This window comes from Muscardinus avellanarius (assembly GCF_963383645.1).
Source record: "Muscardinus avellanarius genome assembly, chromosome: 2".
Classification (NCBI taxonomy): Eukaryota; Metazoa; Chordata; class Mammalia; order Rodentia; family Gliridae; genus Muscardinus; species Muscardinus avellanarius.
Window position 1 is genome coordinate 7,607,624 of NC_137787.1, and position 135,630 is coordinate 7,743,253.

The 135,630-nt window shown below is 51.5% G+C and overlaps 3 protein-coding genes and 1 pseudogene across 9 annotated transcripts; 1 reads left to right on the forward strand and 3 right to left on the reverse strand.

The window, feature by feature from the left end:
* Positions 1-7,656: 7,656 nt before the first annotated feature.
* Positions 7,657-8,480, forward strand: LOC308258613 (L-lactate dehydrogenase A chain-like; annotated as a pseudogene). The gene is made up of 2 exons: positions 7,657-7,807; positions 7,979-8,480. The product of its transcript is annotated as an L-lactate dehydrogenase A chain-like (transcript).
* Positions 8,481-19,520: 11,040 nt separating this feature from the next.
* EFHD1 (EF-hand domain family member D1) lies at positions 19,521-66,691 on the reverse strand (the record flags this gene model as incomplete). The annotated part of the gene is made up of 4 exons (XM_080689540.1): positions 19,521-19,749; positions 31,512-31,646; positions 43,813-43,960; positions 66,405-66,691. The coding sequence occupies 4 exons, from the start codon at positions 66,689-66,691 to the stop codon at positions 19,615-19,617; spliced, it is 705 nt and encodes a 234-aa protein (XP_080545666.1). The 3' UTR covers positions 19,521-19,614.
* Positions 66,692-96,830: 30,139 nt separating this feature from the next.
* EIF4E2 (eukaryotic translation initiation factor 4E family member 2) lies at positions 96,831-126,376 on the reverse strand (the record flags this gene model as incomplete). 6 transcript variants are annotated; one of them, XM_080719926.1, is made up of 7 exons in its annotated part: positions 96,831-96,870; positions 111,072-111,208; positions 111,302-111,454; positions 113,365-113,469; positions 119,049-119,183; positions 120,315-120,429; positions 126,357-126,376. In XM_080719926.1, the coding sequence occupies 7 exons, from the start codon at positions 126,374-126,376 to the stop codon at positions 96,831-96,833; spliced, it is 705 nt and encodes a 234-aa protein (XP_080576052.1). The 6 variants fall into 6 exon arrangements, with proteins under 6 accessions (XP_080576052.1, XP_080576055.1, XP_080576051.1 ...); XM_080719925.1 differs by lacking the exon at positions 96,831-96,870 and adding an exon at positions 103,062-103,107; XM_080719924.1 differs by lacking the exon at positions 96,831-96,870 and adding an exon at positions 109,408-109,480.
* A 3,285-nt stretch (positions 126,377-129,661) lies between these two features.
* Positions 129,662-135,360, reverse strand: CHRNG (cholinergic receptor nicotinic gamma subunit; the record flags this gene model as incomplete). The annotated part of the gene is made up of 12 exons (XM_080689835.1): positions 129,662-129,835; positions 130,046-130,179; positions 130,355-130,571; positions 131,601-131,715; positions 131,860-131,974; positions 132,128-132,328; positions 132,891-132,988; positions 133,693-133,848; positions 134,582-134,691; positions 134,810-134,854; positions 135,064-135,203; positions 135,306-135,360. 12 exons carry the CDS (start codon positions 135,358-135,360, stop codon positions 129,662-129,664), a joined length of 1,560 nt encoding a protein of 519 aa, XP_080545961.1.
* Positions 135,361-135,630: the final 270 nt, after the last annotated feature.

Genomic DNA, 135,630 nt, shown 5'->3' on the forward strand with positions numbered 1-135,630 from the left:
CCCCCAATCTACAGTGGCCTGTGTTACTAAGCCGTGATATACAGCAGGCGAGGTATATTAAATGCATTTCAACTTACAATGAGTTTATGATGGGACATAGTCCCATCATTAACTCAAAGAGCATCAGTACGTCTTACCTAAATATTTATCTCTAGAAATTAGCTAGGAGACAGAAATGTTTGTTTCTGTTCCCAGCACCCAACAGTGTAGTAAGCTCTCTCTACCTGTCAAATGAATGAAAGAATACATGGAATAGTCCCTTTCCCTTCCCAGCTTCAAAACTCTAGGTGCTTAGTTAAGTGCTTCAGAAGGGTGTGAAGTCTTTCTTGCCAGGGAATCACTAACATCACCTGTGTATTCCTTGGTGTTAAATGCCAAAGGATCATATGACATTTCCAGATACATGTCATTTTTCATTTTTTTCCTCTTCTGATGTCAACATTTGATGTAACAGGAAAGTACATATTCTAGCTTAAACAATCCAAAAGCTTCTACACTAACTAGTGAAACATAAATATCCATGAATAGGAAGCATTTGCCTTCTAACCATGATGCTCAAACTCAGTAAAGCCAGAGCTGCAAATATTGGAAAGGGGAAAGGTAACGGGAGGAAAAGATGACAGTTGTTTTTTTCTAATCCAGGAAGTCATTAGATTCTAAAAAGGAAATACTACATAAGGAAAAAACATCTTCCTGAATACAGCACTGCAAACCCAAACTGCCTATAACCCGAGGAAACTTGTTCGTGAGTTCTAGTCCCTCCTTTTCTTGCAAGTGATGTTGGAATACTTACCTTTCTTATAGGGAAACTAGGTGTGTTAAGTGCTTTGACTTTCCAGAGAATGGGGAGCAAGGGAGAGTCCTGGATAAACGCAAGGCAAAGGCACTGCTTCCCAAACACGGTCATACAAACCTGCTTCTTTCATACATTCCTTCTCTGCTCTCATGGTTTATATTTCAGCCACAAAACTCAAGTGTTCCGAGTGCTTCGTGCTGAACTGCTTCCACTTAAGACTATTCCCATTCCAACCTGCCGGGAACGCTCGGGTCCTCGAAGCCGCCAGGGGCTCCACGGCCCCTGCCTCGCTCCCAGGGTCCGAGCACGGCTCCACCTGGCCTCGGGCCTGCTCCGGACCCAGTCCTGTCGCCGTGGAAGCCGTCTCCCGTCCAGATGCTCCGTGGGGAAGGCCAGGGCGCACTTCCAGGAGCAGGTGTGGGCCGGAGGGCCGGCAGGAGCAGCTGTCCGCCGCGGCAGCTGTTACCAGGGCCCCGGGCCGCCGGGAGCGAAGGCGAGGCTCCGGCCCCGGCGAGGCAGGCCGGCCTGACACTGCCCACCGCGCCGCCCTCCTCCCCTCCTCGGCGCCCCCGGCGATGCCGCCGCGCCCGGGCGGAGGGGCCCCGCGGCCGCGCCTCGCCCCGGCCCGCCGCGCCCTGGCCGGGCGGGCGCTCCCTCCGGCCCGCACCTGACCCGTCCCTGCCCGACGCCCGGGCCGGCCGCGGCCGCTGCCAGGCGGCCCGCGAGTGTCCCTGCGGCGGGCCGGGCCGGCGGGGACGCGAGCGCGGGGGGCCGGGCGCCGAGCGGGGCCGGGCGCCGGAGCGACACGGAGGCGCTGGTTACCTGCGGTCCGGGACAGGGAGTCTCTCAGAACCCAAGTCAGTCCTCAGCCTCAACAACACAAGATGGCCGACACGTCGCCACGTACGTCACGTGACGGCGCACGCTCGCCCCGCCCCCGCCCCGCCCCGCGCTCCATCCTCCCACGGCAGCGTCCTCTCGGGCTCCGCCCGCCCGCGCCCGGACACGCCCCCCGCGGGGCCCCGGATGGAGGCTGGGCTGGGCGGAGGCGCAGCGCGCAGGCGCCCGCCGGGCCTGGCCGCGCTCCCCGCCCGCCCCGAGCGGCGTCGGTGGCCCTGCTGGGACCAGGGGCCCGGTGACTCACCGTCCCGCGCACCCAATCCACGGCCCGCTTGCCGTTCAAAAACCTCCGAGTCACCTCCGAGCTGGCTTTCCGAAGCTGAAACTCGCACAGCTTTTCGTCCAGCACTTTCCTGCTGTTCTGCCATCGTCGCGCGCCTGGGAAAGTGACCAAAAGAGATCCAGGGCAGTTTCTCTTCCTGGGAGAACTGGGACTTCCTTCTCCAGTTTGGGAATGTGACAGCCGGGAAAGACTTTGGAGCTCGGGCTCCCTGCGAGTATATCCGGGCCCACGACCCCTTTATGTAAAGCACTTCCATTTGGGCTTTGCAGATAAAATGACAGGACGCCCAGCAATGTTTGAGACAGACTTACACTAAGAAATTCCTTGCAGCTGCGCGTGGTGGTGCACGCCATAAACCCGGAACTTGGGAAGCTGAGACCGAGGGTCCCAGGTTAGAGGACAGCCTCCGCAACTCAGTGAGACCCCGTTTCAAAACCAAAAATGAAAAGGGCTGGGAATGTAACTCAGACGTAGACTGCCCCTGGATTTGATTCCCAATGCCACACGAAAGAAGGAAAGAGAGAGAGGGTCCCCTTTGTTTCTGTGAAATTCCTGTTTACCTGGACATCTGTATTTTCATTTGCTAAATCTGGTAACTTTAGCCTTCTCAAGTCATCCCAATCTCTTTCAATTTCTGTCATTCTGTGGATCCTTCCCATAACTTTAAAAAAAAAAAAAAAAAAAAAGGAAATACTCAGCCGGACGTGGAGGCGTACCCTTGTAATCCCGGTACTTGGGAGGCTGAGACAGGAGGATCACCAGTTCTTGGCCAGCCTCAGCTACTTAGTGAGGCCCAACGTAACTTAGTGAGACCCTGTTTCAAAAATAAAAATAAAAATAAAAACTTGGGCCGGAGAGGGGGGCGTGGCTCAGAGGTAGAATGCCTCTGGGTTCTATCCCTATTTCTGAGAGGGGGGAGGGGAGAGACCCTCAAACTAGAATATCAGGGGCCTCAAGTTCCGGGAGAACAAGGAAGGGAGGCGACATGAATGACAGAGTTCAGCACAACCGGCGGTGAGGGGCCCATTAGAGATTCTGCGGTCCCAGGCCTGGCCTCCTCGGTTCTCGAGTACACCATTCCGTTTTAGCCTTTGCACATGCCGTTGCCTCTTGTTACTCAGTGCTCCTCCACGCCTCCCCAGCCAGCAGACCTCCCGTTCATCTTTAAAAGCCTAAACCAACTGCGGGTGGTGACACACACCTGTAATCCAAGGACTTGGGAGGCTGCAACAGGAGGACTGAAAGTTTGAGGCCAGCTTCAACAACTTAGTGAGACCCTCGGACTTAGCAAGACCGTTTCAAAGGGCTGGGTGTATAGTTCAGAGGTAGCACGCCCAGTCACACACACACACACACACACACACACACACACACACACAGCCTCTGTGAAGATTTTGGCTTTTTTTTTAATGTAGTACTAGAGATGGAACCCAGGGTCTACATGCTAGGCAAATGTTCTATTCCTGAGCCACATCTCCAGCACTCTTTATTTTTATTTTATTTTATTTTGTGGTACTGAAGATGGAACCCAGGGGCATTCTATCTCTGAGCTACACCCCCAGCCCCTTTTTTATTCTTTATTTTGAAACCGGGTCTCACTGAGTTGCAGAGGGCCTCACTAGGTAGCTGAGGCTGTCCGCGAACCGTGATCCTCCTGTCTCGCCCTCCCGAATGCTGGGATCACAAGAGCGCGCCACCGCGCCCGGCCCTTTCTTTAATTTTTAAGACAAATCTCGCCAAGTAGCCCAGGTTGGCCTCAAACTTTTGATCTCTCTGCCTCGGCCTCCTGAGTAGCTGGGAATATAGGTATGAACCACCAATCTGGGCTTGAAGTTTTTTTGTTTTTTGTTTCAGGGGTTTTTTTTTGGGGGGGGGGCAAGAGGGTACCGGGGGTTGAACACAGGGACATTCTACATCTGGGTTACGCCCTGAGTTCTTTTTATTTTTTATTTTCAGGTAGGGTCTCACTGTTTTCAGATAGGGTCTTACTAATTTGTCAAGAGTCTCGCTGAGTTGCTGAGTCTGGCCTCAAACTTGTGTTTCTTCTATCTCAGCCTCCGCTTGTAATCCCTGCACTTGGGAGGCTGAGACAGGAGGATCGCATGGGTTCGAAGCCAGCCTCGGCTACTTAGTGAGGCTCTCAGCAACCTAGTGAGACCCTGTTTCCAAATAAAATATAAAAAAGGTCTGGGAGTATAGCCCGGAGGTAGAAAGCCTCTAGGTTCCACCCCCAGTACCACCAAAAAAAAATATATACTGGGATTACAGGCAAGCACGCCCAGCTGCATTCTTTCTGTTAATCCTGGTGACCTTGCTATGGAGCATTAAGAAAGCCGGGCGTGGTAGCACACACTTGTAATTCCAGCATTCAGGAGGCTGAGATAGAAGGATAGTGGTTCACAGACAGCCTCAGCTACTTAATGAGGCCCTGTGCAATTCAGTGAGACCCTGTTTCCAAATAAAGAATAAAATATAGGGCTGGGGCGTAGCTCTGGGGTCGAATGCCCCTGGGTTCCATCCCCAGTATGGCAAAAAAAGAAAGAAAGAAAGAAAGAAAGAAAGAAAGAAAGAAAGAAAGAAAGAAAGAAAGAAAAGAAAAGAGACAACAAAAGGAAGGAAGGAGGGAAGGAAGGAAGAAAAGAAGGAAGCCAGCCAAGCAGGCACCTGGGAGAAGTGCTAACCTTTCTGGACCTCAGCGGGGACCTCCCCACCAACCCTGGCCGAGGCAGAGCCCATGTCCCTAGCCAGCCCTGCACAACGCCTCTCCAATGCCATGCCAGGTCTATATTGCCGACGATTTTTTACACAGAATAAAATTTAGCATTTTTAGTGGACAGCTCTGCAACTTTGCCCAAGTCCACAGGTATGTGTAACTATCACTGAAACCAAGGTACACAACGCTCTCGGCAACCGCAGACTTTTCCCCTACGGCCTTCGGAAGTCAGCCGTACCCCACTGCCAGCCCTGCAGCCACTGCTCAGGTTCCTGTCCCGAGAGTTTCACCTTATAAAGTCATATAGATAGAACAGCACCGTGTGTGGCCGCACTGCTCAGCCACACGCGTGACGCATGCCTGTTGTCACACTTTTCAGTAATTTTCTCGTTTTATTGCTGCATAGTAACTCATTCTAGGTACGAACCATTATTTGTGTGTGTGTGTGTGTGTGTGTGTGTGTGTGTGTGTGTGGTATTGGAGATGGAACCTAGGGGCTTTTCTACCTCCAGGATATACTCCCAACCTATTTTATATTTTTTTGTGGGGGGAAACAGGGTGTCACTAAGTTGCTGAGAGCCTCACTCAGTAGCTGAGGCTGGCTTCGAACCTGTGCGATCCTCCTGTCCCAGCCTCCCAAGCGCTGGGGTTACAAGCCTGCGGTACCACGCCTCAATGTCACACTGTCTTTTTAATGTTTCACCAAATAGTGGTCTTTAAACTGCAGTAGTAGTCTGCAGCTTGCTGTGGTCAGGGTAATAGCAAAAAAAAAAAAAAAAAAAAATATATATATATATATATATATATATATATATACATACAGAGAGGTTAGCACAAGGAATAGTGACCACTTAGAATGGAACCTGCCAGCGGGGCATGGTGGGCACGCTTGTAATCCCTGCGCTTGGGAGGCAGAGACAGGAGGATTGCACAGGTTCAAAGCCAGTCTCAGCTACTTAGTGAGGCTCTCAGCAACTTAGTGAGACCCTGTTTCAAAAAAAAAAAAGTTTTAAATAGAAAGATAGGAGAGGAGGAAGGCTGATTTTGATTAATGAGGGTCTACACCTGAACATGTGTAAAATTATGAATAAGACATGGTTAAGCTGGACAACCATTGGTGGGAGGGGGGAAGGGAAATCGGGGGTGGGGGGGAGAGGGCACCAAATATAGTTTAAATGTATACTATTTATGTTCAATAAAAAAATTATAGCAAAAAAAAATACATAAAATAGGTCTGGGAGTACAGCCCGGAGGTAGAAAAGCCCCTGAGTTCCACCTCCAGTACCAAAAAGGAAAAAAAAAAAAAGGAACCTGCCGTAGTTTGAATATGGATGTATTTTGTCCCCAAAGGTACATGTGTCAGGAGGCTGGAGCGAGCTCACTGGTCCACTCCAGTAACCCCAGTACTCGGGAGGCTGAGACAGGGGGATCACAGGTTTGAGGACAGCCTTAGAAACACAGCGAGACTCTGAGCAACCTAGCAAGACTCTGTTTCAAAATATAAAAAATAAAGCTGGGGAGCTGGGCGTGGTGGCGCACACTTGTAATCCCCGCGCTTGGGAGGCTGAGACAGGAGGATCTCGCAAGTTCGAAGCCAGCCTCAGCTACTTAGTGAGGCTGTCAGCAACTTAGTGAGACCCTGTTTTCAAGTAAAATATAAAATAGGTCTGAGAGTGTAGCCTGGAGGTAGAAGGTAGAAGGCCCCTGGGCTCCATCCCCAGTACCACAAAATAATAAATAAATAAATAAATAAATAAATAAATAAATAAATAAGCAAGCTGGGTATGGTGGCACACACCTTTAATTCCAGTATTTGGGAGGCTAAGAGAGGAGGATAGCAGTTTTTAATTTTTGTTTTCTGGTTTTTTTTTCAGCACTGGGAATTGAACCTAGGAGTATTCTACCTCCAGGCTAACCCTCCCCCCCGCCTGCTCTATATTTTATCCTTTATTTTGAAATCTCACTAAGTTGCAGAGGACCTCACTAAGTATCTGAGGCTGTCCGAAAATCGCAATCCTTCAGTCTCAGCCTCCCAAGTACTGGCATTACAAGCATGTGCCACCATGCCCAGCCCTATTTGATTATTTTGAAACAGGGTCTCACTAAGTTGCAGAGGGCCTCACTAAATAGCTGAGGCTGGCTGCGAACCTGGGATCCTCTTGTCTCAGCCTCCCAGGTACTAGGATGACAAGTGTGTGCCACCACGCCCAGCAAGAATTGCAGTTTGAGGACAGCATCAGCAAAGTAGAAAAGTCAGCAACCTAGCATGATTCTGTTTCAAAAAACAAAAATAAGCTGGGTACAATGGTGCACACCTGTAATTCCAGTACCAGGAAGAAAGATAAAGAAAAGAAAGAAGACACAGAAATGAAAACTTTGAAAATATATTTTTGTGCTTAAAAAACAGGTTTTATTACAAAAGTGTTGTGTGTGTGTTTTTCTTTTCTCATTTCCAGTCTCTGAAGGTACAAGACAAATTAAATCATAAAAACATATTGGAAAAAATAAATGTATCATTTCATCTAATGCCCCATGATATGCCCCAAAATATCATTCATTTTCTCCTCAGTCTTATGCCTACTTAGGGTTTCATAATTCTATTGTCCCAGACAGTTACCACGTACTATTCGATGGTTCTTCTAATTTTCTTTGTGGTTGTAGAGTCCCCTCTTTTTTATTTAAATATATATACATATATATTTATATTTATATAATTTGGGGGGATTGGTACTGGGGATTAAACCCAGGGCCATTCTACCTCTGAGCTATGCCCCCAGCCTTTTTTTTATTTTTTTATTTTTTTGATACTGGAGATGGAATCCAGAGGCATTCTACCTCCGAGCTACACCCCCACCCCTATTTTTTATTCTTTATTTTGAAACAGGGTCTCACGGAGTTGCAAAGGGCCTCACTAAGTAGCGAGGGCTGTCTGTGAACCTCGATCCTCCTGTCTCAGCCTCCCGAATGCTGGGCTTACAAGCCTGTGCCACCATCAGTATCTTGGCGAATGAATTTGCCCTTGTTGATGTCAAGGAAGAGAATTTGAAGGGAGAGGTGACGAGCCTCCAGCACCGCAGCCTTTTTCTTAGAACACCAAAGATTGTCTCTGGCAAAGACTAGGCTGTGACTGCAAACGCCAAGCCCGTGGGCTTACAGAGGGCGCGGGAGCCAGCGGGAGAACGCCATCTCCATTTGGTCCAGCGTAACATGAACACCTTGAAGTTTATCATTCCTAATACGGTGACATACAGCCCCCTCTGCAAGTTGCCTATTGTTTCCAATCCAGTGGATATCCTGACCTATGTGGCTTGGAAGATAAGTGGCTTCCCCTAAACCATGTCTTTGGGAGTGGTTGCAACCTGGATCCTGCCAGGTTCCGTCACTGACAGAGGAAGGCTGGGAGCTCGCCCATTGAGCTGTCGTGGGTGGGTGCTTGGAGAGCATGGCGACGCTGGTGCGCCTGTGTGGGGTGGAGTGGATGCTGCTGGGGCCTCTCTGAAGAATCTGCCTCCGGATCTAGGCACCGCTGCAGATAAGGGACATTGGAAAGAGGCTCTTAAGCAGGTGATTGTCGGTGCCTGTGAGGTGATCACACTGAAAGGCTGTGCCTCCTGGGCCATGGCACTCTTGGGGCAGATTTGGCAGAAAGTATAATGGAGGATCTCAGGCAGGTGCATCCAGTTTCTACTATGACTTAGGGGCTCTGTGGAATAAAAGGTGATGTCTTCCGTGGTGTCCCTGGTATGTTGGGACAAAATGGAACCTCAGGAGTTGTCCTGATTCCCTAGGAAGAGGCCCACCTGCAGTTTTGGGGGTCCTAAAGAAGCTGTGAAGGGCGGGGCGTGGTGGCACATGCTTGTAATCCTCCCGACCCCCGCTTGGGAGGCGGAGACAGGAGGATCGCGCTGGTTCAGAGCCAGCCTCGCTGGCTTAAGAGACCCTGTTTCCAAAGAAAAAAATATAAAATAGGTCTGGGAGTGTAACCCGGAGGTAGAAGGGCTTCCAGGAACCCCAGTACCACCAAAAAATAAAAATAAATTAAAAAAAAAAGCTGTGGTTTTTTAGCTAGGCGTGGTGGCACACACTTGTAATCCCAGCATTCGGGAACCTGAGACAGGAGGATCGCAGTTCACAGTCAGCCTCAGCTACTTAGAGAGGCCCTTTGTAACTCAGTGAGACCCTGTTTCAAAATACAGGATAAAAAAATAGGGCTGGGGGTGTAGCTCGGAGGTTGAATGCCCCTGGGTTTCATCCCCCCCACACACACACACACAAAACCAGTCTTCTTGGGCAAAGACGTGATTTTATGTCTCCCATCTAAAATAAACCAATCAAAGCCGGGTGTGGTGGAGCACACTAGTAATCCCAGCATTCCGGAGGCTGAGACCTGAGGATCGCGGTTCGTGGACAGCCTCAGCTAGTGAGGCTGTCTGCAACTTAATGAGACCCTGTTTCAAAATACAGAATAAAAAATAGGGCAGGGGGGTGTAGTTCGGAGGTCAAGTGCCCTCGAGTTCTATCTCCAGACCCACAAATAAAATAAACCAATAAAAGCCGGGTGTGGTAGCACACAGTTGTAATCCCAGCACTTGGGAGGCTGAGACAGGAGGATCTCACAGGTTGGAAGCCAGCCTCAGCTGCTTAGTGAGGCTCTCAGCAATTTAGTGAGACACTGTTTCCAAATAAAGTATAAAAAATAGGTCTGGGAGTGTAGCCTGGAGGTAGAAAAACCCCTAAGTTCCATCCCCAGTACTGCAAAAAAAAAAAAAAAGTATTTCTGAAAACAAATAGTATCATTATATTGCCTATAGGATAACTTCCAAGGTCAAAGCCATGGGCACCTGCGGCTTTTCCTGGGGGTTCTGCACTGGGAGTCCTTCCTCATGTTTAAGGAAAGCGAGAGTCCTGGGGATAGAGGCAGAGCCTGCCTCCCTTTGCAGGAGACAGGCTACCCCTGCCGGCCCCCCATGTGGGCCTGTGACTGGGCTCAGCCTCAGAGGCTGGGTCTGAATAATTGCCCCAAGAAGCAGGACACAGCTGAGTCCTGGCAACCCTGGTTGGCCCCATCCACGGGTCTCCCGCCTACATCCTTAGCTTGGCCCCCAGCCCTGCAGACCATCCTGGGAGCTACTCCCTGTCTTTTTTTTTTTTTTTTTTTTTTTTTGAGGGTCTGGGGATGGAACCCAGGGGCATTCGACCTCTGAACTACACCCCCTGCCCTATTTTTTCTTTTCTTTTCTTTTTCTTTTCTTTTCTTTTTTTTTTTTTTTTTTTGGTGGTGGTCCTGGGGATGGAACCCAGAGGCCTTCTACCTCAGGGCTACACTCCCAGACCTATTTTATATTTTATTTGGAAACAAGGTCTCTTAAGCCAGCTGAGGTTGGCTTCGAACCTGCGGGGTCCTCCTGTCTCTGCCTCCTGATAAACTGGGTCCTGCACTCATGTGACTTTGTGTCACATGACCTCTGCAGGGCAAGGGAGGGGCCGAAACCCCCGCGAGAATTGGGCGTTCCGCGAGTAAACCCCCATCTCGGAGATGCATGCCTTGAAAAGGAGAGCCCGGGTCCTCTAGCTTCGAACAGGTGCGCGGACCCCACGGTACCTCGCCCTGATCCCCGGGAGAGCCGTGCCATTAAAACTTTACATGCCACGTGTACCGGACCTCTCTCTTGTTTTTCACACTCCACTGTACTCACATTAGTTTTTATTTTACTCACATAATTTTTTTTTATTTAACTTATCACCTCCCAAGCTCGGGGATTACCAGCATGCGCCACCACGCCCAGCTCTATTCTTTATTTTGAAACAGGGTCTCACTGAGTTGCAGAGGGCCTCACTAAGTAGCTGAGGCTGTCCCCGAACCGCGATCCTCAGGTCTCAGCTGACCAAGTGCTGGGATCACAAGCGTGCGCCGCCACGCCGGGCTCTCTCCCTGTTTTTTCAGTCCATCCCTTTTCTGTTTAACTTAGCAGGGCTTCGACCATGATTCAGAAGCTCCAAGGTGACCCCCAAGGATTCTTCCCAATGGGGCTGACCCATGTGACCAGAATATGGAGAAATGGCAGTGTGGTTTCTGAAACTAGGTCTCTTTTAATTTTTTTTTGGTACTGGGAATTGAACTCAGGGGCATTCTATCTCCAAGCTACACTCCCAGCTCTTTTAATTTATGTTTTAACTAATTAATTAATTAATTTTTTTGCAGTACTGGGGGTGGAACCCAGGGGCATTCCACCTCCGAGTAACACCCCCAGCACTATTTTTTAATTCTTTATTTTGAAACAGGATCTCACTGAGTTGCAAAGGACGTCACTAAGTAGCTGAGGCTGTCTGTGAATCGCAATCCTCCTATCTCAGCCTCCCAAATGCTAGGATTACAAGCGTGCGCCACCACGCCCGGCTTTGTTTTATTTTTGAAACGGGGTCTGACTAGGTTGCTGAGGGTCTCACTATGACATTGAGGCTGTCTTCGAACCTGTGATCCTCCTGTCTCAAACTCCCAAGTACTGGAATTATAGGTATGAGCCACCACAACTGGCTCCTTTTATTTTTGAAACAGGGTCTCACTAAGTTTCTGAAGGTTTCACTAAGTTGCTGAGGTTAACCTTGAATCCACAGTCCTCCTGTCTCAGCCTCCCAAGTATTGAGATTACAAGTATGTGTCCATCAGCCCCTACTCTGAAGCTAGGTCATAAAGAATATTTTGGCTTACTTTTTTTTTTTTTTTCTGGTACTTGGGATCGAACTCAGGGATATTCTACCTCTGAGCTACATCCCCAACCTCCTTTTTTTTTTTTTTTTAAATGGTCCTTACTAGATTACTGCGGTCCTCCTGTCTCAGCCTCCTAAGTACTGGGATTACAGGCTTGTACTTGAGAGGCTGAGACAGGAGGACCATGGTTCGCAGACAGCCTCAGCTACTTAGTGAAGCCCTCTGCAACTCAGTGAGACCCTGTTTCAAAAATAAAGAATAAAAGCCAGGTGTGGTGGCACATGCTTTTAATCCCCGTGCTTGGTAGGCAGAGACAGAAGGATCGTGCTGGTTTGAAGCCAGCTGCGCTGGCTTAAGAGACCCTGTTTCCAAATAAAAATATAAAAATAAGTCTGGGAGTGTAGCCCGGAGGTAGAAGGGCTTCCAGAAAACCCAGTACCATAAAAAAAAGAATAAAAAAAAGAATAAAAGCCGGGTGTGGTGGTACACACTTGTAATCCCCGCGCTTGGGAGGCTGAGACTGGAGGATTGCACAGCTTCAAAGCCAGCCTCAACTACTTAGTGAGACTCTGTTTTCAAATAAAATATTTAAAAAATAGGTCTGGGAGTATAGCCTGGTGTTAAAAAGCCCCTGGGTTTCACGCCCAGTACCACAAAAATAAATAACAAAATTAAAAAGGGACGGAATGGAGCCTGGCGTGGTGGTGCACGCTTCTAATCCCAGCATTCAGGAGGTGGAGACAGGAGGATGGTTCATGGACAGCTTCAGCTACTTAGTGAGCCCCTTGCAACTCAGTGAGACCCTGTTTCAAAAAATAAAAAGACTAGCCAGGCGTGGTGGCGCACGCTTGTAATCCCCGCACTTGGGAGGCGGAGACAGGAGGATTGCACAGGTTGGAAGCCAGCTGCGCTGGTTTAAGAGACCCTGTTTCCAAATAAAAGTATAAAATAGGTCTGGGAGTGTAGACTGAGAAGGGTTCCATCCCCAGTACCACCAAAAAAAAAAAAAAGACTAAAAAATAGGGCTGGGGGTGTAGCTCAGCGGTAGAATGCCCCTGGGTTCCAGCCCCAGTATGCAAAAAAATAAAAATAAAAAAAGAATAAACCTGAGGAGCCCCTCACTCTGATCACATGATCTCTCCCTCCCATACTCCCTCCTGCCATTGTGACACCATCTACCTTGAGATTCTCGGCAGAGTGAGCTAATGCCAGCACCATGCCCTTGGATCTCCAGAGCTCTGAGCTACGTGAACCTCTTTTCTTTATAAAGGAATAAAGCTTCCGGTATTTTATTATAGTAGCACAGGTGCTTAGAAGGGCCCTGACACCAGAGTTCAGGATCCTGGCTTGTCTGTCTCTGTCTACTCAGCACACCTGACACATTCTTGTGAAACCAATATGTAAGGACTGTAACACACCAGGCAGCATGCAAGGGCTATCGCAGTGGGCAAGGGAGAGTTCCTGCCCTTTGAAGAGTTCAGAGTCCAATCAGGAAGGTAGAGAAGCAAAAAGAAAGGATACCGCGTAATGCTGTAGGGTTACAGTAGAGGAAACCTCAGGGTGCAGTGGGAACCTGAAAGGGCTCCTCAACCTGGGAGCACTGACATTGCTTCCTGAAGACACTCTCCGAGCAGAGACAGCGGCAATGAGAAGCCTTTGCCAGTGAAAGGGAGGGAAGGAGGGAGGGAGTGCCAGGCAGGGGACACCGCCTGTGCAAGAGATTAGAGGTGTGGCACTTCCCAGGAACCGTTGTGTGTCTCTTAGACCTGGGCTGTACACTTCCAAAGGACAGAGAAAGGAGGAGGAGGGGCAAGACATGGGGCGAGGTGAGCAGGGGCCAGATCCTGAAAGTACAAACCAAAAACGGAAGGGGAGGTGTTAGGGACAGACTTGGATTTTACAATGATCATTCCAGTAGGCAATCAGAACGGCCAAGCCAGTTAGGTCACTGAGGAGAAGGGAAGGGACCCGATCCGAGAGGGGCTGCATCTGGCCTTGGCTGGAGAGGGAGGCTGGGGGCCGGAGGTGCGAGGTGGGGAGGGAGTCGTTTCTGTAGGACTCTGTGGCCAAGAGGGAGCGGCCACATCCTACCTTGTCTCTGCGGTCACCTGGCCTGTGTGTGTCCCTCTGTGTCCTAATCCTTTTGATCACATTTTCTGTTCCTTGCATCAAGAGTTTCAGCTCTGACAAGTAACTGTACTGGTTACAGTTTCCATTCACTCTTTTTCTCTCCTTTCCTTCCTTTCCCTTTTCTTTCTCCTCATTGTTAAGTTGGGTCCTGCACTCATGTGACTTTGTGTCACATGACCTCTGCAGGGCAAGGGAGGGGCTGAAACCCCCGCGAGAATTGGGCGTTCCCGCGAGTAAACCCTCATCTCGCGAGATGCATACCTTGAAAAGGAGAGCCCGCGTCCTCAAGCTTCGGACAGGCGCGCGGGCCCCACGGTGCCTTGCCCTGATCCCTGGGAGAGCCGTGCCATTAAAACTTTACATGCCACGTGTACCGGACCTCTCTCGTGTTTTTCACACTCCGCCGTACTCACTTATTTTTATTTTACTCGCATTAATTTTTTATTTTACTTATCATTTGGTGCCGAACCGGGAGAACTCTTGGGTCCCTCCCCATTTTTTTTTTTCTGTTTTCTCTTTTTCTTTTTACTCTCTTTTTGAGCCCCAGACTCTCCGACCCGCCAGCAGCTCGACTGTGAGGTCCCACACCAGCGCTCTGCTTGCAGGCATTGCTCCCACCACTGCCGCCGCTGCCGCCTCGTGCCTGCCCGGACCGTAAGCCTTCTTCCCCAGCCCCGCGCTCTCCGGGAGAGCCGGCGGCCTTCTTCCCGCCCCGGGCTCTGCTGAGAGTCCGCGGCCATCTTTCCGGCCCCGCGCTCTGCTGAGAGCCGGTGGCCATCTTTCTGATCCCGCACTCTGCTGAGAGTCTGCGGCCATCATTCCGGCCCTACGCTCTGCTGAGAGCCAGTGGCCATCTTTTCCCGCCCACGTGCTCTCTTCTGGAGCGCCGACGGCCATCTTCCACTGCCACCGCGGCCGCAGCCACCACTGCCGGGGCGTGCAGGCTCTGCCGGCCGCCGGGCTGCCAGTTCCACCCGCCCAGAGCCAGGCTCCTTGGGTGATGCTGGCACCTGCTCTGCTTGCCGACCTCCTGCACGGGCCAGGACCTCTGCCTGCCGCTTGGACCTCCTACAACCTCGGCACTCCAGTCACCGCCGGGACCTCTGGCCGGTTTGCCCCGCCCGCCCCGAGCCAGGCTCACTGGGCGGCGCACAGCCGGCTTCGGTGTCCGCCACAGTCACCCGCGCCAGGCGTAGCTCTACTCGCTGCTGCTGCTCTGTTTCGCCCGCCCAAGCCAGGCTCACTGGCGGTGCTCCTCAGGGCCCAGCCTCAGCGACTGCTGCATGCCTGGAAGCCATTTTGTCTCCACGCCGCAAACTGGGCAAGCCATGCCGCCTGCGTGCCACCGTTTGATCCCGCCTGCGCCAGCCATCAGTGCCGTCCACACCAGCCACCGGCATCTGCATGCCCCAGCTCCACCACGCTCCCAGCAGCTTCTCAGCATTTCTGTCGCAGCCAGCACTGGCTGGCAACACTTCACTCCGGTAAACTGCCTCCTTCCCTTGGTTAGTGGGTTCCGGACTTTGGTCTCCCGGTCCACTGGGACCCCAAAATCCAAGCACTTGGTGACCCATTGTCCCCTGGTCCACTGGGACCACCCTCCGGATGACCAGGTCATCCTCAGGTTTTGAGAAGGAATGAAGACGTTCTTCCCTATCTCTTAACCTCCGTTTCCGAATGATTGAGCAGGGAAATCGGGGACGCCCATTTCCTGTTCTTCGTTTTCGCCCGTGAACCAATTATGGGAAGTCGAACCTTTATACTAGCAGATGCCCTGAGAGCCTGTCTGCCTTGATACGAGTTGGGAAATGGGTTGTGGTGGCCCAGGAATAGTTAGGAACTTTTATAAGCAGTCTGGTATCCCTCCAAATGCTCTCCCCTATCAGCTGCCATTTATTTTCCCGCCAGCTGCCATTTTGTGATGGCGCATAGTCGCTGCCTGGTGACGTCACAGTCGTCATCTTGGCCCGCGCCAGACTGCAATTTTGCTGGGCGGCCCGCGTGGGTGCGCCCTAGGTGCTGTGGAAAACGCCGGGCCGGGGCTGGGGCGACACCCTCTGCCCATGGGGAGTCTGCGTTGCCATTCTTGCTGGACCTCAGCCCCGGGACGCGCTCTTTGTGAGTATAGGTCCATCGCAGCTGACAGAACCTTAACATGGCATCTAAGTTTTAATTCCAGAGAGAAACAGGCGGAAATGGAGCGTACACTCCGACTTTGCCAAAAAGCAGATCCCTAGTAGCTGCCCTTCAGCTGGCGGTGGCGGCTCAGCCCTCTGGAGCGCCACCTAGGTGTGGAGGACTGCAACAACAACTACCTCCAGGAGCCTGCCTCAAGTGGGGCGAAGCCACGCCTACCAATCAGACTGCTCGGCGTGTGGCCAGGAGGGCCACTGGAACAGTGCCCTTGGAAAAGGGTGAGCCCCAGGTGCCTCAACACAGGGGGAGCACCTTTCCAGACCAGGCCCCACCGCTGGCCTTACTCAGCCTGGCTGAAGACTGATGGCTCCTGGATCCCTCAACCTCCATCCTCTTTGCCAGCTCAGGGTAGCTCTCCAGGTACTGAGTAAGCCAGTCTCCTTTTTGGTCGCCTGCTCAATCTCATGATTTGTTTTTTTCTTTAATAGCCCTTGCCTGTTCAAGCCTCCTCAAGCGCACATCACTAAGCTGTCCAGGGTAACCTCCAATTCGCACTGCAGCTATGCACCCACCTGCACCCCCTTCTGGGGGACTGGACTCCCAACTCCTCCCGGCCTGGGGCCCCTGACGACGCCCCTTGACAGCAGGAAGAAGCTAGAGGGTCCAATCGTCATCCGTTATCCCTACCATCAAAAGGCCGGGATGATAAGTTGGGTCCTGCACTCATGTGACTTTGTGTCACATGACCTCTGCAGGGCAAGGGAGGGGCTGAAACCCCCGCGAGAATTGGGCGTTCCCGCGAGTAAACCCTCCTCTCGCGAGATGCATACCTTGAAAAGGAGAGCCCGCGTCCTCAAGCTTCGGACAGGCGCGCGGGCCCCACGGTGCCTTGCCCTGATCCCCGGGAGAGCCGTGCCATTAAAACTTTACATGCCACGTGTACCGGACCTCTCTCGTGTTTTTCACACTCCGCCGTACTCACTTATTTTTATTTTACTCGCATTAATTTTTTATTTTACTTATCACTCATCTCTTTCTTCTTAAATTAATAACTATTTTTAGAGAAGTGTAAGGGTTACAGGAAAGCTGCAAAAATAGAGGGTTCCATATTCCCCTTGTTACAAATTTTTCTTTTCTTTTTTTTTGGTGGTACTGGGGGTGGAGCCCAGGGGCTTTTCTACCTCCGGGCTATACTCCCAGATCTATTTTCTATTTTATGTGGAAACAGAGCCTCACTAAGTAGCTGAGGCTGGCTTCGAACCTGTGCGATCCTCCTGTCTCTGCCTCCCAAGCGCTGGGATTACAAGCGTGCACCACCACGCCTGGCCTTGTTACGAATTTGGATGTAGACTGAAGGGCTCGATCACCTATTAATGTTCCAAGTTGATGTGATTGAATTGTGGGGGTTCTAACCTTATCAGTGAATAATTCCATTGTAATGGATTTATTGGGTGGTAACCCAGGCAGGTAGAGTGTGGCTGGAAGGATGGGTCACTGGGCTGTGGCTCTGGGGACTATACATATGTCCACGGACCCCCCTTCTCTAGCTCTCTCTGCTTCTGGCCTCCTAGATGCGAGAGAAGAGCCCCCGCGCATGCAGTGTCTCTGTCGTCTCTCTCTTTCTCTCACTCCCCCTCCCTCCCTCTCTGATTCCCACCGCCATGCCCTGAGCTCTGCCGACTGAACTGGCCTTAGACTGAAACCTCTGAAATCTCCAGGACTGTGAGCAAATAAATCTTGCTTCCTCTAAGTTGTGGTCATCAGATATTTTGGGTCACAGCTGCGAGAATGCTGACTGAAACAGCCCTCTCCCCACCAACCTCCCCTATTATTAGCTTTCACTAGTGCGTGGTATATTTATTACAATTGGGGTGACCACCTTATCATTGACTAATGTCCCCAGTTTATATTAGGGGCCACACTTATTATTTTGCGGGTCTGGGGATGGAACCCAGGGGCATTCGACCTCCGAGCTACACCCCCAGCCCTACTTTTTATTCTTTATTTTGAAACAGGGTCTCACTGAGTTGCAAAGGGCCTCACTAAGTAGCTGAGGCTGTCCAAAAACTGTGATCCTCCTGTCACAGCCTCCCAAATGCTGGAATTACAAGCTGGGGCCACATTTTTTTTGGTGTGTGTGTGTGTGTGTGTGTGTGTGTGTGTGTGTGTGTGTGGTACTGGGGTTCCTGGAAACCCTCTACCTCTGGGTTATGCTTCCAGACCTATTTTATATTTTTTTTATTTTTGGAAACAGGGTCTCTTAAGCCAGCGTGGCTGGCTTCGAACCTGCGCAATCCTCCTGTCTCTGCCTCCCAAGCGCGGGGATTACAAGCGTGCGCCACCACGCCTGGCAGGGCCACATTTTTTATTGCACATTTTATGGGGTTTGAGAAATATATTACCAGTACAGCATCATAAAAAATAACTTTCATACTGGGCATGATACCACTTACCTATAACTCCAGCTACCCTAGAGATTAAGAAAGGAGGATTGCAAGTTCCAGGCCAGTCTGGGAAACTTAGTGAGACCCTTCAATATAAAAATTTGAAAGGGTTGGGGTATAGCTCAGTGGCAGAGCACTTATGGGGTCCTGGGGGTTCAATCCCCAGACATACACACACACACACACACACACACACACACACACACACACGGCTAAACCCAGAGGCATTCTACCTCTGAACTATACCCTCAGCCCTATTTAATTTTAATTTTGGAACAGGGTCTCACGAGGTTGATGAGTGTCTCACTACTTGCTCAGGCTGTCCTCGAACCTGTAATCCTCCTGTCTCAGCCTCCCGAGTACTAGGATTATAAGCATGCGCCACCATGCCAGGCTAAGCTCCAGATATTACCTGCACTGGAAACATGCTCACCAGCGGGAAGGAGAAAGGCTGACAGCCTCAGGGCCCCATGCCCAGAGGGAAACCCCACTCTGCTTCCCCTTCTGAACTGCACTTTGGGAACTCAGGGTCAACGGAAGCCCAGGGCTGGACTGGGAGCCCAGAGACATCACTCTCCTCCCGCCCCTAATTCAAAGAAGGCTAGAGACACAGCGATGTGATGGCCAAATTCATTTGCACAGTTTATTTAAAAAGAGCTGTAAGATAGAAAGGAAGATGGTTTCTTTATTGTAAAGACAGCAGTTATAAAAGAGAAGTAATAAATATGACATTAGGAAATACTTAAAAAAAAAAAAAAACCCTGGTATTTGTGAGCAATCCCAAGAAATCACAAGACCCCAGAAAAGCCTGTCGTGGGGATGAGAAGCGCCGCACCTCCGCCGTGCAGCGGCAGGTGCTGGCAGCTGGCCGGGCGCTCTTGACTTGTGGGTCTTGAGAGGCCCTGGGGTGTGGCTTGGGGCTGCCAGGGGTCCACTGTAAGATGACCTGCACAGCGGCAGAGTTAGTGGGAATTCTGCTCGTTAATATTACTTCTAATGATTCCTTCTTATAGTCAGACAGCGTCGTGTTGAGGAGTGGAAAATGCCCAAGGAAAAGACACCTGGGGAGGGGGCGGGAGGGTGGGGCCTCCTGTCCTCATCCTGCCCATCTCTCTGGGTGCCACCCCTGTGGGAGGGAACAGGCGGGGCCCACCTGGCCTCACCTGAGTCCCACCATGACCTGGGGACAGAAGATGCAGGGCCACCGCAGAACCTAAGGATGGGACAGGGAGGCTGGATGGGACACAGGAAAGAGAAGGATTACCCAAGAAAATGGGGACCAAAGGAGAACATCCGTACAAATGAAGCCATGGTGGGGCGGTGAGGTGGGCGTGAAGGGGCAGGAAGGGCGCAGGTGGCCAAGACCCGGCAGGTCCCGGCTGCAGGTAAGAGCAGAAAAGCCAGGGCAGAGGACAGCGGGCTCGGAGGACGGGAGGGGCTGGGGGCTGCTCATCTCTTCCCAGGCACTCTCGAGGCTCGAGGCGGCTCGGCTCGGGCCAGAGGCTAGGTGCTGAAGGCGGCCTTGAGCTCCCGGAAGGCAGCCTGGCGGGCGCTCCGCTCCTCCTCCTCGCGCTGCCGGGCGTCCTGCTCAGCTTTTAACTCGGCCTCGAACTTACTGGAACAGGACAAGGCCTGCACCTGCAGAGGAACGCAAACACAGCGAGGCTGAGAGAGACATGCACAGAGGCAGGGGAGGCCAGGACCCGGGCCTGAGAAGCCTTGTCCACGGTTGGTTGGTTGGTTGGTTGGTTTCTTTCTTTCTTTCTTTCTTTCTTTCTTTCTTTCTTTCTTTCTTTCTTTCTTCTTTTTTTGGCACTGGTGATGGAACCCAGGGGCATTCCACCTCCGGGCTGCACCCCCAGCCCTGTTTTTTGTTTTTGCGTGTCTGGGATGGAACCCAGGGGCATTTGACCTCTGAGCCACACCCCCACCCTATTTTTTATTCTTTATTTTGAAACAGGGTCTCACTGAGTTGCAGAGGGCCTCACTAAGTAGCTGAGGCTGTCCGCGAGCTGCGATCCTCCGGTCTCAGCCTCCCAAATGCTGGGATTACAAGCGTGCACCACCACGCCCAGCTCCCAGCCCTGTTTTTTAGTGTGTGTGTGTGTGTGTGTGTGTGTGTGTGTGTGTGTTACTGAGAGGTGGAACCCAGGGGCTTTTCTACCTCTGGGCTATACTCCTAGACCTATTTTATACTTTATTTGGAAACAGGGTCTCATTATGTTGCTGAGAACCTCACTCATAGCTGAGGCTGGCTCCGAACCTGTGTGATCCCTCTGGTCTCAGCCTCCCAAGTGCTGAGATTACAAGTGTGCGCTGCCACGCCCGGCTCGCTCTCACTTTCTGTTGGGGCAGAAACCTCACTTTCTGGGTTGCTGGCTGTTAGGGTTCCCATCAGGATGACCCCCCAGGCTCACGGTCGAAGGCCTGGAGATGGGCTTTGGGAAGTGGCTGGATGAGCAGGGCTGGGCTGGGTCATTGGGAGGGATGGAAGCTGAGGGAGCTGGGACCTTCTGGAAGGAAGGTCCTTGGGGCCTGCCTGTCTCTGTCTCTCTCTCTCTCTCTCTCTCTCTCTCTCTCTCTCGTCTTTCTCTGCCCTAGCAAGGGGCCAGCTGCGCGGAGGGCCTGCCCATGGTGACCTGGCTCCACTCTGTCTGCCGGGGATGCTAGAGCTAACCTCCTTTGCAGAATATTGATCAATATCTATTGCCCCCGCCCTTTTTTTTTTCTATTTTCTTTTCCTTTCCTTTCTTTTTTCTTTGCAGTGCTGGGGCTCTTGAACACATCCAGCAGCATTCTACCGCTGAGCCCCCCACAAACCCTGACTTTTTTTTTTTTTTTTTTTTTGGCGGTACTGGGGATGGAACCCAGGAGCATTCTACCTCCAAGCTATGCCCCAGCCCTATTTTTTACTTTATTTATTTATTTATTTATTTATTTATTTATTTATTTATTTATTTATTTATTGTGGTACTGGGGGTGGAACCCAGGAGCTTTTCTACCTCTGGGCTATACTCCCAGACCTATTTTATACTTTATTTGGAAACAGTGTCTCACTAAGTTGCTGAGAGCCTAAGTATCTGCGGCTGGCTTCGAACCTGTGCAATCCTCCTGTCGCAGCCTCCCAAGCACTGGGATTACACCTGTGTGCCACCATACCCGATGTTACTCTTTTTATTTATTTTATTTTATTTTATTGCGGGTTTGGGGATGGAACCCCAGGGCATTCAACCTCCAAGCTACACCCCCTGCCCTGTTAATTCTTTCTTTTGAGACAGGGTCTCACTGAGTTGCAAAGCGCCTCACTAAGTAGCTGAGGCTGTCCACAAACAGTGATCCTCCAGTCTCAGCCTCTCAAATGCTGGGATTAGTGGGGCGTGGTGGCGCACGCTTGTCATCCCTGCGCTTGGGAGGCAGAGACAAGAGGATCGCGCAGGTTTGAAGCCAGCCGGGCTGGCTTAAGAGACCCTGCTTCCAAATAAAAATAAAAAAAATAGGTCTGAGAGTGTAACTCGGAGGTAGAAGGATTTCCAGGAACCCCAGTACAAAAAAAAAGAAAGAAAAAGCTGGATTACAAGTGTGTTCCAACACAATCAACACTATTTGTGTTTTTTAGACCTAACAATTTGTCTTTGATAACATTGTATCAGATAAATCTGTCCCAAACCCCTCTATTCTAGAACTGATTGCCCCACATCTCATCCATTTGGTAAAATATCTGAACACCACACTGGGTATGTGCGTTATTTTGATAAAGGCTATTCAGTTGCTCTAAAGTAGCTGTTTTCACCTATACCCCAACACCACGGATTAGAAATACTCATTTCCCTACACTTTGCTAAAGATTCTCATTAATGTCCTTCTGTCTTGCCAATGACAGGGGGAAAAAATAAAAAACATTGGCACCTTTGGTTTTTCCTACCTGGATCATTTGCCTGTTTTTCTGGTAAGCCAGTGTTTTGGTTTGGTTTAGGTGGTGGAGACTGCACCCAGGGCATTCTACCCCTGACCTACACCCTTTTCATTATTTACTTTGAAACAGGGTCTCGATAAGTTCCTGAGGCTGGCTGCGAACCTGTGATCCTTCAGTCTTAACTTCATAAGTACTGAAATTACAGACACCACATCAAGGGAAAGTACTTTTTTTAAAATTAAGTTTAAGAAGGATTGTTTCCTGGACTGAGGCTGTGCTCCGTGGTAGGGCAGGTTCTTAGCATGTACTAGCCCTATATTCAGTCCTCAGCAACCCCCTAAAAGCCTTATCTTCCTCCCTCCCTCCCTCCCTTCCTTCCTCCCTTCCTTCCTTCCTTCCTTCCTTCCTTCCTTCCTTCCTTCCTTCCTTCCTCTCTTTCTTTCTTTTTGTGTTAGTGGGGATCAAACCCAGGGGCAACCTACCCCTGAGTTATACCCCTAGCCCTTTTTTATTTTTCAATTTTGGAATAGGATCTTGCTAAGTTCCTGAGACTATCCTCAAACTTTCAATCCTCCTATCTCAGCCTCCCAACTACTGGAATTACAAGCGTGCATTACCATACCCAGCACCATATTCCTATTTTAGAAGGTGTTATTAGGAATGGGTACTAAACCTTATCAGATGCCTTTAAGGCATCTAATCGAATGACCACCTTTTTCTTATTTGATATAACTACAATAGAATCACATTTCAAAAATTATTCTTGCAGTCTTAGCATAAGTCTCCTTAAATATTAAAATTGCCTTCCTTTTTTTTTTTTTTTGCAGTATTGGGGATGGAACCCAGGGGCATTCTGTGAGCTACACTCCCAGCCCTTTTTATTTCGAAATGGGGTCTCACTGAGTTGCAGAGGGCCTCACCAAGTAGCTGAGGCTGGCCGCGAACCGGGATCCTCCCGTCTAAGCCTCCCAAATGCTGGGATTACAAGTGTGCGCCACCACGCCTGGCTTACATTCCATTTCTTGATATTTTAAGAGTCTTCCAGCTACATTCCTTGATATAAAAATGTTTCCTGGTGTGTCATTTTTATCTGATTTTGTTGTCAAAATCAGTGACTTAAGAGAATGAATCTGACATGATCATTTTCAATATGTTTGCATTATTTTTATGAAATTTGGGCTAGGCGGAAGAGTATTGCTTAGCATGCTTGGGGACCTGGGTTTGATCCCTAGCACTATAAAAAAAATGAAGAAGAAATAATCAAGCGAAGAATAAATCTCTAACTTCCTTAACACTTAACTGTATTATAAGTAACTGAGAGATGGTTTGTTAAAGTATATGAGCTAGGCGTGGTGGTGCACAGCCCTGATCCCAGTACTTGGGAGGTTGATGCAGGAGGATCTCAGGTTCCAGGCCAGCCTCAGCAACAGAGAAAAACCCTATTTCAAAACAAAATTATAAAAAAGACCTGAGAATGATGGTGCGTACCTATAATCCCAGTAGTTAGGAGGCTGAGATAGGATTGCAGGTTCAAGGACAGCCTCAGCAAGTACTGAGACTTTCATCAACCTACTGAGACCCGGATTAAAAAAATAAGAATAAAATAGGGCTGGGGGTTTAGCTTGGATATAGAATGCCCCTGGGTTCAATCCCCAGAACCACATAAAAACAAGTAAATAAAAATAAAAATTAAAAAGGTGAACATGTAGCTTGGAGGTAGAATGCCTCTGGGTTCAATCGCCAACACCCCTCCTCAACACACACACACACACACACACACACACACACACACACACACACACACACAAATGAAGAAAAAAAAGGAAGGAAGGAAAGGATGGACATGGAGGACGTGCATAGGCTGTATGCAAATTTACGCACCCTTTTATATAAGGGACCTGAGCATGGAGAGGTCAAATCCCTGTGGCTACTGAAGGGCAATTACACCTTTAACTCCCAGGACCTGTGCTTTTGCCTGATGCGGTCCACCCTCCCCTCCCACCTGCTAAGGGCCATCCTCCCATCTGAGCCAGGCTAACAGCATGCTTCTAGAGGGCATCGCAGGACCTCCAGCTTGGCCTGGGCTTCAGTGGGGCTCGGCCCTCCTCCCCATCCCCAGCCCACCACCTCCTGCGCCACTTGGAGGAGAAAGGGGGCTTAATGAACGCACTCTGGCCCCTCTTCCCCTCTCCCTGCGGGCAGATGGGCGGGGACTTCACCTAACAATTCTAAGTGCACAGCTGAACCAGAGCTGGCTTGTACTTGCTCAAAAGCCGATTGCTTCATTCTCAGAAATGGTGGGAGCTGGTTATTAAATATAGCCATTATAGCCGGGCGTGGTGGTGCACACTTGCAATCCCAGCACTCGGGAGGCTGAGACAGGAGGATCGCGGTTCGAGGACAGCCTCAGCTACTGAGTGAGGCCCTCCGCGACTTAGTGAGATCCTGTTTCAAAATAAAGAATAAAAAATAGGTTTAGAGTCGGGTGTGGTGGGGCATGCTTGTAATCCCAGTATTTGCTGGGATTGCTTTATAATCCCAGCATTCGGGAGGCTGAGACAGGAGGATCCCCATTCATAGACAGCCGCAGCTACTTAGTGAGGCCCTTTGCAACTCAGTGGGACCTTGTTCCAAAATAAAGAATTAAAAATATGACTGTTGCTCAGAGGTAGAATGCCCCTGGGTTCCATCCCCAGTACCGCAAAAGAACAAAAAGGCGGGGAGGGCTGGGGGTATAGCTCGAAGGTAGAATGCCCCGGGGTTCAATCCCTAGCACCACACACACACACACACACACACATACACACACACACGTGTGCACATGCACACACACAGAGATGAAACTTAAAAGTCTGTGGTGTTCTTAGCTTTAAAACATTATGAATGGCTGTGAAAACTTGAGAGACTATCCTTCCTTTCCTCCTTCCTTCCTTTCTTTCTTTTTTCTTTTCTTTTTTTTTTGTGGTGGTGCACGCTTCTAATCCTAACATTTATTTTATTTAATTTTTTTAATTTTTTTTAATTGGTGCATTATATTCATATAACTTATTGGGGTAAAAAACTTGTGTGTACCTTTTCTTTCTTTTCTTTTCTTTTCTTTTTTTTTGGTACTGGGGATGGAACCCAGGGGCAAATACCTCCGAGCTCCACCCCTTTATTTTGAGGTCTCACTGAGTTGTAAAGGGCCTTACTAAGTAGCTCACGAACTTGGATCCTCCCGTCTCAGCCTCCCTAATGCTGGGATTACAAGCGTGCGCCACCATGCCGGCTATTTATGTATGTATTTATTCCTGGAGCTTGAACCCAGGGGTGTTCTGTCTCCAGGCTTGAGAGTGCCAGCCTTCCGCAGTCTGGTCATCGATAGGTCAATATCCTTGAGCCGTTGGGTCTCAAACCTCTACTTGAGAAGTTGTCTCCTGTGGTATGGCTGGTTGGATGACAATGAAGTGTCCATTCTCTTTCTAAAAACTGACGCGCCCCTGACCCCAGGAGGGACCAATCAGGGCAATGATATGTGAGCCCTTGCCAGTGGTGGACACCGGAGTGGATGTGTACGGAAGAATTATTCCTTGCCTCTCAATATCCACCGCCCCATCCTCCTTGGCAGCATATTTATAGCTAGGCACATGAATCCTCAGAAAAAAAAAAAGACATTTTTGTAGCCTGCAGTTAGATATGACCAAGTTCCATCCAGCAGGTATGACCACAAGCTTCGGGAGCCGGGCGTGGCAGCACAGGCCTGTATCCTAGTCCTTGGGAGGCTGAGACAGGAGGACGGCAGGTTCTAGGCCAGCCTCAGCAACGCAGTGAGACCCTGTTTCAAAAAGTGAAAATAAATAAATAAATAGGGCTGGGGGTGTGGCTCAGAGGTAGAATGCCCCGGGCTCAGTCCCCAGTACTATAAAAGCAAACAACAAAACAACTAAAAAAAGCTATTTGCAACCAACATGACACCCATCAAGTAGAGGTAAGCTTTCCCATCCTAAAGTCACCTCTGCCTTGACACCAAAGCCCAGTCGGAGCCAGGCGTGGCAGCACATGCCTATCATCCCAGTACCTGAAAGGCTGAGGCAGGAGGGTCGCAGGTTTGAGGTCGGCCTCAGCAATGTAGCAAGACCTCTCAGCAACCTAGAGAGACCCTGTTTCAAAGAGCAAAACAATTTTAAAAAGGCTGAGGGTGGCCGGGCGTGGTGGCGCACGCTTGTAATCCCCGCGCTTGGGAGGCGGAGACAGGAGGATCGCGCAGGTTCGAAGCCAGCCACGTGCGCTGGCTTAGGAGACCCTGTTTCCAAAATGAAAATGTAAAAATAGGTCTGGGAGTGTAGCCCCGAGGTAGAAGGGCTTCCAGGAACCCCAGTACCACCAAAAAAAAAAAAAAAAAAAAAAAGGCTGAGGGTGTAGCTTGAAGGTAGAATGCCTCTAGGTTCAATCCTCCGTACCAAAAAAACAAAAACAAACAGAACAAAAAATACAAGCCTGGTGCGGTAGCGCAAGCTTGTAATCTCAGTACTTGGGAGGCCGAGACAGGAAGAGTGCAGGTTCATGGCCAGCCTCAGCGGCTTAGCGAGGCCTCCACAACTCAGTAAGACCCTGTTTTAAAATAAAGAATGAAAAAATAGGGCTGGGGTGTAGCTTGGAGGTGGAATGCCCCTCGGTTCAATCTCCAGTAACACACACACACACACACACACACACACACACACACACACACACACATCCCGCCTGTAATTCCTCCTTCTCCGACAGTCCCATGATAGGGGTGTCTTAATGGACACAGAGGCACAGGTCTACAATCCTAGTACTTGGGAGGCTAAGACAGGAGGATTATAGGTGCATGGCCAGCTTCAGCAACGTAGAGGTAGAATGCCCTGGGGTTCCATCCCCAGCACCACAACCGCCCCCCAAAAAGAAAAGCCCAGATCCTGCACTCACAACTCTACAGACCTCATGGAATTCTTTTTCCTGCCCCCAACTGAGTGGTCAGGGACACTGTCAAGTCCCGAATTTCAGGTTCATCATGTGACCTCCCCGTGGCCCATATCATCACCCCTGTGGGACCTACATTCTTCTTCAGACATCTGTGTAAACTTCTCCCAGGCAAGCCCACCTTCATAATGCCACCCCTGCTCAAACACCTCCCAGGGCTCCCCGGTGCCAAACTTGGAGATGCACTGGACCGCACAGCTGGATCACCGGGCCCTGTCTGGAAAAACCCCAGGGGCGTGGGAAGCGGTCCGCAGGTGGTCCTGGTGCCCAGCCAGAGCTCCCTGCCTGAGTGTGCCCCGTGTGTCCAGGAGCCACGTGCCCTCAGTCACGCGATGCCGGTGCCGCAGCGCGCCGTGGTGGCCCACCTACCCGCTCTCCATACTTTCGTCTTAGCTTCGACGCGGCACCAGCCCGGCCCCCTCGAGGGAGCGGAGCATCCCCACGCTCCCCAGCTCGGCCCTCCAAGCCTCCACGCCCTGCCTCTGGCCCGCCCCATGATGCCTCCCCTGCCTTGATTACAAGGCAAACCCTCATTCATCTCGGAACATCTGTCACCGTGTCAGCCCCTGTATGGCCTCCCAAACTCCAGCTGTGCTGCCCGGCTTTTGTTACTGCTGCAGCTTTACTAGGGCCATCGCAGCCTGCGGGCCCTGTAATTACACGGACAGCACGCCCACTCGGCCTTTGAGTCTGGGTGAGGAGGCAGGCGTGTGAGCGCAGCAAGTGGACCAAAAAATTTATTGTTAAGCTTTTCATCCTTTCTCCTGCTTATAAAAACAATGGGCGCTTACTATAAAACATTACAGAAAAATAAAGGCAGTCCCTCTGACACAACTCTTACTAATGTTTGTGGATAATTCTCCAGGTGGTATGTATTATTATTTTTTGTGTGTGTGGGCCTGGGGATGGAACCCAGGGGCATTTGACCTCCAAGCTACACCCCTATTTTTTATTTTGAAACAGGGTCTCACTAAGTTGCGGAGGGCCTCACTATGTAGCTGAGGCTGTCTGCAAACCACAATCCTCCAGTCTCAGCCCCCCAACTAACTAACTTCCTTCCTTCCTTTTTCTTTTTTGTGGTACTGGGGTTCCTGGAAGCCCTTCTATCTCCGGACTATACTCCCAGACCTATTTTATACTTTTTTATTTGGAAACAGGGTCTCTTAAGCCAGTGCGGCTGGCTTCGAACCTGCGCGCAATCCTCCTGTCTCCGCCTCCTGCGGATTACAAGCGTGCGCCACCACGCCCGGCTTCTTTCTTTTTTTGGGGGGGATACTGGATGGAACCCAGGGGCATTCTACCTCTGAGGTATACCCCCAGCCCTATTTTTTTCTTTTTAGTCTTTTCATTTTTTTTTTTTCCTTGTGGGTCTGGGGATGGAACCCAGGGGAATTCAACCTCCGAACTACACCCCCTACCCTATTTTTTATTCTTTATTTTGAAACAGGGCTTCACTAAGTAGCTGAGGCTGTCCATGAACTGTAATCCTCCGGTCTCAGCCTCCTGAATACTGGAATTACAAGCATGCGCCACCACGCCCGGCTCAGTTATTTCCAATTTTCTACTGTTACCCACAACGCCAAATGCCTCCCTGGTCCAGACATCTGTGTGCACTGCTGTGAGTGCACCAGGTCACATCCCAGCGGTAGAACGTCCACGGCCCCACACTGTGGCGCAGCAAGGGTAGTTCACACCTCACTGTGGGTGTCCAAGAGCAGCCAGAAGAGGTAGATCATAGCACCATTTCTGCGTGGAACAGAGGTGGGCCTTCCTGACCTGGCGAGCCAGGAAAAGTGCCTCAAAGGAGCCGAGTTTTCTAGGCAGAGGCCTGGGGGAGTGGGTCCAGGGGGAAGCACAGAGGCACTGAACACCAGCTGGGAGAAGGCTTGGCGGCACCTGCAGGGGGTGGGTGGGCTGGAGCGGGAATGAAAGCGAGGCTCTCGCAGACCCCGAATGCCTGTCCAGGAACTCCCAGGGACTCGTGCGCTTTACCTACAGCCCTTGGCACACTGCACCCTAGCAGTGGTGTGTCCTGATGGCTGCCCTGGGGCCTTGAACCCGAGGACCCTGCCCAAGGCACCACAGGGGAGCTGAGAGGGATGGAGAGGACCCAGCCGAGCAGGATGACTCCCTCCCTCCCTCCTCTTCACTCCCTCTGTCGGTGTGGAATTGGGTTTGCTACTGGACTGTGCATGCCTCTGGGGAGGGCAAACACTTTGCCCGCTCCCCCCGGTAAAGGAGCCCCGTCTCCGAGCTTGATGAGGTGCCGGGCCTTGCTGGGGTTGAGGGGCGGGAGGCAGGCCACACCACCCTCAGGATGGGGCAGGCTGACACTGGTGTAACACGTGGTCAGCCTGTTCCTGACACCGTCCAACGTGAGCACTAGGAAGTCAGCCTGTGGACTGGCAGAACGATGACAGAAACATACTTGTAATCCCAGCGCTTGGGAGGCTGAGACAGGAGAACTGCGCAGGTTCGAAGCCAGCCTCAGCTACTTAGTGAGGCTCTCAGCAACTTAGTGAGACCCTGCTTCCAAATAAAATATAAAATAGGTTGGGAGTGTAGCCTGGAGGTAGAAAAGCCCCTGGGTTCCACCCTGGAGGTAGAAAAGCCCCTGGGTTCCACCCCCAGTACCACAAAAAGAAGAAAGAGAGAAAGAAAGAAAGAAAGAAAGAGAAAGAAAGAAAGAAAAAAAGAAAGATGACAGAATCCATGTCTGAGCAGCAGCACAGAGAAATGAGAGGAGCAGGTGGTGGCCCATGCCTGTAATCGTGGCTGCTTGGGAAGCTGAGGCAGGAGGATCAAAGTTGGAGGCCAGCCTCAGCAATTTGGCGAGACCCTGTCTCAAAATAAAATACAAACCGGGTGTGATGGCACACGCCTGTAATCTCAGTACTTGGGAGGCTGAGATGAGTGGTTCAAAGGTTAGAGCAACACAGCAAGGCTCTCAGAAACCTAGTGAGACCCTGCTCCCAAACAAAAAACTAGAAAGGGCTGGGGCATAGCTCAAGGGTAGAATATCTCTGGGTTCAATCCCCAGTATCACACACACACAAAAAAAAAACCCAAATAAAAAATGAAAGTAAGCCGGGTGTGGTGGCGCACATGTATAATCCCAGGACTTGGGAGGCTGAGACAAGAGGATCCCAAGTTTTCAGCCAGCGTCAGGTACTTAGGTGAGGCCCTCCGCAACTTGGTGAGACCCTGTTTCAAAATAAAGAATAAAGAATAAGACTGGGGAGTAGTTTGGAGGTAGAATGTCCCAGGGTTCAATTCCTAGTTTTGCAACAACAACAACAAAAAGTAAAATACAGAGGGCTGGTGTGCGGTTAGTGGTAGAGGGCTTGCCTAGCATGTCCCGTGAAAGCCAGGGTTCAACGTCCAACACCAACAAAACAAAGCGTGAGAACAGAGACTGCCCAGGGTCCAAGACAGGCTCTTGCACCAAGGTCACACTGTCCCAATAGCACAGGTTACCTGCCTAGTGCCTGGCACTTACTTTTTTTTTTTTTTTTTTTTTTTTTTGCAGTACTGGAGATGGAACTCAGGGGCATTCTACCTCCAAGTTACACCCCAGCTCTATTTTTTTATTCTTTATTTTGAAATAAGGTCTCACTGAGTTGCAAAGGGCCTCGCTAAGTAGCTGAGGCTGGCTGTGAACCTGCGATCCTCCTGTCTCAGCCTCCCGAATGCTGGGATTACAAGCGTGTGCCACCACACCAGGCCCTATTCTATTTTTTTGTACTTTATATACTTGAGTTCATTTACTCCTCAAGAAGACAGAGGCAGGACCAAGGCACAAGGAGGCAGGTGGCCAGCCTCGCTCAGGCGAGCGCATCCATGTACAGTATGTCGACTTGTGAGTCCCTAGAGGGCTCAGGAGCCATGCGCTGGAGATTGCTGCCAACTCCAGACCCCGTGGATGGCACAATTACCCACTCAAGGCAAACTGCTCCACCCCAGGCCACCACACGCCTCTTTACAACACGGGTGTTTAGGACACAAAGACGGTTGTTGTTGATGGACCTTGGCTCGGCTTGGGGCTAATTCCTGGTTCAAAGGGATTCTTTGAACCAGGCATGGTGGGGCATGCCTGCAATCCTAGTACTTGGAAGGCTGAGACAGGAGGACTGCTGGTTTGAGGCCAGCCCGAGCAACTTAGTGAGACTCTAGTTTCAAAACAAAAAGAGAAACAACTGGGGGTGTGGGTTGGAGGTAGAATGCTCCTGGGTTCAGAAGAAAGGAATGGGTGGGGGGAGAAAGAGAAGAGAAGGAAGGAATTCTTTGCAAAGTCTGGATTAAGAGGCGATCCTGGAACAGCAAACCCGTCTGAACCTGACACCAGGATGTTGGGTATTTTAGCCTCTGGCTGTTTTTCTGCTGTGTGTTTAATTTTCAGATGGCCGGTGGACACTCAACAGCCACTGGACAAGTTAGTGTCTGTCCCTCTGGCAGGGTGAAGGGGCGGGGGGCTGTGGCTCTACAGAGATCAGACACTTACCTTGGCTTCGAAGAAGTCCTTGGCACCTTTGACGCCTTCCAGGGCGACATCGATCTCAGAGAGCTTGGCCAGTTCCATCAGCCCGCTGTCCTCCTGCAGTTCCCCAGCTGCGGCCTTGTGGAAAATGAGCAGGAACTGCAGGCGGGAGGAAAGGGGAGAGGGGTCTGTGTCCTGCAGCCTCCTCCAGAGACCCGCAACAATCCCCAGCCCAAGCCAACTCAACTCCTGCCAAACGTTTGTACAGGGTAAGTTGATGTGTGCGGAGAATCAATTATTTTGTCCCTTATCAGATTGCCTAAACAAAAAATGTGGGACTTGGGGTGTTGCTCAGTGGTGGAGTTTTTGATTAGAATATGCAAGGCCCTGGCTTCAATATCTAGCATCCCAAAGTAAATAAATAAAGTGAAAAGCAGGCCTTTTTACGACAATGTAGAGAAATGAGCACCGCCAAATCTAGCTGATGGGAGTATGAATTGGTCAAAACTTCTTGGTGAGCATTTTGGAAATGTTCACCAAAGCTGGGCATGGCAGCACACACTTGTGATCCCAGTGCTTGGGAGGCTGAGACAGGAGGATTGGAGGTTCACGGCCAGCCTCAGCTACTTAGTGAGACTCTGTTTCAAAATAAAGAATAAAAAATAGGGCTGGAGGGTAGCTTAGAGGTAGAATGCCCCTGGGTTCAATCCCCAGTACTGAAAAAAAAAATACCAAAAATAAAATGCTAGGGGCTGGGGATATAGTTAAGTGGCAGATCTTAGTATGAATGAGGCCCTTGATTTGGTCCTTAGTACCAAAACAATAATAAAATGCTATTCACCTGCCCAGTCACTAATGTCACCATCAGGAATCTATCCCACAGAAAACTCACATAATGGTTTAAGTATTTTATATAAAAGCAAAAATTTGACATTTCAGTTTACAGTCCCCAAAATTCAAATAGATTTATATATTATTATTATTATTATTATTATTATTATTATTAATTATTTGGTGATACTGGGGATGGAACCCAGGGCATTCTATTTCTGAGCTACACTCCCAGCCCTATTTTTTCTTCTTTATTTTGAAACAGGTCTTACTGAGTTGCAAAGAGCCTTCCCAACTAGCTGAGGCTGTCTATGAACTGTGATCCTCCTGTCTTAGCCTCCCAAATGCTGGAATTACAAGGGTGCACCACCAGGCCCGGCTCCCAACCTTATCATCACCATCATCACCATCATCATCATCATCATCATCACCATCGTCACCATCACCATCACATCATCATCACCACCATCATCACCATCACCATCACCACCACCACCACCACCACCATCATCACCATCATCACCACCATCATCATCACCACCATCATCACCATCATCATCACCACCATCACCATCATCACCATCACCATCATCATCATCATCATCATCACCATCACCATCACCATCGTCACCACCACCACCACCACCATCATCACCATCATCACCACCACCATCACCACCACCACCATCATCATCATCACCATCATCATCGTCACCACCACCACCACCACCATCATCACCATCATCACCACCACCATCACCACCACCACCATCACCACCATCACCATCATCACCATCACCATCACCATCATCACCATCATCACCATCACCATCACCATCACCATCATCATCATCATCACCATCACCATCACCATCATCACCATCACCATCACCATCACCACCATCACCATCATCACCATCATCACCATCATCATCATCATCATCATCATTGTGGTACTGGGGATGGAACTCAGGGGCATTCTACCTCTGAACTACACCCCCAGCCCTATTTTGTATTCTTTATTTTGAAACAGGGTCTCACTGAGCTACAAAGGACTTCACTAAGAAGCAGAGGCTGTCTGAGAACTGCAATCTTCCTGTCTTAGCCTCCCAAATGCTGGGATTACAAGTATGTGCCACCACACCTGGCTATTTTGAAAATTTATACATAAAGCTGGAGATGTATCTCAGAGGCAGACCTCTTGTCTAGCATGTATGAGGCCCTAGGTTCAATCCTCAGTACAAAAAAAAAAAAAAACACCCAACTTTTTTCTTTACATAAATTGTAGCAAATCTTTTTCTTGCTAGATGTGATGATGCAGGCTTGTAATCCCAGTGCTTGGGAAGCTGAGACAGGAGGATCACAAGTCTGTAGCCAGTCTCAGCATCTTAGTGAGGCCTTGTTTCAAAATAAAAAATAAAATTGGGCTATGGGTGTAGAACAGAAATTGAATGTCCCTGGGTTCAATCTCTAGCATGAAAAAAAAAAAGTCTTTTTCTTTTCTCTTACCAGAGTTGTTTAGGGATTGAACCCAGGGGCATTCTGCCTCCAAACTACACTCCCAGCCCTATTTTTTATTCTTTACTTCGAAACGTTCTCACTAAATTTTGGAGGGCCTCACTAAGTAGCTGAGGCTGGCCATGAACCCGCAATCCTCCTGTCTAAGCCTCCCAAGTACTAGTATTACAAGCGTGCACCACTACTCTCGGCTCAGAGTTATGTTTTTAAAAACCTTTCTCACAAAGCCGGGCGTGGTGGCGCACGCTTGTCATCCCCGCGCTTGGGAGGCAGAGACAGGAGGACCGCACAGGTTTGAAGCCAGCCACGCTGACTTAAGAGACCCTGTTTCCAAAAATATAAAATAGGTCTGGGAGTGTAGCCCAGAGGTAGAAGGGCTTCCAGGAACCCCAGTACCACCAAAAAAACCCCAAACAAAACCTTTCTCACCACTAAGGTTACATAAACAATCTCTATGTTTTTGTCTACAACTCTCATGTCTTTTTTTAAACATGTAAATATTTAATCTGAAATTTATTCCAATCTCTCATGTGAGGGTAATCATTAACCCTATTTTTCTTCCAAATGGTTACTTAGTAATCCCCACATTATTTATTGAATCATTCAGCCCTTCCTACAGATTTAAAATGTGACCTAAAAGAATTAAACTTTGAAGGTCATTTGTCCTAATAAGCCCTATACCAAATAAATATTTTCTTTTTATTTTTTTCTTCCTTTTTTTTTTAACTAGGGATTGAACTTGGGCATTTTACCTCCAAGCTAACCCCTCAACTCTATTTATTTATGGTGCTGGGGATTGAATGCAGGGGTATTCTAGCTCTGCACTACACGCCCAGCCTTATTTTATTTTGAAATGGAGTCTTGCTAAGTTTCTGAGGCTAGGTTTGAACCTGCAATCCTTCTGTCTCAGCCTTTCAAGTACTGGGATACTGATGTGCACCACTGTGCCTGGCCTTAATAAATTCTTATTACTTATTTATTTGTGGTACTAGGGATTGAACCCAGAGGCATTCTACTTTTGGGCTACACCCTCGGCCCTGTTTTTATTCTTTATTTTGAAATCAGTTCTCATTAAGTGGTGGAGAGCCTCACTAAGTAGCCGAGGCTGGCTGCAAACTTGGGACCCTCCTGTTTCAATCTCCCAAATCCTGGGATTACAAGTGTGCGCCAACACACCCAGCTCCTAATAAATTCTTAGATAAGTAAGTTGGTCAAACTGAAATAGCCAGTCCCCCATCTACTTGTCCTTCAACCTGGGACCATTTTGTGACTATTTATTTATTTATCTATTTACTTATTTATTTATTGTTGGTACTGGCTGGGGTTCCTGGAAATCCTTCTACCTCCGGGCTACACTCCCAGACCTATTTTATTTTTGGAAACAGGGTCTCCTAAGCCAGCGGCTGGCCTCGAACCTGCGCGATCCTCCTGTCTCTGCCTCCCAAGCGCGGGGATTACAAGCGTGCGCCACAACGCCCGGCTTGTGACTTTTTAAATTTTGCCCTTAAAATGTCAGTCTTAGGCTGGGCGTGGTGGTGCACGCTTGTAATCCCAGCATTTGGGAGGCTGAGACAGGAGGATCACAGATTCATGGACAGCCTCAGGTACTCACTGAGGCCCTTTGCAACTCAGTGAGACCCTGTTTCAAAATAAAGAATTAAAAATAGGGCTGGGGATATATCTTGGAGGTAGAATGCCCCTGGGTTTCATCCCCAGTACCTAAAAAAATTTGTTATAATTATGCATTTACCTGTCAAATAACTACTATGCAACATCTATAACTTATTTTTCCACTTGAATATAAACTGAAGCATTGAAAATGATCAAAGAGGGTTTCTCCAGGTTTTCAGAAGTGACCTAAAATACATGTACCCACAAGGAAATGTCTGGTTTCCAGCTCTTCTTTCATGACCTTCCTCCTTTTGAAAAAAAAAAAAAATCTTCCCCACTCAGCCAAAAGCAGAGTGACGAGTCCAACCGCCTGGACAGGCTTCCACACCCGGCCGCAGCAGCTTGGGTGCATCTGCGCCTCCCAGGGCTCCCACTCGCGGGGGGAGGTGTGCTCCGTGAGCCCCGCCCATCACCACCCCGATGCCCAGCTCATGCTCCTCCCTGAGCCAGCAAGGTGCTGGGGGGGGGGGCAGGAGATCATAAACTGGAGGCCAGCCCGGGCAACTTAAGAGCCCATTTCTCATTAATCCACTAGTGAACAAGCCTTCTCTGTGTTTCTCCATGGGGGGCTCTGTTGGCTGTGGGCACCGCCAAAATGCATCAGGAGGTGGGGGGGCGGCGCAGGACCAAATGCCAAGGCCGCCCCCTGCAGCCTCACACTCCCTAGTAGGCTTCACCAAGGACTGCTGCCGAAGAGGAGTGCCAGAACACTGGCTCCACGCCAACACAGCTGTGACGGGAGCCGGCCCCAGGAGAGGACTGAGGCTCGGGGTGGGGACAGAGGCCGCCCAGCTCTCTCGCGAAGCGGTCAAAGCAGCAAAGACTTTCATGTTGCAAGCGCGCACTGCGGGAAGGAAGAGACGCCAGCCGCTCGGTGCTGCTGCTGCGGTCGGCGCCTGGTTCATCCCAGGGGCGCAGCGCCGAGAGGCAGTGGGCCCGTCAGAGGTGATCAGGAGCCGGGCACCATGGCGCACGCCTGTAATCCCCTTACTTGGGGGGCTGAGGCTGAAGGATTGCAGGTTTGAGGCTAGCCTCAGTAATTTAATGAGACCTGTTTTAAGATAAAAGGGACGAGGGAGGTGACTAGGCCCTTCAGAGGAATGACTGTCTTTTTTCGTGGGACTGGATTATTATAGCGTGAGTTCAGCTCACTTTATAGACCTGACCTCGGTCTTTCTGCCTTGATTTGAAGCTGAAAAAATGCCACCCCTAGGCTCGTGAACTTCTAGAACCGAAGTAAACTTCTTTACTTTCTGAATTATCCTGTCTCAGGTATTCTGTGATGGCCATGGGAAGCCTATTATACCTACCCAACCTGAAATCGCTTGGTTTCCAGGAGGCCCCCACCTCAAGGCCCCACGAGGGGCCGGCCCTCCGGGCCAGCTGTTCTCACGCCCAGGGAGGCAGCTCAGAGAAGGGGGACGCCCTGAGCTCCACAGGAATCTCTTTCCTGCAGGCCCTGTTTTCTCACATCTGAAGTACAGGCGACAGGGTTCCGGGCTCACAGAAGGGCTCTGTGAGCTGGACACTGCAGAGAATTCCTCACGGGGCTTCTCCCCGGGGCCATCTTCTCTGAGTCGCAGGTCTGGGGCGGGTCCAGGGCTCAGGAACTCACTCTGCCAGCTCAGCAGGTAACCACCAGCAACCCTGTCATAACTGAGGAGCCCCCAACCCCAGCCAGTCAAAGAAGAAAGAAGAAAGAAAGGAAGAGGGGCCAGTCCCACTCGCGAGCGTCCAGCCTCCCGTCAAGCATGGCGGGCGTTCCCACTTGGCTTTACTCCAGTCACTTGCCACCCCGATGACAGTCTCTCCACCTGCCTGGCCCTGTCTGTCTTCCTATTTATACCCCACAAAGGCGGCTTAGAAGAGCTGGCTGTGAGGGAAGCGGAAAGGAGGGAGCCGTGGAAGACGGAGAGGGAGCTGACACAGCTCAAAGGCCCCAGGACAGGCTTCGGGGATGTTTAACTCCGCGGCTGTGGGTGGAGAGGGACGACTTCCCCCATTACTGGTTAGAAGTCTTAGATGGCACATGTCAGAAATAAGCTTCTTTGCATAACCTCCTGTTATGCAAAAAGGAGGTTCCCTATACATGAAGAAAGGTGTCTTGAGAACCCAAGGGCAGCCGAGCGTGGTGGCACAGGCCTGTAATTCCAGTACTTGGGAGGCTGAGATGGGCGGATTGCAGGTTTGAGGCCAGCCTTGCCTTCTTAGTGAGGCCCTCCGCTACCTAGTGAGATCCTGTTTGAAGAAAAGAAAAAAAAGAAAGAAAGAAAAAAAAAAAACAAGGTCAGGAGGTGGTAGCCTGGAGGCCTAAAAGTAAGAGCAACACCGCTCTGGGGACAGAACACATTTCCTCTTCCCCTCTCCAGCTCCGTCCAGGTCCACGTGGCAGAAAAGGCCAGCCCGCCCTGAGTGGGAGCGGCCGCCAGCTCAGTCCATTTGCAGCAATTCTGCCTCCTGTTTCAAAATCCCGGGAGAGAGAATTCGATTGGCCTGGTGTGGCCAGAGGGCCCCCACCATCCAGTCAACCAGGCCCCGGCTGGGGGGAGAGCAGCCCAGCCAGGGCTGCCTGGCCACATCATCCTCGTCATCCTCGTCTGCCTGGGCCGCTCTGACAAGGAGCAGGGTGGCTGTCCAACCACAGCGACTGACTGCCCCGCCGCGCCCATGGCGGGGCCGTGCTGGCAGTGACAGCAAATGCAGTGTCTGATGAGGGGTCTCTTCCTGGATCGCAAGGGACACAGAAAGGGAATTTAGTCCTTGCAAACAACCCTAAGGGGCTGCTATCACTACCCCTACTTAAAATTCTGTTTTATTAGCCAAGTGTGGTGGCGCATGCTTGTAATCCCAGCACTTGGGAGGCTGAGACAGGAGGATCGCACAGGTTCAAAGCCAGCCTCAGCTACTTAGTGAGGCTCTCAGCAACTTAGTGAGACCCTGTTTCCAAAGAAAGTATAAAATAGGTCTGGGAGTGTAGCCCGGAGGTAGAAAAGCCCCTGGGTTCCATCCCTAGTACTACACACAAAAAATTCTGTTTTATTTATTCATTAATTTATTGGTGCTTAGGACTAAATACAGGGGTATTCTACCTCTGAGCTATACCTCCAGCCCTTTTATTTTTTATTTTATTATTTATTTGTTTATTTTTACAGTACTGGGGACAGAACCTAAGAGCATTCTACCTCCGAGCTACATCCCCCAGTCCTATATTTATTTATTTATTTATTTATTTATTTATTTATTTATTTATTTATTTATTTTTGGTGGTACTGGGGTTCCTGGAAACCCTTCTACCTCCGGGCTACACTCCCAGACACACACACACACACACACACACACACACACATATATTCAGATCTGGGGATGGAACCCAGGGGCATTCTACCTTCGAGCTATAAACCCTGTCCTATTTTTTATTCTTTATTTTGAAACCAGGTCTCACTGAGTTGCAGAGGGCCTCACTAAGAAGCTGAGGCTGTCCGCAAACCGCGATCCTCCTGGTCTCAGCCACCCGAATGCTGGGATTACAAGCGTGCGCCACCACACCCGGCTATATATATTTTTTATTTGGAAACATTGTCTCTTAAGCCAGTGAGGTTGGCTGAGAACCTCCTGTCTCTGCCTCCCAAGCGCAGGGATTATAAGCATGTGCCACGACGCCCAGGCCTCCAGCCCTATTTTTAATTCTTTCTTTTGAAACAGGGTCTCACTGAGTTGCAAAGGGCCTCACTAAGTATCTGAGGCTGGCCGCAAACCGCGATCCTCCTGTCTCTGCCTCTCGAATGCTATGATTACAAGCGTGCGCCACCACACCCGGCCCTATTTTATTTTTGTTTTTGAATCAGGGTCTCACTAGGTTGCTGAGTCTCACTACCTGCTGAGGCTGTCCTTGAACCTGCGCTCCTCCTGTCTCAGCCTCTCAAGTACTGTGCGCCACTATATCTGGCTTAATACTCCTATTTTAAAGACATAAAAACAGGCTCAGAGGTGAAAGGATGCACTCCGGGCCACAGTGCGGGTGGAAGACCAGGGCTGACTGCAGCGCAGGCTCGTCTCTGGGCTCCAGCGGCTTCCGCGTGGCAGCAGCCAGCCCAGCGAAGTGATGCAGCAGGCGGGGCTGGGGTCCGAGGGACCCACAAGCCCTTGCGTGTCCGGATCTCTCACACCCTGCGCAACATCAGCAACAGGACCAGGATGGGACCAGAATGGGGCTCCGAACGGCCAAGGACTAGCATGAAGGTCACTGGAGTTTTGTGAGGATGTTGGGAGCCAAGGAGACTGCTTGGGGAGACGGCCAAGCCTTGGGTGGCCACCAGCTGCGGGGAACGGCCAAAGCAACAGCTAACCAAGCATCCTGGGTCCCGGGGGAGCACCTCTGGGTGCCCTATATAGAACAGGGCAGCGGGGTTTGGGTACTGGCCCAGTTGGTGACTGCAGAGACCCCTACACACCTCCTGTGCTGGTCCAAAGTCACCGCTTTGGGGGCCCCAGTGGAGGCTCTTGCCCCAGAGCCTCCTTCAAGTCACAAGGCGAAGCTGCTAGAGCCCAAGCCCAGGGCGCCCAGGCAGAACGAGCCGGTGTCCAGCAGGGGGCACCAGTGGTATCTCAGAGCTGAGAGCTGGGACACACACTTGTAATCCCAGGACCTGGGAGGCTGAGACAGAGGATGGCAGATTGGAGGCCAGCCTCAGCTACTCAGTGAGACCCTGTTTTAAAAATAAAAGGCCAGAGTGTGGCAAGATCAGATAAGGCCGTGGTGAGGGCAAGCAAGTGGTGTCCCTGGGAGGCTGGGGCATGGGCGCCCAGTGGCCGCAGGCCAGCCCTGAGCTTTCTGGCGCCATCGCCTCTCAGCTCTGAAATGTGAGAGCCGGACGAGACCGTCCTCAGGGCTTTGCCAACACGGGTCTTCTGCCATGGATCCAACGACAGAGGAAAAGACCAAGAAGGGTTTCCCCACTCTCTCACTGGGACCTGCAGCCCCCAGGGTGTTGCTGGGGCGTTTCCCTACACAGCAAGCAAGCAGGTGGTCCAGTGGCAGCTGAGCCTCCGGCAGACACCCGCAGAGGATCGTGTCTCTCAGTTTATCTCTGCCACCGTCTACCTGGAGAAGGCACAGTCCCACAGGTCAAGGGCTCAGTCAAGACAGCCCCCTACAACTCAAGATGGCAGTCACAGCCGGGCGTGGTGGCGCACGCTTGTAATCCCAGTATTTGGGAGGCTGAGACAGAAGATCGAAGGTTCGCAGCCAGCCTCAGCTACTTAGTGAGGCTCCCCGAAATTTAGTGAAACCCTGTTTCAAAATAAAGAATAAACCAGGCGTGGTGGTGCATACTTGTAATCCTAGCATTCGGGAGGCTGAGATTAGAGGATCGCAGTTCGTGGACAGCCTCAGCTACTTAGCGAGGCCCTTCGCAACTCAGTGAGACCCTGTTTAAAAAAAAAAAAAAGTCGCCAGGCGTGGTGGTGCACGCTTGTAATCCCCGGGCTTGCGAGGCGGAAACAGGAGGATCGTGCTGGTTTGAAGCCAGCCGCGCTGGCTTAAGAGACCCTGTTTCCAAATAAAAACAGAAAGTAGGTCTGGGAGTGTAACCCGGAGGTAGAAGGGTTTCCAGGAACCCCAGTGCCACAAGTAAGTAAGTAAATAAATAAATAAATAAAAGTCTAAAAAAATAGGGCTGGGGGGTGTAGCTCAGAGGGAGAATGCCCCTGAGTTCAATGCCCAGTACTGCAAAGCAAGAAGAAAGAGGAGGAGGGCTGGGGGGGGGCATATTTCAGAGGTAGAATACCCCTGGGTTCCATTCCTAGTACTGAAAAACTAAAAGGCAGTCTCAAAGTCTGGCCCCTGGAACTGCAGGCACGCCACCCGTTAGGAGCCTCCAGATACTGGGTTATAAGGAATCTCCTATGCTCAGTCCTTTTGATTTCATGGAAATTGTATTCTATAGATAACATGATTGACGAGATCATTGGCCCTTGGGGAACGACAGAGCCATTGGCCTATGTATAAGCCTTCCTAAGGTTAATCTCAGGTCTTTCCCAAGACCAGCCCCAACTTTGAAAGCTCCGAGGGTGGCCAGCCGCGGGCGCTGGGGACAGCAGGGGACCTGGGGCTGAGCATCAAGAAACAGAGGAAGACTGCGTATGCTGCACATGGTCCAGACAATAAAATACCACGTCACGTTTACTATCTAAACAGCAGCAGGTTCAGGAAAGGAAGAGATGGCGGATGAGGAGCTCATCTGCGGGCAGCAAGAGGCGAGCCCAGTCCCTGCAGCTGGGAGAGGGCTCGTGGCCGCCAGTTCAGCGTAGACAGGAGACCCGAGCTTGACCAGGACTCTTACACCAGACAGGAGCGAGGGAGAAAGAGGAGGCAGAGCAGGGAGGCCTCTGACCCCACCCTGAGGCCAGGGAGACCCAGCTGTGAACACTCTCAGCCTGTAACCTGGCTGCTGTCGCCAGTCATCATGATTCCCGGTCCCTCTAACATATCCAGAGGCCTTCCAAGAAAACCGCAAAAAAGCACGTGGAATGTGAAATGCCCTCCCCTGTCTGGAGGCACCTTGCTGTGGAAGGAACCCAAAGGTTTTGACGCTATTTCCCAAAACGGAGGTGGCTTTTCGCAGTGAGCCTCAGCCGCTGGGGCCCAGTGCTGGACACGACGGGTCCTCCCTGGAGGACACCAGGCATACAGAACTGCCTGCCATTTCAGGGTCTGGAATTTTCTAGGTGGGGAGTAGTGCAGCAACCCCTTGTATTATTATGTTTAAATGTTTACTATAAAAATACAAGGTTTTGTTTTGTTTTGTCTATGGTACTGGGAATGGAACCCAGGGGTGTTCTATCTCCAAGTTGCACCCCCAGCCCTTTTTAAAACTTTTTTTTTTTTTTTTTTTGCAGTACTAGCGATGGAACCCAGGGACATTCTACCTCCAAGCTACACCCCTAGCCCTATTTTTATTTTTTTATTTTTTGGTGGTACTCGGGGTGGAACCCAGAGGCTTTCTACCTCCGGGCTATACTCCCAGACCTATTTATATTTTATTTGGAAACAGGGTCTCACTAAATTGCTGAAAGCCTCACTAAGTAGCTGAGGCTGGCTTCGAACCCATGCGATCTTCCTGTCTCAGCCTCTGAAGCATGGGGATTACAAACGTGCGCCACCACACCCGGCTCCCAGCCCTATTTTTTATTCTTTATTTTGAAATAGGGTCTGACTTGCAAAGGGCCTCACTAAATAGTTGAGGCTGTCCAGGAACCACAATCCTCCTGTCTCAGCCCCCCAAATGCTGGGATTACAAGCGTGCACGCCCAGCTCTCTTTTAATTTTTTTTAATTTGAAAAGTATCTCACTAAATTGCTGAAGGCCTCACCATTGCTGGCCTCAAAAACCTGCAATCCTCTTATCTCAGCCTCCCAGTACAGGCATGTGTCACCTTGCCTGGATTATGCTTCTTTCATTTATTAAAACTTGGTGAAGCTGGGCGTGGTGGCGCATGCTTGTAATCCCAGTACTTGGGAGGCTGAGACAAGAGAATTGCAGGTTCAAAGCCAGTCTCAGCAACTTGTGAGGCCCTTTGCAACTTAGTGAGACCCTGTTTTGAAATGAATAAAAAATAGGGCTGGGGATGTAGCTTGAAGGTAGAATGCCCCTGGGTTTGATCTCCAATACCACAAAAACAAACAAATAAAACAACTTAGTGAGCCAAGCCAGGGCACACACCTGTAATCCCAGTATTTGGGAGGCTGAGACAGGAATATCATGTCTGAGACCAGCCTCAGCAACCTAGTAAGACTTTGTTTCAAAACAAAAGTTAAGAAGGGCTAGAGGTGTAGCTCAGAGGCATGAAACCCCTGATTTCAATACTCAGAACCAAGAAACAAAAACCAAAACACTGTAAACCCACTAGAACCTTTACCATAAATATCCACTAGGAATATTTGGTAAACAACCGTCTAGATTTCTTACCATTTTCCCCCAACCATACTACCCAGGCTGATTTTCAATCTGTTTCCTGGGCAATTTTCCAGGTTAGCACTCTGGTTCAATATCTCCATAAAGAGAGAAATATATTTGGGCAGAGAGTGCTGAGGATTGAACTCAGGGCCTCAGGCATGCCAAACACATTCTACCACTAACTGCACCCCGGTCCCTTAAAAATATGGATATGTTTAGAAGCAGAATTGTGGGTTAAATTTCCAAACAGCACCCTCAAGAGGCAAAGCCAGTGGCACTCCAGAGGGCTGCCACTGAGGGGCCTCTCGGGGCACCCCCGCCCCAGGCCCGGGACGGGCAGGATGCGGGTACCTCCCGGAAGCTGAGCTTGCCGTCAAAGTCCTCGTCCACCTCCTTCACCATGCTCTTCAGCCCCAGGTGGGTCTGGGGGGCCCCCAGCTTCTCCATCATCAGCTTCAGCTCCATCAGGTCGATAAAACCATCCCGCCCAGCATCATATCTGCAGGATCAAAGGAAGGCACAGTCAGGGCGAAGGGTGCTTGTTAGTCTCCCAAACATAATGGCTTTGGCCTCATTTATTGAGTCCGTTTCTTTCCTTCTTTTGAGGTGCTGAGCAGAGACCCCAGGGCCTCTCGTGTGCTGGCCAAGCTCTCTACCTCTGACCCACACACCCAGCCCTCATTTATTGAAAAATGACTCAGCCAGGTGTGGTGGTACACACCTGCAATCGCAGTACTTGGGAGACTAAAACAGGATTGATCACAGGTTCAAGATCGGCCTCAGCAACATAGCAAGACTCTTAGCAACCTAGAGAGACCCTGTTTCCAAATAAAAAATTAAAAAAGGGTTGGGGATGTACCTCAGAGGTAGGATGCCCCTGGGTTCAATCCTCAGCACTGAGAAAGAAAGAAAGAAAGAAAGAAAGAAAGAAAGAAAGAAAGAAGGAAAGAAAGAAAGAAAGAAAGAAAGAAAGAAAGAAAGAAAGAAAGAAAGAAAAAGAAAGAAAGAAAGAAAGGCAAATGACTGAAATACTCCCGCCTTGCAATGCCCAGGTCACCTCGTCAGAAGGGACCCCTCTCCTAGCAAAACCCCTTCGGGCTCTGTCCTCAAAGTGGACTTGGTATTATATGTTGGTTTCATATGTTTTATTTCTAGGTTTCTCCAGGATGAATGCATGCTTTGTTTGTCTTGATCTTTCCCAGTTTCAGCCAACAAGCATGCTGGACCCCGGCCCCTGGAGGAGGGACAGACACACACCTGCAAGCAGCTAATTCTACATCCATGGGGTGTCTCCTCTTGGTCACCTCCCCACAACCCTGCCACACCACTGCCGGCAGCCCCTCCCCTCCCTCTGCCCCTATGTCCAAGGTCCCTGGACGCTGCCTCCCACCCTGTGTGTGGTGGGAATCCAGCCAGCACTCAGCAGCAAACCAGAATCCAACTCTGGCTTGGTATCACTCATCTTGTCTCCAGGTCTGAGCGGCCCAGATTGTGGTGACTGTCCTGGCAGAGCCCGCACGTCCACTGGCTGTGCCTCCAGCCCCAGCCCCTGCCTGGATTGAGCCCAGCCTCACCAGGTTGGGGGTGGAGGGACAGCCACCTTCAGACAGTCGTGTTTGTCCTTCTTTGGGCCACTCTCTCTGCACCTGCCTCTGCCCCTTCTCTGGTTCCCACGGGGAACTTACAGGGAGTTCTGACTCCTCGTTAAGTCGTTATTTTCCCCTACCCAGAGGACCCCTCATTGCTTAGATGTGAACACCTGGTTTAAAGAACCAATCAGAGCCAGGCGTGGTGGCACACGCTTGTAATCCCAGCATTTGGAAGGCTGAGACCGGAGGATCGCGGTTCGCGGACAGCCTCAGCTACTTAGTGAGGCCTTCTGCAACTTAGTGAGACCCTGTTTCAAAATAAAGAATAAAAAATAGGGCAGGGGGTATAGCTTGAAAAAAAAAAAAAAGAAGCAATCAGGTCATCCCAGCCAAAAGATGCAAACAGCCCATGCACAGATGAACAGGTAAGCAAAATGGGACCCACACATACCATGGACTATGGTATGGTTCTACAATGGAATATTATTCAGCAGTAAAAAGGAAATCCTGACAGCTGGTACACGAGGGGTGATGCTCAAGGGCGTCGCACTACATGAAGAAAGCCAGTCTCTACAGGATGCGTACGGTGTGGTTGCACCGACGTGTGGTACCCGAGTGGCCAAACTCTCTTAGATGCACAGTAGAAGTGTGGAGGCCACAGGCTGGGGGCAGCTCGTGTCAGAGTGGGGTGAGAAAGGATCCTGGAGTCGGGCTGTGGTAACGCTGGTGAGTGTGAGCACACGTAACTCTACTCAAGTGTGTGCTTAAATGATGAATCCAGTTACGCACGTTTTATCATAATTTTTTTTTTTTTTGCAGTAGTGGGGATGGAACCCAGGGGCATTCTACCTCCGAGTGACACCCCCAGCCCTATTTTTTTTTTTTTTGGTGGTACTGGGGTTCTTGGAAGCCCTTCTACCTCCGGGCTACACTCCCAGACCTATTTCATATTATTTTTATTTGGAAACAGGGTCTTTTAAGCCAGCGAGGCCGGCTTCGAACCAGCGTGATCCTCCTGTCTCTACCTCCCAAGCGCGGAGATTATAAGCGTGCGCCACCACGCCCAGCCCCCAGCCCTATTTTTTATTTTGAAACAGGGTCTCACTGAGTTCCAGAGGTCCTTGCAAAGTAGCTGAGGCTGTTCACAAGCTGCGATCCTCCTGTCTCAGCCTCCCAAATGCTGGGATTACAAGTGTGGGCCACCATGCTATCATAAATTTTAAAACAAGTAGACAGGGCCGGGCGTGGTGGCGCACGCTTGTAATCCCCGCGCTTGGGAGGCAGAGACAGGAGGATCGCGCAGGTTCGAAGCCAGCCGTGCTGGCGTAAGAGACCCTGTTTCAAAAATATAAAATAGGTCTGGGAGTGTAGCCCGGAGGTAGAAGGGCTTCCAGGAACCCCAGTACCACCAAAAAAAATAAAAATAAAAATAAAACAAGTAGACCACTGTCCATTGCTCCTGCCTCTTCACCACCCCAATAACAAAAACCTACCACTGTGAGAACCCCGGCACCCGCTATGGAATGTTTGTTGCCTGGCGGTCACTGGAAACCAGCCACTCTGGGCTGGGGTATTTATGAAGCCCACGTGGTCAGTCCAGGCGCCCAGGGCTCCGCACGCTCTCCCTTCCACCTCTGAGCTGCTCATGCCCCCCCATCCTGCTGGCCTCTTCCTACCCACCTCCTCCCCTGCTCTCCCCTTCTGCTGAGCCCTCCCTGTTCCCCCGGGCCCGGCCTCCTCCCAGGAAGACCTACGTCACACGTGCCAAAGGACACAGCCGAGAGCCCCGTGTGGCTGCTGGTGCATTCCGAGAAGCCCTGATAAGCAAAATGGGGCCCGTCCATACCATGGAGTACGGTATGTTTCTACAATGGAATATTATTCAGCAGTAAAAAGGAGATTCTAATACCCACTGCAACATGGTGTGGGTAGGGGTCCCACCTCTGGAAATGAGCAAGGCGCCTCTAGGCTTCCAGCAGGTGGCTGGCGTCCCGGGATGCGGGCAGAGCAGCTCAGGATCTAAGAGTATTGAAGGACGGTTCCTGAGTGCTTATAAAGAAGCAATGGCCAGCTCCAGGGGCGCACGCTGGTACTCCCAGGACTTGGGAGGCCGAGGCAGGAGGACTGCAGGCTTGCGGCCAGCCTTCGACTTAATGAGACCGTCAGCAACTGAGTAGGAGCTGGTTTCAAAATAAAAAGGGCTGGAGGGTACAGCTTGGAGGTAGAATGCCCCTGGGTTCAACCCTGAGTACCCTTTAAAAATAAAAAGGTAAATATTTAACTACACACACACACACACACCCCACAATTTAAAAAATAAACAAACCAGTTATTTAGAGAGACTGTTTCCAAAAACAAAACCAAAAACAAGCAAGGTGCTAACACTGGAGCCAGCTTCTCACACCAGCTGTGAGAGGTCCAGGAGGATGCCCAAATATCCATGATGTGAAGGCTGGAAACCCTGACTCCCGAGGAAGGGGTCCACACCCCTGCTCACCCCTGACGCTCTGCGCCTCTCCACACACACCCCAGGGATGCCAGGGCTGGCCAGAGGGAGCCCCCAAGATGAGTGGACCACGCGAGGTCAGGGTCGCTGTCCGGGAGGCAGAGCTGCCTTCCGATGCCCCCAAGGTCCAAAGGGCGGCCAGAACGAGGCCCTGAGCCTGGAAGGAGACCAGCGCTCGCTAACCACACAGGAGCAACACAGCTGGCCGGAACCGGACCTGGAGAGTAGCGGAGAGCAGGACGGACGGTCTCTCTTACAAGGAGCCCCAGTCAAAGTAAACAGGTGTCTGTAGTGTGGAACTTTCCAGAGCTTTCCATAGGGTCACGTGTCCAAAACTCACAAGAGGGAAACAGCACACAGACTCAGACTCGTGTGACCACGCCATCCTCTGTGTTTGGGGATTTTCCACTGCAGAAGGTGGCAACTCAGCGCTAGAAGAGGTGGCCCTGGGGGGCTCGGAGGCCCAGCACTTGGGTCCCGTCCCTAGAAAGGGAAGGGGGTGGCGCACTTCCATGACCACCCGCGTCCCTTCAGAGCCAGGATTTGTACATAAGCGTCTCCTGCCCGCTGCTCTGCACCCCGGTGTGTTTCCGCTTTGCAGAGGGGATCAGAGCCGGGAAGGGCGCTGCAGTTAAGATGCCATTGGTCCAGGCCCAAGCGAGGAGGAAGTTACTGTCCGAGGCCCACTGAGCGAAAGACAAGAGATAGAATCCGAGGCAGCAGCCGAAAGGCTCAGGTGCAGAGAGGGGCGCCTCGGGAGGACGAGAGATAAACAAAGGTCGCAACAAGGCCCGGGTTTGTCCCGTCAGACGGGAGAGAAAGGAGCTGTTCCCCTGCGTTAGCCCAGAGATAGCACCGCCTGCCACTCGGCCCCTCCAGGCCCGGAGCAGGCAGCAAAGCTGTCCTTTCCTGCCCTCCGTCCTCTGGGCTGCTGACCTGGAAGACCTCTAGGCCTCAAGCCCGACGCCCTCCAGGCCTAACAGGAAGGAGCTCAGCAGAAGCCAAGAGACGCCAGTACTTGGGAGGCCGAGACAGGAGGATCGCGCAGGCAGGTTCAAAGCCAGCCTCAGCTACTTAGTGAGGCTCTCAGTAACTTAGTGAGACCCTGTTTTCAAATAAAATATAAAATAGGTCTGGGGGTGTAGCCTGGAGGTAGAAAGCCCCCGAGTTCCATCCCCAGCACCACAAAATAAGAAAGGAAGGAGCTCTGCAAGCTCTGGGAACAGGTTCAAGGAATCCCAACTTCTTTTTTTCCCCCTGTGGTACTAGAGATCGAACCCAGGGGCATTCTTCCTCCAAGCTGCACCCCAGCGCTATTTACTTCTAGACAGGGTCTTGCTAAGTTGCCGGTGGGAGGGGGTATCTTCCTAAATTATGAAGGCTGCCAACTTGCAATCCTCCTGCCTACGCCTCCCAAGCACTGGGACGACAGGCGTGCACCACCGCATCCAGTTTTCCAGCTTCTTTTGAAATGGTTGAGAATCTTGGATCCAATTCCTTTGTGGATCACACGCCTGGAAGCAGACCCCCTCCCCTCCGGCAGGCAAATCCCAGACAGGGAAGAAGGCCAGGGGTGAGTCCGCAGCCGGCCGGGCTGTGTTCTGCGGGCCATGGGGCTGGCGCAGTAAGCGTGTCCAGGCACGGAGGGGACATCCCTGAGGCCAAGCAGGCAGGAGAGAAAGCAATCGGGAGCCAGCCACCCCCGCCCCAGCTCGGCAAAGGCTGACTTCTTTTGTTCCTGCTAAAGCACCCGCCTAGTGCCATCTACTGAAGTCCTGGCAGGACTATAAAGTGGCTGCTGCTGTGGCGTCCCCTCCCCCGTGGAGCTGGGATTGAACACCAGAAGCGCAGCCCTCTCTTCGAGGCGACCCTCGCCTGTCCGCGGCCGCTTCCTTCAGGCCTGGGCTTGCTCACTTCGTGCTCCTGCTCTGCTGTCTGGTCCCCCCGAGCGCCTGCTCCAGTGACTGAGGAGCCGGGTACACAGGGAAGCTCCCTGCGCGCAGTCGTTAGAACTGGTCTGGTCCGCAGCGGCAGCGCTTGCTTTTGATCTTGAGGGCTGCCCTGGGGAGGATTCATGAGACCCGCGTGCCCCGATTGTGTTCCGAGCGCCCACTAAGGGCCCGGCGCCCAGCTCAGTGACCTCACGCAGCCAGCAGTGCTGGGGAGTGGTAACGGCCCCACTCAATGGACAGCGGAGACTGCAGTAAGTGTGAAGCCGGCCTGCCTCGTGGGAGCGGGCAAGTCAAGGGTGGTCACTGGCTGAACTGGTACCCCGCAACTGGCAAGAGGTTAGGGGGCCAGGGTCGACTCAACGCCCCGGTGGACAGATCACCGCTGTAACTATGAGAGTTACGCCTTTTGCTATTTATACCTGAAGACACTGGCAAAAATGAGGAGTTGCTCCCTGGCGTGGTGGTGCACGCCTGTAATCCCAGCATTTGGGAGGCTGAGACAGGAGGATCGCAGTTTCCCCCGCCAGCCTCAGCAACTTAGTGAGGCCCTGTTTTCAAAAAAAGAATAAAAAGGGCTGGAATGTAGCTCAGAGGTTGCCCCTGGGTTCAATCCCAGTACAGAGAAAGAGAGAAAGAGAGAGAGAGAGAGAGAGAGAGAGAGAGAGAGAGAGAGAGAGAAGGGGGAGGGTTGGTTGTGTTTCTAAGTTATTCATAAATTCTGATTTGGCCTCAAAACATGTACCATGGACTACCAACACACAAGCTGGCCGAAAGAACTAGTACTGTTATAAACATTTGAATAGTCTCACCAGCCAGGCATTTCAAATCAATTTCCTCTGCGGGGTGTGATACTGTTTGGCTGCTGAAGAAACCTCGGCCCATCACGACCAGCCCAAGGTGAACCAGGAGCCTGAGTCCTGGCCCCCGCCTGCATCCCAGCCCCACATCTCTGCCCTGGGGTTGCGCTACAGGGTCGCAACTGAGCCGGCTTTTAGGGAAGGAAGAAAGATTTGATATTCAGGTCAGTTCCTGGAACGCCAAGGTTGCCCCTCCAGTTAGCAAAGAGAGAAACAGGGAGTTAAGTATTTTTAAAAATAAAGGAAAAGGCCGGGCGTGGTGGCGTACGCTTGTAATCCCGCGCTTGGGAGCTTGAGACAGGAGGATCACACGGGTTCGAAGCCAGCCTCAGCTACTTAGTGAGGCTCTCAGCAACTTAGTGAGACCCTGTTTCCAAATAAAATATATAAAAGGTCTGGGAGTATAGCCCGGAGGCAGAAAGCTTCTGGGTTCCACCCCAGTACCACCAAAAAAAAAAAAAAAAAAGGAAAAGTGCTGTTTGTGGTGGCGCACGCTTGTGAGCTTGTGATCCCAGTACTTGGGAGGCTGAGACAGGAGGATCCTTAAGTTCAAAGCCAGCCTCAGCTACTTAGTGAGGCCCTCTACAACTCTGTGAGACCCTGTTTCAAAATAAGAATAAAAAATAAGACTGGGGGTGTAGCTCAGAGATAGAATGCCCTGGGTTCCACCCCCAGTACTAAAAAAAAAAAAAAAAAAGAAAGGAAAAAGAAAAAAAAAGAGGAAAAGAAACAAGACTTCTGAGGCGTTGGGATCACCTGAACTGGAGCACCACACTGGTGAGTGAAACTGAAGAGGTAAAGCCCCTCCCAGGGGCCCCCATGGCAAAGCCTAGTGGCCAACAGCCCTTGGGGAGAGCATGCACATTTTTTCTTCTTTCTTTCTTTCTTTCTTTTTTTTTTTTTTTTTTTTTTTTTTTTTTTGCGGTACCAGGGATGGAACCCAGGGGCATTTTATCTTCAAGCTCCACCCCAGCCCTGGTTTTATTTTTTTTTTGGGGGGAGTGGGTAGAATGCAGGGGCTTTCTACCTCAGGGCTATACTCCCAGACTTATTTTATTTATTTATTTTTGTGGTACTGAGAGTGGAACCCAGGGCTTTTCTACCTCGGGGCTATCCTCCCAGACCTGTTTTATACTTTATTTGGAAACGGTCTCACTATAGTTGCTGAGAGCCTCACTAAGTAGCTGCGGCTGGCTTTGAACCTGTGTGACCCTCCTGTCTCAGCCTCCCAAGAGTGGGATTACAAGCGTGCCCACCACGCCTGGCCCCCAGCCCTGTTTTTTTATTCTTCATTTTGAAATAGGGTCTCACTAAGTCGCAAAGGGCCTCACTAAGTAGCTAAGGCTGGTCGCGAACTGTGATCCTCCTGTCTCAGCCCCCAGTACTGGGATTACAAGTGTGCGCCACCAGCCTGGCTAGCATGTGCATCTTTAACCTGCCCCAAGGCCCCTCTCTGCAAACAAGTGCAGTGTGCAGCCCTGAGACACTCTAGACAGGAGGCCTTACAGCGACCTTGAGCCACAGGCCTGGCAGATGCAGGTAGATTTGTCATCCTATGAGAAACACCTGTTGCCCCTCCCCAATGAACATCCGTCACAGCCCCTGCGGGAACAGTACCTAGGATAGCACCCCGTCCAGAGCACTGATGGCCTCCCCAGCCCCAGTGAGTGCGACTGACCCCAGAGGAACCTGAAATGGGGCACACCTCAGTCCAGGGGGGAGACCCTAAAGCCTGGCCTAAACCTCCATTCTCTTCCCCGCCTCTCGACACTCACAGTGCACACCTTCCAAAGGCCTCCAGGGTAACGGGTCTCCCGAGCCACCGGGTCCTCCTCTACCAACATCTTAGCTCCTTTTTATTACCTGTAAGGTTTGGTTTTGTGGTGCTAGGGACTGAACCAGAGACTTGCACATTCAAAGCACATGCCCTACTGCCAACCCCGCCCCAACCCAAGGCAACCGGGCCTGGTAAACAAGCCCACCCCAAATTCTAAGGCGCACGGTACTGAACTCATGTCTTGTTTTAGTTTTTTTTTTTTTGTTTGTTTGTTTGCTTGTTTTGTTTTGTTTTGCAGTACTGGACTCGTGACCTGTTTTTTGCAGTACTGGACTCATGACCTGTTTCCCAGCTTGTCATTGTCTCAGTCCCTGTCAAGGACTCCGGGAGCTGTTATGGGCTCTGGTCCCACTGGCACTCAGGATGGATGGCCCTGTAGACACTAGCTGGGTGCAAACCTGGCCCTGCCAGGGACTTGCAGAGACTCGAGGCCTTCTGGGAGCAGAGGACTCCAGCCCAGTGCGCCTGTCCGAGCCATGAAGGGGCCCTAGGAGATGACCTGAGCTGGCACCCGCGAGCCGGAGGGGCTATTTTTATAAAGTAGTCCCCGCCTGCAGGCATGCAGAGGACACAGCTTCCGGGGCTTCGGCTCCCAAGAGCTGCCCACACCAACCAGGCCCACAGGGAGGCCAGCATTAGCCTTCTGGGAAAATGCCAACCCAACACCTGCCGTGGTGCTGAGAGACACTCCCGGCTCAGCCCCATTAGGGGGATGAAGCCCGCTGCCCAGGCTCTCCCAGAAAAGACCTTGCCAAGCCAGGCGTGGTGGCACACGCCTGTAATCCCAGCATCTGGGAGGCTGAGACAGGAGGATCGCAGGTTCAAGACCAGTCTTGGCAACTTAGTGAAACCCTGTTTCAAAATAAAAAGGAAAAAGGACTGGAAGTGTGACTTGGAGGTAGAATGGTCCTGAATTCAGTTTCTAGTACCAAATAAATAAATAAAAAGAAAAAGGCCTCCCCACCCCTTTGTGATTGGGGCCAGCTCTGGAGATCCCTCACCTCTGGGCCTGCAGCCCAGCTGCCCATCGCCTGGGAAAACCCCCAGCCTGGCCAAAGGGAGCCAGGTGATCCCTACCCGCGCCCCCAGAGGCCAGCTCCGGGGCGGCGGCGAGGGGACAGGGCCGGTTTCCAGTGTCCGCCCTGTTTTGGAACCTGCTCGCTCCCTGAATCGCGTATTCTTTTGGTTTCCACTGCACAGAGCCCCTGGGTCTTCTTGGTTTTCACCTCGCCAGAATAATCCCGCCATTAATGAAGAAAGAAAGGAGCCAGCTGGGCACTGTGTGCCGAGGCCTGGCCATCGGAAACTCCCCAGGGTCCCTCGGGCAGGGGGTTCTCAGGAGGGTGGCTGTGCCCCAGAAAATGCCCGCACCTCACCCCCAGCAAGACACCTGCTTCTCCACACAGACAGGCCTTGTTGGGAGAGGAAGCCTCCTCAAACGGCCCAGCGCTGGCCAACGTCGGCCAGGACGGCGGGGGCAGTTGGGGCTGCAGAGTCTGCACCCGCCCGCTCTGCAGGGCTCAGAGCAAGGCGCCGCAGGCCGTGCCCACCAGCAGGTGGCCTTTCCAAGGGTCCTCCCGGGTCTCCCTGCATCTGTCCCCAGCTGGGCCTATGTAGAGGCGCCTCAGGGATTCTCCACGATGACAAGACCGTGGCGTGGTCCCTCTGCCCGGCGTTCTGAGTTTCTGGCTTCAGTCCCTCCTGGGGGTCCTCCCTGGGGTCCTCCCTGGCTGTCCCGTCACCTGCTCCTCTTCCTCCCCTCTGCTGAAGGCCAGGCGTGGAGAGGAGGCTGCGCCGCAGCAGGCCCAGGGCCGCAGGAGTTAGGGGTTGATCTCCAACCCTGATGCCCACGGCCACTCCTGGCTCTCTTGTGTTCCAAACACTGCTCCTGCACCACCTGGCTCGTATGGACCCGGGCCCAGGAGCAAGAGGAAAGCACACGTGGTCCCCAAGGGGAGGTGGCAGGGCAGAGAAGGCACCAACAGAGACAAGGTGCAGAGCCAGCCGACGGGGGCCTCTGCAACCAGGCCACGCTTACTGGGGGGCTGGAATGCTCTGGAAGGGAGAGAAGGGCCAACTCACACGCCGGAGAGATCCATCTTCCTAAGGGCAACAGTTTGAAGCAGGGTTGCAAGGTCAGAAAGACCTCTCAGCCCAGTACACAGGATGGGCTGTTCTGGGGGACGGGGATGAGAGGGCCACACAGGGGACGGGGTGGTGGGGAGCTTGGGGTGCAGGGCTGAACACCAGCTGCATCCGCCTCTGCGAAGCCAGGCTGCAGGGCTTCCTTCTGGCAAACTCCTCTCCTTTTCTGGTAAGAGGGTGGTGCTTTGGCAGACGCAGGGGACCAGGGGAGCTTGGGACACCACCTCTCGCCAGCCATAGCAGCCTGTACATCCAGACACTGTTTCTGGAGCTCCATAAAGGGACCTGGTCTTCAACCCAAACAGCTCCCAAATCTGCTTCTTCCCAAATGCGTGCCACGGGAGCGCGCCGCTCCTGCCAGGGGCCGTCACGCGCATCAGGAGAGAGGGCCGGGTGGCCACGCAGGACGCCCACACTGGATGGCCGGCCCGCGCTCGCCAGCTGGCTGCTGGCCGCCCTGGTCGGCAGGAAGGCCTCCTGTAGGACAGTTGAGCTGCAGGCAACTGTCCCACCCACGTGGCCGCCCCACCACGTGGACCGTGGAGAGGGCACAGACCAGCAGCTCACACCAGCGCCACGAACCCCAGCCCAGAGGGATGGGCACTCCTGGGGCCACATGCCCCCATCCGAAGCCAGTGTTGCAGGTCTCCGGCTGAGTTACTAGCACTCTCCGGACACCCAACTCCTCCTCTGCCCAGTTGCTGCCAAGATTAAAGGCAAATGACGTCCAGCTGATTCTCCCAAGGGCACGCCCCTGGAAACTAGCTCTGCAGTTCTGAGGGGCCCTGGGGGCTCAGGAGCAGATACTCCCCAAACACTATGGGTTCCACACACTGAATCCATACACGCCTGCTCCTCCTAGACTCTCGAGCCCACACGCCAGGGAAGGAGGCCAGGGATGGCACTGGACGAAGGGCCCGGCCACGGTGGACTGTGGAGAGCCGCCATCGCTGCAAATGAGAAGGAAAAACGCAGCGGCGGCCCCTCCTGGCCTGGGCACTGCGCCCCACCACGTACCTTCCTGCCTCCTCCCCACAGACACCACCCGAGACCCGGCAGCCCGCAGGGACTGAGCGACCTAGTTCGGCCTGCACACCCGCGAGTGGTCACTTGATCTTGGGGGCAACCTGAGAAGGTGGTCACTTACTTTTTCCACATCTCACTTACAGGCGTGAGCCCCGGTGAGCGCAGAGCGCTGCTGGAGGGAGCTGCCGCAGCCTTGGGCCCTTCTTGGTGGCAATCAGGGTCCGAGAGCCCAGAAACCACCACAGAGGTCAGGTGCCTCTGTCCATAGCCCAGGCCTGCCTTGGGGTGTCAGCCACACTCAGACAGGGACACGTGGTGGCACACACATGTACTCCCAGCACTTGGGAGGCAGAGACAGGAGGATCACAGGTTGTAGGACAGTTTTAGCTACTTAGTGAGGCCTTTTGCAATGTAGTGAGACCATGTTTCAAAATAAAGAATAAAAGCTGGGGGTGTTGCTGGGAGGTAGAATGCCCCTGGGTTCCATCCCCAGTTACCACCCCCCCTAAAAAAGATGTTGCTTCTCTTTTCCCAGGACAAATTCTGGAGGAGAGGGAAATCCCACAAGAACAGATCAATTGGAAATGGGGAAAACACAGGAGAGCTGGGGTGGGGGGTCAGCCGGCGAGAGTGCGCCAGGCTGGGAGGGCCAGCGGGAGAGGGGACTGCAGCGGCCAGCTGGGGGGACCCCAAACGGTCAGCTGGAGGAGCCTGGACTTTGTTCCATGAGCAGTAGGGAGCTACTGCATGTTGTAGGTTGAAGAGGGACACAAAGTAAGGAGGCCTGGGCTCTGGCAAGGCCCCTCTGCCTCACCATGTGGGAAGGCTGGGCGCGAGGTGCGGTCTGGGCAGCCCGCAGACGCCATGCAACTGCGGCCCTGCCTGACCGTGCACGGACCTGCTGAGGGTGGCTGAGGTCTGGGTTCTGGGAAGGTTGGTGGAGGAGTGACATTGGCGGGAGAGGCTGGTGGCGCGGAGGGCCAGAGGGCGGCCCAACTGGTCAGGTCCCAGCTGAACTGCTGGCAACTGCACAGCGGAGCAAATCCCCTCGCCTCCCTGTGCCTCAGTTCCCTTACCCGGCAACACAGAGCGGAGGCTGTCACTCAGAGTGTGCCAGGGAGAAACGCGGTACCGGGTGGAAATGGTAGGCACCAGCACACGCAGCAGGCTCTGAGAAGTGGCTGCTGGGCAGGGCTGGGAGCCGAACCTCAACAGCCGTTGTTCTAGGGGAGGGGAGGGGGTCGTTTGAGGAGGGGCAGAGGCTGTCATCACCAAGGCCAAGCTGGGTGGGCTCGGGGCCAGCCTGTCTCCAAGGCCATGACACCAAGTCCCAGGGGCAAAGAGCTGGCATTGTCTGCAGCTAGATATTTTTGGCAAGAGCCGTCCCAAGGCACAATGGGTGCTCAGCAGCGGGGCTGGGGGCTGGGCAGCCACCCGGCTCTGGGGGAAGCTGTGGCCCTGGGGTGGGGAGGGCACTCTGCTGCTTCACCACCAGGAAGGGGCGGAAGGGCCAGCCCTGGGCAGGCAGCAGCCTGCAAATCGGATCCAAGTTGGCAGCAGGCCACCGGGGCAACAGCGACCAGAGGCCGCCTCGGTGTGGAGGCCGGAGCTGAGGGTCCCTACTTTGGAAGCCGACCCCAGCACAGCGGGAGGGAGCCTGCTGAAGCCCCGCCCACTCAGTTCCCACCCTGCCCCAGGCTGGGCCTGGCCCCGCCCAGGACCTGGCCTTGAGCAGCTAGCTACAGTGGTCCTCTGACCTCCCGAACTCAAGAACCACCTTCATTCAGCCACCAGGGGTAATAGATAATAGATGAGGATCAAAATAAAACCAGGCCCAGGGCTAGGGCGCAGCCACACACACACACACACACACACACACACACACACACCCCTTGTACAGAGACCTCCACGCCGCTGAGAGAAGGGCCCCTAGCAACAGAAGCCCAGGCGGCTGGCCATGCACCCACCACCTGTCCATCTGTGGCACCTTCTAAGAGGAGGCAGTGATGTGGTGCCCACCTCAAAGAGGAGAAGGAGGCCTAGGGGGTGCTAAGGGGAGGCCATTAGTGAACGCTTTCTTGTGTGTGTGTGTGTGTGTGTGTGTGTGTGTGTGTGTGTGTGTGGTACTGAGGATTGAGCCCTGGGGCATTCTACCTCTGAGCTACACCCCCAGCCCTATTATTATTATTATTATTATTATTATTATTATTATTACTTATGGTACTAGGGATGAAACTCGGGGCATTGTACCTCTGAGCTACACCCCCAGCTCTATTTTTTATTCTTTATTTTGAAACAGGATCTCACTGATTTGCAAAGGGCCTCACTAAATAGCTGAGGCTGTCCTCTAACCCCGATCCTCCTGTCTCAGCCTTCTAAGTACTGGGATTACAAGTGTGCACCACCATGCCCGGCTGAACTGTCTCACTTGGTTACTGGGTCTCGCTACTTGCTGAGGCTGTCCTTGTACCTGTGATCCTCCTGTCTCAGCCTCGTAAGTACTGGGATTACAGGTGTGCGCCACAGGCCCGGCTAAACAATGACATTTCAAAGACAAAAGGCAGGCAGGAGCCGATGGGGAATCAGGGAATTGGGGAATCGGCTGGTTCCTCCAAACCCAGAGAGGTGGTGGGGCCGCAAGGCGGGCATCTGGAGTAGGCAGGTCAGCCTGAGCCAGAGTGGAGTGCCACAGAAAGGTGGCCCAGAGAGCGGTCTACGCAGATGTCCACCCAGCCCAGTGCCACCCAGGACTCCAGGCTGCCAGGGACAGCTACAGAAGAGACAGCACACAGGCTGATCGCCCACGAGTTGCTGAGGCTGCGGAACCTGCGCCCTCTGCTCCGGCCTCCTGAGTACTGGGCGCCACCATAGCAGCTGAGAGCCTTCATTCTGATTCTGCCCCAGAGCAGGAAGCCTTTTTTTTTTTTGGAGTCCTGGGGATGAAACTCAGGGGCCTTCTACCTCTGGGCTACACTCCCAGATCTATTTTATACTTTATTTGGAAACAGGGTCTAAGTAGCTGAGAGCCTCACTAAATAGCTGAGGCTGGCTTTGAACCTGTGCCATCCTCCTGTCTCAGCCTCCCAAGCACGAGGATTGCAAGCCTGTGCTACCACACCTGGCTCTTGTTTATTTTTAAACAGGATCTCACTAAGTTGCTAGGGCTGGCCTCAAACCTACGATTCTCCTGCCTTGGCCTCCCAGATATTGGGAGTACGCTGGGCCAAAACCAAACGATTTTAGTAACGGTGGTCATCACTCAGCGTCAAAGCCCCATCTCTCAGAGCCTCAGCCTGCCACTGTGATCCCAGGAATTGGGAGGCTGAGACAGGAGGATTCCAGGTCGGAGGCAAGTGAACCCTAACTTGGCAAGACCCTGTTTCAAAATTAAAAACACAAAACACGACACTGAGGCAGCTCAGTGGGCAGAGCCTGTTCAGCAAGCACGGGCCCTGGGTGCCACCCGGGCACCGCCAGAACAAACAGAACAGAAACCTTAGTAACTGTTCTCACTGCTCAGTTTCAAAGCCCCATCACTCAAACTCCCACCAAACGTGAAGCTGGGGAGATTTCCCAGAGAGCCAGGTGGAGAGGAAAACTCCTCCCTCCAAAGGAACCGGGCCAGCAGCGCGGGGCAGCCCCTCCGAGCCCCTCTACCCTTAACCTCTTGCGTGCTGGCAAAAAACCAAAAACGCCCAGTGCTCAAATCGGTCTGGGAAACACCTCCAAGGCACAGTATTTCTGCCAGAGGTCAGGGTCCCTAGCCGAGGCAGCTTGGGGCTCCTCCCAGGAATTCAGAGCAGTCATGGGTCCTCCTACCCCAACCTCGACTCAGCCAGTGTGTACAATCCAGGGCAGGTGAAAGGATTTCAGATCCACGGTGAATCGCTGCCGACAATCGGGAAGAATCAAAAGTCTTATTCTCCAATGAGAAGGTGAAGGGCGCTTAACTTCCACTGATTTATTTTTTTTCTGGTATTGAGGAATTAATCCAGGGATATTCTACCTCTGAGCAAACTGATTGTATTTTTATTTTGAAAGAGGGTTTCACTAGGTCTCTGACCGTCTAAGTTGTTGAGGCTGGTCTCAAACCTCTGATTCTTCTGTCTCAGCCTCCCAAGGACTGGGATGACAGGTGTGTGCCACCTTACCCAGCTTAACTTCTATTTCCATTTATTTGCCTTCCTTTTTTTCTTTCTTTCTTTTTTTTTTTTTTTTTGTGGTGAGGAGTAAACCCAGGGCATCAAGCACGCTAACCACAAGCTCTGCCACTGAACCACACTCCCAGCCCCCCCTTTTTTTTTTGGTGGTACTGGGGTTCCTGGAAGCCCTTCTACCTTTGGGCTACACTCCCAGACTGATTTTATTTTTGGAAACAGGGTCTCTTAAGCCAGTGCGGCTGGCTTCGAACCTGCGCGATCCTCCTGTCTCCGCCTCCCAAGCGCGGGGATTACAAGTGTGCGCCACCATGCCTGGCACTCCCAGCCCTTTTTAAAAAATTTTTAAGATAGGATCTCCCTCAGTTGCCCAGGCTGGCCTCCAATTTCAGATCTTCCTGCCTCAGCCTCCTGAGTAGCTGGAATTACAGGTGTATATCCTGCTATCCCCCCCCCTTTTTTTCTGTACTAGGGATGGAACCCAGGGGCATTCTACCTCTGAGCTACACCCCCAGCCCTATTTTTTATTCTTTAGTCTCACTAAGTTGTGGAGGGCCTCACTAAGTAGCTGAGACTGGCTGCAAACCTGCGATCCTTCCTTCTCAGCCTCCCAAGTACTGGGATTCCAAGTGTGAGTTACCACACCCAGCTTATTCTTATTTTGAAAAAGGGAGGGTCTCACTAGGTTGATGAGAGCCTCACTATTTGCTGAAGCAGTCCTCAAACCTACGATCCTCCCGTCTCAGCCTCCAAGTACTGGGGTTCCAAGCGTGCACCACCACGCCTGCCTTCCACCTTCCTGTCTTCAAAGTCAACTCAGCCAGATTAGGATGCCCGACGTGCACCTGCTCCCTCCCTGTAAGCCTGCTCTCCAGGGCCCACTTCTTCCTTGGCCAGCTCCTAGCCTTCCAAGCCACACTCCTTTGGGGCAGGGTGGAGCTCAGCAGTCGAGCATGTATGTAGCACGGATGCAGCCTGGGTTCAGTCCACAGAACCGCCTCCCCCACCCCAGGGGAAGCCAGCCATCTATCCCCTTCCCCCTCCCTCCCTTCCAGAGAGGCGCTCCCTCCTGCTCCCAGAGGTGTCTTGGCGATGCGGGGGTGTGGCGTTGGCAGGGTCTTCGTGATGTCATCATTCAGGATTCTTAATAAAAGGCCAACTTTCCCATTCTTAATAAAAAGGCAACTTTTGTGCTCCTCTCCCCACCCTCTCTTTGGGGAGTTGAAACGCGAGCTTTCAGTGTGCTGCAGAACCACCAGCTGCATTTTAAGATGCTGACTGCTGGGTGTGGGGGCACACGCCTGTGAGCCCAGTGTTTGGAAGGCCGCGACAGGATTGCAGGTTCAAGGCCAGCCTCAGTGACTTAGTGAGACCCTCGGCAACCGAGTGAGACCCTATTTCAAAATAAAAAGTAAACAGGGCTGGGGGAGGTAGCTCAGAGGTACAACGGCCCTGGAATTAATCTCCAGTAACCGAAAAGTAAAGGAGAAAAGGAAAGAAAAGAATTCAGTTCCTGCTTGCGTGGCTGTCCCCATTACCTGCCCCGAAGAGCATCTGCGGATCAGTCCCGGGTAATTAAAGTTCCCGGCTAACCTTAACCGCGTGGCTGCTCGGCTCAGGTGGCAGCCGCCGCCACACACTGCAGGTCGGTTTCCTGAGACCCTTCTCACCCTTCATTTAAAATCAGGCCACTGTTCTTGTCCTGCTATCCAGTGACACGCTGGGAAACGGAGAGGGAACTTCCTCCATCCGCCGGCGACGCCTCCGGCTTCCCACACTCAGTAGAAAGTTCTCTTTCTAATCCAGATGAATGAATTGCAAAATTATGGGAAATACACACAATGAAATTCTACTCAGCTATAAAGAAGAACAAAATCATGGCGTTCGCAAGAAGACGGAAAGGCCTGGAGAACAGTATGTTAAGTGAGATCAGCCAAGCACAGAAAGAGAAGGGACTTATGTTTTCTCTAATATGCCCAAGCTAGGGAGCACAGGGGATACCAGAGGGACTCCAGACGATGGAGGGGAAACCTCAGCAAAGCCAGAAAGGAAGGATGGGAGAGGAAGAAGGCTGAGGTTGATGAATGGAGGAGCTGTATGGATGCAGCATGGTCAGCCTGGACACTCATAGTTGGGGGAGGGAAAGGGAAAAGGAGAGGGGGCCCCAGCACAGTCTGAATGTTGCCATTTTCAATATGATTCACATAAAAATAAAAAATAAATAAAAGAAAGTTCTCTTTCTTCTAGGACAGCCATACCGCGTAGGAGCCCGGCTCATGTGTGTCGGGTCCTAAGGCAAGTGACACCCACTCATGGAACCCAGCAAGCCCACAGGCTGGGGACGACTGAGAATGGAAGAAACGCCTACGCCAAACGCTTTAAAAGAAGAAAGTTTCAAAGATGGAGTGCTTTGCAGCGTCCGTACAAAAAGAAGGGGTGCACTTAGTGTGTCACGGTCTAATCAGGTTAGACACCGCGAGGAGCCCCACGGACCAAGGCGACATCAGGATGCGAACCTGGAAACTGCTGAAAAGGGAAATTCTTGCTGAAGCTAAGTGTGCTCCTGGCACGGCCGGGGCTCAGCGCGGCTGGTTCTGTTCCGCAGTTTGGGGGGCACACGTGAATTGGGGTTGGGAGCCGGGGCTCCTGGCGCTGGAGAAGCTCGACACGACGGTCCCAAGCCCAGGTCTCCCCATCTGCAGAGACAGTGTTGCAGGACCGGGCATCTCTCCTCACGCCCTGTCTGGGGTTGAACAGTGTCCCCCCACCCCCGCTCCAGATCTAGGTCCACCCAGGACCTCAATATGTGGCCTTGCTTGGAAACAGAACCTTTGGAGATGGAATAAATCGGATTCAGGTTGAGATAAAGTTGTACTGCACCCTCTAAGTCTAATGACAGCTGTCCTTCTAAGAAGGCTGCGGCAGCCTCAGCTACTTAGTGAGGCCCTTTGCAACTCAGTGAGACCCTGTTTCAAAATAAAGAATGAAAAATAGGGCTGGGGGTATAGCTCGGAGGCAGAATGCCCCTGGGTTCCATCCCCAGTACCGGAAAAAAAGGGGGGGGGCTTAATTAGGCTCAGCAAAGGGAATCGTTAGTCAAAGGGCGACACAAGGTTTGCAGTTCCGCCATTACAGCTACTTGGTACTCTACCTCAGCCGCACCTGCGGCTCCGCGCAGCCCAAGCCTGAGCCAACTCTTCCAAGACACTGGTTTCTCCCATCGACCCCACGGGCAGGTCCCAGCCCACTCCCACGGGGCAGAGGGAGTCTGAGGCTCTCGAGTTAGCCGCCCGGGGTAACTCGGAGCCAGGGGTGGGGCGGGGTTGGCCCCAGGAAGCCTGGCTCTAAGCCACAGTCCCCATGGGTGAAAAATTCAGCAAGTATTCTGGCGGAAGACCAACGGGTGCGTTGCATGCTCTTTGGGGCTTTTAGCGTGATGTGTTTTTTTGTTTAAGCACAGAATCCAAGAGAAAAGGAAGAAGAGAAGATGGCCTGTGCCAGCTGGGAGCAGAGCGCCGTGGGGCCTTGCTGGGCTTTAGGACGGACCTAGCACCGCAGACCGCACTCCCAGCCGGACAGTGGGGAGGGGGTTCACAGGATCGGGGCTGGATTCTGGGGAGGTCGGGGACACGGATTCTGGGGAGGCTCGGGGGTGGGGGGGCTGGTCCACAGGGGTCCTCTCCTCTGGTCCTTAGCCAGCAGTCAAGGCAGCTGCAGATCTGGGTGTGCAGGAGAGGCTGTGGGGGAGGCAGGGCACCCGGGCACATCTGGGGCAGGGGACCAACCCAGTCTCTAGGTTCGACCTGGATGTACTTTTAAAAATTTGTTCTTTAGCCAGGCGTGGTGGCGCATGCTTGTAATCCCAGCATTTGGGAGGCTGAGACAGGAGGAGTGCAGTTCATGGATAGCCTCAGCTACTACTTAGTGAGGCCCTTTACAACTCAATGAGACCCTGTTTCAAAATAAATAAAAAGTAGGACTGGGGGTGTAGGTCAGAGGTAGAATGCCTCTGGATTCCATCCCCAGTACCACAAAATTGAATTAAATTAAAATTGTTCTTTAAAGTTCTTTTAAAAGACATTAGGCCACCAGGCGTGGTGGCGCACGCTTATAATCCCCGCACTTGGAAGTGGAGACCGGAGGATCGCGCAGGTTCGAAGCCAGCCATGCTGGCTTAAGAGACCCTGTTTCTAAATAAAAAAAGTATAAAAATAGGTCTGGGCGTGTAGCCCGGAGGTAGAAGAGTTTCCAGGAACCCCAGTACCACCACCAAAAAAAGAAAGAAAGAAAGAAAAGAAAAGAAAAAGACCCAATTGCCCAGCACTTGGGAGGCTGAAATAGGAGGATCGCACAGGTTCGAAGCCAGCCTCAGCTACTTAGTGAGGCTCTCAGCAACTTAAGTGAGACCCTGTTTCGAAAAAAAAAGTATAAAATAGGTCTGGGAGTATATCTCAGAGGTAGAAAAGCCCTGGGTTCCACCCCCAGTACCACAAAAATAAATAAATAAAAGAGAGTAGGCAAAGGCAGACGGAGCCCTGACAGAGGCGCAAGTAGGGGTCCTAGAGCAAAACTAGAGCCCAGAGCTCCTGGGCAAGCTGAGGGCAGCCACAGCACAGGCCACGCCGCCAGGCCAGAGCAGGGCTGCCGTCAAGTGCCAAGCCACACGGCAGCTCTCCCCGGGGAGGGAGCCTGGCAGGCCCCAGGCTGGGCAGGTGCACCACGATGCGGGCGGCCCTGGGGCTGATGGGCAGACAGAGCCGGCTGGACATGGGAGGAGGCGGCAGAGGAGCTGGCAGGACCCGGCCACCTCGGCCCCTCATCCACTGTGGCCACTGCCACACGCTCCTGTGCTGAGCTACAGGGGACGGTGAGGAATGGAGCCCGGAGCCCTGCAGATAAATGCACAGACAGCAAAGTCTCCCTGACGGGGAGCCCCTGGCTGGGGCGGGGTAAGGGCAGGGGAACACCAGCGCGCTCGGCGCTCAGCTGGGGTTACCGGGTTTCTAGAACACTTACTAGGATCTGAGCGAGGAATGCCTACTTTTATGGGATGTGGGGAGCCTGTAGATGGGGTAGGGTGGGGAGAGCGGGGGCGCAGCTCTCCCTCCCCGGGAGAACTCCAGGTATGGACACAGGCACCCCTCACTTTAGGAGCTGGGGGGACCGGGAGGCTCAGCCATGAATTCACCTGACTACTGATTGGCTAAGAGCCTGCAAGAAGCAATAATAATGCCATCCCTCTAACACACACACACACACACACACACACACACACACACACACACACACACGGCACCCTAAGGCCTCCTGTGGCAGCTCACCCCCTGCCCCGGGGGGCTGTTGTGACCACACCACCGCCATCAGGAAAGAGCCACTTGGGAATGAGGACCACACAGAGAGGAAGCCCCGAGAAGCCAGGGCTGAGGGCTGTGGCTGGGTGGTAGAGCGTGTTCATATAGCATCCGAGAGACGGAGGCTCTGTCTCCAGCACACAAATTAACAAGAAAAGAAAGAAAACATGATTAGCATCATCGGAGCTCCCAGATGCAGCCAAACCTGAAGCTGGCACTGGCTTTTTAGGTTTTAGAGCCGAATAATTCCTTTTGTCTATGCCTACTTGGGTTGCAAGGGACAGAAGACTCACCCTAGAATTTGCGTGTGTGTGTGTGTGTGTGTGTGTGTATGTGTGTGTGTGTGTGATTTACTGGGGACTGAACCCAGGGGTGTTCCACCTTGAGCTACAAGCCAGTCCTTTTAATTCTTATTCTGAAACAGAGCCTCGCTAAGTTACCCTGTGCTGGCCTGGAACCTTGGGGCCTCTGTCCCTAGCCTCCCAAGTCCCGGGATTACAGGCTTGCACCACCACCACTGGCCCAACCTAGAATTCTGCCATCACAGCTCTGGGTGAACAGTGCAGGTCGGGCAGCTGTCAGGAGCCCGGCCACAGGCTGCCTAGCCCTCTGCCTGGTGCACAGCGCCCGTATTCTGCCTCGCAGATGCGTCTTGCTGGGTGTCGGGGCCCCTCTGACTCGGTGGCCTGCCTTCATTACTCTAAGCCTTCCAAAAGAAAAACAGAAGAAGCTCCACTGACCCCTGGAGCAGCCTGAGGATGGAGGTCAGTCCCCATATCTCCTCCCTGAGTCCACCCGGAGGGGCTGGACTGGGAGGCACTGCCTCTACCCTGGCAGCCTTCCTGAATCGCTCCCCCTGAGTCCAGAAAACGCCAGAACGCCGCGCCGGGAAGCCAAGAACAGGAACGCAGGTGCCAGGGGCTGCGCGGGGCCACGCGCCTTTAGGAGGACATTCCACCGCGCTCAGGCCGCGGCCTGCGCTCCCTGCCCCTAAGGCACTTTTCCGGTCAAGACCCAACTCTGGAAATATTAATAACAGCTCGGTTAGGAGCCGGCGGTGGGCGAAATACTGTGTGGCCCTAAAAGGCGAGGGCCGATGGCTGCGCCCACTCTCCGGATGGAAAAACTGAGGCCCAGGGAGGCCTTGGCGGGGTCCCGGGGTTTGGGCGTCGCAGGTGCGGGTGGGGGCGGCTCGGGCTCGCCCGGGGCTCGCGGGGCTGGCGGGGGCGGCTCGGCCGGGGGCAACGGACGTCGGGCCGGGCCGGAGGGGGCGGGCGGGCGTTTAACCCTCACCCCGCGGCCGGCCGCGCGCCCCTCTTAGAGCCGCCGGGCGGCGGGGGCTCGTCCTCCCCGGCGGGGGCTCGTCCTCCCTGGCGGGGGCCCGTCCTCCCGGCGGGGGCTCGTCCTCCCCGGCGGGGGCTCGTCCTCCCCGGCGGGGGCTCGTCCTCCCCGGCGGGGGCTCGTCCTCCCGGGGCGGGGGCTCGTCCTCCCGGCGGGGGCCCGTCCTCCCGGGCGCGGCTCACCGTCGGAACAGGCTCTCCAGGTCGCGCAGCCGGCGGCGGCTCAGCCCCGGGCACTCCGAGTGCGGGTGGAAGACCCTGCGCCGCGGCCGCGCCGTGCCCGCCTGCAGCGCCCTCCGGCGGCCCAGCTGCGCGCTCAGCTCGGCGCCCGCGCCGCCGGGGGGCGCGGGGGGCTCCGGGGCGGCGGGGGGCTCCGCGGGCTCCGGGGCGGCGGGGGGCTCCGCGCCCTCCTCGGCCTCCTCGAGCCGCAGGCGGCGCCGCAGCTTGCGCGCCAGCTCCTCGCTGGCCATGGCGGCGCCGACGCGGACCCGGGCGCTGGCGGCTCGCTCCGGGCGGAGACCGCGACGGGACCCTGGGGGCGGCGCCCGGGGCGGGGCTTGAGGGCGCGGGCGGCGGGGGGCGTCCTCGGGGGCCTGCTCGGGCCCGCTACCTGCTCGAGGGTCCTCTAGGGAGTCTCCTCGAGGGCCTCCTCCGGGACCTGCTCGGGGGCCTTTTCGGGGGCCCTCCTCGGGAGCCTGCTCCAGGACCTGCTCGGGGGGTCTCGGGGGTCTCCTCGGGGACCTGCTCGGGGGCCCTCCTCGGGAGCCTGCTCCAGGACCTGCTCAGGGGTCTCAGGGGTCTCCTCGAGGGCCTCCTCGGGGACCTCCTCGGGGGGCTCCTCGGGAGCCTGCTCCAGGACCTGCTCGGGGGTCTCGGGGGTCTCCTCGGGGACCTGCTCGGGGGCCCTTTCGGGGGCCCTCCTCGGGAGCCTGCTCCAGGACCTGCTCGGGGGTCTCCTCGGGGACCTGCTCGGGGGCCCTTTCGGGGGCCCTCCTCGGGAGCCTGCTCCAGGACCTGCTCAGGGGTCTCGGGGGTCTCCTCGGGGACCTGCTCGGGGGCCCTTTCGGAGGCCCTCCTCGGGAGCCTGCTCCAGGACCTGCTCAGGGGTCTCAGGGGTCTCCTCGAGGGCCTCCTCGGGGACCTCCTCGGGGACCTGCTCGGGGGCCCTCCTCGGGAGCCTGCTCCAGGACCTGCTCAGGGGTCTCGGGGGTCTCCTCGGGGACCTGCTCGGGGGCCCTTTTCGGGGGCCCTCCTCGGGAGCCTGCTCCAGGACCTCCTCGGGGGTCTCCTCGGGGACCTGCTCGGGGGCCCTTTCGGGGGCCCTCCTCGGGAGCCTGCTCCAGGACCTGCTCAGGGGTCTCGGGGGTCTCCTCGGGGACCTGCTCGGGGGCCCTTTCGGAGGCCCTCCTCGGGAGCCTGCTCCAGGACCTGCTCAGGGGTCTCAGGGGTCTCCTCGAGGGCCTCCTCGGGGACCTCCTCGGGGACCTCCTCGGGGGGCTCCTCGGGAGCCTGCTCCAGGACCTGCTCAGGGGTCTCGGGGGGCTCCTCGGGGGGCTCCTCGGGGGGCTCCTCGGGAGCCTGCTCCAGGACCTGCTCGGGGGTCTCCTCGGGGACCTGCTCGGGGGCCTTTTCGGGGGCCCTCCTCGGGAGCCTGCTCCAGGACCTGCTCAGGGGTCTCGGGGGTCTCCTCGGGGACCTGCTCGGGGGCCTCCTCGGGGACCTCCTCGGGGGTCTCCTCGGGGACCTGCTCGGGGGCCTTTTCGGGGGCCCTCCTCGGGAGCCTGCTCCAGGACCTGCTCAGGGGTCTCGGGGGTCTCCTCGGGGACCTGCTCAGGGGTGTCTCCTGGGAGGTCTGCTCGGGGACCTGCCACCTGCTCGGGGGCCTGCCCCGGCGTCTCCTTGGGGGCCTCCTCGGGGACCTGCCTGGGGTGTCCCGGGGGCCTGCTCAGGGGCAGGCTCCGTGGACCTCCCAGCGGTCGGCGCCGGGAAGGGTTCGCGGCCGAGCGGGCGGTTCCGACCCAGGCCCCGCGAGCGCCAGGTGACTCCGCGCAGGTCCGCGAGCTGCAGGAGCCCCAGCGCTGGGGGCTCGGGCGCCCCTTCCGACGTCCAGGGGCTGCGGCCCGGCTTGGTGGCCTGCGAGGCGGGGTGGGGGTTGACTCTCAGCCCCCCACACCCAAAATACCTCACTAAACAGAAAAGTTTCCAAAATATTCTTAAACAAATAAAGAGGGAGAAACTAAATGTATTTTTTGTGGTGCTAGGGATTGAATCCAGACACACTCTACCTCTGAGCTACACCCCCAGCCCTATTTTATTATTTTTTAAATTTTTATTTGGAAACAGGGTCTTGCTGAGTTGCGGAAAGCCTCACTAAATTGCTGAGGCTGGAAGAAACACTTTTAACAAGAGGATAAAAAGAAGTACAGGCGTCATTCTCCCTAAGGAAAGCTGATGTCGCGGCTGTTACATCAGACGAGGCCAAGCATCTCAGAAACGCCTCGGCAAGCCTGGTCTACCAGCCGGGCGTGGTGCGGGCGTGGTGGCGCACGCCTGTAATCCCAGTGACTTCCTCAGCGATTTACTGAGATGCACATCAGTCTAGTAAGACCCTGTTTCCAAGTAAGAAATAAAATCGGGTTGGGGGTGTAGCTTGGAGGAAATATGCCTCTGTGTTCAGTCCCCAGTATTGAAAGAAAGGGAAAAAAGAAAGCCAGGCATGGTGGTGTATGCTTGTAATTCCAGCATTTGGGAGGCTTAGGAGGATAAATAAGTGCTGGGCGTGGTGGCGCACACTTGTAATCCCAGTACTTGGGAGGCTGAGTCAGGAGGATCACTGGTTCACAGCCAGCCTCAGCTATTTAGTGAGGCCCTCCGCAACTTAGACCCTGTTTCAAAATAAAGAATAATAATAATAAAAAAAATAGGGCTGGGGTGTAATTCAGAGAATACTCCTGGGTTCAATTCCCCATACTGCAAAAAAAAAAAATTAAAAGTAAATAAAATTCTTATTGCTCTGCTCTGAATGTCCTACAATGAATATGTAAAGCTGTTACAATCAGAAAATAAATGTATCAGCCAGGTGTGGTAGCGCACACTTGTAATCCCAGTACTCCGGGAGGCTGAGACAAGAGGATGGCACAGGTTCGAAGAAAAGCCTCAGCTACTTAGTGAGGCTCTCAGCAATTTAGTGATACCCAATTTCCAAATAAAATATAAAACAGGTCTGGGAGTGTAGTCCAGAGGAAGAAAGCCCCTGTGTTCCATCCCCAGTAACACAAAAATAAATAAATAAATAAATAAATAAATAAATAAATAAATAAAATAGAAAATAAATGTATTACAAGTGAAAAAGTTCTGGAGGGCTGATGTTTTTGCTAGAGAGCTGCTGAGAACTGTCCATTGTTATCCCACTGGGAGGCTGAGATAGAAAGATCACAGGTTCGAACCCAGCCTCAGCAATTTTGCGAGGCCCCTTAGCAACTTAGTGAGACCCTGTTTCGAATTAAAAAATAATATAGGTCTGGGTTAGAATGCCCTGGGTTTCATCCCCAGTACCACATAAAAAAAAAAGAGGTTCTGCATTGCATTTCATTGGAAAATCAAATCATTACGTCAACTCCAGAAATTGTCAGCTCTGCTGCTGTGTAATAAATCATCCCCAAATTTAGTGGCTTCTGACAGTATTTTGCTCAGAACCCTGTGGGGACGACTCCTCCTGAATCCACCTGGCGAGGGCAGCTCCAGCCGGCAGAGGGAGGCCGCAGGCCCTGCCTGGTGTCCCGGGACTGCGCTGGCCATGTGTGGACTCACTGGAGCCTTGGCTGGTGCCTGCGTGGACTCAGAGGGTTGGTTACAATGTGGAGACTGAAGGCAAATGAAGAATTCTTTGTGCCCTGTTCAAAACCCATTGCTGGTGTGTACTTAATCTTTTTTTTTTTGGTGGTGGTGGTACTGGGGGTGGAACACAGAGGCTTTCTACCTCCGGGCTATACCCCCAGACCTACTTTATACTTTATTTGGAAACAGGGTCTCACTAAGTTGCTGAGAGCCTCACTAAGTAGCTGAGGCTGGCTTCGAACCTGTGCGATCCTCCTGTCTCAGCCTCGCAAGCGCGGGGATCACAAGCATGCGCCACCACGCCTGGCGCTTGGTGCGTACTTACATACATAATCTTAGCTACTGGGGGGGCTGAGGACGGAGGGTCACATGTTCAAGACCATCCTGGGCAACTTAGCAAGACCCTGTCTCAAGGTAAAAACTGAGAAGGGCTGAGGGCGTAGCTCAGAGGTAGAATGCTAGGAGTTCAATCCCCAGCACTGGGGAGGGAGAAGCATTTGCCTTCCTAACCTCTAGATGTCACACTAGGAGTGTGGGAAATGTCCCGCTCCTCTCCTCGGCAGCCCCTCCCTCCCACAGCCCAGCGCAGCTGTGAGTAGAGTCTGCCCTCCCTCTCCACCCTCGCCCTAGGGCCGCATCCCCACCCCTGTCTCTCAGCCCCTGAGGCAGTTCAGTTCTCTCCACTCTTGTCCCTATACCAGTCCCTGACAGGTCTCACCATGACAGCGCCTCGCTCATAGAGTTCAGCCCTTCCGGGCGTGGTGGCGCACGCTAGTAATCCTAGCATTCGGGAGGCTGAGACAGGAGGATCACGGTTCGCAGACAACCTCAGCCACTTAGTGAGCCCTCTGCAATTTAGTGAAACCCTGTTTGAAATCAAAGAATAAAAAGTAGGGCTGGGGGTGTAGCTTGGAGGTAGAATGACCCTGGGTTCCATACCCAGACCCGCCAAAAAAAAAAAAAAAAAAAAAAGTTTGCTTCCACCTACCTGTCTCTTTAAGACTGGACAGGAACAGGTGGGCCTATGTAAGTACCAGGACCTATATGCCCCTTCTCTTTCTGTGCTTGGCTGATCTCACTTAACATAATGTTCTCCAGGTCTTTCCACCTTTTTGAGAATGGAGAGGAAACCTCAGCAAAGCCAGAAAGGAAGGGGAGGGGAGGAAGAAGGCTGAGGGTTCTTCATGGAAAAGCTACATTTGAATACTGTACACATGTGAGTAGAACGTTGTCAGCCTGGACACTCAGGACAGGGAGGGAGGGAGAAGGGGAAGCAGGTGGAGGCACCAGGTGCTGTGTGAATGTCTGCCGCTGTCAACACGGTCCACGCTACGATGTGATGTGAGACCATAGTGCACCAATAAAATAGAATTAGAAAAACAAGCCGGGCGTGGTGGCACACACTTGTAATCCCAGCATTCGGGAGACTGAGACCAGAGGATTGCGTTCGCGCACAGCCTCCGCTACTTAGTGAGGCCATCTGCAACTTAGTGAGACCCTGTTTCAAATTAAAGAATAAAAAATAGAGCAGGGGGTATACCTCGAAGGTCAAATGCCTCTGGGTTCCAACTCTAGACCCGCAAAAAAAAAAAAAAAAAAAAAAAAAAAAGAAAGAAAGAAAGAAAGAAAGAAAGAAAGAAAGAAAAGAAAAATAAGCCGGGCGAGGTGGCGCACGCTTGTAATCTCAGCATTCAGTAGGCTGAGACCAGAGGATCACGGTTCGCGGACAGCCTCAGCTACTCAGTGAGGCCCTCCTCAACTTAGTGAGACCCTGTTTCAAAATAAAGAATTAAGCCGGGCGTGGTGGCACACGCTTGTAATCCCTGCGCTTGGGAGGCAGAGACAGGAGGATCGCGCAGGTTCAAAGCCAGCCGCGCGCGCTGGCTTAGGAGACCCTGTTTCCAAATAAAAATATAAAAATAGGTCTGGGAGTGTAGCCCGGAAGTAGAAGGGCTTCCAGGAACCCCAGTACCACCAAAAAAAAAAAAAAAAAGAAAAAAAAAAGAAAAAATAGGGCAGAGGGTGTTTCTTGGAGGTCGAATGCCCCTGGGTTCCATCCCCAGACCCACAAAAAATAAATGAATAAAATAAAAATAAAATGCACTTCTTAAAAATAGAAATCTCTAGCTGGGCATGGTGGTGCACTCTTGTAATCCCAGTACTTGGGAGGCTGATAGGAGGATGGCAAGTTTGAGGATAGCCTCAGCAACTAAGTAATGCCCTCTGCACTTAGTGATACCCTGTTTTAATTTTAATTTTAATTTTTTTTGCAGAACTGAGGATGGAACCCAGGGGCATTTTACCTCAGAATGACACCCCCAGCCCTATTTTTGTATTCTTTATTTTGAAATAGGGTCTCACTGAGTTGCAAAGGGCCTCACTAAGTAGCAGAGGCTGGCTGTGAACCACGATCCTCCTGTCTCAGCTTCCCAAATGCGTGCGCCACCATGCCTGGCAGTGATACCCTGGTTTTTTGTTTGTTTGTTTGTTGTTTGTTTGGTTATTTATTTATTTATTGGTGGTACTGGGGTTCCTGGAAACCCTTCCACCTCTGGGCTACACTCCCAGAACTATTTTTTAATATTTTTTTATTTGGGAACAGGGTCTCCTAAGCCAGCAAGACTGGCTTCGAACCTGCACGATCCTCCTGTCTCCCCCTCCCAAGTATGGGGATTATAAGCGTGCGCCACCACGCCCGGCCCAAAACAGGGTCTCTTAAACCAGAGAGGCTGGCTTCGAACCTACGCAATCCTCCTGTCTCAGCCTCCCAAGTGCAGGGATTACAAGCATGTGCCACCACACCTGGTGTGATAGCCTGTTTTAAAATAAAGACTGAGAGCCGGGCGTGGTGGCGCACGCTTGTAATCCCAGCATTCGGGACGCTGAGACCTGGAGGATCGCGGTTCGCGGACAGCCTCAGCTACTTAGTGAGGCCCTCTGCAACTCAGTGAGACCCGGTTTCAAAATAAAGAATAAAAAATAGGGCAGGGGGTGTAGCTCAGAGGTCGAAAGCCCCTGGGTTCCATCTCCAGACCCGCAAAAAAAAAATAAAATAAAATAAATAATAAAATAAAATAAAATAAAATAAAGACTGAAATAGGACTGGAGTGTAATTCAGAGGTAGAATGCTCCTGGGTTCAATCTCCAGTACCACCAAAAATAAATAAAAGCCCAGGGCCCTGAGTCGGGTTGTTTGGTGACATTAGCCGCTAACTGCTGATGCAGGTAAACGTGGGGAGCGGCTTCCCAGCCGCTGCTTCTGTATCTCTAAGGCGAGAACAAGGATGCTGGGCTTTTCACTCACCCGCTCAATGTCAACACGGAGGTGGCGCTCCGTGCCAGGCCCTGGGCACACAACAGTGCCTCGGTGATGGTGGGCACAGAGCGGTCGGGAGGCGTCTGGAGGGAGAGGGACACCTGAGCTGGTAGCTGAGTGATGGGCCAGGCGGAGGCATGGGCCTGGTGATCCGGATCTATTTCCTGCCACTTCCCTTCATTTGCCTGTTCTACAACTTCGTAGAGTCCTACAGCACATACTTTGGGGCGTCTGCTTTGTATGTCAGTCTTGGTTCTTGCGATTCCTGAACAGTAATCCACTGAATGAATATACCACAGCCACTTTACCCAGTTGCCCCTGCGGTGACCACTGGATTTGCTTTCAAAGCTAAGCCGGGAGTTTATTTATTTTACTCTCAATTTATTCTTGGTAATTTCCTTTTTTTTTTTTTTTCCAGTACTGGGGATGGAACCCAGGGGCATTCTACCTCCAAGCTACACTCCCAGTCCTATTTGTTATTCTTTATTTTATTGATTGATTGATTGATTGATTGATTGCTGTACTGGTGTTGGAACCCAGGGGCATTCTACCTCCTAGCTACACCCCAGCCCTATTTTTTATTCTTTATTTTGAAATAGGGCCTCACTCAGTAGCTGAGGCTGTCCTCCAACTGCAATCCTCCTGTCTCAGCCTCCCTCATGCTGGGATTACAAGCATGAGCCACCATGCCCGTCTATTCTTCTTGGTGTGTCTGTCTGTCTGTCTGTCTGTCTGTCTCCTCTCTCTCTCTCTCCATATATATATATATATATATATATATATATATATATATAGTGTGTGTGTGTGTGTGTGTGTGTGTGTGTGTGTGTGTGTGTCTGGGGATGAAACCCAGGAGCATTTGACCTCCAAGCTACACCCCCAGCCCTATTTTTTATTCTTTATCTTGAAACCGGGTCTCACTGAGTTGCAAGGGGCCTCACTAAGTAGCCGAGGCTGGCTGCGAACTGTGATCCTCCTGTCTCAGCCTCCCAAATGCTGAGATTACAAGTGTGCGCCACCACACCTGGCTTATTCTTGGTATATTTTGAAGCTTATGCTGTGTGTGTGTGTGTGTGTGTGTGTGTGTGTGTGTGTGTGTGTTTCTGGGGATTGAACATGGGGGCATTCTACCATTGAGTTATAGACCCTGTCTTTATTTTATTTTTTAATTAATTAATTAATTTTTTGCAGGTCTGGGGATGGAACCCAGGGGCATTTGACCTCCGAGCTATACCCCCTGCTCTATTTTTTATTCTTTATTTTCAAACTGGGTCTCACTGAGTTGCAGAGGGCCTCACTAAGTAGCTGAGGCCCTCCGTGAACTGCAATCCTCTGGTCTTAGCCTTCTGAATGCTGGGATTACAAGCGTGCACCACCAAGTCCGGCTCTATTTATTTATTTAGTTAGTTTTTGCAGTATTGGGGATGGAACCCAAGGGCATTCTACCTCCGAGCTACACCCCCAGCCCTTTTTTTTTTTTCTTTCTTTCTTTCTTTCTTTCTTTCTTTCTTTCTTTCTTTCTTTCTTTCTTTCTTTCTTTCTGGTGGTACTGGGGATAGAAATCAAGGGCTTTCTACCTCTGGTCTACACTCCCAGACCTATTTTATATTTTTTTTATTTGGAAACAGGGTCTTCTTAAGACAGCAGAGACTGGCCTCAAACCTGCGCAATCCTCCTGTCTCAGCCTCCCAAGCGGGGGGGATTACAAGGGTGTGCCACCACGCCAGGCTTTTTATTCTTTATTTTGAAACAAGGTCTCACTGAGTTGCAAAGGTTCTTACTAAGTAGCTGGGGCTGTCTGAGAACCAGATCCTCCCATCTCAGGCTCTCACATCCTGGGATTACAAATGTGCCCCACCACACCCGGCTATTTTTTATTTTAAAACAGAGTCTCGCCATTTTGGAGGCTGAGACAGGAGGATTGCAGTTTGCAGACAGCCTCAGCTACTTAGTGAGGCCCTTTGCAACTCAGTGAGAGCTTGTTTCAAAATAAAGAATAAAAAATTGGGCTGGGGGTGGAGTCAGAGATAGAATGCCCCTGGGTTTCAACCCTGTACTGAGAAAAAAAAAAAAAAAAAAAGCCGGGCATGGTAGCACAGGCTTGTAATCCCAACATTCGAGAGGCTGAGACAGGAGGATCGCGGTTCACTGACAGCCTCAGCTATTTAGTGAGGCCCTCTGCAACTTAGTGAAACCCTGTTCCAAAATAAAGAATAAAATATAGGACAGGGGATGTAGCTCAGAGGTGGAAAGCCCCTGGGTTCCATCCCCAGACCCTCAAAAATAAAATAAATAAAATAAAATAAAATAAATGCCGGGCGTGGTGGCACATGCTTGTTATCCCCACACTTGGAAGTGGAGACAGGAGGATCGCGCAGGTTCAAAGCCGGCCGCGCTGGCTTAAGAGACCCTGTTTCCAAATTTTAAAAAAAGTAGCCGGGCGTGGTGGCGCACGCTTGTAATCCCCGCGCTTGGGAGGCAGAGACAGGAGGATCGTGCAGGTTTGAAGCCAGGCGCATGCGCTGGTTTAGGAGACCCTGTTTCCAAATAGAAAAATGTAAAAATAGGTCTGGGAGTGTAGCCCGGAGGTAGAAGGGCTTCCAGGAACCCCAGTACCAGCAAAAAAAAAAAAAAAAAAAAAAAAAAAAAGTATAAAATAGGTCTCGGAGTGTAGTCCGGAAGTAGAAGGGTTTCCAGGAACCCCAGTACCACCAAAAATAATAAATAAATAAATAAATAAATAAATAAATAAATAAATAAATAAATAAACAATAGTGCTGGGAATGTAGTTTGGAGGTAGAATGCCCCTGGTTTTCATCCCCAGTTCCGGAGAAGAAAAAAAAAAAAAACCAGAGTCTCGCTAAGTTACAGCACACTGACCTCCAACCTATAATCCTCTGATCTCAGCTTCCACAAGTACCGGGATCTCACAAGTGTGCGCCACTGCACCAGCTTATGTTTTGTTTGTTTGTTTGCTTTTGTTGGTACTGAGGGTAGAACCCAGGGACTTTTCTACACCCGAGCTATACTCCCAGACCTATTTTATACTTTATTTGGAAACAGGGTGTCACTAAGTTGCTGAGAGCTTCACTAAATAGCTGAGGTTGGCTTCCAACCTGTGCGATCCTCCTGTCTCAGCCTCCCAAGCACTGGGATTACAAGCGTGAACCACCAAGCCTGGCTTTTTTTAAATGTTTGTTTTTAAGTCAATAAAATATCCCAAAGCCCGGCAGCTCAGGTATCTCTGAGACCCAGGAACAGAAAGAACAAAGCGGAAATGATCTGAACTCTGGCATCCCGCGTGGGCCTGGCGGCGCCTCCGCACTTGGGCGGCAGGCCTCGGTTGGCCTGGCCGGCTGCCCGACCCTCCTGCACCTGGCTCCTGACAGATGTGGAAACCTGCACCCGGCGGGAGGGGCTAGCCCTGGGAAGTCTTGGGCTACTTGCCCCATGCTGGCTCCTGGAAGCCCCGTGGCAGATGGCACGGCCTACCCGCTCCCTCCTGATGAGGGCAAAGGCTTCCTGGTGGCAGTGCGTGGCCGGAACGGTGCACGCCGCAGGGGAATCAGATTTAGTTCTCAGAATTTCTTGGGGTTTAGAGGAGGGACAGAGGCGCTCTCCCTGGGGAGGGACACACAGGTGCAGAAGTGGCTTTGTGAGGCGGCAAGCCCACGGCCCACCAGGCAGGCCCATTCTGCCCCTGGCCATGAGGGTCTCACCAAGACAGAGAGTACGGTATAGCAGCCTCTCCCAAGACCCGCTGGGGGCCAGGGCACTGCACGGAGTTTTTCTGGGTATTCGGGTTTGGCCAGACTCACAAGGGACGTGCTTTTCTTCCCTAACCCCCAAGAAGCTTAAGAGGCCCCTAGATACTCAGGCAGGAGGGCGCCCCTGGGCGGGTGCCCTGGTGTCCCGGCCCCTCCTGGTGGGGTCTGGGGCCCCTGGGCGAGGGATGTGGGCAGGACCCTGCAAACTAGGCGCATCTCAAGGACTGGAAACAAGACGGTACCGTGGACACCTGACTTCCCTGCTCCCCGGCTGCTGCTGGCCTCTGCTGACACCTACAGACGCTTCCAGATGGTTTTAGATGCAACAAGCAAGCCGACCCGGCTGGGCAGTGTGCATGCCTATCGTCCAGTTACTGGGGAGGCTGGGGCAGGAGGATCCGAAGTCAGGCCAGCCAGGCACCTGAAATCCTAATACTTGGGAGGCTGAGATAAGAGGATCACAGGTTCAAGGACAGCCTCAGCAACTTAGTGGGACCCTCAGCAACTTAGCAAGAGCCTGCTTTAAAATAAAGAGTAAAAAGGGCTGGGGTATACCTCAGAGGTAGTATACCTGTGGGTTCAGTCCTCAGTAACCCCAAAATGAAAAGGGCTGGGGTACAGCCTGGAGGTAGGACACCCCGGGTTCAATTCCCAGTTGCACAAATATATATATGTATGTATGCGTGTGGTACTGGGGACGGAACCCAGGGGCCTTCTAACTCTGAGCTACTACACTCCCAAACCTATTTTATATTTTATTTGGAAACAGGGTCTCACTAAGTAGCTGAGGCTGGTTTTGAACCTGCATGATCTTCCTGTTCCAGCCTTCCAAGTACTAAGATTACAAGTGTGTGCCACGACATATGGCTAAATATTTTTTATGTGTGTGTGTTATTGGGGATAGAACCCAGGGGCATTTTACCTCCAAGCCACACCCCCCCCACCCTATTTTATTTATTCTTTATTTTGAAACAGGGTCTCACTAAGTTGCAGAGAGCCTCACTAAGTCGCTGAGGCTGGCTGTGAACCTGTGATCCTCCTGTCTCAGCCTCCCAAATATTGGAAGTACAAACATGCACCACCGTACCCAGCTAAACAACAACAAAGACTTTTCTTTTTGCGGGCCTGGGGATGGAACCCAGGGACAATGACCTCTGAGCTACACCCCCTGCCCTATTTTTTTTATTCTTTATTTTGAAACAGGGTCTCACTAAGTTGCGGACGGCCTCACTAAGTAGCTGAGGCTGTCCGTGAACTGTGATCCTCCAGTCTCAGCCTCCCGAATGCTGGGATTACAAGCGTGCGCCACTATGCCCAGCTTCAAAGACATGAACAAAAGGGCTAGAGGTGTGGCTCAGAGGTAGAATGGCCATGAGTTTAATTCCCAGTACCAAAACAAGAAAGAGAGTTTGAGGTCAACCTGGACGGCAGCTCCGTGGACTCAAGCCTGACCCTGGCACGGGACATGGAGGCGCTCAAGGAACCACAGCGGTGCCTCGGGCCCAGCACCGTGGGAGGGTTTCAGTCCAAGTCCCACCCAGCATCACCAGGCTCCTTCCAAATAGCTGGGACCCGAGAGTCACCTGGAACAGAGACCTGCAGGCCACCGGCCTCAGAGCTACCAGCTCAACCTAGAACAGCTGCTCTGGTGGCGGCCACACCCTCCCCTCTTGGTCTTCTTGGAAGGAGCCACAAGGACACCGGCAGAGTCCAGGACAGACCAGTGCCAGCGAAAGAGGCCCTCCGTCCTTAAAGGGATACTTCCATAGCCAGCCTCCACTCCCAGCCTCCGCAAAGACCTGAGCTGCAGGTGGGCCTGGGGCCGCAGCTCAGCAGAACCAGTGTCAGTGAACAGTGATGGACGGACGTGGAGACCATGTGCAAACTGTCCCCACTTCCCTGAGGTTTGGGGGTTCCGGAGAAGGAACCCCCTGGGACTCACATCCCCTCCTGGTGTGCTGCGTGACAGGCCTCCGCCCCTGCTCCTTCCGTCTGAGTGGCTGAGGTGTGCCACACGGCGACCATGGTGAGCGCCAAGGTGAGTGGCAGCGCTCCCCACAGTGTGTTCCCCGCTCCAGGAAGGCAGGGCTGGAGGAGCCCCGGGCGGGCCACCTGCACAGGCGTCAGGGCCCCTGAGTGTCTGCCATGGCTGTCTTCAAGTTAAAAGGAGAGGCAAAATGGTGAGGAGATACCGTGGGTCCCGTCCAGCCCCTGCTGGACATGACCGGGGGTTTCAGTCTCCAGAGGAACAGACTCTTGATCCTGGGGTCACATCTGTAATGACTATCCCCCCATTGGAGGCCCCTAGCTCATCTCTGGGTCCCCAGCTCCCAGCACAGTGCCTGGCACACTTGGGCCCTGGGGAGGAGAGATGAAAGAAGAATCCAGAGCCAGGCGTGGGCGCACACCTGCGATCCCAGTGCTGGAGCGGCGGAGACAGGAGGCCGCGGGTTCTCAGCCAGTCAGCAACTTAGGGAGCCCTCTGCAACTGCTTCAAAATAAAAAATAAGAGGCCCTACTAAATGGTCACGCTTGTAATTCTAGCATTTGGATTTGGGAGGTTGAGACAAGACAGGATTGTGAGACCCCGTTTCCAAGTAAAAAGTATAAAATAGGTCTGGGAGTGTAGCCCCAAGGTAAAAGGGTTTCCAGGAACCCCAGTACCACCAATATATATATAAAATGTCCCTGGGTTCCAACCCCAGTACTGCAATAAACAAACAAATATAAATAAATGCCGGGCGTGGTGGCGCACACTTGTACTCCCAGCATTTGGGAGGCTGAGACAGGAGGATCATGGTTTTCAGACAGCCTCAACTACTTAGCTAGGCCCTTTGCAACTCAATGAGACCCTGTTTCAAAATAAAGAGTAAAAAATAGGGCTGGGAATGTAGCTCCCAGGTAGAATGCTCCTGGGTTCCATCCCCAGTACTGAAATAAATAAATAATAAATAAATAAAATGGTCAGGCTTGTGTCCAGGTTGGGGTATGCCACCAGGGCAGATTCCATGCACCCTGAATTTAAAAATGACGGTCCCTGTAGATGGGCGCGCTCAGCGCCCCTCCAGCCCCCGCCCTGCCCCTCGGAGCAGAGGACGACGGTGTGGGAGGGCAGCCGCCTCCTCCCGCCTCCCTGACACTCCGGGTCGGGAGAGGTTTGCAGGAGGCTGCGGGATTCCGCAAACTTGGATTCTCTACGAGACGAGTAAGAACCTGGCGTGCCCCCTAGTGGCGGCAACGAGGCAGACCGCGTTCCTGGGTTGGACTTAAAAGTCGGTGGAACCGGGATCAGACTTTCCAAGTTGAGACTTTAGAGCGCCTGTCGCAACCCTCGCCCCCGGCCCCTTTCTTTCTTTCTTTCTTTCTTTCTTTCTTTCTTTCTTTCTTTCTTTCTTTCTTTCTTTCTTCCTTCCTTCCTTCCTTCCTTTCTTCTTTCTTTTTTTTTTTTTTTAGAATTTTATTTAATAGAGATAAATAATAATTGCATATATTTATGGGATACAAAATGATATTAAATATGTATATATAATGTGTAGTTATAGACTCAAGTTTCTTTTCTCTTTTTTTTCTCTCCCTCCCTCCATTCTTTCTTTTGCGGGGTGAGGGGTGCTGAGGATTGAACTCCAACGTTGTGCCTCCGAGTTACATCCCCAGTCCTTTGTGACTTTTTGTTTTGAAACAGGGTCCCGCTAAGTTGCTGAGGCTGGCCTCAGGCCTGCGATCCTCCTGTCTCAGCATCGCAGGTACTGGGATTACACCCTGCCCAGCCGAGCCCCCCCCCCCCCTTATTTAAAAAAATTGAGACCGCGTCTCTCTAAGGTGCCCGGGCTGGCCTGGAATTCGCGTCCTCCGGCCTCAGGGTTGCAGGTGTGCGCCACCGCGCCCGGGATCTCCCGAGTTAAGTCGGGAAACATCTCACCTCGAAGGTGACGCTCTCGGCCGCCCAGGCGGCGACCTGAGCGGACAGCAAACGCCGCTGCGAGAGGCCTCTGTGGAAGGGAGAAGTGGTAGGAAGATAGTCCCTCTGTGGAAGGGAGAAGTGGTGCCGGGACCAAGGACCAGCGCGGGCGAGCTGCGGCCTCCAGCGCGGCCGGGCGCCCTCTGCTGGCCCGCGGTGGGATTGCCGCGGAGGGCACCGGGCCAGTGTCTGCGGAGGGCACCGGGCCAGTGTCTGCGGAGGGCACCGGGCCAGTGTCTGCGGAGGGCACCGGGCCAGTGTCTGCGGAGGGCACCGGGCCAGGCTCTGCGCCCCCCCCAGAGGGGAGCCCTGCGGGCTTCCGCGAGTGTGGGCCATGGCCAGGACTAAGGGCAGGCAGCGAGGGCCCGCGCAGGACCTCGCCACGAGGTCAGGACGCTCCGCAGAGGCGGGCATCGAGCCCACCTGGAAGTGGAGCCCAGCTGTGTGGGGGCCTGGCGGCATGGCGGCCAAGGTCACCGCAGCGAGGTGGCCGGGCACCGCGGGCGGGAAGCAAGGCCCTCGGCTGACTTAGCAGGAGGCCCCTGGAAAGCCCGAGCCTGGCAAGTTCCCGGCCTTGGGGATGCGGAGCCCGCTTGTGCTGATTGCTCCCCAGGCTAAAGGTCATCTTCTTCTTCCTCCTCAGCCAAATAACTTTTCATTGGCTACCAGACATTGTGACATTTATGTCTGAGGGGCTGGACTTTGCCGCGTTCCTTTTAAGGGCTGTGGGGTTTTGTGGCAGGGAGCTCACTTGCTTTCGAACCCCCGGGGTCTTTTGCAGCCTCTGTTAAGCCTTCTGGGGAGTGGCCTGGAAGCTTTCACCCCACCCTGTGACCACACTGCCTAAGTGGCGCTTGGGCTCTGCAAGAACACTGTGTGTCCAGTGACACCCCCATGCTGGCTGGGGGCAGCTCAAACACTCCCACATCTTACTTTTGGTACTGGGGATGAAACCCAGGGACATTCTACCTCCAAGTGACACCCCCAATCCTTTACATTTTTTTTTAAATTTTGAAACAGGGTCTCCCTAAGTTGCTGAGGGCCTCACTACATTGCTGAGTCCATCCTCGAACCTATCCTCCTGTCTCAGCCTCCCAAGTACTAGGATTGTGGGAGTGTGCCCTGTGCCGGGCTCACGCCCCAGCTCCTAGAGCGCTGGGAATGGCTCTTCCTGTGCCAGGCATTTGTCTGGCCTCCCTGGCTCTAGCCCTGTGCCTGCACACACGGGCATTCAGGATTCTCCTGCCAGGTCAGCTCTGTCTCCCCCACCTCACCCACTCTGTCCTGACAGCGGCAGCTCTCCTGGCCTCTCCACACCTCCATCTCGGACCCTTCACCTCTCGGGCTGCCAGGCTCCTTCCGGGGGCCCTTTTGTGCTGCAGCCTGGATGTCCCTCCTGGAAGACCGCCTGGGAGACGCTAGCCCGCACTCCTCCCTGGGCTGCCCGTTCTGACATCTGCTTGTGTCTGGGGGGAGAGCAGGGGAACATCCACCCTCTCAGAGCAGGAGACTGCTCGACGGGGCGGGCAGCTCAGGCCTCCTGTGTACCGGGAAGTTCCAGGAGTCCTGCGGAGAGCTCCTGGCCTTCCTGCTCGGCTGTCCCTTCACATTTCCCTGACTGTCCCAGCACCACCCTTTGGGGCAAAGGCTGGCATGCCCCAGCAGGTCACGTGGCCTCTGCGGCCACACCGCACAGGTCGGCTCCTCAGTTCCTGACTTTTTTCAAGATCTCACCCACTCGCTTCGTAGGGTGCCCCTCAGCTCTGTTGCCCAATATTCCCACACAAGAGACCCGGGGCATGCTCATCACACATGTGATTGGGTGGCACCCAATTTTTCTCTGTCGTGACTGGTGGTAATGAGTGTCCACTTGAGGGCGGTGCGGGCCAGGCTGTTCCACTGGACAGCTCCTTTTCATCCCTTTGTCCTGAGTGTGTGTTTTGTGGAGAGACACTCAAGACCTTGTAAAACCCCGGGCTCCCCCCACTCACCTCTGTGCACCTGACCCGTCCTGCTGGCGTTGGCCCTTGCTGCGGGGCTGCGGCAGTGATGCCCAGTGCCGCCACCTCGGAGCTTCGCTGGCTCTCTGTGGAGAGGGAGAGCGTCCCGCTGACATGTCATTCACTCGTTATTATGGCTGGACTCCTAGACTGATATGCTGTTTAGTGGGTTATGATCAATTACTGTCATTATTTTGATTCTCAGATTGGCCCAGGTTTGGCTATTAGAAGCCTCTTGAGCCAAGCATGGTGGCGCACACCTGTAATCACAGTACTTAGGAGGCTGAGACAGGAGAATTGCAGGTTCACGGCCAACCTCAGCAACTTAGACCTCCAGCAATTTAGTGAGACCCTGTTTCAAAATAAGAAATAAAATAGCAGTGGGGGTGTAGCTGAGAGGTAGAATGACCCTGGGCTCGATCCCAGTACCACAAAATTAATTAATAGACTGGGAAAAGTAATTGTGCAGGCAGTTAATGTCCCCTCTCGTGCAAAGTGGCCTCAGATGAGGGCAGTCGGGAGCAAAGCTGTGCTCTCTTCACGTCTGAATCTGGGGTTTCAGTGAGGCCCCCCAGCAGACAGGTGGGAAGGGAACTTAGAGCCTACACCCCGGGCGACACCCCTGTGGCCTGAGCGCTGCCCATCGCAGCCCGAGACACCATCTCAAGGTCTGGGTGCTGTGACAGGATCCCTGGAGCTCCTCTCCTGGAGTGGGCGGGGGTGTGGCAAAGCCTGTTGACCAGCAGATGGCGCTCCAGTGCCCTCTCCCGGGGCCTGACATTGGACCCAGGCAGCAGTGAATGTCCACCATGCGTGCCCTGTGCTGTGCGGGGCTCTTCTTAGGGTATGGTCGACTGGGTGCCAATAAAGCCTCACAGTGCTTACCCTTTGAGGATTATTATGTAGCTATCAAAAACTCCACAACGGGTGTGGTAGTACATGGCCATCAACCCAGCTACTCAGGTGGATGGAAAGTTGGAGGCCCGCCAGGCGTGGTGGCGCATGCTTGTAATCCCCACGCTTAGGAGGCTGAGACAGGAGGATTGCACGGGTTCGAAGCCAGCCTCAGCTGCTTATTGAGGCTCTCAGCAACTTAGTGAGTCCCTGTTTCCAAATTAAATATAAAAAAAGGTCTGGGAGTATAGCCCGGAGGTAGAAAGCCTCTGGGTTCCACCCCCAGTACCACCAAAAAAAAAAAAAGAAAAAAAAAAAGAAAAGAAAGAAAAAAGAGAGTTTGAGGCCAGACTGGGCAACTTAGCATGATCCTATCTCAGAATAAAACTAGTAAGGGCTGGGGGTGTAGCTCATGATAAAACAGTTGCCTGTCATGTATGAGGCTCTGGGTTTGACCCCCCCCCCATACTATATAAAACCCAAAAATGTCTCAGCGCCTTAGCAGGCGGAGGCAGGAGGACCAGTCCGGACAACATAATGATACCGTCTCAGAATAAAAAGTGAAAAGGGTTGTAGCTCAGAGGAGTGCTCCTGGGTTCACTCCCCAGTATTGCAAAAACAAAACAAAAACCTCCATGATGCTACAGTTATTATGAACGCGGAGAGAGGACACGCTGTTAAGAAGACAGAGCACACGGCAGACAGAACTTTCAGTTGTCCCACGTCCACGTCCAGGCGCGGCCGCCGCTGCCGTCAAGTGCAGCGTTACGGGCGAGGAGTGGACGGGGACACCGCCTCTGGGTGCATACGTGCGACTCCCCAGGAGTCTGCAATTATTTAGAAATAAAAAATGGGCCGGGCGTGGTGGCGCACGCTTGTAATCCCCGCGCTTGGGAGGCAGAGACAGGAGGATCGCGCAGGTTCGAAGCCAGCCACGCGCGCTGGCTTAGGAGACCCTGTTTCCAAATAAAATATGTAAAAATAGGTCTGGGAGTGTAGCCCGGAGGTAGAAGGGCTTCCAGGAACCCCAGTACCACCAAAAAAAAAAAAAAAAAAGAAAGAAAGAAAAAAAGAAATAAAAAATGAAAATGTTAACAAAAAAGAGACCCTACAGAACGATCCCGTTGATTCTCTAGTGAGTATCTGGTGCGAATCTGTACCTCAGTGTTAAAATGGTTTTTTCTTTTTCCTGAATATGTGAGCTCATAGGCCTTTCTAGAGTGATTCTTCCTTCCTACTTGTGCTTTTTGTCAAGATCAGCCATATGTTTACAGAAAAAAAAACCTGAGTGAAAAGTAGAGTTGGCATGTATCTCTCCCCTCTCCTCCCAACTGTCCTCACTGTGTCTGAAATTACTGTGGTGCGTTTGCTACAGATGGTAAGTAAATGTTGATACGTTATTAGTAACCAAGCTCCACAGTTTAGGTTAGGCTGGTTTTGTTTTGTATTTGCTTTTTAGTTATCAGGGCTTACCCTCCACCACAGACCTTTTCTTTTTTTTTTTTTTCTTTCTTTCTTTCTATTTATTTATTCATTTTGCAGCACTAGAGATCAGGGGCATTTTACCTCTGAGCTACACCCCGAGCTCTATTTTTTATTTTGAAACAGAGTCTCATTAAGTTGCAGAGGGCCCAAGTAGCTGAGGCTGCCTGCAAACCTGCCATCCTCCTGTCTCAGCTCCCCAAATACTGGGATTCCAAGTGCGTGCCACCATGCCCAACTCCTGTTCATTTTTAAATTTTGAAACAAAATTTTGAAAAATTTTTAAATTTTTAAATTTTCAAACCTGCCATCCTCCTGTCACGGGCTCCTCAGTACTGGGATTGCAGACATGCACCACCACGCCTGGCCAGGCTTCACTGCAGTGTACACAGACATGTGTCTACTCTTACACTCTTCTACAGAGTAAGTCTCACAGCCTAGAACTCTCTTTCTGGGATCTGCACTGTCCTCTGAAGTCCCATGTGTTGGAGGCTGGGTCCCAAGGCAGCAACGTTCAGAGGTGGGGTTTGGGGAAGGGATGGGCTCGTGAGGGCGCGGCTCTCTGGGCCAGCCCACTGCTGGGTTTGTATCTGAAAGGACTCCTGGGACGCAGGTCACTGAAGGCTGCCCTTGGGCACGGTGTCTTGGCCCTGGCCCCTCTCCACTCCCCAGCTTCCTGACTGAGCGGAGCGGCTTTCCTCAGCCGCGCCCTCCTGTTGTGAGCGGCTGCCTCCTCTCGGGCTGAAGCGATGGGGACGGCCAGCCGTGGGCTGAACCTCTGAATGCTGAGTCAGACTGACTTCCCCTCGGAGTTGCTTGGCTCAGATATTTGTCACGTGATGCAGAGCTGACGAACACCCATCCCCGGAGCCCCGCCTGTTCATCCCCCCTGAATCTCTGACAACCACTGATCTTTCTTTGGTCCTGGGAATTCAACCAGGGGCAGCCTACCTCTGAGTTATACCCCAAGCTCTCTTTTTAAATTTTGAAACAGGGTCTTGCTAAATTGTTGGTTTCACTGAGTTGCTGAGATTGGCCTCAAACTTGGGATCCTCCTGTCTCAGCTTCCCGAGTACTAGGATTACAGGCGTGCATCACCACGCCCAGCTTAATCTTCTTAGTTTTGCATTTTCCAGAATGTCATATAGTTGGACTCATACAGCAAGGAGCCTTTCGGACTGGCTTCTCTCACCTAGCAGTATGTGTAAGGCTCCTCTGGGGTGCGTGCGTGTGTGCATGTGTTGGTGTTGGGGATGGAACCCAGAGGTATTCTGTCACTGAGCTGCACCCCAAGCCCTTTGTTTTTATATTTATTTATTTGTTTATTTATCTATTTGGTGGTACTGGGGGTGGAACCCAGGTACTTTCTACCTCCGAGCTATACTCCCAGACCTATTTTATATTTTATTTGGAAACGGGGTCTCACTAAGTTGCTGAGAGCCTCACTAAGTAGCTGAGGCTGGCTTTGAACTTGTGCAATCCTCCTGTCTCAGCCTCCCAAGTGCTGGGATTACAAGCGTGCGCCCCCACGCCTGGCTTTTTATTTTGAAACAGGATCTTGCTAAAGTTGCTGAGTTTCACTGTTGTCAAGTCTGGTCTCAAATCTGCAATCCTCCTGTCTCAGCCTCCCCCGTATGAGGATTACAGGCGTGCACCGCCATGCCCAACTTTTTCCACGTCTTTTTAGGGTTGCTAGCTCATTTCTTTTTATTGCCAGATTATACTCCATTATACTGATGTACCACAGTGGCCTAGTTTTTAGTTTGTCTAACTTTTGGCTTGTTTTTAAATAAGGAAAGAAGCTTCTGGTTTAAAAAGGGAGGACAACGTTATGGGGAGACAGGAGATAATGCCGGCGCTGGGCGGTCTGGAGAGCTGGGAACCTGAGCCGAGCAGAGCAGGGCATCGGGCGGCTGTGTGCAGGAGAGGCGCCAGCCAGAAGGGTGGCCGACAGCGGGAGGTGCTGAGCGGGCCCTGGCCCTGGAGAGAGGGGAGAGAGGCTGGCAGAACAGGTGCAGGGCCCTCAGATGTTCCATGCCGACGGCTATCTTGAGAACTTCCTGCCTGGCCTGTAGAGGGGCTCACATCACCCCTTCCTGGCAGCTGTTGGCAGAAAAGGCCGGCGACAGAGCTATCACTGTATAAATACACTCCACAAGTTGCCCAGGCGGCAGGAGCTCAAAGCCTGGACATTTAGCACCTTCCCGGACAAACTGGCAAGGTGCCAGAGGCCCTCACCAGCTGGCGACAGTCCGTCTGGCTCCACCGCATCTCCAGTGCTGGAGAAGAAAGCTGAGACCCTCAGACCTGGCAGCCGCGGGGCTGGAAGGCTTTCTGGTCTACCTTCGTGCCTGGGCAAATCCCTCGGCAGGCGGCCTCGGGCTGTGTACTGCATCCCAGGCCGGCCACTCCACGTTTAGACGGTTCCAATAGTCAGGAAGCTTTCCTTAAGTCCAAAGCCCACCACTGCCAGGCACGGAGGCACACATCCCAAAATCCAGTACCTGGGAGGTCAAGACAGAGGATGGAAGGTTCCAGGTCTGTCCCAACAACTTAGACCCTGTTTCAGAACAAAAAGTAAAAAGGGCTGGGGGTGTAGCCCTCCCCCCAAAAAAACTGAGAAGATGGCATTGCCCCCCACTGTCAGCTTAGTCAAGCTCTGAGCTTTATCAAGAATCCCCCAAGCTGGGCGTGGTGGTGCACACTTGTAATCCCAGCATTCAGGAGGCTGAGACTGGAGGATCACAGTTTGAAGACAGCCTCAGCTACTTAGCAAGGCCCTTGGCAATTCAGTGAGACCCTGTTGCAAAATAAAAACAAACAAACAACAAACAACAACAACAACAACAACAACAACAAAAACTAGCCGGGCGTGGTGGCGCACGCTTGTAATCCCAGCATTTGGGAGGCTGAGAAAGGAGGATCCAGGTTCGCGGACAGCCTCAGCTACTTAGTGAGGCCCTCTACAACTCAGTGAGACCCTGTTTCAAAATAAAGAATAACATAATAGGGCAGGGGGTGTAGCTCAGAGATTGTATGCCCCTGGGTTCCATCCCCAGACCCGCAAAAAAAAAAAAAAAAAAAGAATTCAACAGAGAAATGGCAGGAAGAGCCTTACTACTGTCCACGGGATCACTGATGATACAATGAAAAGAAACTAGTGAAGGTGTTAAGAAGAAATTTGCCTCCTGTGGTCCTGTAACTGAGCATCCAGAAAATGGAGAAGGAATTCAGCTGCAGGGTGACCAGCGCAGGAACAGATGCCAGCTCCTGGCAGAGACTGGACTGGCGGAGGACCATCAGCTGGAGGTCCATGGGTTTTAAGGGCTTGGGGCTCGCTGAAGCTTAAGTGAGGATCTCCTTGCGATGAGTAGAATTTCCCTTCCACCCCTTGTCACAAGTTTAAAGACCTCACAGCTTGTATAATGTAACCATTTGGGGTCCGCTTCTAACTTGGACTTGTGTACCTCCTTCATGCCATAACCAGAAGAGCGTGTTGTCTAGTCTTGAAGTCCCTCATTTAAACAGAGGCGAAGCAGTAGGCGCCTGGCGGTATCCAGCCCGAAACAGCAATAACGTGATGTTTCAGCAAAGCCCAGAGCCCCCAGGACGGCTATGTCTGGCCAGAAGCTCGTCTCTCCCTCTGCAGAGTCCCCAGCCCTAAAAGAATGGCACCATCCGAACAGCCCTCGGTGAATCCAGAGGACGGGCGAGGCAGCATCCGCAGCTCCACTAGAGGGAGCCCCCACACCTCGTCTGACCAGGTGGGCAGAACCGAGGCCCCTTCCTCCAGGGAGGTGATAGCAACACCTGGCGGGCCAGCAAAATCTTTTTGCCCAAACATCCTTGCGAAGGGATGTCCAAACAACAGAATGTGAGGCCAGCCTAATACCAGTTAAACTTTGACACGGGAACAAGTGCCAGGCTGATGTCACCAGCCATGTAGTGGCGCTCGCCACTCAGCTGCAGCTGCCCACTGCCATGCAGAGGAACAAACTGGTCTTTGGTTTTCTCTTTTCCCCTTACAGTTTTAATGTTATATAATGTATTTAAACAAAACTTGTTTTCAGAAACAAAAACAAAAGGGCTCAAAGGTAGAAATGTGCCTAGGCTCGATCTCTAGCTCCAAATGAAAAACAAAACAAAAACAAAAAACAAAACCTAGTCTTTTTTTTTCCCCCCGGTACGGGGATGAAACTCAGGGGCATGGTACCTCTGAGCTACACCCCCAGCCCTAGTTTTTATTCTTTATTTTGAAACAGGGCCTCACTGAGTTGCAGAGGGCCTCCCTAAGTAGCTGAGGCTGTCCGCGAACCGCGATCCTCTGGTCTCTGCCTCCTGAATGCTGGGATTATAGCGTGCGTCACCACGCCCGGCTCAACCTAGTCTATTTTAAAGAGGATATACCTGTATCATCCCTAAAGAAAAGGGGGACAGTAAAACACCATGTCCTCTTTCTGTTCCCTAAAACATAGTCAAGGGAATGATGAGAGCCAGGCAGTCGATCCACTTATTTATTTTTAGATGTGGTACCGGGGATTGAACCCAGTGGATCTCTACTACTGAGATATACCTCCCTCAGTTATTTTTATTCTTTTACTTTGAAACAGGGTCATTTTTTTTTGTGTGTGTGTGTGGTACCAGTGATGGAACCCAGGGGCATTCTATCTCCAAGCTATACCCCCAGCCCTATTTTTTATTTTGGAACAGGGTCTCACTGACTTGCAAAGGGCCTAAGCAGTTGAGGCTGTCCTTGAACTACAATCCTCCTGTTTCAGCCTCTGGAATGCTGGGATTACAAGCGTGTACCACCATGGCGGCTCAAAACAGGGTCTTACTAAATTACTGCATGCTGGCCTTGAACCTGTGATCCTCCTGTGTAAGACTCCCAATTATGAGATTACCGGTATGTGCCAACACACCTAGCTAAATTTGTATTATTTTGAAGGATGGTCTTTCTCTGTGCACACTGGAATCAGGGCAAGCTACACTGTTATCTGTAGAAAGCTAACTTCTTGCACTCACACTGGGACAGCGGTTCCTTGGGGCTCCAGTCATATAAGCAAACTAAGCCCCCTGAGGCCGCTGATGTCACAGCTCCTGCAGCCTAACATATAAAGCCCCTCCCTGAGTGGGGACAGGTGCAGGGCTGAGGGCACTGTGGAAAGGATACATGTCTCTTGTCTGGCTGGCCTCCCTGGACAGAACTCTGTGAGGGAGAGGAGGGGTCATGTGTCAGCGGTTGCTACCCAGCTCTTCCTGGAGAGGTCTGATCTCTTCTACGGCAAGTCACTCGTGTGTCTCTCATGCTGTCTCCAGGCGCTTTCTTGGGCACAACTAGGCTGGGAAGTGACAGTGCCCAATGGAAAAGTTCCCAGTGGCCAAAGCTGGGATAAGTGTGTGTGTGTTACTGGGGACTGACCCCAGAGGCATTCTACCTTCAAGCTACACCCCCAGTCTGAGTTGGAAACACGGTCTTGCTAGGTTGATGAGAGTCTCACTACTTGCTGAGGCTGTCCTTGAACCTGTGATCCTCCTGTCTCAGCCTCCCAAGTAGTGGGAGTTCAGGCATGCGCCACCACGCCCAGCTAAAGCTGGGGTAATTTAAGCAATGAAATGATGATACTGAACTATACCCCAAAGAATAAAATCAGTACCCATAAGTCCATGGTAACATACATAAAAGACTGAGTAAATAAATGAGGAATAAGGGACAGATATTCATTATAAAAGAATCCCAAATAATAAATCTAGAGGGACTAAGGAAAAAAGAAATCAGCATCAGAACACCCTGGCAGTCAATGTCACAGCCAAGATTCCCTGGGGAGTGAGAAAAAACAGTGAACAAAACTTTAAGAAGAAACAGGGTATTTCCACAGCCTCAAAGTGCCGTCCTTCCAGCCAGGTGTGGCAGTACATACCTGTAGTCCCAGGACCTGGGAAGCTGAAACAGGAGAATCGCTGGTTTGAGACAGTCTCAGCACCTTAACCAGACCCTCAGCAACTTAGCGAGATCCTGTTTCAAAATGAAAAATAAACAGGGCTGGGGTATAGCGCAGAGGTGGAATATCCCTGGGTTCAATCCCCAGAAGAGAGAGAATTTGTTCTATCCGGCCTTCAGTGGATTGGTTGAAACACCTGCCTCTCTGGGAAGGACAATCTCCTTTTCTCAATCCAATGACTGAGCTTATTTCTTCTGACAACATACTCACAGAAATACTCAGAAGTGTTTTACCATTGGTCAAGTTGACACATAAAATTAGCCACTACACAGTCCAATGATTCCGGTTCTAGGGACTAATTTTACACATAAGCCTTGTACAATGGTGTGCAAAATGATGAGTACAAATCCCAGTATCCGGGAGGCTGAGACAGGAGGATCGCAGTCCTCAGACAGCCTCAGCTATTAGTGAGGCTCTTTGTAACTCAGTGAGACCCTGTTTCAAAATAAAGAATAAAAAAAAGAGGGCTGAGAGTGTAGCTTGGGGGTAGAATGCCCCTGAGTTCCATCCCCAGTACTGTATAAAAAAAAAAGATGGAAATAAATACAAAGTTATTCATTTCTTTCATTTAGCAAAAGGTTGGAAATAACCCAAGTGTTCTTTAAACTAGGAGTCTGGTTTTAAAGTATGGTATGTCTTATACTCTTCTACAAAACTCTTATAAAATATATCTCAGCTCCAAAGTCAGCAACTTATTTAATGGAGACTCCTAAAGAGATTCCCATGAAGTTAGGAACAAGATAGCAACTAACAACCCATTAAACAATGTTTAGGAGGTGCTGGCCAATGCAATTATGTTAAAAAAAAAAAAAAAAAGTCTAGGCTGGCCGTGGTGCACTCTTGTAAACCCAGAATTCAGGAGGTGGAGACTGGGGGATCGCGGTTCATGGACAGCCTAAGCTACTTAGCGAGACCCTTTGCAACTCAGTGAGATCCTGTTTCAAAAATAAAAGACTAAGCTGGGCGTGGTGGCGCACGCTTGTAATCCCAGCATTTGGGAGGCTGAGACAGGAGGATTCTGGTTCATGGACAGCCTTAGCTACTTAGTGAGGCCCTCTGTAACTCAGTGAGACCCTGTTTAAAGAATAAAAAATTGGGCAGGGGGTGTAGCTCGGAGGTCCAATGTTCCTGGGTTCCATCCCCAGTACCAAAAAAAAAAAAGTCTAAAAATTGAAAAGAAGCTGGGCATGGTGGCACATACCTTCAATTCCAGAACTTGGGAGGCTACGACAGGAGAATCATGGGTTCAGGGCTAGTGCATGAAACAAGGGGAGTGGCTGGGGGTCTAGTTTAGAGACAGAGTAGCCCTGAGTTCAATCTCCACTACTGCTACAATAAATAAATAAATACCCTTCCCTACTTTCTTGATCCTTGAATGTTTTGCTTTAAGTTCAAAAATTCTTTTTATCATAGGCCAGGCATGGTGGCACATGTTTATAATCCCAGCATCTGGGAGGCTGACAGGAGGATCACGGTTCACAGACAGGCTCAGCTAAGTAACGAGGCCCTTTGAACTCTGTTAAGACAATGAAGAATAAAATAATTAAAAATAGGGCTGGGGGTGTAGCTCAAAGGTAGAATGCCCCTGGGTTCCATCCCAGTACCACCAAAAAAACCCCAACTTTTTTTTATCATATTGTTAAAATAACTTTCATGGTTCCTGTCTCCTACTTGGACCATGAACTGATAAACACATTTTTTTTCTAGGTCTGGGAGTACAGTTCTGTGGTAGAGCACCTGTCTATCATGTGTGAAAGCCTCAGTTCAATTCCCAGTATAGAAAAAATTTTTTTTGGTATCTATTGAAACTGTCTCAACTATGTTAAGTCTTCTGTCAACAATAACTATAATTTAGAAATTAAATGTTACTATAGTACTATAGTTTAGACCTTAAGTGTCCCCCAAAGGCCCATGTGTTAAAGGCCTGGCTCCCAGCCCATGGTGCTCTAGGGAGGTGGTAGAGCCTTTAAGAGGTGGAGCGTAGTGGGAGGAAGCTAGGTCACTGGGGCCCACGTCCCTGAAGAGGATACCATGATCCCTGCCCCTTCTTCCTTTCACTTCTGGGCCATCATGAGGTCTAGAAGTAGGGCAGCTTCTTCTACCCTACACTTCCCACCATGATATGCTGCCTCACCACAGGCCCCGAAGCAAAGGGTCACAGACTGAAACCTCTGAAAATGTGAGCCAGATGAAACTTCATTTTCTCTTTATCTTAGGTATTTGTTATAGTAAAAAGATCACTAATGCACTGGGGATGGCAAGTTTCCCCATGGCATTTCTCATGGGTAGTGTGGTCTTTCCCAAGCCTCATATGTGTATCTTTAGGCTAAGCTACTTTTTTGTTGTTGTTGCAGGTCTGGGGATGGAACCCGGGGGCATTTGACCTCAAAGCTACATCCCCTGCCCTATTTTATTATTCTTTATTTGGAAACAGGGTCTCACTAAGTTGCAGAGGGCCTAAGTAGCTGAGGCTGTCCACAAACCACAATCCTCCGGTCTCAGCCTCCTGAATGCTGGGATTACAAGCGTGTGCCACCACGCCCGGCTTAGGCTAAACTACTTAAACTAAATAAAATATTCCAAGCTGAAGCCATGTGTGTGGCACACACTTGTAATCTCAGTACTTGAGAGGATATGAGGACGGTACAATGCTCCTGGGTTCCATCCCTGGTACGGCAAAAAAAAAAAAAAAAGTAATAAAAAAATGGAGATTCAGCCATGTGGTGGCATACCTATAATCCCAGTACTTGAGAGAATAAGATATGAGGACGGCAGGTTTGATGCCACATGCAGTAACTTATAGAGATCTTGTTTCAAAATAAAAAGGCTGGAGATGTCTGTCAGTGGGAGAGGCCCTGGGTCAGCCCCAGTACCACACACATAAACGGAGCCCCACACAGAGGGCGTAACGAGCAGCTCCCGAGCCGCGCCTGGCGCCCCTGGCATGAACAAGTTCACAGCCTGGTGTTGCCGATACCTCCTTTATTACCGCAGTAGACCATCGCTCTGAAAGTGCAACACTCAAACACTCGGCCACAGCCGCTGCTCCTCCTCACTGGTGGACACTTGCAAACTCATTCCTGGAGCCTCGTGGACCACTGCCAGCCTCACAGGGAAGCACACACACGCACGCGGACAGGAGCCAGGAGGGGAGCACTGGGGAGGAGCAGGAGCCTATCAAACAGAAAACCCAAGGCTTGGGGAGAACGCCCGCCCGTGACTCCCCCTCTTCAGGTGGCACCCTGACACTGGTCTTGGTGCCCTGGGGGCCGCGATATCCTGACCACAGCCGTGTCACACCCTGGCATACCTGAGGCCTGTGGAGTCAACAGAATGGACCCTCAACCTCGTTTGGAGAAAGTGGGTGGTTTGGGCAAACTGCCTATTCAAGCCCCATTTACGGGTGTTAGGCAGAGCATCGAGGGGAACGGTGCTGCCTAACGGAACCGCTTGCTCTCTCTCGCATAGGGTCAGCATGTTTGATGGGGGAAAAATAATTAACTGTCAAATGCTACAATGACTGAAGGAAGGAGAAACATGAGCAGCTCTAGATATCATAAGAGATTAAAAAATCCAAACAAACGAGACAAAGAAAAAAGGGCAAAACTATGGACAATACACGTAACCACTAGGCCTGACAAAACTTTCACTCATCAACACACGGTACACGCGCACACACGTACACCCACACGCACAAGTCAGGTAGATGCCCAAAGGAAGGCAAACCCCAATGTCTGCTCTCTTTGGAATTTTCATGGCATTCTGAGTTTCGGCAAGTGAGGCCTCCGGGGGTCTAGTCGAATCTCCAGAGGCAGCCTCTGCCCCTCGTGGCAGCCAATGTCGCTCCTGTTTCTGCCCGGCCCCTTCACAACCGTGTGCACGTCAGCGCGCACTCTTCCGTGTTCCTGAAGTCCCATCGCTGTAAGGGCTCGCTAGGCCAACTTCGCCTGTAATGGAAGGACCTCCCTCTTGGCCCCTGAGCTGCCGCTCTTCCAGGAAGCAGCATCCCCCCAGTGGTGACTCGAGGGGTTCAGGAGTTGGAAAGTTGAAAGAGAGTAATATAAATACAATAAGGGAACACCTGTTACTCTCGGAAGATTCCTCTGCAACCAGCTGGCCGAGGATCCCCCAGTCTTCTGGGCTATGTTTTAAAGAGAGGCCTTAATTTAAGGTACTGCGATCTCTGCTCACAAGAGCCAAGTAAGACAGTGCTGCCTGGAGGCTGCTGGGACTCCTGCTCACTGCCTGCTTGAGTCTGCGGTGCTCTCTTGACTCCGACCTCAGTCCTCCTGGGGTCAGACCACCCAGCTTCTTTGATGAGGGACTGGTTATTTTAAAAGCATGCCTGCAGTAGCCTTCACAAGGTCTCTGGGAATCACGGACCTGTACACATTTGTCAGCATCCGTACCCGCTGATAAGGACTCAGCAGGGTTACTCAACCACCGCAGACAGGCACAGCCATGCAAAGAAAGCCATCCGGTGAGGCCGCTTTTCTTCAGATGCCAGTTTCTGGGTCAGAGTATATTTACCAAGCATCAGAGGCTGGCAACACCGGCTGTCACTCCCCTTCCTGAGGAGGGCATGCAGGCCTGGCAGCCTTGGCACGTGGGCCCCACTCAGGGCAATGGTTTCAGTCACTGCCCTCCGCTCCGAGTCCTATACTTGGGGCCTGCATTTCCATGTAGTCCACAGCAAACTGGGTTCTGCTGGAGCGCAGGCTACCAAGGCATACCCTCTCAGCCACATCTCCCGCAGGACTGTAACTCTAAGTGCAGCAGTGCCTAAGAAGGAAAAGAGTCCCACAGGAGGGAGACTGGAGGACGTAAGGCAGGAGAGGACACGGAATCCTGGGCAGGCATCACATGTTCAGAGTGCTGACCGGGGAGGAAGAAACAAAATGGTCCCGAGAACTTGGCGGCAGAGCTGGAAGAGGCTTGGTCTCTGGGACTCTCAGCAGTTGTTCCTCGACGCACAGGCATTCCTAACACTGATAACTCTGGTCCACAGCTCCGGCACATCTGACACGGCCATGATGCCACTGTACAGCAGGAGAGGAGCGCGACACAAGGGCCGGAAGGCGTCTGGCAGCACACAGTAAAACAGGCTGCACTCCCCACTGACCCCACCAGAGCAATGCTTGTCTAGTCCAAAGTCAAAGTTTCCATTTTCTGCTTTATAAAGTCAGTGATGCTGGAGGATGTCTAGCAGAACCCACCCTCCAGGAACGAGTGCAAAAGGGGAGCCCTTGGCTCAGGGACGTCCCTCAGTGAGCAGGTGGGAGGACTGGCTCGAGGCCTCCGTCCACTTCGGACAGACACACACAGAGAAGGATTATTGCCAGCTTGTGTACTTTCACAATGTGATTTTTGTATTTCGAAAGCTTGAATTGTCCCTAAAAGAGAAAACAGAGAATTCAATAAATGGTCTGTCTAGACATGACCACACACACAGGTGAGGACTCAATTCCAGCTTCTGACTCTCCCCAGACCTTTCCTCCTTGCCAGGTTACTGCCAGACAGCAATCTGCTTCCCAAGTCCCTGCAAAATGTCGACTCAGTTGTCTGCAATAGCAGCAGATTAGAAAGCACCCAATGCAGTTCAATGTTAAATGTGAATGTACGAGCCGGGCGTGGCAGCATTCGGGAGGCTGAGACTGGAAGATCACAGTTTGCAGACAGCCTCAGCTATTTAGAGAGGCTCTTTGCAACTCAGTGAGACCCTGTTTCAAAATAATGAATGAAGCCAGGCGTGGTGGCGCACGCTTGTAATCCCTGCCCTTGGGAGGCTGAGACAGGAGGATCACACAGGTTTGAAGCCAGCCTCAACTACTTAGTGAGGCTCTCAGCAACTTAGTGAGACCCTGTTTCCAAATAAAATAAAATAGGTCTGGGAGTGTAGCCTGGAGTTCCACCCCCAGTACCACCAAAAAAAAAAAAAAAAAAAAAAGAAAAAAGAAAAATAGGGTGTAGCTTGGAGGTAATGCCCCTGGATTCCATCCCCAGTACCAAAAAAAAAAAAAAAAAAAAAAAAAAAAAAAAAGTTAACATATGCTACATTTGTACGAGACCCTGTGTAGCTTAAAACACAAAACAAAAAGGAAGCTTTCTACTAGTATGGATACACACACACACACACACACACACACACACACACACACGAGCAGGGACTTTAAGGGCCACCTAGCTACTGCCTTATCCCCACTGCTTCCGGTTTAAATATGCCAGAAATTCTGAAACAGAATTTCTCATTAATCTGGTTTCTAGAGTCATTATTATTTTTTAATTTTAAAGGGATACTATAGAAGCTGTTTTGAAATGGCCTCCCTTACACTTGTTAATTCATTGGGCATATGGCAATTAGTCCAGATAAAGGATTGTTGAAGAAAGTATGCTGAGCCCAGCCGAATGGCAGTTTCTTCTTCTGGCTGATGGTGACAGCTGACAGTAACCAAGGGCCCCGCTACTCAGCCGACATGCAGTGTACCGCCACAGACAAGGACACTGATAGCAGCGGCAAGCTGGTGCAGGTGGACCTGGCTGGCAACAGCTGATGGTATCTTAAAAGCTCACTGGCATTTTGGGGTACTGGCATTCACAACCGTAAGATTCGTTTATCAATTGCTTCTGAGCATTTCAACCATTTTCACTAAAGGAGTTGAAGGCTGAACACAAATGGTAATGGGTGTTCACCTTTTTTAACAAACGAGATAAAAAATCTCAGGAGGACAGACCCTCTGAGGCGCCACAAGCGGCCAGCAAAGGCTGACGAGGAACCTATCTGATGAACCTCGGTGAGAGCAGGCCCAAGCCAGGGCTACAGCATGCGGCCGCCAGAACGTTGCTGCCTTCCACACCTTCCCTTTTAAGACACCTTGGTGCCCACAGGGCCCCTGGGCAGCACTGGTCTGTGAGGTGGACCCACTCCTCTTGGCATCAGAGTGGACACGAAGGCGGGCCCGTGAGAAGGCTGACTGAGGGTTTTCTGACCAAGGAAGCATTCTCTCCCTTGGAGCCAGGGGATGGCAGAGTGTTCAGCGTGTGCACCTGCGCAGTGACTGAAGAAGGCTATCAGGCTATAAGAGAACCTCGCTGTATCTTTTGGGAGAAATCCGACGCTGCATGGGGCTGGGCCACAAATAAAGTCCTCACTGTGGCAAGCAAATGGAAGCGTTCTACCACTTCCCACTTGGGTATTTAATACTCTATTTCTATTATTCTATTAGAGTCCTGTATACAGTCAGAAAACCTTCTAAGAAGTCTTGACCTTTTAAAGTCTGTTTGCAAAATGAAAGTGCGAAGAGGAAAGACCAAAAGAGGACCAGGCGGGCTCCCCGCGGCTGGTTTGAAGGAGGGCTGGGGCGCTGCGGGCCTGGGGCCAGCTGTTCTAAAATCAGTCACTTTAGAGTAGCTTGGTGCCAAATGTAGTCAGAATGTGTTTGTCTCAAACTAGCTGGGAACGAACATCCAATTAGGCCTTCACTCCAGGCTGCGGCAGAGCTTAGGCGACAGGGAGAGGGAGAGTGTGGGTCGGAAGTGGCAGAGGTCACAGGTGGTTTTTTTTCATGTGCTTCTGTTCTTTTGGAAGTAAACTAGAAATTAGAAAATCCATGCTGAGCTCCCGAAAGCTGCCATCTGGCCATGCCGTGAAGCCCGCGGGCTACAGAGTCCCAACGAGACTCAGAAGTGCCCCGCCCACAGAGGACATCAAGAGGTCTTCCTACTGGATGTTTCTCTGTTCTGATGATGAAATCTCGGAAGTCCCGGAGCCCATCCAAACTGGCTTCTAAACACACACCAGGACCTTGGGGAAGCTGTTGCCCGCACTGAGAAACAGCTTTCGAGTCTGCTTTGCCTCAGAATGGTCACTTTTTTGTATGTCCAGAGAATCCAACTCTAGAATAATGAGCTAAGGCAGCTGCTAACTCCTTAAGGTGGTCAACACAGGGCCAGGATGTCAGTCAGGAGAAAGCCTCCCGTCTCCTGGAGGTAGCGGTCCATGTGCTGGCACCCGGGGCACCACGGGGACTGAGTCCTCAGGTGAAAGCTGGCTGTTATCCAAGGAGGAATCCTCCCCAAGTCTCTGCTCTCAAGAGTGGCCCCGCAGGGGTGTTCACACTGGCCTACCAACCGAAGCACCTATGGCCTTCAAAAACATCATCTGGCCGGGCGTGGTGGCGCACGCTTGTAATCCCCGCGCTTGGGAGGCAGAGACAGGAGGATCGCGCAGGTTCGAAGCCAGCCCCGTGAGCTGGCTTAGGAGACCCTGTTTCCAAATAAAAATGTAAAAATATGTCTGGGAGTGTAGCCCAGAGGTAGAAGGGCTTCCAGAAACCCCAGTACCACCAAAAAAAAAAAAAAAAAAAAAAAAACCAACAACAACAACAAAAAAAAACCCAAAAAAACCAACCAAACAAACAAAAAAAACCATCATCTGGCTAGCAGCAGTTTGTCCCAGTGGACAATTCTGGCTTCCTCTTCCTTCTCTCCCTGCACATACAATAAAGCTGCAAACTCCTTTTTGGTTCAGTGGGGAAAATTTAAATTTCTCATCTCCTACCAAGGGACCATACCAACTGTGCCCCCAACAATACAGGCTTCTGTCCTGTGCAAGCCAGCCCAGACATCTAAGTACCAGCATCCTCTCCCAGCAGTTAACTGGCACATCTACTGAGGCCATGGGAAAGGACAGAACCTCCTTGACATGGAAATAAAATAGTCCTAAAATCCTAGGAGTCTTTTGTAATAACATAAAATAGCTGGTAAATTGAGGGTTAAAATTATTTAAATAGAAGCTGGGCCTGGTGGTCCACACTTGTAATCCCAGCATATAGGAGGCTGAGACTGGAGGATCATGGTTTGTGGATAGCCTTAGCTACTTAGTGAGGCCCTTTGCAACTTAGTAAGACCCTGTTTTAAAACACAGAATAAAAAATAGGGCAGGGGGTGTAGCTCGGAGGTTGAATGCCCCTGGATTCCATCCCCAGTACCGCAAAAGAAAAAAAAAATTAAGTAGCAGTTTTTCTGCCAATTTTCTTCATAGATTATTATCTACTGAAAAGAAAAGAGGGAAAGGAAGATAAGAGAAGCGCACCACAGGTCTCTAAAGTGGCAGAACAAACAGGACACCAGGCTTCTCTCTCTCTCTTTTTTTTTTTGTGGTACTGGGAGTGGAACCCAGGGGCTTTTTTACCTCCTGGCTATACTCCCAGACCTATTTTGTACTTTATTTGGAATCAGGGTCTCACTAACTTGCTGACAGCCTCCTAAGTAGCCAAGGCTGGCTTTGAACGTGTGTGATCCTCCTGTCTCAGCCTCCCAATCCTTGCTCAGATTACAAGTGTGCACCACCATGCTTGTGGTGTGTGTGTGGTATTGGGGGTTGAACCCAGTGGCAATGTACCTCCGAGCTCCACTCCCAGCCCTAGCTTTTAGTCTTTTTATTTTTTGAAACAGGGTCTCACCGAGTTGCGAAGGGCCTCACTAAGTAGCTGAGGCTGTCCATGAACCGTGATCCTCCAATCTCTGCCTCCCGAATGCTGGGATTACAAGCGTGTACCACCATGCCCGGCAGTTATTTTTTACTTTGAAATAAGGTTTCACTAAATTGCAGAGGGTCTCACTAAAGTGTTGAAGCTGGTCTCAAACCTGTGATCCTCCTGTCTCAGTCCCCCAGATGCTGGGATTGTAGGTGTATGCCACTATGCCTGGCTTGGGCTTCTATCTCTTGGCACACACCTTTCACTGAAAGCAAGGCTCAGTCAGCAGAGACAAAGTATCAAGTCCTTTTCAAGTCTGTCAAGATAATATAAAGAGTTGACTGTTTTGGTTTCAATTTGAACTCCAGTCCTGTGCTTCAAAGAAGACACCTAAACCATCAAGTGCAAAACACACACACACACACACACACACACACACACACACACACGATACCACACAAGAGCCAAGCGTGGTGGCGCACGCTTGTAATCCCAGTATTTGGAAGGCTGAGACAGGAGGATCCTGCTTCGCGGACAGCCTCAGGCACTTAGGCCCTCCGCAACTTAGTGAGACCCGGTTTCAAAATAAAGAATAAAAAACAGGGCAGGGGCCGTAGGTCAAATGTCCCTGGGTTCCATCCCAAGATCCGCAAAAAAGAAAAGAAGAAAAAAAAAAAAAAAAAAGAGAGAGAGAGACCATATAATGACAAATATGTGTGAATATATGACTTTTTAAAACAATTCAAATACATTTTTTTCTGGGGGATTTAGTATCTGCTAAAAGGAAAGGATTTGCTTTATGTTTTCTTCCATTCTGACTATTCCAATAATAAAGCCTGCTTTTCATGGACTGCAAGATGTGCCAGTTTTTAAAGGGACCATCACTTGACGCACTTTAAGAAGTAAATGCTGCCAGTTAAATTGTGACAAACACTTTTTATCAGATTCTGCTGTAAACATACCGATGTGAAGAATACTAAAAGCAAAAAAACTTTAAGACCTGAATGTGGTAATATTAAAATAATTCCATGCCAGGTGTGGTGGCGCAGACTTGTAATTCCAGCGCTTGGAATGCTGAGACAGGAAGGTCGCACAGGCTCAAAGCCAGCCTCAGCTACTGAGTGAGGCTCTCAGCAACTTAGTGAGACCCTGTTTCCAAATAAAATATAAAATAGGTCTGGGAGTATAGCCCGGAAGGTAGAAACTGTACAAATACTCCCAAAGTGAGCAGGGCGTGGTGGCGCACACTTGTAATCCCAGCACCTGGGAGGCTGAGATAGGAAGCCCACAAGGTTCAAAGCCAGCCTCAGCTACTTAGTGAGGTTCTCAGCAACTTAGTAAGACCCTGTTTCCAAATAAAATGTAAAAAATAGGTCTGGGAGTGTAGCCCAGGGGTAGAAACGCCCCTGGGTTCCACCCCCAGTACCACACACAAAACAAAACAAAACAAAACAAAAAACAACAACAAAAAAAACCCCACAAATCCTCCCAAAGTGAACGCTGCCGCTGCCCCAGCCTTCCCTAGCTCAGTCATTCCCTGCCAATGTGTGTGATGGTCTAGCACCCTGCAGCCTACATAGCACTGACATAGCACTGACAGCCGGTCCCCCACCTGTTTACTGCATTTGTTACAGTTTCCTCACAACTGACAGACAACACCAGCAAACAAAAGACATACCTCTCACCTAACCCATATCGGGGCCTACAGAACTGTCCTTGGAGTCACAGGACATTAGCAGATGGCTTAAAAATGGCCATTATCTGAGCAAAAGACAAAAAGGTCTGGGGTACATTTACCATGAAATGTTAACATCAAAAGAGACCTTGGAGGCCTGCGGGTCCGTGGGATCTCTTTCCAGGTAGGAATGAGAAGCGTAAGTGGCCACCCAGGGGTTCACCAAAAGACATGACCAGGCGAACAAGACCCAGCAGTGTGGGACTTGGTGTCTCCAAGGCTCAGTGTTGGCAGAGGCAAGGTTGGGGGATAAATGGGCAGAGGGCATCCCTTTGGGACGAAGGCTCCCATGGCTGAGAGGTATGTCACAGGGTTACAGAGAAGATAGACAAGGCCCTACCCTGAGTGTGAGAGACAGAGGGGGAGCGTCCGATCAGCGGCCGCTGCTGTTCACCAGGCCATGAAACTCCTCCCAGGCCCTGGCAAACCAGAGACAAAAAACACAATAGCACATTCAGTTCAAACGCTGTGAACAGTGAGCAGACACCATCACCCACCTCCCTTGCCAGATGCCCTCCTGCCGAGTGGAGCCGGAGCTGGGAACACAGCAGGCAGGCTTGTCCTTTGGGGTGGGTGGGCAGCCGGCCCTTCTCCTGGCTTGCTCTGCCTGGGGAGCCAGGAGGGTCTGCTAGTGTTCCTTCAATATGGCTGCAGCAGCGGCCACCGAGGGAAGAGCAGAAGCTCAACGCTGACCCCAACCCTTCCGACTCACTGTACCAAGGGGAGCAGTACGTCCTGTCTTCTCTACTCAGAGTCCCTAGAAAGGGTGGTGGAAGCCACCCTCATTCGTCAGGTCTCGACCAGGGGATTCTACCTCCAATCTACACCCCCAGCTCTAGTTTTTAGTCTCTTTATATTTTGAATCAGGGTCTGAGTTGTGAAGGGCCTAAGTAGCTAAGGCTGTCTGCGAACCGAGATCCTCTTTCTCAGCCTCCCAAATGCTGGGATTACAAGCGTGTGCCACCACGCTCAACTTCTAATTTTTATTCTTTATTTTGAAACAGGGTCTCACTAAGTTGTGGAGAGTCTCACTAAGTAGTTGAGTCTGGGCACAAACCTGCAATCCTCCTATCTCAGCCTCCCAAGTACTGGGATGACAAGCATGCCACCACCAGGCCTGGCATAATTCCAACCCTCTGACCCTTCTAATCCCTGACCCTGTGTCAGGTTCCATCTGTTTCTTAAAATACCTATGTAACTATGACTACTATCCTGAAGTTTAAGCTGGGTCGGTCACAGCAGTCCAAGATTTCCAGAAACCAGTGCTCATTATGACTCTCATGCTAACTCAACCTAGAAACTGGGGCCCGGAGGTTTACGGAAACGGACTGGAGTGTACACAGGACCCGTGGCAGTCCTCCACAAACAGGCCTTGGGTGGCTGCCAGGTGAGGAAGGACAGGACCCCAGCGCCCCAGGGGTCTAGAAGTTCTGCTCGCCTCAAGTTTCCCGAGGCACTGACTTCTACTTTTTTTTTTTTTTTGGTGGTACTGGGGTTCCTGGAAGCCCTTCTACCTCCGGGCTGCACTCCCAGACCTATCTTTACATTTTTGTTTGGAAACAGGGTCTCCTAAGCCAGCGCACGCGGCTGGCTTTGAACCTGAGCTATCCTCCTGCCTCCGCCCCCATGCGCGGGGATGACAGCGTGCCCACCGCGCCTACCGCTTCTACCTTTTTGCCCTAAATACTTCCCGGCACCAAGGCAGTAAATTTCCTGGGAATTATAATTTTTTTGTGGTACTGGGGATGGAACCCAGGGGCCTTCTACCTCTGGGATACACTCCCAGACCTATTTTTACAGTTTTATTTGGAAACAGGGTCTAGGTTGCTGAGAGCCTAAGTAGCTGAGGCTGACTTCGAACCTGCGCGATCCTCCTGTCTCCGCCTCCCAAGTGCTGGGATTACAAGCGTGCGCCTCCACGCTTGGCGTGAGAATTGTAATATTAAAAAATCTTTAAAATATGAAATTATCAGTTATTTCACTCTTGGTTTTAGTTGGTAACACAACACCCAGGTGACAATATACTATGCCCCTATCTACACACCTAATATTGAAGACCACTATTCCAGGCAGCTTTTCTTTTTAAGAAAGAGAGGAGGGCTGAGGATGCTGCTTAGTGATAAGAGCATTTGCCTAGTGTGCACAAGGCCCTGTGTTCCACCCCCAGCACTGCAAAAAAGAAAAAAGGAAAAAAAGGGGAGGGGAATAAGAATTTTAAAAGTGGGATTAAAAAAAAGACACCTGGTACAACTCAATCTTTTGGCCACATTAACACCAGTTTCATTAGTATTTCTCTCTTTCAACAGGAGTACTTATAATTAGTTCATTAGGAAAATGGGTGTGTGTGTGTGTGTGTGTGTGTGTGTGTGTGTGTGTGAATACGTAGTACTGGGGTTGAACATAGGGCCATTATACCTCTGAACTATAACCCCAGCCTATTTATTTATTTATTTATTTTATTTATTTATTTTTGTGGTCCTGGGGATGGAACTCAGGGTCATTCTACCTCCAAGTTACATCTGCAGCCATATTTTTTATTCTTTACTTTGAAGCAGGGTCTCACTGAGTTGCAAAGGGCCTAAGTAGCTGAGGCCGGCCTTGAACTGCAATCCTCCTGTCTCAGCCTCCCAAATGCTGGGATTACAAGCGTGCGCCACCACGCCCGGCTTATTTTTATTTTTTTGAAACACGGTCTTACTAAGTTGCTGAGGGCCGTATTACTAAGTTGCTGAGGGCCGCATTACATTGCTGAGGCTTGTCTCAAACCTATAATCCTCTTATCTCAGCCTCCCAAGTACTGGGATTATGGGCATGCACCATCATGCCCAGCTAAGAAAATGGTTTCTTCAGAGAATCTCACCAAAGCCACTAGCATATACTGACTGACTAGAGGAAAAGCATTGAAGCCACTGACTGTGTCAGTCTTTGTCGGTTCCCACTCAGCTTCCACAGCCCTTCCTGGAGCGCGGGCCAGGTGCGCCTGGAGGCAGTCCAGCAGCGATGCTGGAAGGCGGCTGTGCTTTGGGCTCCGAATGAAGACAAGGGCGAAGCAATAGCTCAGGTGTGGGCAACAACCTGAGGACCCCTTCCCAACAGTGAGATTTACACTCTAAACTGAGGTGCCAGCAAGTAATCACACACTGCGTTGAAGCTTCTTCTTTTATTCTTTTTGCTTCCAGGAAGGCCCATACCTACTAGACTCACCTAAACTGAGCGGTTTACTGGTCAAAATCCTGAAGAAATATGGACCTCAGAGCTCCCCACCAGTACATCCCAGTACTAAACTGGCTTCCCACTTTCTTTGGAAATAAATTTACCGTATGTTAAACCTCCACATCAAGAATCTGAGTTCAGACATTTTCTTGGATGAATTAAAGGGAAATAAAATAGGTGACCACAAACTGGGGGTTAGTAGCCAATGCTACTCCCAGTATTTGGGAGGCTGAATCGGGAGGTTTGAGGACAGCCTCAGCAACCTAGTGAGACTGTTTCAAAACAAAAAATAAAAAGACTGGGGGTGCAACTCAGCTTAGAATGCTACTGGGTTCAACCCCCAGTACCTAAAAAAAAAGAAAGTTAACCATAGTCTTTGGTATAATCACTCTTTTATTTTCATGGGCCACCTAGGTGTGAATATTCTAGCTAATTCCCACCTGGCCTACTAGGCATATTAGGCAATACTAAATAAAACTTTCTTTTTTAAAGAAAAAAATTAAATGTAAAAAGTGTCATATGAGCCAGGCAAGGTGGAGCATACTTGTAATCCCAGTACTTGGGAGGTTAAAACAGGAGGATCACAGGTTCGTGGACAGTTCAGCTACTTAGTGAGGCCCTCTGCAGCTTAGTGAGATCCTGTTTCAAATTAAAGAATAAAAAAATAGGGCTGGGGGTGTAGCTCGGAGGTAGAATGCCCCTGGGTTCCATCCCCAGTACCACACACAAACAAAAAAAAGTGTCTTATGACTGGAGTGTCTAAAAACAGAAGGACCAAGATTAATGCAGCCAAAGAGAATCTGGAACAGATTCCAAAGAGACTGTGTTAAGAGCGCCCTTTTGAGTCCACTCATCCCACCTCACTTACCAGAACAGTGCAAATTCTGAGCAGATCTCGTTGCCCTCGCCCAAAGTCTACAGGGGCCAGTGGTGCAGCCCGCCCGCCCGCCCACGAGGCCAACAGAGCAGCTTAGCCTCATTCCAATCTGGATTCTCCTTTAGTGTGGGCATGGCGGCACAGTTCACAAAAACAAAGTGAGATCAGCAACCATGTTGGGGTGACCCAGTGCCAGCAGGCTATGATTTAGCCATGACGAGAAGGGCGTAGGTTGGTCCTTGCCTGTATACTAAAGTTCAGTGTTAAAATACAATGCCATCTAATATTATGAAGCAAAGTCCCCAAAGAGACTTTGGTCTCCTCTCTAGAATAAAGAGAAATCACCTATCCTTGACTGACTCTGCAAAGAAGTAGGCCAGTCTTTCCCAGCATTGTGGTCCACTAGAGGAAGCTGGCCCTGTCTTCCCTTTTCCATTCCAAGCCAGATGCACAAAGGAATCAATAGGACTATTCCAAAGAGGGTCTGCCCCACAAAAGGCTGTGCTGTTCTACCCGGCTGTGTGCTCTGTGCCTAGCTTGACCTTGGTCGCCTCATGATTCTGGATGTGCTATGAGGTCTATTCTCAAAGCAGAGGTTCTGGCAAAATATGAAAACTCAACTACAAATTTGCATTAGAAGGAGCTGAAGGCCGGGTGTGGTGGCGTGAGCTTATAATCCCAGCATTTGGGAGGCTGAGACAGGAGGATTGTGGTTCATGGACAGCCTCAGCTACTTAGTGAGGCCCTTTACAACTCAGTGAGACCCTGTCTCAAAATAAAGAATAAAAAATTGGGTTAGGGAGATAGCTCGGAGGTAGAATGCTCCTGGGTTCCATCCCCAGTACCACCAAAAAAAAAAAAAAAAAAAAAAAAAGAGCTGTGGCTTCGAGCAAAAACTCAAGTTTAATAAGTTCTAATTTCTTAGGGGTGGTCAGCAATAAAACAAAGACAAAGCCCTCTCCACAAAGCAGCTCCTCACCCCTCCTGTGTGCAGGAGATACCTCCTGGCTCACCTAGGGTATGGCAGGAAAAGGCCACAAGCAGTGTAACTGGGAAGGTGGAAAGAAAACAGGTGAAAGACACTGAAAATAAACCACAATACAGCGAGCTGGGCGGGGCCGACTGAAGAGCCTAAGCTGTTCCACCTAATCCCCGGGGGCTTCTCGTCCTTCACCTCCCTTGCACCCAGCATGGGCTGTTGGAATGGAGGCATACGACTTTTGCTCAGTGGTGGGGACAGTCTCAAGGCCGCTCTGGAGCTCTCTGATGACTGCTGCTTGGGAAATGTCACCAAGCTCCTCCCCTGAAAGCTATGCTGCAACTGAAATCAGGGTCAGTGATGTACACAGGGGTGCAGGAGGCAGGGGAAGGTCCAGGGAGGTCTCTGACAAATGCTAAAAACAGAATAGGCCAATCTCCATTTTCTAGGTACTTCTACCAATTTTGGGAACGCAATAAACAAAGAAGCAGTGACATAAACACTCCCAGAACATTGAGCTAAGGTGCTGGCGCCGATGTGTGTTCTGTGGGACCCCAGGCTGCATGGAGACGGGGTGGAATACAAGGCACAACACAGGGAGCCTGTGCTGAAGAGCTGCTCTGGGAAACTCAGCCTACGGCTGGCTGCCTCCACGGATCCTCAGGCAGTCTCACCCAGCGTGTGTATGGTTCTGGTGGTGGCTCCTAAGAAAACCTAAGCAACGTGAGGCTTGCTGAAACTCCATGCAGGTTAGGGCCTGAAGGCCAAGCTGCAGCACATACAAGCCAAAGCCCAAAGCACAGGAGGCTGGTGTGTAGTGAGATCTCAGGGGAAGCCCACACAGGAGGAAGGCTCCTCTCCACCGAGACCCGACGCGCAGGAATCCTGGGCTGAGAGGGAGGGAGCGTTACCAAGCAGGGCTAGCTCAAAGAGGAAGTCAATCTGGCTCTGCAGGGAAAGTGGAAAGTAGCAGGGGGCAAAGAGTTGGGGCTGGGCAGTATTGGCACCAGTGAAAACACCGTCAGCACCAAGCAAGGAAGCACATGTTTGGCCACACGTAGACGAAGCAGGGCTTTCCCTCCAAGCAAGAGATTTTCGGAAGTAAAGGCAAATGGAAGTCAGCAAAGCAAAGGCCAAGAACCCCTTCCCAACCTCAACAGACTACGAAGCTGAGTTCTCAATCAGAACCCGCTTTGCCGGTCATCAGCATGTCTAGATGGGAACTGAATTCAAGTACCAGGAATGGGGTCTCACTTTGAGAGCTAGATGTCACCTCACACGCCAGACCTCAGCAGTCCTGGAAGAAAGCACCACATCACACCACACGATGGGCTGGTGGGCGCGAGATGCATGCCCTGGAGAGCCCTGCATGGGGAGGGCTGTGCCACCCTTAGCAGGGTGGCAGGCAGGACAAAGGCACATCCTGATGGGCCATAAAGAGCAAGAGCAGGAGACAAGCTAGTTTAGCACCATTTATTTGTGATCTCAGCTGTTGTTGTAGCTGCTGCGTGTCAGCCTGTTCTCAAAGCATAACATACTCTTCCACTCCTCTTGTCCAGGACAGAAGGGTCTTCCAGGTGGCACGCCAACAGAACAAGAGCCTCCGATGACGCCAGCTTCAATGACGGTGCCATCCAGAGAGGGAGAGGGTCATGGCACATTCAACCGCGGCTTCCAGAGGTTTTGAAAAAGGAGCCTTTGGGGGCCCAGCCTGCCTGGCATTCTAGTGGAAGTGCAAAAGGTGGCTCATTGGAGAGGAAAACGAGGGGGGCACAAGGGAGAGTGGCATCTGGTGGCGCTCTGGTCCTACAGCTGCGGGGCTGGAGTCCCAGAGCCAGGTCTGGGTAAAGCAGCGCGCAGCAGCCAGGCTTTCTAGCAGACTAAGGCGGAAGTCCACAGGCTCTCCTAGACTCTGGAAGGACTAGGACACGTGTTGTACGACAGTAGGATGAACTGCCTCAGGGAAGAGAAAGGGAGAACAGCGGAGAGGGGAAAGCTGAAGAAAAACACCTTTCCCTTTCCCACCTAGGTGCAAAGCTGGTTTGGGATGGGTAGGATGGGGGAACTTGGGAATCTTGAAAATAATAAGAATCCCAGAAAAAGGTGTAGATCTCTCCAGCCTGGACTGAACTGGCAGGAGGACAGAAACTATGACTACCCCAGAACAGAGCGTAAGAACTGCCCGGAGAAGAACCATGCTACTACAGGACTACTGAGGCAGGCCGCCGGGCAGGGCCGGCTGGTGGCTGCTGTGGCTACATTGAGTCACAGCAGCCACCCGACGATGACCAGCTCCGGCGGCGGCGTTCCCAGGTAAACCGGCACTCTGCTAGTATAGGCAAACGCCACCCACGTCATTATCTGTGGATCTATGGGAAAGAGACTCCCAAATGGTCTGCCTGCTGAACAAAGTCACTGGGCTCACTTTTAATAAGAACAGCATGATGATATTATCACCAACTAGCATGACAGCAGTAACAGTAGTATGCGACCCTGGAAGAGCCCTCTGAGGGCTCCTGAGGACCCTCAGCTACAAAGGCTAAGTCAGCCTCACCACAGCCTTGTTGGGTAAATTACCGTCTCCATTCTACCGTGGGGAAATGGAAGCTGGGCTGCAGAGACCTGCGAAAGGCGCACACTGGTGCGGGGCCACAGGAGGCATCTCCATCTAAGGGTGCGAACTCCCAGCTGGCTGGCCCTCCCTTCGCTTTCGAGACTAGCTGGCAGCCGCTCCCCCCTCTCTTAGTAGCCTGAGCTCACTTGCTCCTTCTCCTGTGGCTGCCACCTGGCCTGCCTTCAGTTCTCCTCCCAGACTGCCCTGCTTCCTCTTCAACTTGAGCGCTGCACACAAGGGGATGCAATCACCCCTCATAAGAAGTGAATTTCCCAGGACAAAGAAAGCAGATGGAAACTAACAGGTTAAACAGACATGCAAAAGTGGGGTGAGGGATGGGTAGGGAAGAGGACTTTATTGTTCAGTGAAATTATCTCAAAAATCAGCCAGAAAAAGAAAAGCGCTTTGTCTTTCATGTTTAGATAGTGTAGCGTAGGAAAGACAAGACACCCTAGAGATGGAGCCAGCCCAGGCAGTGCAACTGGGTTTCTGCGGAAGGCTCTGCTCCAAGGCAGCTCCGCGTGCAGGTGGGCAGGAAGCCTCAGCACGAGAACTGCCTGCGCGAGGCGCCGGAGCCCTGGGGGGTCTGTGCCTTTGCCACACGCCAGTCTCCTGTACAGCCATATGCCTCTGGGCCCAACTACGAAGCTACTTCTGCTAAGCTCAGGGACCTGTCCCCCCCAGCGCCCCCAACACGTACTTGATGCTGTCGGTGTGAGTTTTGTACTCCATAATGGTGTTGGGAGGTAGGTTAAGCACGCGTCGAAGCGTGTCCCGGATTCGGGCTGTGGTTGCTTGGTCACTGGCAGTCTTATTCCATATGGAAATAATGTCCTCCTACGGGAGGAACAGAAGGGAACATCAAAGCTCGCCAGCGGCTGCGAGAGAGCAAGAGCAGCACGGAGAGCAGACTGGCCTAGGGCAGCTCACCTGAAAGCGGACAGAGACCACAGCCCCGCAGATCTCCTCCCCAACCATGAACTGTTCCCCCAGCATGGCCAGGATGAGGTTCTCCCAGCAGCGGGACGCCAAGCCCTTCCGTAGTCGGATGATCCACTTGCCACCATTTTTATTTGCATCATCCTATAAAAAGACAAAAAGGGCCATTATTAAAATACTGTTCCACGCCATTTCATTTTACATGAAAGCACTAAAAAAAAAAAAAAAAAAAAGCTAGGAATCCCTTAAAAACTAAGAAATCTAGTTACTTTCCAAAAACCCAGGTTTAAAGCCAGGCGTGGTGGCGCACGCTTATAATCCCCGTGTTTGGGAGGCAGAGACAGGAGGATCGCACAGGTTCGAAGCCAGCCTCGCTGGCTTAAGAGACCCTGTTTCCAAAAATAATATAGGTCTGGGAGTGTAGCCCGGAGGTAGAAGGGCTTCCAGGAACCCCAGTACCACCAAAAATAAAACAAACAAACAAACAAACAAAAAGAAACTGTGAGCAAAAACCCAGGTTTATAGAAGTGGTAGTGAGGAGGGAAGAAAGCAGAAACAATATCAAAAACAACAAAAAACAAGGCAAGTACAATTGATATAAGCCACTGAAAAACTGACTTAACAGACCTTCACACAAGAGTTGACTAGTGTGACAAGTACCAAGTAGAGACATAAAGCCCTACTCTCTACTTGGATTCAGAGAAGAAAACTACAACAACAGAGCCCACCAAGTGCTGCTGCAGCAGAGGTGGGCGCAGTGTGTTAAGACAGAACGCTTCAGCTGGAAACGCTGATGCGGCTTCAAAGGACACTTGGGTTGGAGGTCATGTGAGCATAAAATGGGGAGTGGGGTGCATGTGACCAAAGCCTGTCTTTTAGAAAAATGTCCTGGCATGGTGGTGCACATCCGTAATCCCAGTACTTGGGAAGCTGAGACAGGAGAATGGCAGGTTCGCAGCCAGCCTCAGCTACTTATTGAGGCCCTCCACAACTCAGTGAGACCCTGTTTCAAAATAAAGAATAAAAAATAGGGCTGGGGTATAGCTCAGAGGTAGAATGGCCCCAGGGTTTAATCCCCAGTACCGGAAGGAAGGAAGGAAGGAAGGAAGGAAGCCAGCCAGCCAGTCAGCCAGCCGGCCTGCCCTGGCGTCAGAAGTAAAGATTCCGATGGAAAGCAGTGACTCTCTCTCAGATGTGGACAGCTAATGGCTGGCTCTACACAAAGAGTCTCAGAGCTCAACTCTGGGCTCTAGTTGCTGTCTTTATGTTTTTTTCTTACCACTTCAACCATATGTATATATGTGTATATATATATATATATATATATATATATATATATATATATACTATGTAAAAACATTACACACACACACAAACACTCACTATAGGAATTAGTAGGCAATTACATTAAAAATCCTTTACTGAAGCTGGGCATGGTGGCGCACGCTTGTAATCCCTGCGCTTGGGAGGTGGAGACAGGAGGATCGCAAAGCCAACCTCACTGGCTTGAGACCCTGTTTCCAAATAAAATATAAAATAGGTCTGAGAGTGTAGCCTGGAAGTAGAAGGGTTCCATCCCTAGTACCACCAAAAAGAAAAAACAAAACACCACCTTTACTGTTAATAGCAAATGTGTGATAAATAACATGATCTTTTTTTTAAGCGGGTCTGGGATGGAACCAAGGGCATCCGACCTCCAAGCTACACCCCCTGCTCTGTGTTTTATTCTTTATTTTGAAACAGGGTCTCACTAAGTTGCGGAGGGCCTCACTGAGTAGCTAAGGCTGTCTGTGAATCGCGATCCTAAGTCAGCCTCCCAGATGCTGGGATCACAAGCGTGCGCCACCACGCCCGGCTAAAATGATCTTTAAAACCGCCTAGCCCCAACCCATTTGACAATGCAATACTACCAGTGCCTTTCTCTGGGGTTCAGCCTATCAGGATATATCAAATAGTGTTGAGAGAAGACGGTAAAATAGTTTTAATCTTTGTAGAACTTAAAAAAATAAAAACAAAAGGTTTGAAGAAGCGGTCAGAGGCCCTCAAGGCCTTACCTCCCACATAGGTTTAATTCCTTCTTTGAAGAGATGGAAGTCACTGTGGCCTGTCAGGTCCCCGGGACGTACCATGTGGCTATAAAACCTCCAGAACTGCTCCACCTGGAGAGAAGACCACAGAGTACAAAGGATGTATCTTTTCTGTTTTCTTTAAATCCATCCAAAGATCTGAGATTTATTTAAAAACATAACATGGAAGATACTCTGCTAAAGCTTTCCTCTTTGGGGGACACATTTTGTTTGGAGGACCATGTAGAGAGAAAAGCATATTGGAGAGAAAGCACTTTATGAGCAAAGAAAACATTAACACAGAAAATACAAGAATAAACTCTTTGGCAGGAAACGTTAAGTGATGAAGCCATATGTACTTTCCCCCTGAAGCTGCAGGGTAATCTCATCTGCAGTAATGGGCCAATTTTATGCACCATGGAGACCCTCTCTGGTCTGGAGACAGTATTAAGTGCCACACAGCCTCAGCCTGAATGCATTTTTCAGAACCAAATTATGTTTGATCAAAGACTGATTAACTGGCAAATACAACATTGGCTGGAATGAAAGGGGTTTTACTTCTGTTTAGTTACTGAGCCTCCACAATAGAAACAGCCACATGTACCACTCCGTATCAGGGTGCCACTGCCAAGGCCTGGATAGTTCAAGATCAAGTGGGACTTGGTGTTTAAGAGCCAGGGTTTAGGTCTCTCTCCTTAGCTAGGAAAATTGCCTGCCCTTCACATCCTGTTAGGAAACTGGACAATTTTCCTATTGAATATATGCTCTCACTAAGTACCCTGTAAGGAGACACAACTCTGATTTGCAGAGGTTGATCTACTGTGTACTGGCCAGTGAAGAGCCACACGTAAGAAAGAGAAGCTACACTGGGTGAGGTGGCACACACCTGTAATCCCAGTACCTGGGAAGCGGACACAGGGGGATCACAGGCGCACCAACCTAGTAACACCGTTTCTTTCTTTTTTTCCCCCCGGTATTGGGAATGGAACCCAGGGGCATTCTATCTCTGAGTTACACCCCCACCCCTTTTTTTAATTCTTTATTTTGAAACAGGGTCTCACTGAGTTGCAAAGGGCCTCACTAACTAGTAGCTGAGGCTGTCCATGAACTGCGATCCTCCCGTCTCAGTCTCCCAAATGCTGGGATTACAAGTGTGCACCATCACACTTGGCTGCAACACCTGTTTCAAAAATAAAAAATAGCCGGGCATGGTAGTGCACGCTTGGGAAGTGGAGACAGGAGGATCGTGCAGGCTCAAAGCCAGCCGCGCTGACTTAAGAGACCCTGTTTCCAAATTTTAAAAAATATATAAATAGGCCTGGGAGTGTAGCCTGGAGATAGAAGGGTTTCCAGGAACCCCAGTACCACCAAATAAATAAACAATAAACAATAAATAAATAAATAAATAATAAAATAAAATAAAATTAGGCTGGGAGTGTAGTTCTGGGGCAGAATACCCAGTACCACCCAAGGGGGGGGGGAGAATAAAGGAAAATAACCCCACAGAACAGTCTGAAGAGAAACTCAATGTTTGCCAGCACCGTGCTGAGGAGGCTAAAGCAGCACACAGCAAGACACCATAACTGTGCGGTGGGAAATGAGTATGGATAGATTCAAGTCATCCTTCAAGATCTGGGAGGCAAATCAAGAGAAACTAATCTCACACTGCATGAAATGGCTGTCCACTTCCTCTCTGGAAAGGGAGCGTGTGAAATGCTGCACACATGTACAAGTCAGAACGAATGCCACCCAAAGGGGCTTCCACACACTACCTCATCTCAGCAACTGCTAGGCTGAACTGCACACAGTAGCTTGGAATAGTCAGTAGTCAAATGTATGAAGCAGGTGGTAACCTAAACCTTTATCCACTCTAACAGTTGAAAGAAACAAAAATATACCCATGAGAACCAGAGGTTCACCCTAAATTAGGAACTGGAGGCCTACAGTGGGGAAAGAGTATACCAACTTCACAGACAAGGACAGTCTGGTCTCCTCCAATCTTACAGCCAAACTGCAAGGAGGAAGGAAACGGCCTGAGAAACACCACTAAACTTTATCTGTGTATGGAACTAGGGATTAAACCCAGGGGCATTCAACCTCTGACCTACAACCCCTGCCCTTTTTATTTTTTTATTTTTTGGTTCCAAACAGGCTCTTGCTAAGCTGCTGAAGGTCTTGCTAAATTGCTAAGGCTGGCTTCAAACTTCCTGTCTCGGCCTCCTTAGCACCATAATTACAGGTGTGTGCCAACATACCTGGCTCATTATTAAACTTCGAAATTTTTTTTCAGAAGTTTTGACTGGTATCAAAAAACAAAATAAAGCTCAGAATATGAGGACCTAAAAAATCATCTTAATCGTCTTCATTTTATAATTGATAAAATTATTCCAGGACTTGCTCCAGCATACAGAATCAAGAACCAGAACAGACTGGCCCTGGGATTCTCACTTCTGGTGCTCTTCCCGTTTTCAAGATACCGCCTTCTCAGTGACGCTAACCTCAAGCACTTTTAAATGCTGTTACATATTAGGACTAGGAACCACGGGAGCTGGGCTCGGCAGTGCACGCCTATAACCCCAGATACGTGGAGGATCAAATTTGAGCACAATCTGGGCAACTTAGTGAGATCCTGTCCCAATGGGATGGGATGTAGCTCAGGGGCAGAGCGCTCTTGGGTTCAATTCTCAGTACAACCAAAAGAAATAAAAAGAAAAAACAAAAGAAACAGAGAGAAGAACCACTGAGAAATAGTGCTTTGGATTTGATAAAGGGTTTCATATTGTAAGTAATCGAGGCATTTAACGCTGTGGACCAGATCCTCAAATTACATAACAGCAGACTTTAAGAACTGCCCTTACTGAGGGCACGTTAACCCACGAAGGGGCCAATGACAACTCACTCAACAAGCCCAACAAAAGAAAATAAAGCACACACCCTCCTTGCGCAAGTTGAATAAACTCATATATGCCTTCTTATACAAGCAAGAAAAATGCTGGAAATATTCATAATTACTCCAAATCAGTATCTTTTTGTGTGTGGTACTGGGAATTGAACGCAGAGGTATTCTACCTTACAGCTACACCCCCAGCCCAACTTTATTTCTTATTTGAAAACGGTCCCAAAGGTTGATGAAAGCCTTACTACTTGCTGAGGCTGTCCTCGAACCTGCAATCCTGTTTTGGCCTCCCAAGAACTGTGATTACAGGAGTGTGCCACCTGCCTGGCTTACTCCAAAGTAATATAATTGAACTTTTAATGAAAACATACACCGCAGTCCAGCTTCCTCTCTGATCTTCCAAGTATTTAACCGGTTGTTCATACAGGACAACCATTTAACCTGTACAGTCTAGCATTCCCACAAAGTAGGCAATCAACTCTTTGTGACGAATGGAGACATGTTAGAAATGCATGGATATCTCCAAAGTTACCTCTACTGTTTCCTCTGCCAAGAGTGCCTTTCTCATCGTTCTGATCCTTTAACTTCAACACTAAACCAAAGGCAGCTTTCCCCAAGCAGGAACCTCCTCTCTCCTCAGAACCCAAAGGTGCCCCAGCCAAGCCTTTCCTGCAGCTTCGCCCGCAGTCCACTCTATATTAGGAATTCCTGGGTATGCCTTATTCTCCCAAGAACGTGCTCTGTACCTTAATTCATTTTAGAATCTTCTTAGGGTCTTGAATTCATTTAACAAACATTTCCTGAACCAAACAGGCACCAACGTATAAGCTATCTGTAACATTTCAAGCAAGCCTAAATTTAAGTGTTAAGGTGGCACAGTCCAACAGTCCAAACAAACAAGGCATTTGCACTGGGCTAATTTTTTTTTTTTTTTCAGTACTAGGGATGGAACCCAGGGCATTCTATCTCTGAGCTATACTGCCCCCACCCCCAGCTCTATTTTTAATTCTTTATTTTTGAAATAGGGTCTCACTGAGTTGCAAAGGCCTCACTAAGTAGCTGAGGCTGTCCTTTAACTGCGATCCTTCTGTCTCAGCCTCCCAAACGCTGGGATTACAAGCATGCGCCACCACATCCGGCTCCACTGGGCCAAATTTTTATTAACTCAATATATCAATGCTGTTGATCTCACATTAAGATGATTTATTATCAGTTAAATATGTATATCTGACTAGTAAGTGGAAAAATAGTTTGCTAGTAAGCAATACTTGAAAGACTGCCATTGTTTGGCCTCACTTTGGTGCACGGTGTGGGCTGTGGACTATGACCAAGTGTCAATGCTGGCTCCCCACTTAACCTACTCAGCCAGGACTGATGTGAAACCTTCTATCAAATACTTTTACCCATGTCTCACGTTCCTCATTTGTAAAATATAGATAATATCACTGATGCCAAAGGGGTATTATAATGATAGAAATTACAAAAGGTCCTATTCCTTAGTGTGTTCTTCCTCTTTACCAGCTAACTGTAATGTTTACTATTAGAGTATCCTTTCCAGTTCTGCATCACAAACAGGACAAAAATGTCATAAGTTTAAAAAAAAAAAGTGACCAATCCTGCCTTTGATTGTCCCCAAAGACTGAGACAATCGTTGTTGAACAAGATTGGTGTCAGCTCAGTCAGCATCTCTGAGTTCACATACTGGTCAATTAGGAGGGAGATGGGACAAAGCCTGGACACTCTGTACAGGGCATCCATAAAAACAATCATTAAATATCTCGTTACCTTTCTAAACAGAGGGAAAAGATGCTATTTTTTTTTTTTTTTTGCATAATCACGATCACAGCCAAAATCCTAATGGTTTTTGAATTAAAAAAAAAAAAAAACAGCTGGGCGTGGTGGCTCACACTTATAATCCCAGTACTTGGGAAGCTGAGATAGGAGGATCACATAGGTTGAAGCCAGCCTCAGCTACTCAGTGAGGCTCTCAGAGACCCTGTTTCCAAATAAAATATACAATAGGTCTAGGGTGTAGCCAAAAGGTAGAAGGTCCCTGGGCTCCATCCCCAGCACCACAAAAAACAAAACAAAACAAAACAAAAACCAAAGAAAACGTTTCAAACTGTATCTATTAGTTGGGTGTGGTGGTGCATACCTATAATCCTAATACCTGAGATAGGAGGATTGCAGATTCCGGACAATCTTAGCAATGTAGTGATATATTCTTAACCTAGTGAGACCCTGTTTAAAAAAAAAATTTAGTTTTAAATGAAGCTGGGAATGTAGCTTGGAGGTAGAATGACCCTGGATTTAACTCCCAGTACCAAAAATAAATATCTACTTAAAAACAAACCAACAAACAAACAAACAAACAACTGCAACTCGGGAGGCTGAGGCAGGAGAATTGCAAGACCAAGGCCAGTCTGGGCAACTTACAGAAACTGTCTCAAAATAAAAAAATTAAAAAAGCCAGAGATACAGCTCAGCTGTAGAGCACCCTTGGGAGTCAAGCCCTAATACTACAAAAACAAAACAACCCACCTGTTGTTTTTGTATTACACCCTTTGGATCAAAGCCACCATTCTCATACTGGTCGATACCTACATGTTAACTATGTCCAATGAGAATCCTAAGAAAGAACAAAGCTGACCTCAGGAACTCAGGTTAGCTGGGTAAGCAAAGCAGAATGTTAGCAGGTTACTAGGAGGATAAGATAGTGAAGAAATACAGGCATACTTGTCCTACCACGGCATGCTCCCTTACACCAAGTACTTACAGAGGCAAAGGTGCCAATCTGCTTGATGTTCTGTTCGTAGCTCTGTGAGCTGGTAGGACGGCCAGGGGTCCTTCTGGAGTACCAGAAAGTATAGTTGTACTGCAGGGGATGCTCTGCTGGTCCAGGGACAACGGCCTGGGAAGTAAAGAAGGTGGGTCAGTCCTAGGCATTTGGCGCATCTCTGAGATGGAGAAACATTTTATGGCATCACTTCCTATCTATCACAATTAAAAAAGAATACAACCCCAATGACTTGCAATGTGCTGGAGATTGTACCTACACAGTAATGACTCTAAACTCCTGCAACAGTTCATCTGCATCCTTACGGCTTTGCTAACTGGCGTCCTGCGTCGTATCACAGGCATCTGTCTTGTCCTACGCTGGTCAAGGCACTGCTGCCCTCCGTGACACTTACCACTCAAGGATGGCAACTGCCTCAGCGTCAGACCTAGTAAGTGGGGTGCTGAGGGTTCTGAGGACCAAATGAATTAATTCATGTACAGTTCTCAGACAGTGCCCAGCAGAGTAAACGCTCAGCCCACGTCAGCTACCACACTGCTGCTATGCTAAACGAGAGCCCTTCAATACCCAGCTCACGCCTTCACGTCTTCCTAGCACCTAGCAGAAAACGCTAGCATTTGGAATAAACTAGCGATTGCTTTGCTAACTAAAGGAAAAAACAGATCCACTTATTTCCCATTCCCTAAATTTTCCCTTTTCCAAGTCAAATTTTCTCTTTTTGGTGTGTGTGTGGTCCTGGGGATGGAACCCAGGAGCTTTTCTACCTCCAGGCTATACTCCCAGTCCTATTTTATTCTTTATTTGGAAACGGTCTCACTCAGTAGCTGAGGCTGGCTTCGAACCTGTGCAATCCTCCTATCTCAGCCTCCCAAGCGCGGGGATTACAAGTGTGCGACACCACACCCAGCTCCAAATAAAATTTTCAACTTGGACTTTACTATAAAGTCTAAAATTCTAAGGAATGTGTAGCATTTAAAACACTCAGCAGCAGCCTATGAAGCAGACACCAGCCTGGCTGAGTACCCGGCTGGCCCCTGCCTACCTCAGGGAAGGAGAACACCACAGCAAAAGGCACCCTGGAAAGTTCTAAGCCCCAAAATGAACTCCACAGATTCTAAAAACAAAACCAGATATTACAAAACCGGCCACCACTGAGTTAATCTGGCATCTTCCAGGTAATCAGATTCCACAAGGTAACCAAGACTCAAGTGCAAAGGGGACCAGCCTGCACGGAGCAAAACATACCTTCCTCTTGCTGCCGCTCTGACTCTTGTCTCGGTCCGCTTTTTCCTTCTCACCATCTTTCTGTGTGCTGTTTTCTTCATTCTGATCGTGGTCCCCACTGTCATCATCTTTCAAGCTGAAAGGGGAAGGCAAAACAGTATTATTCCACAATAAGCTGATTTTCTTATCTAACAAAGCCACCAGGTCATACAAACTACCATGTAACTGACCGACCAGAGATGTGCCTAAGATGAGAGGACAAAGGGATGCAGGCAGCAAACTGGGAGGACCACCTGCAACGAAAGCCCACCGCCAAGCCTGTGAGCCCAGGAGGCACAACGCAGCAGGGAGACTGCTTTCTTTGCCAAAAATAAAATCAATAATGGTAAGTTTCTGGATGGAATAATGCCTCTGGCATTTCAGGTGAACGTTGAAACTCACCCATCTCCTTGCCACGCCTTCCTACCGCTACACCTTCGTTCAGCTCTTAGTTTTCTGTAAACTCAGTCGCCGTAAGTCCCTAAAGGAGCCCCCGACACAAATCTCTGCTCTCCAGCTACCCTCCCCGTCACCACAGAATTATCTCTCTGAATGCAAATCTGATTCTTTAATTTCCATCCTTCAGGCTCTCAACTGTCCTTTACACTGAAAACTGTACAATGAAAAATAAGATCCTCTAGCATCTGACTCCTGACAACCAACACCCTCTTTCTCCTTTCTTCCAGCAACCTATAATCCCACATCAGAACCACATGTAAACACCATTCCTCCAGCCTGAGGTGCCACTCCTCCCAGGACAAGATGGAGGGCTCCTCAGAGTGGTGTCTTACATCGTCTCAGTATCTCCTGCACCAGGACAAGAAGGCAGTAAGTATTACATGAAAAGGAAAACAAAAGAGTGAAAGAAGAATGTATTCTTGTCTCACAAGCAGTCAATGCACTTTAGAGGTTACCATTCAGTCAGGAAACTACCTAAAGGCCTTTGGGTGCACCTAAAATCTACTGAATCCAGATAAAAAGATAAACAGAAAGTGAGTTCACACAGATAAGAATGCCATTTATTCTACAGCTGGGCTATTCACTCAACATGGGAATTCACCAGGATCATCTCTCTGACCTCATGACTAGATGTAAAAATCAAATGGAATTAGGCAATTTTCAAGAAAGATACTAGAAACGCTCCAATTACTATTCAGTTATTATCCTATACGGATACAGAAATATGTCCTAGGGTGCTGTGCATTTGTACTGTCTTTGCCCGTGAATCCCCGTGCCTAACACACAAAAAGCACTCTCAAATATTAAAAGGGATGAGCTAGTCGTGCGCTGGTGTGCCCGTCCTGCCCACGTCCAGTGCTAGCCGTAGATACACTCAGCAGGAACTTTCCCGCCCCAACCAAAGGGCAGTCCAGCCTGGCCAATTCCTATGCCTCGGGGCCATGCTCAAATACGAGCATTTCAACCAGGAGGGAAGAGACCATAGATTCCGGACCTGGAGCACCACAGGAGTCCCAGGTAAGAAAAGCTACAACGGAATCAAGACAAGGAGTAAAAGCAGAAAATTTTTGGTGGGGAAGATCGGAGCAGATGAGCAAAGTGCAGAGGGAGGGCTCCACTGTATTGCTAATGCTGCCGTCCCTCTGGCTTTGTGCGCCTCCCTGGAATTCTGGGAGACCATGACCTGTGCTTAGGAAGCTCCCTCTTCTTGCTAAACTTGTATTTGTGTTTTCCTTTGCAAAAGGAGTCTGCCTAACTCACAAGCCCCCAAGATTAAAAACGGTATCTAGCAAGCACCTGTTGTGTATCAGTTACCAAAGTGCCTGTCCACAAGGACCCGAAGAGATAAGGAAGACAGACACTCATGTCCCAGCTGGGTGCAAAGGCCCCTCCCTGTTCTGCCCAGGTGCTCAGAGCACCTCCTGCCTGGTCCCAACAAACTCCTACAGTCCAGTTGGATCAACCTAACTGCAATTCACCAACTTCCCCACTCAGCATGAGGCCCTGCCTAGTCAGCTGTCCTTCAGGACTCACTTTCTCCAGGGAATTTTCTAACCTCTCCCAACATAGGCTACATTAGGCTCCCCTCTTCTGAACCTCCTCACTGCAACATCTGTACTTGTCCCTTCTAGACTGTCATGGCCAGTTTTCTGTCTCTAGATCAGGAACATCTCATGGGCTTTTCTATTGCTTATGCCCAGGGTAGCACCCAACTCCTTCTACAGGGCACACCCTAGGAATGCCAACCATTTCCTCTCTTCCTAGCTTCCAAGCCCCATATAGTCTCTGAGGTCCCTTCTGTAAGGTACTTTAGGGCAGTCACCCCAGCAGCTCTCATTTTTGTCATCCCCAAGAAAAGCATGTAAATTCCTTTCTTTTTAGTGGTTTTGCTTCAAATTACTATGGAATAAAAAGAATAGCAAAATAATTATGTCAGAGAAGAAACAATGTTACCAAGATCCTTGGACCACTTCCTGACTCCCTTCTTTTTTTTGTGTGTGGTACTGGGGGTGGACTCAGGGACATTCTACCTCCGGGTATACCCCCAGTCTTATTTTTATTCTTTATTTTGAAACAGGGTCTCACTGAGTTGCAAAGGGTCTCATTAAGTGGCTGAGGCTGGCTACGAACCTGGTTCCTCCTGTCTCAGCCTCCCAAATGCTGGGATTACAAGCGTGCACCACCACACCCGGACTGACTCCCTTCTAAGCCAATAAAATGAACCCCTGATGCACCTTCATTGAGTGCTTTTATTTCTTGAAGATGAAGCTAACCAACTGCCCTGCCTTCTGAGCTACTCTTAACACAAATCACTTACAACCTATTTCTCAGAAGCTGCCCTTCCCAATCTGAAGGTGGATTTGAGCCAAGACACAGCCCATACTGGAAAATCAGTGCTCCACAGATTCGGGAAGGCGATCTGCACAGGATGCTATTCAGACGGAGTGGCACCTCGCTTAGCTCACTAAGCTTCTGCCTAGGTTATTTCCTTACATTCTCTGAACTAGACCAATTCCTTATGGAAAGGAATTTAATCTAATTCATCTTTCTATCTCTACCATCAGACAATGGCAAAAAATACCGATTTAACTAATGGATCTGAAAATTCAAAATGATGAGAGTCAAATAAGTGATTCAGAAAGAAACAAAGAAAGGGACAAAATTGCCGGGCGTGGTGGCACGCTTATAATCCCCTGTAATCCCTGCGCGGTGGGAGGCGGAGACGGGAAGATCACTCTGGTTCGATGCCAGCCTCACTGGCTTAAGAGACCCTGTTTCTGAATAAAAAATATAAAATAGGTCTGGGAGTGTAACCCAGAGGTAGAGGGGTTTCCAGGAACCCCAGTACCACACACACATACACACAAAATGATGTACAATAAAAAGCAAATTACATAGAATATGGAAAATCAAGCACGGCATTTAGAAAACCAACATCCAAACATCAAGTTTTATCAGTAAGAGCTGCAGGTCTTGAGAAAGTATCCACGCTTTTACATGTCAGTAGGCTCAGCGGCAGCCAGGCTGGTGTGATGGTGCACCATTATGATCCCAGTACTTGGGAGGCTAAGATAGCCTAGTGAGACTCTGATCAACCTAGTGAGACCTTGTTTCAAAATAAAAAATTAAATAGGGCTGGAGGTGTAGCTCAGAGGTAGAGTGCACGTGGATTCAATCTCCAGTACTGGGGGGGAAAAAAATCAATGGCAACAGAAGCAGAACTCACACCAGATAAAGGAGGGTAGAGCCACTCTTTGCTCTGAGCCCATGAGATTAGACTACAGTGCTCAGTTCCAAGCCTGAAACACATCCTTAGGGGCGATGTGGTTAAGAGTGCACACTTCAAACATCTAACAATAGTCCGAACATTGTGAAATCTCACACGGAAAAACAAACAACAACAAAAGAGTAGGGGCAGGAGTGCTGTTTTCAATTGCTCATTCCTAGGAAAGAAGGCAGAATGGGGACACAGGTCAGAGGGAAGCACTTGCCTAATATGTCCAAGGCCCTGGATCACCCCACCCCCAAGCCAGGTGTCCAAAGAGTCTGGCTGGTGACAACTGTTAATCAGAAGTAATTAAAATTATGCAAGTTAATTTTTGTCAAAAGATGCCTGAACCTGGGCTGGCCCTTACTGTTGTTTTAGACAAGTTACTTAACCTCAGAGAACTTCAATTTCCTTATCTGTAAAAAGAGATAATACAACTCCTTTGTAAAGGTATTAGAAAGAATAGAAACATCTAGAAAGATGCCTGTGGAAACCAATTATGACCATTTTTGCTGCAGATTCCTAAATTATCTGGGTAGGATCGAGACTGATGACACATAAAGTGTCTTCTCAGTTTGCAACTGGATCTTTTCTTTTTCTTTCTTTCTTTTTTTTTTTTTTTTTTTTTTTTTTGGTGGTACTGGGGTTCCTGGAAGCCCTTCTACCTCCGGGCTACACTCCCAGACCTATTTTTACATTTTTTAAATTTGGAAGCAGGGTCTCCTAAACCAGCGCTCGTGGCTGGCTTCGAACCTGTGGGATCCTCCTGTCTCTGCCTCCCAAGTGCGGGGATTACAAGCGTGCGCCATCACGCCCGGCTACAACTGGATCTTTTCAAATCAATGAAGGAAGGGGTATAAGAGTTACAAAAATTACCAGAGGCAGGATTTAGATCTAGAGCTCGGCATTATAGGGCTTATGATGGGGACGAGGGTGGAACTGGACCAGGGGTCTGCACAGGGGTGCACAGCTAAGCAGCAGGATGGAGAACACATCTGCTTTCTCGGCCTGCCAGGTGTGGTGGTGCACACCTCTAATCCCAGTAGTTAGGAAGCTGACACAGGAGCATCACTGGTTCAAGGCCAACCCCAGAAATTTAGCAAGGTCCCTCAGCAATTAGCAAGACCCTGTTTCAAAATAGAAATAGGGTTGGGGTTGTACTTCAAGAGGTAGAATACTCTTGGGTTCAATCCCTAGTAACACACACACACGCGCGCGCACACACACACACACACACACACACACACACACACACAGACTCTTCAGCAACCAGTACACATGCCTAAAGAGCTGCTTGGGGTGCTGGGAACACAGGCGCCCCTGAATTTGCACACCAGCACTCATTGTACTAGAAAGAAACCAATTTCCCACCAGGTCACAACTGCTCATTTATACTCATTATCTGGCAATGTACACAAGCTTTCCTGAGTGTGACTGGAGAGATCTAAAAGGTTCCGGGGCTGGGGAACCTTTTGCTGTCAAACACCGCAGGGTCTGGACCTAGAAATATATAGGTCTTCAGGTGAGACAGATTAGACTACTAGACAAGAGACAGGAACACAACCTACCTCAAGATACAACTACTCGAAACAACAATCGAGGTATCAAAGAAACGAATTTTAATGCCAAAGGACGCAATCATTGAGGGGAACTATGCAGAAACACTTTGCCTTCCGTTCTGTACCTCCAAATGGATGGGTCGGAGTGGGTACTCAGCCCAGGAGTTGGAGAACGGGAGCGGGGGAGGGAGGAGGCAGGGAGCAGAAAGAGTCAGGAAGATGACGAGAATTCCGATCTCTGAGCGGCCACGGTGCAGAGCGCGGCAGCCACATTACCTCATCACAGCTGCACAACGCTACGCCACAGGTACCGTTACCGTCCCCACTCTGCGGAGGAGAAAGCCAGGCCCAGAGGGGCGCGGTGACCTTCCCCAGCCACCGAGGGGACGGAGTCGGAGGCAGGGCCGGCCGGCTGCGGAAACACCCGAGCCGCCGAGGTCTCCACCCCTCCCCGCCGCCGGACACCGCACCTGGGGCGGGGCCTCCGAAAAATCTCCTTCCGGGCGGCGCGGCCGCCCCTCCCCCGGGCCCCGCGCTTCGCCCTCGGCCCCGGCGGCCCGGGGGTCCCCAGGACGCCGCGCCCCGCGCGCCCTCCTCCCCGCCCGCCCAGGCCAGATCCGGCCACCACCTCGCCCCAGAGGGAGGCTGGTGCCGAAGTGGGCCCCGCCAGGCCCAGCGGGGGCGGGCGCGGGGAACGGTTGGGGGAAGGGGCCCCGGGGGAGGCCACGCGCCACTCACGCGTCGAACTTGTTGTTCATCCTCTCGCCGCCACTGTCGCCACTGCCTCACGGAGTGACTTCCGCTCTGCAGCGTCCCTCCGGCAAGGGCCCGGCCACTTCCGGCCGCGCGGGGCGCAGCGGAACGTTGACGCGCGCGCTCCGTGCCGTGCCGGACGGTTTTCCCAGGGCGCCGGCCCAGCGCGCCTGCGCAGAAGCTGCGGCTCGCGGCGCGGCGCGGCTCTGCTGTCAGGCAGCTGCGGGGCCAGCCAGGGGAGAGCGTCCCGGCGCTGCCCTGCAGCGACTCGGAGAGAACGGCGGCGGCGCGGGCCCTGCACCTTCTGCTGCCGCGTCTCTCTCCACCCTCCCGAGGCTGCTTCCTCTCTGGCACTGTCCTGCTCTGCTGTAGTAACTCTCTCCAGGTTGCCGTGTGGACTGGACTCCACCGAGGGCCACGCGCGAGACGCGGTAACCCTCAATAAATGGTGGCGAGCCGGGCGTGGTGGCGCACGTTTGTAATCCCAGCATTTGGGAGGCTGAAGCAGGAGGATCGAGGTTCGTGGACAGCCTCAGCTACTTAGTGAGGGTCTTTGCAACTCAGTAAGACCCTGTTTCGAAATAAAGAATAAAAAATAGGGCTGGGGATATAGCTCGGAGGTAGAATGCCCCTGGGTTCCATCCCCAGTACCGGAAAAAAAAGAAAGAAAGAAAGAAAGAAAGAAAGAAAGAAAGAAAGAAAGAAAGAAAAGGTAGCTAGCGCTCATCATTCTCAGTGTTACCGTGTGTTACAGAGGTGACCCTTGGTCCTCTGAGGCATTCGGAGTGTTTGGTAAAGTCACCCACGGTGAGAAGCTAGGAAGGAGCTTACGGGAACCCGAGATTGTCCCGCTACCATCTTAGTGCCTTGTGCATCCTCACTACCACCATCAGTCACCACCACCCCTCTTCCTAGGGCACTGGTGGTGACTGAGCCCCAAAGCCAACAACCCTGAGCTTGAGGGGAGGTCATTATTTCCCAGGTACCCTCTCTTCGGCTTCTTCCCGCTGTTAGGCCTCTATGTGGCACTCTCACCTTTTTTTGTTGTTTTTTTGTTAAATCACCGTTGATCTTGTGAGGATAGGTAGAAATTGATATGTGTGTCCATATTTACCAACGAGGAAACAGGTTCAAGAAGCACAAGCAACTGACCCATGGTTGCCACCCAGGCACCAGCAGAGGTCCGGACCCTCTGTACTCAGAGCAGGGCCAGGCCTCTGCTCCAGAAGACCTCAGCTGGTCTTGAATTTCCTGATAAGCGGGACCAAGGAAAGGTGATCGGGGTCTCCTGGAAGGTAGAGCCAGTCTTTAGTGATGCTTGGCCTCCTGCCTACCTGTCCTGTCTTAGCCATCCTTTGAGGTCACTGCAAATGCCCAGGCCTTCAAGAAGAGAGGGAAGAAGGTCCATTTTTCAGTCAATAGCATCTAAAAGTATCTGAAATTGGATCCGAGTCAGGAATTCTGGACTCCACACTTTGCAGAGTCTCCAGTGTTTAGGGGAGTCCCTTTCACTCTAGGCCCCAATTTGCCCACATGGTGGAGTAGTGACTCTTGTCTGTCCATATGCTCTAAGGAACTCTTTTTCTTTCTTTCTTTCTTTCTTTTTTTTTTTTCTTTTTTTTTTTTTTGGTACTGGGAAATCAAACCCAGGCGCATTCTACTTCTGAGCTGCACACCCTGTCCTTTTTATTATTGTTGTTCTGAAATAGGGTGTTACTAAGTTGTAGAGGGTCTCACTGAGTTGCTGAGGCTGGTCTCAAACCTACAATTTCCTGTCTCAGTTTCCCAAGCATTGGGATTACATTATTACATTGGGAACTCTTTTTTTTTTTTTTTTTTTTGTACTGAGGATTGAACCCAGGGGCATTCTACCTCTGAACTAACTACACCTCCAACCCTTCTTTAACTTTTTGTTTTGAAACAGTCTCACTAGATTGCTGAGCATCTAAGTTACTAAGGCTAATTTCAAACCTGTAATCCTCCTATCTCAGCCTCCAAAGTACTGAGATTGCAGGCATGTGCTGCCACATCTGGCTGGAACTCAAGTCTTACTCAGATACACTCACCCCCCCACCCCCAAGCTGAGCCAGGCACGGTGGCACACACATGTAATCCCAGCATTTGGGAGGTTGAGACAGGAGGATCATGGTTTGAGGACAGCCTCAGCCACTACTTAGGCCCTTTGCAACTCAGTGAGACCCTGTTTCAAAATAAAGAATAAAAAATGGGCTGAGGGTGTAGCTCAGAGGTTGGTAGAATGCCCCTAGATTCCATCCCCAGTACCACCCCCCAAAAAAAATCCCCTTGTTTACCTTTTCTTGCCTAAAATGTGCCTGACAAGCCCCTTGCTTATCATGTTCCTGCTTAACCCAGCTCTAACAACCCAGCTAACTCCCCTTCATAGCCCCCAGCGATGGCTAGCCACCACTTCCCCCCTCCCACAGAGTCTCCCCTTACACAACCTCTATAAGCTTCTGGGCTGTAAGTGGACACAGGCTCCAACTTTCTGGAGCTCCCTCTCTACAGGTTTTAGCCCAATAAAGTCTGTTCTGCTATTGAGCTGTCTCCCGTCTCCTTCCCCTGAACCCTTCAGCGAGGCTCATGCCAGCTGGTGTGGGCTGCCTCCTATTTTTTTTTCCCCCATGGCGGTACTGGGTATTGAACCCAGGGGAATTCTACTTCCAAACTACACCCCAGCCCTATTTTTTATTCTTTATTTTGAAACAGGGTCTTACTGAGTTGCAAAGGACCTCACTAAGTAGCTTGAACCATGAGCCTCCTGTCTCAGCCTCCCAAATTCTGGGATTACAGGCGTGCACCACCATGCCCGGCTGGCGCCTCCTCTTCTGAGAGAGGCCTTCACACCTCCCTTGACTGCCCTCCCTCTTCAGGGAGGACTCATAAAGGGAAACTGGTCCCAGGCCGGAGGGATGGGACATTGTCTGGTTAGAGGCCTCATAGGAAACAGAGTCTTTAGGTCTCCGTGTTGATGGAACTTGATGCTTTACTGAAGTGAGAGGTGTGCCCTAGGGAGGAGGGGTCAGTGCCAGGATGAGCTGGCCAGTGCCACGTGATGCCAACCCCAGCAAAGCAGCCTGGTCCCGGCCCATTCTCAGCCATGCCAGTCTCTGACTCTGTCTCCTCACTTCGCGGGCTCTTCTCAGGGTTGTTAGGCTTCGATGGCCCCGAGGGCACTTCCCAGAGACCTCAGCAGCAGAAAACATAGCTAAGAAATGGCACAGTCCACAGCTAGGCTTGGAGTCCCCTGAGCCCAGCAGCGATTGGCCGGCTCAGTCTGGCGAGGGCAGGTAGGGCCGGGGGTCTCCAGGGAAGGGCAGGGCAGGCACCCGGTTGTAGTGGGCCATGAGAAAGATGCCAGCAGTGCCACAGATGAAGAGCAAGACCATGGCCAGAAAGCAGACGCGGTCCAGCACTCGGCCCACCAGGAACCACTCCTCGTTCCCCTGAGGGCGGGTGCGGGGCAGGAGGTGACCAGGTGGCACCCCGCCTGCCCCACTCCCTCTCCTCTCCTTGGGCCTCCATTTTCCACTTCTTGGGCCCTTTTCATGTCTGCCCTGGCTCCACCCTGTCTTTTCCCCACCCGCAGCCCTGTCCCAGACACCCCACTCGTGGCCGGTACTCATGCCCCCACGCCCTCCCTGGATGCGGCTTACACTGTCAAAGTGACTCTGCTGGTGCCGGGCGCGGGCCATGAGGTTGCAGGCGTCCACGCAGGCCTGGATGGCCGGGGCGGCCTGCTTCAGGCTGCCACAGAACTCCGGGCTCTGCCCCGGCTCCAGGCCTTTCTCTGATGGGGAGAGAGGTAAGATGGAGAAGAAAAAGGCAGAGAAGATCTTCTGTCTCCGGAGACCCCAGCTCCTCTCCCCAGCTTGGACACTCGGTCATCCCTCATCTCCTCCTCCAGCTCCCCATCCAGAGTTGCTGATCCGGAGGGTCCTGGTCTCCCCTGCCCCAGGCCTCACCTAGCTTCTCCAATGCTGCCCTCACCAGCCCGTTGCGCTGCCGCTGCCGGAAGAGGAGTTCACTGCGAGGCAGGCGGAGCGCCACCTCCTCCCCAGTCACGAGGGGCCACCCCGAGCAGGAGCCATTCTGGAGCCGGGGCCGGGCGTCCTGCGTGGTGGCCGGGGCCAGCGGGCGAATGTGCATCCGCAGCAGCTGGGGCAGGAGCTGCAGGAACACCTGCAGAGGGGCTGCTGTGAGCTAGCTCGGGTAGCCGGGCTTGGGAGCCGAAGCCACGGGTGCGTGCGAAGGGCTCGTGCTGCTGGGGCCTGGAGTCTGCACATCAGGGGCAGTGACTTGGTCCTGATGCAGCTCGACTCTTCTGGACGTGGAACCTGGGGTCCCGGACTTTGCGATCCCAGAATCACCAGGATGCTTGTCACAGACACACAGATTCCTGCCCACCCCACCCGCTGCTATTCTGGCTTGTGATGCCTGAGGCAGGCCTGGGAATCTGCAGTTGTAAGAAGGGACCCACAGACTCTAGAATACTCCACAGTCCGCCTGCGTGACCTTGGGTGAGCTACTTGACCGCTCTGTGCTCCAGATTCCTCATCTGGCAAATAAAAATGAAACTAATACTCACTGAGCGGGCTTTACGAAGATTACAAAATTAACAGACAAAATCTCTCTGGCATCCAGAAAGCACCGATTGTTGTTGTTTTGTGGTACGGGGGATGGAACTCAGGGACATTCTACCTCCGAGCTACACCCCCAGCCCTACTTTTTATTCTTTATTTTTTAATTTTTATCTTTTTGGTGGTACTGGGGATGGAACCATTCTATCTCCAGACTACACTCCCAGACCTATTTTTTATTTTATTTGGAAACAGGGTCTCAAGTCAGTGCGGCTGGCTTCGAACCTGCACGACCCTCCTGTCTCCGCCTCCCAGGTGTGGGGATTACAAGTGTGCGACACCACGCCCAGCCTTATTCTTTATTTTGAGACAGGGTCTCACTAAGTTGTGAAAGGCCTCACTAAGTAGCTGAGGCTGGCCACAAACCTATGATGATCCTCCTGTCTCAGCCTCCTAAGTACTGGGATTACACGCGTGCATGCCCGGCAACACCAAGCGTTATTGTCGTCCACTGGGGCACATACTGGAAGGTACACAGGCTGGGTTGGCTGCTGAGTGTAGCAGGCCAGGGGAGGAATATGGCCGGGAGGAGCTCGAGGGTGGCCCGAGGGGTGGCTGGGTGGGGCCTTGCCTTTCGGACCCCGCGGGCCATGGAGTGCGTGTGTGGGGACCTCAGGGACACGTTGAGCACGACCACAGCATTCACCACAATGAGGATGGTCACCACCATGAGGAACGTCAGGTACCTGTGGGCGTCAGAGCAGCCGTAAGCACCCCGTTCCCAGCTGCCCCCCCCCGCCCACTCGCGGCTCACTGGCAGGTGGAGGACCCGCAGGAGGGAGGCCTAGGGTGGGGAGGGGGACAGGTGAGAGCGTCAGGGGCAGCCTTACTTGCTGATGAGCGGCACGGCCTGCGAGGTCTCAGGCACCTTCTTGGCCACGAGGAAGAGGAAGACGGTTTGGGCCAGGAGCACATTGATGGCCACTGTGCACTTCTGGCCGCCCGCTGCCGGTGACCGAGAGGCCCTCAGAGCAGGTCTCCAACTCCTCCCCACCCACACCCTCAGAGCAGCCACCTCACCCACAAGGAGCCCACCGCCCGCCTCCCCGTGACTCTCCGTACTGCTGGCCTGGGCCGTGACTCCCCTCGCCCCGGTACCCTTGGCAGGAAGGAAGTAGATGAGGATGGCCACGGAGGAGATGAGCACGCAGGGGGCGATGATGTTGATGACATAGAAGAGGGGCTTGCGCTGGATGAGCAGGTAGAACACCACCTTCTGGTGACCAGCCGCCTCGGCGGGCGCTGCAGGGTCCAGCAGCATCTTGGCCGGCCGGTGCTGGATGGCCCACTCCCCGTTCTCTGCAGGTAGGTGAGCAGGGGCAGGCACAGAAGGTGTGCCTTGGGCAGACCTGCAGCCCAGGGACCCAGTCCGGGGGCAGTAAGGAGCATCACTGGAGGGGGGGGACACCATTCCAGGCATGAAAATGGGGCGGGAGATCTGATGTCATCCCCTCCTTCCAAAATTGGAGTATCATCAAGAAAAGTCAGAGCTTCACTGTCTTCTTCTTTTTCTTTTTTATTTTTTTGCAGTAATGGGGATGGAACCCAGGGGCATTCTACCTCTGAGCTACACCCCCAGCCCTATTTTTTATTCTTTATTTTGAAACAGGGTCTCACTGAGTTGCAGAGGGCCTCACTAAGTAGTAGCTGAGGCTGTCCTCGAACTGCAATCCTCCTGTCTCAGCCTCCCAAATGCTGGGATTAAAAGCGTGCACCATCACGCCCGGCTTCACTGGCTTTTAAAAAAAAAGTGTTCTATGATTTGCTTAAGTTCTCACATTGAGTTGCATGGGAGGGGCACAGCCTTGGCCTGGCCTTGTCCCCAGAGCAGCATCTGGCAGGGCCCCTGGATGGGCGTTACCTGTGAAGGCCTCGGGGTCAATGAAAATCCACTCGATGGTTTGCCCGTCTTCCTGACTCAGCTGCAGGTTGATCTCACTGGTGCTGTAGGTCTGAGACCTGGGGTCACACAAGGAAGGAGAGTAAACTGGAGCCCCCTGCCAGCAGATTAGGCCACAGATTAGGCCACCTGTGGGCATTTGGCTTCAAACACTGCAGCCCCACCCACACTTCTGAGCTCTCCACAGTGCCCTGGTGGTGAGGTGGGAGGGTAGGGACGGGTCTGGGGGGACATGGGCTCTTTGGGGACCAGGCTGTTTGAATCTAAAGGCTTGGAGGCTGCCACTCAGGGCTGTGGCCTGGCCAAGGGGCCCAGGGTCACTCTGTTTGTCCTTTCTACTACTGCCAATGACTATAAGGTAGAAAATCCATGTCTGACGGGAGAGGACCTCTGGGGTCTGATTATAGAGGGACCTTCCTACTAGGTTTCCCTTTAAGATACAGGAAAAGCCCCCCAGTGGGGGAGGACCTGAGATTCAGTCCCCAGATGTGGTTGGCTCCTCCCCCTGGTAGCCCCGTCCCTGGCGGCTGGCCGGAGCGTGGATGGCGGGGTCTGTTCTCACCCACCCAACCCAGACATTCATTTCTCCCTGGGACCCGGCTGGAAAACTGAGGCAGAAAGGAGGATGAGTGAGGCAAGAGGGACTGGTGCCTTTGAGCGTCGCTGCCTGAGATGGTACCGAGCCTGGGAGAGAGGAGTCGGCCCTGCCGCTGGTCCCCCCCCACTGCGGTTCTTTAAGTCCCCACCCCATCAGCGGCCTCACTGGAAGACGAGGGAGCAGTTCTGCCAGTCGAAGGGGAAGTAGGTGACGGAGATGGAGCAGGAGGAGCGGAAGATGGCGGGCGGCAGCCAGTAGATGCAGCCATCCGGAGACACCAGCACGTTGCAGTAGAGGGCCACCTCGAAGACACCGTCCACACTGCGTGCACAGGCCAGCTCGTGGGCTCAGACCGCACAGCAGCCCTCTGCCCTGCGTGGAGAGAAGCCGGGACGCTCCCCCAGCCCTAACAGGTCCTGTCCCGCCCCAGCCACCTCCCTGCCTCCCCACCCCACAGGCTCCACCTCCTAATCTCTGCTCCTCTTCCTCTGTGATACAATAATAATCATTAATAATAATAATAATAATAATAATAATAGCCAGGTGTGGTGGCACATGCTTGTAATCCCAGCATTTGGGAGGCTGAGACAGGATCGTGGTTCAAGGACAGCCTCAGCTACTTAGTGAGGCCCTCAGCAACTCAGTGAGACTGTTTCAAAATGAAGAATAAAAAATAGGGCTGGGGCTGTAGCTTGGTGGTAGAATGTCCCTGGCTTCCATCCCTAGTACCGCACACACGCAAAATAACAACAGCACTGATACTGTCTAATACTGTTAAGCGCTTGGGCTGTGCCTGACCCTGAGCCAAGCACTTTCTGTGCCTGTCCTGGCGAGTCCTGACAGCTCTGTTGAGGCTGTGCACCACCCACTCCGGAGTTACAGGAGTGCACCCCCCACCCCAGGAGTGGAGTCAAGTCCGCTGGCCCTGGGGAGAAGCCCTCAGGACCCGCCGCCTCCCATTGTGCCTGCTCGGTGCCCCCCCCCCCCAGCCTCCCTGTTCTGTTGAGTCCTGACCCTGGACCCCTGGGCCCCCACCCAGGCCGCGCCTTCTCACTTGTTCTCCAACACGATGTCCGGCCGCCACACCATGGTGGACGGCACCCTCAGCACCCACAGGCCTCCGTAGTCGCTGGGGTCCCAGCGCAGGCGGTAGTCACACCATTGCTGTGGGGGTGGGGGGAGGCGCTTGCCAGGAATGGAAGGATAGCAGTGGGGGGCACAGCTCGGGGGGCCTGGGGTGGCCCGGAAGACACAGCAGGGCAGCAGGGCCGCGGCCTCTTACCATCTCGATCCAGACGTTGGTGGTGAGGGCCTCCTCTCGCTCGTTCTAGGGGTGCAGAATGAAGAGCGGGCCCTTGTGCCTTCCCTTCCCGGGTTCTAGTCCCGTGGGCCGTGGATGGAACAAGAGGGCCCCAGATTCTTGAGCAGTACCTTCTCAATCGTGGGGTTTCCTGGGCCCCAGCACCCAAGGGCTCCTCTTCCCTCCTCTCCCCAGCAGCCCCCAGCCCAGCCCGGCCTCCTCCCTCCATGGCTCACCAGGGAGATGAGGTTGGTGAGGGTGAGCTTCAGGCTGACGTTGACCACGTCCGAGTCCTGTTCTGCTGGCCGCAGGTGGGGCTCATAGCTGCGCATCAAGTCGGCAAGCAGGCGGGCCTCCTGGTTCAGGCCCTGGACCCCTGCAACAGACAGCCAGAGCCCCCATAGCCCACCAGACCTCCATCCCCTGAGGCCTCGAATCCCGCTGTGCCCTCCCCGACCCCGATCCCCTTGTGTCACACCGAGGTGGATGGCCAGCAGGGGTAGGAGGAGCAGTGGCCGCAGGCCCCCGTGCATGGTGCCTCTGCGCTCTCAGTGACCCGGTGGGACGGCAGCTCCCCAGGTCCAGGGCAGAGGGAGCGATGGGCTGGGGTGTCATGTGACAGCTTGCACTCCCACCCGGCAGGGCCAGGCCAGCAGCTGTCCAACCACAGCATCGTCAGCTGTCCCAGGATGCGCACAATGCCTGGCTCAGGTTACCTGGGCCTGGAGGGAGAGGGGCCAGGGAAGGACCCGCCAGCCCAACCTCAAGCACAGTTGGCCCAGCCCGAAGCCTGTTTTCAGCTG